Genomic DNA, 144179 nt, shown 5'->3' on the forward strand with positions numbered 1-144179 from the left:
TAGAATAAATTGAACAAAAAAAATCTAAGTTATTATACACTAATACAAGTATTTAGTTATAAACTTATAATACCTAAGATGGTTCAAGAGGATGTAATTGACTTTGAACTTCAGGATCTCCAGCACTAGTAACTCCAGAAAATTCTTTTCAATTAAACAACCAAATATGTCAAAGCCAATGGGATAAAATAAAGAATAAAGAAGAGCGAAAAATAAATGAACCAATTTATTATATACCTGAATCAACCGCAGCATCTCCTTCATCAAGCTCAACCAAAATCTTAGCAGGTTTTAACCAATTTTGAGTACAAATTAAAGCCTCTACAGTGGTGGGACTCAAAGCACTACGATAAGGGTCAAGGACACGACCTCCGGTGCTAAAAACTGACTCGGACGCCACAGTAGAAACAGGAATAGCTAATATATCTCTAGCCATGCAAGACAGAACTCGATACCTCAGAGTCTTTCCTCTCCACCACTTCAGTATGTCAAATCCACTAAAATCTTCCGCCACTTCATCTTCCAAATACCTATCCATCTCATTCTTCTTGAGCTCACTTAACTTTATCCTTTGTGTTTGTTTCCACTTGCTCATAGGGTCTTCAATCATAATGCTATCAATGTCACTTGTGTCTAAACTAGGATTTGGTGTAGTATCGGAAGAAAAACTAGTATCTTGAGTATCTTCAGGGGGGCGAGGATTCCATATGGTATATTGCTCAAACAATTTAGCAATAATGTCCTTCAATTTATTGAAGATCCTTGAAGACTTTTCACCTTCACCATACATCTCAGACAAAGTGAACTGAATATATTCCAACTTATAACGGGGATCAAGGAACACAGCAACAAGCACTAGATAATTTAAAGATGGTTTATTGGCTTTGTCACTTGAAGTGAAAGAGGAAGAAGAGTAACGGTGATCAGAATCATCCCAATACTTATCAAACTTAGCTTTCATAGCTGATGCCATCTCACGCAACACCAAATCATCACTTACAATCCATTTATTCAAAGTGCATAATATCTTACACAATACATGAAAAAAAGTATTTGAGGTGACATTCAAAGAACTAGAGAATGAAAGAGTTGCATGATAGAAAATTTGCAAAAACCGCATGAAAATTCGAGCTCTACTCCAATCTTCATCACTAGGAGGCCCCCCCTCATCGTCAACATATCTCTCAAAATGAGCATCTTCTCTCGCAAGCCGAGCAAATGCCCTTTCAAACTTTTCAGCCACTTCCAACATCATATAGGTAGAATTCCACCTAGTTGGCACATCAAGAATAATCATTTGACGACTAGTAATGTTTGCCTCAAGTGCGCACCTCCTAAAGGTTGCTAATCTAGATGGGGAGGACTTTACAAACTTACAAGAAGTTCTTATCCTAGCAATAGAAGAGCTTAAATCTTTTAAACCGTCGCAAACAATTAAGTTCAAAATATGGGCAGCACATCTCAGATGGACAAATTCCCCACCCAGCATAGTACAACCATTCCATTCTCACATAATTCTAACCAAAGTATTCACAGCAACAAAGTTGGCACTAGCATTATCTACAGTTACAGTACAAAGCTTCCGAATACCCCAATCTTTCAGGCACTTCTCTAACGCTTTTCCTATGGTAGGACCAGTATGATCAGCAATCAAGTTAAAAGACAATATTTTCTTATTCAACGTCCATCCATCATCAATGTAATGAGCAGTTACACACATATAGTTCATGTTTTGAACAGACGTCCAAGTGTCAGTGGTTAGGGAAATCATCTGATGGTTCAACTCTAAGAGAGATTTAAGTTTGGTCTTTTCCTCTACATACAATTGCATACAATCTCTAGCAACTGTCTGACGACTTGGGATTTTAAATTGAGGTTGCATCTCACCACAAAAGTCCCTAAATCCAGTATTTTCTACAAACTTAAATGGGAGTTCATCAATTATTATCATCTTACAAAGTGAAAGCCTACACCGCTCCTGGTTAAAGTCTACTGCCTTTAATGTTGGTGGCTCATCTAAATTAGAATTTGTGAACACAAGGGTTTTTTGTTTTTTATCAACTTGATTATCTGGATTCTTTGCACAAGTTCCAATGTGTTTTTTTAGATTAGAAGTGCCATCCCTACGACTATGACATTGTAACCATTTCAAGCAATGTTTACATTGAGCTTTAGTTTCTTCCGCATTTTTTTTAAAGTGATCCCAAACAATAGAAAGGGGGCCTGCTAGCCTTTCTTTTACCTGGCTGGCCTGTCTGTGTCTCTGTCCCAGCAGTAGGAGCATCACTTGAGGCTGGATTAGTCACTGATTCTCCTCCCCTTGCTGACTCAGAAGGTGTCGATGCAGCAACATTTGGTGGAGTAGGAATGCTCCCTACCTCAGATCCACTTGCATTATTTGTAACTGCTTGCCTATCAGCCATTTCAAGCAACACAATCCTGCAAGAAACATCTCACATAATTACATAAATCATATAAACATAGAATAAAACACCAGCATCTCACATAATTCATATAAACAATAACATGAGCAGAATTCTTTAAAAAATACAATAACAGTAAGGGTAATTACAACAGGTTACTATTATGTATTGAAAATAAGTCAAAAAATCGAGTCCAAACACAGAATAGAGAAATAGAGCATTTCAATTTAGCAGGTTACTCATGAAAATTACCTGAAGACTGAAGTCCTGACTCCTGAACGCGGCGATGAGATTAGGGCCTAGGGGTGAGAGATTGGGGGCTTTCAACCAGAGAGGCAGAGAATCCAAGCAGCTGCTGCTAGTGTTGCTCTGAACAGCCTGCTAGTGTTGCTCCGACCAGCACAGGCAGGAACGGCGGGGGTGAACGGCGACCTGAACGGAAGAATAGGTGAGACCCTCAGTGATTGGGAGTCACGGGGTGAACGGCGGGGTGAACGGCAGACGGGCAGAATGGGTGAGACTCTGAGAGATTGGCGGTCAGGGGGTGAACGGGGTGGTGAACGGCGAGGTCAACGGTTTCAAAAATTTGGGGTGAATGGGTGACAGTGACTGACTGAGATTGGGATCTGGAGATTTGGGTTTCATTTTGTCTCAGGCTTTCAGCACCGTGAAGGAAGGAAGCAAGGAACAAGGAAGGGAAGGGTCCGAAGGGAGTCACTAGTCAGGGACGAAGGGTGAACTGTGGAGTGTGGTCTGTGTCTGAGTGTCTCTGTGAAGAGTGAGGTGCAAAATGAAATTAGGGTTAGGTTAGGTGATGGCTGCAACACAAAGTATCTAACATATATATATTTTTTATTTTTTATTTTTTAATTATTTTGTGCGGATCCGCGGATCTGCGGATCGGATCCGCGGATACAGCACATAAATCCGCAATCCGATCCTTAATAGGTGCGGATCGGATCCTATCCGATCCGATCAGTCTGCGGATCGGATCATATCCGCAATTATCGGATCGGATGCGGATAAACACCGCGGATCTGCGGATATGATCCGATCCATGGACACCCCTAACCAAAATACATCCACAGTATACTATAATACACAAAAAAAGCCCTACATAAATTCACAGTAGGAGGAGCTACATAACCCTAAAAACTTCAATCATCTGTGAGGTCTATGTGTTCAGCAGGTTTGGCTGCTCCCTTTCTTATCCCCATCTTCAATCTTTCACTTCTTCTCATCCCAAAAGACTTAGTCTTAGGCAAAGGCTGTGTAACTGGTGCCACTTGTGGAGTCTGCTGAATGAGTGGTTCAATGAAGGGAGTTGGTTGAGTTGCTGGTGTATGAGGAGGATTTGAAGCAGCTCCAGTATCAGGTGAACCAGATCCAGCAAGGGGTGAGTCGTTTGCAGAACATGATCCAGTAAGGGGTGACACAGTTGCAGATCCAAATTCAGCAGCAAGAGTATTTGGTGCAGGGGCTGATGCAACAACAACCAAATTTTTAAATCATTCCATCACTAAACCATTTCAATTATGGAGTATGAAATAGCAAAATATAGTTATACCTGTGATACTAGTTGCTTTTCCTCTACTAAGTCCCACACCCCTCCCTCTGCCTCTCCCCCTTGCAGCAGTCCCATTCGTAGCAGCAGATTCAGCAGCAGCAGTAGTTGGTGCAGAGGCTGATGGAACAAAAGTATAATGGTTAACTCATTTCATACTAACAAAAATATCAACCTTCTAGTATGCAGCAACAAATCCTTGAATTACCTGTGACAACAGTTCCTCTTCCTTTGCCCCTTCCTCTACCCAGTCCCGCACCCCTTCCTTTGCCTCTCCCCCTTGCAGCAGATCCAGCATCATGTGCATTATTTCCAGGTGTAGCTGAGTCAGTTGCAACATCAGATGCAGCAGCAGCAGGTTCAGGAGCTGTTGCAAGTTTAATCGAATCAAGGCAACATTATAGAAAGCTACTGGTGCAATCAACAATTATAAAACAACAACAAATTAAGATGTACCTGAGACAATAGGATTTGGGCAATGCCTCCTGTTGTGTCCATACTGGCCGCAATTGCTGCAAGTCACAGAGGTACCCGTCCTTCTGTACTTCGTTTGAGATCTACTTTCATCCGGTTCTCTAATCCGCACCATTCTTGGCCGACCAAGTTTAACCCTGAAAACTGGGGGTATGATGGTATCACAGTTCACTTTCGGCCACATGTTCTCTCCATTAATTGGAGCAATTGATTTTCCATATGTTGCAAGGTATGCTGCTGGACTATAGTAATTGTTGCAATACTCTTCAGGATTATCACCCTTTTCAAAGATGGCACTGCACGCATGTGGGCATGGCATACCACTCAAACCCCAAAATCGACAGCTGCAAGTACCAGCTAACAGATCCACCACAAAACTTTCCATGATCATCCTATTTTTGTGATGTACCTCAAACTTCAGCTGACCTGCCCATCTAGCTTGCCATTCCATACTTCTTGTTGCAATGAGATCCAACCTCTTTTTTGGTTTAGGCAGAATGGATCCTTCATACTTCTCAGCCTTCTTCTTCTTTTCTGCAAATCTTGACATCCAGTAGCATCTGATCCACTCAAACATCGTCAGAATGGGCTTGTCTCTAGCCTCAAGAATCCTGCCATTGAAAGCCTCTGATATATTATTCATTAGCATATCACTCTTTGCCATAAACGTGAAATGGCTCTTTGTCCACAACTTTGGGTCCACTCCCATCAGTTTATCATAACAGTCCCTATTTTTCTCCTTCAGCAGATTCATTCTTCGCTCCCACTCTTCCACATATGTAGCTTTAGCAATGGATAGGATTAGATCCCTCAAAACTGTCCCTCCACCATATGCCTTCTTACAGTTCGCATAGAGATGCCTTAAACATAATCTATGCTCAATAGAAGGTTCCATCTCAGCAAAAACTTGCATCAAACCCTAAAACAACAAAAACAACAGAGTACAGTATCCTATTTTCAATTAACAAAAACAATGCAAGTAGAATGAAATAGTTACAATCATAAGTCATATTATTCAATGAAATAGTTAGAATCATAAGTCAGTTTATCCTTACTTTTTGTTGATCCGACATGAATACCCATCTTCTTGATTCACCAATATCATCCAGCAACAGATCAAGGAACCATCCCCAGCTGTCCTTTGTTTTCGCCTCCACTGCTGCAACCGCAATTAGAAAATAATTGTCATTAGGATCCCTCCTTACTGCAACTAGTAGCTGCTGACTGTGGTCCCCTTTCAAGTGACACCCATCCACTCCTATGATCGGCCTACAACCAGCCAAGAAGCCCTGCTTCACTGAATCAAGGCACATGTACATCCTCATGAATCGCGGTTGGTGTGTTAAAGATGGCCTATTTACAACAATACTAAGCTTGGACCCCGGATTTGCCCTTAAAATCTCAGCACAATAATCCCTCAATTTGGCATATTGTAGTATGGCCCTTCCGTGTACTTCTTCCCTTGCTTTTCTTCTTGCCCAATAAGCCTTTCCAACACTAACATTTGCTATATACTTGTCCTAAATTGTTTGAATAATAGTGGCCAGCCGCATATCTTCTCCACGACTAATGTTGTTGACAATCTTTTTTGATATCTACTCACTAGAAGCAAGCCTACCACTATAACTTCTCCCACAGGTATGCTTGCCCTTCAAGGTTTTTATCCTAAAACAATCAGATCCTCCTACCTTACTTGCAAAGCAAATCCACTTGCACTTTTCTTTTTGTCCCTTACACACTACCCTGCACCTCAACTTGTCGTTCTTCTTATACCTAACGTCTCTCCCATTCAATAAGGCATGCTCCTTAATTGCATCTTTAAACTGAGACAGTGTTTTGAACTCCAACCCAACCTTAAACTCATACTCTCTATACATTTCTGCCTCATCATACTTAGGAAACCTTTTTTTCTTAATCATATCATCAGAATCTCCCTCGTAACTATCTATGTCTTCAGTTTCATAACCATCCGAAATGTCTCCAATTTCTTCATCCATCTCTCCAGGAGCTTCATTATCCTCAGCACCCTTATCTGTTGTGGCTTCTTGATTTAGCGGGCCATTGAACCCACCAAACGCATTTGATTGTCCACCATCAACACCATTCTCTACATCGAACCCAAAGTAATCCTCATGTTCACCATCATCAGTACTGTCATCAAACCTATCCTCCTCAGTAGAGGGTTCTGACTCAGCATCGACTTCTACTTCTATCAGTCCACTATCTTCGCCTTCATCTGGGACATAATCTGGATCCATTGATGTGATTTCAACCCCATTACCTTCTCTGTAACCATCAACAGCATACACTATACCATGCTTCACAGAATCAGTAACTAAAGCACTAGCCATTCTAACAGCATCCCCATCTGACTTCAACTCTTTCAGACCTAACTTCAACTCCATTCCAGGTTCGTTCCACCATATCTTCGCATAACCCTTGTAGCCTAGACCCTTCAGTAAACTCACTATCTCTTGCAAAGACCATTCATCTAGTTCAAAATGCAAGTCTTCCACAACCAACCCACCTAAATATTCTAGTCCATGTCCCGTGTCAATAAATTTTCCTCCGTGATGGAGCTCTATTGTGAACTCTGATTCTCCCATTGCTACACAACAAAAAACGAAAAATGCTGGTTAGTCATCCCCTAATCAAACATCACCAACAATGCTAATGACTTTAACGCCATAACGTTCGGTAACTTCTGGAAGAATGAAGAATGAAAAAAAGTGTAAAAAAGTGTAACTCGTACCTTTGCAACAACGATGACAACAGCTCCTTCGACAAAGGAGGCCATGAAAGACAATAACAAACCTCGATCACACAGTGGTGGAATGCAAATGCGTTATCCAACAATCAGAAACTGAGATGGGGGTGAAGAGGAAGGGTTTCTTTTGCCTCAGTGAAAAGGGAGGAAGAGCAAGGGTTAATCCTTTATTAAGGTAGGGGCATTTTTGTCAACATAAAATAGGTAAATACATTGAGGATTACAAAAAACGTTTGTAATTGGGTATATCCAATTTTGGAACGGAATATTCTGTTAACCCAAACGTTTTTTGTCACTGTAAGGACCCAATTAAAACAAAAAAATTGGTATAAGGACTCAATTAAAAGGAAAAAAACTATAGGGACCTAATTAAAAATTCGGCCAAACTATAAGGACCAACAGAGTAATTAAACCTTTTTAATTTGTACGTTTCATAATGAATTGCACGGTGTCACCTTGTTTCATTTCTTACATCTGGTTCTCCATCATAGTTCAAGTTGTAAATTCAAGCCACAAAAATATTTACACCAATGTAAATAATGGATGTTCAAAACACATGTACTTTGTTCAGATTTTAAACCCAAACTAAATTGACTTGTGAGATTAGGTGATATTTCATTTCATCTCTCTCTAATGGACTCATGTTTTATAAAATATAATATTAATTTTGCAGTTATCTCTAAAAAAATATTCATTTTTTAAATTAGTTTCTAAGAGATTAAATTAGTCATATTAATTTTCGGAAGATAAAGCATAAGTTAAATTAGTCATTTTATCAGTTAATAACGTATCACATTAAATGTCACATGACATGATGTCATGATGACATGGCAGTTAATGTCACCTATTATAAGATGATTGATTGATATGTCATATCAATAACACGTGTTATACCACATGTCATCTTACATGTCATGAATTTATTTAGAGTCAAATTAGTTCTAAAAGTATACACATAAATTATTCTCATCTCTAAAATTTTAAAAATTGATCAAATTAGTCCTTATATTATATAAATCTCTCTTGTTTTTTCTTCATAATATTAAATCATTAATATTTTTAATACTACTGATTTTAATATGATTTTTTAGACCTTAATAGACCTTAATAAATAATTTTTTTTACATAAAATAATAGAAATAATTAAAATTTTAAAAATAACTACTATATTTATTTAGTGAGATTTAAAAAATTAAATTTTTAAGTATATAATTAATGATAGTTTGATAAAATTACTAAAAAAAAGAATTTGAAAATGTAAAATGTTAAAATAACAAAATAATTTTGTAATAATTTAATTATTTTTATTATTTTATGTAAAAAAAATTTTGTTTATTAAGATCTAAAAAATGATATTAAAATTAGTAGTATTAAAAAATATTAAAACTTTATATTAAAAATAAGAAAGATTTATATAAAGACTAATTTGATTAATTTTTAAAATTTTAGAGATGAAAATGATTTATGTATATACTTTTAAAGACTATTTTGACTTTAAATAAATTTATGACATGTCAGATGATATGTGACATGACATATGTTACTGACCTGATACATAACTAATCATCTTGTGATATGTGGCATTAACCTACCACGTTATCGTGTCACATAGTACTTAATATGACATTGACTTATGTGTTATTTTTCGGAGACTAAAATAACTAATTTATTCTTTTAAAAATCAATTTGAATAATAAATAATCTTTTTATGGACGAATTTAACTATATAAACCTTAACTTCCCAATTTCCATGTAAATGTAGCACTTACCTTTTGAAGAGATCACTGGTGACTAGTATAATTTCCATTTTTAAATGTTCCTTTTGTAGTACTAGAGTTGCATGCACATAATCTACTTCCAAATGGTTCTGTACCTTTTACATCAAGTATCCAATTACTCCTAATCCTATAGCTAAGAGCTATTTTGCATAGTTAATTTCCTGCACACTTTTCAGAATTACATTTTTTTTGTGGTTTGTTAAACTAACAAAAATGAAAAAAAAAAAAAAAAAAAAAAAAAAAAAAAAAAAGAGAAGAAGAATATTGTAGATCTATACAAATTAATGTAGACACCGGTGGAGAGGAGAAGAACATGATGCATTACCTTACAAAACTTTCCTAGGCTTATTCTTTTATCTTTTCTTTTTTATACACAAGTAGAAAATTTACATGGATTTCATCACCTTAGGTACTGTTCAAGACATTCTTTCAATTTTTGGAAAGTCACAGGTTTTGACACAAATGAGTCCATACCATTTGCATAACATTCCTCTGCACTCTCTGTTACTGTGTTTGCTGTCATCTGCATCAATAATAAGATAAATTAATAAAGGCTCATTTAGTCATTTATAACAAATAAGATTTTGCTCATGGAAGATGCAAGTCATTTCAATACTAAAATCACTTCTGAAACTTTTTGACCTTGCAAATTTATATCAACCAATTAACATGAGTTTGAAAGTTCAGTTAATCTGCTGTCCCTGTAGTTCAATTCAGTATGTTTTTCACTTAAGTTCTTATATTCCTTAGAAGTTCTTAATTGGTAAGTTAGTCTATAGTGCTAGTTAATCACCTTTTCCTTTTAATCCAGTCTAATATTTTAGATTACTCCTTTCACTCCATAATATTTATCAATTTCGAAATTCAATATGTTCATAACTCATTATATCTGCTACAAATTTGTCTAAATAGATTGAGTACAAATATATCAAATTTGTCTAATTACTCACCGCAATAATGTGGATCCGCTTTCTAGGTGGTACACAACATTCATAATCTGAAATTTGTTGTATTTGTTCAATTCCAGAATTTTTTGCAGCATCCCAGTTTCCAGTTTCCTCATAAGATCGAATCAGTTTCGTCGTCTGAAGACCGTTCATAACTGGCATGAAAACGTCCTGTGAAAGTGCAAAGTTCCAAACTATTAGCAGAAGCTAAAAATTTCTAAGCAGAAATTGACCTAAAATTATGAACATACAAATTAATAAGCAGCATTATTTCCAGCAATCATACTTGTCAGATAAACCATAAGCAAAGTATGAACTCCAACCATAACACTTAGTCACCATAAAACTGCTTTATACTTACTATGCATCAAAATTAAATTCAAACTGTTATCTATCAACATCAAGAAAATTACCATGAGAATGATGTCATAAGTGTGACGCTGAACGGCACGAACGGCTTCCACTCCATTGTTAACAACATCCATGCTATACCCTAACCTCTTCATCATTGACTGTGTCACCATCACATTGATCTTGTTATCTTCAACAAGAAGAATCTTAGGCTTCAATTTAGAAGAATCTTTAGTCTCTTCCGTCGGCGATGCACTGCTGCTAGTAACACATTGCGAATTCGCATCTTCCTTCTTCATCAAACCCTCACACGATGACTTTCTTGATTCATTCATTTGTTTCGAAGAATCATCACAACCGTTACTATGTGACGAAGGCTCGTGCCGCGATTTGGCTGAATGTTCACGACGATCTTTTTCTTCGGTCGTCGATGAACTCGTTGATTCTGTCAGATCCGAAGCATCAACAACAACGGAAGATGAATCTTCAACGGAATTCGTTATCGCTTTGGAAGCGATGGCGTTTGGAGATGGCAATGAGAAAGGATTGGGCGGAAATCCGTTGAACTTGTGCGAGGTTCGCCTTGTGGATCCATTGGAAGAGAAGAGAGATCCTAAAGTGCGGGGTTGGAATTGGAAGAAGCCTTCTGTTAAATCGTCGGAAACGGCTTCATTGTTGTCCACATCGGAGAGTTCGTCGGTGTCGTCGGAGTTTTCATCAGAAGCAATTGAAACTTTGTACGGAAGTATGAATGTGAAGGTAGATCCAACGTGTTCTTTGCTTGATACTGTTAGACGACCTCCCATTAACTCAACCTGAAACATTTCATTTTAGCCATTCAAATTTGCTTCTTGAATTCTAAACCCTAATTCTTATAAATTTGTATACCAGTTGTTTGCATATTGCTAATCCGAGTCCTGTGCCTCCATACTTTCGAGCGTGATCTGCACTGACTTGCATGTATCTTTTGAATAAAGTAGGTATGGCCTTTTCTGTCACATTATGACATTCAAGATATTAAATACTTGTCTGTAAAAATAAGTCAATCTTATTTGAATCATAGCTACCTGGTATTCCAATTCCAGTGTCATACACATCGCAACGAATCCACACTGTTGTTTCAGTTGAGTGATTTTCCTCCTTAGTGTCACCACCATTCATTGAGTAATCACTCTTAACTGAAGATCGAAATTCGTTGTTAAACGCGTGATCACTGCCATGATGATTTTGATCACTGCCACTCTTAGCTAGTGTTGATGGATATCTATGATCCTTCACTCCATTTGAACAAGTTGTTGATTGTTCTGAGTTCATCTTTTGATTGCATTCCTCTGTTTTGGCAAATGGTGGCTCTGTCACAACATAAAGGTTTATTCCAACTTTGCCTTCATGTGTAAACTTCACAGCATTGCTGCAATCATATAATATAAAGCATCAAAATGTAAACTAAAAGAAATACATTTGTTATTGAATTTATAACTTCAATCATACTCGTAAATTATTTTATATATGGAGCAAGTTGCAACATTAGCATATTTTTTAGGGTTTATTATACCTGACTAAATTTGTGAGAATCTGACGAATTCTTAACACATCTCCAATGACCTGAAATTATGCATGAACCATTCTGTGAATCTTTTTAGTTAATCACTTCAATATCAAACAATGCAAAAGATTGGCTGAAAATGTTGCATAATGTTCTTACCTCAATAGGTATGTCATCTGCCACGTTCCCTTCTAAGGTTAGCATTTTCTGCAATGATGCAGCTGCTGTTTGAAGTACATGCTTTACTACCTCTCTCGGCCGGAATTTCGTGGCTTCCAATTTCATAGCTCCTGCGCAGAGAACAAGCGACTTTATGCACACGAAACGGATTCAAATGATCCGCTCCATATACAATTAATATTCTGATTATTTTATGAATTCAGTACAAATATTTGAATAATCTAAATTAGTCTTTATACAACTTTCATGTGCAGATAGATACCTTTGATGACAAGGAAAGGCGCGAAAAGATTAAGATTTCTAACCTGACTCAACCTTGGAAAGATCAAGAATGTCATTTATGAGTTGAAGAACCAAATCTCCTGAAGATATCATGACATCCAAGAGTTGTCTCTGCTCGCGATCAAGTTTTGTCGTAGAAAGAATCTCAGCCATGCTCACAACCCCGGACAACGGTGATCTTATCTCATGAGACATTGTTGCCAGCATTTGTTTTGCTCTCATAGTCTCCTCTGTTAAAAGGGAAGGAATAAAATTAACCTTTCTTGCATCCGAAGCAAATTAAAACAAAGAAAAATCCACAAACAAGTTTATCAAAACTCAAACCTGTAATATGAATGGTTTTATTCAGTTCAGTCTCCTTTGCTTTCTGAACAGCAATCTCTTCCCGAAGCTTCGCCATCCTTTCTCTTTTTCTCACCTAAACAGTTTTGTGAAGAATCCAATGTAAATAACATATCCAAAATACAAGAATTGAAGTAACAATTTAAAACCAAAATTTTTAACAATTTACCTGATCTGTTATTTCCATTCCCATGTAATTTATTCCTATTGTTTCACCTGCCTTGCTAAACACAGGTTCTACATATATCAAGAATGTTTTCGACCCGAATAGATCTGTCTCGAATGTGATTTCCTTTTTTGCAGGTAATCCTTTCTCCATAACTTCTCTCTTAAAATCTTGAGATTCTTTTACACCGGAACCTGTGAAAATTTCGACATCTGTTTTTCCTATGATGTCCTGATAAAGCAAAACATAATGAGACATTTAAGGCATAGTTAAACTCTGTTAGCAAAAGAAGTAAACTAACTTATGAAGAGTTAAGAGGATTCAACAGATTATGGTAAAAAATATTTAATGCAACTCTAATGATTTGAACAGGCGAAATTCAGCTTCAACAGCAATCTTTACCTCCTCTTGCAATCTTGGATAGTGATTATAGATAAAGCGATAGCGCAACTCTTTGTCCTGCAAGAAAAATACATCAGAGAATCAGAATTTTCCAGATTAAGAGATCACTCATAATTGCAAATAACTATTTAACATTCATAATGAAATTAATGATGCACAAATTGAAACAAGCAAACAAGTAATTTGATACTAATTCTGAATTTTGTAACAAGTTTCTATATTTATTCATGTTTTCTGCACCAATTTGATCGCCCCATCATAATTATTACAAATATAAAAGAAGAATTTGGTTGCACACATCACTTATTCTATGCAGCATAGTATAAGGCGAATTAATATTAGAACTAAGAAGGTTAAAGAACTTCATAAAATATGCATGTGATTTGTGATATAGTTTACTACCACTTCTATGAAGTTTTGCTGAAACATATTGCATTAAAAGAATATTAATACTACTACATAAATGCATAATTTTCTTTCATATTCAAGAAAACAACAACTGTCATATTAACAAAATTGGTATATTAAAATGCTTGCTGGCTCCAACTCTAAGTTTTAGACTAATTTTGATATCAAATTCCAGAATTCTTAAAATATAAGAACCAAAATTACTCACTGAATTGTACCTGGTGACCAATGACAACAGGTGCATTTTGAAGTATAAAATGCAAGAAATTATCAGCTCTCTTCAGAATCTGCGACAACTCTTCAACCGGCGAGGACTGCCTCTCAATAGTCTTAATGCTTTCTTGCAACTTATCCATAAGCGTCTGCTCGCGCTGCATACTCGCCTCCAACTGTTTTTCCAGCTGCAGCGCGCGCTGCTTCCAGTATACAACAGTATCATACTCTGCATCAATCTCAATCCTCTTGTTCTGCACAACAACATCACTTTTCCGGCTTGGCAGATCCTGCCAAGTGTAATAAACTTCATCCAATATAGAAACCGGCCTCTTATCATCTCCATAGTCTTCCTCGAATCGATTCTCTTGCAATATCTCCAGCCTCCTTTGCTCAACTTCCTGCCTTTGCCTGCTCAAGTTGTCGAGTTCTTCTCTAAGAAGGCGAACGGCGTTGGCCTGCTTATACTCCCAATGTTTCATTAAGTAGGCCAATTGTGAAGAACCTCTGTCTGTATAGTTAGTTAGCTCCATTAATCGCTGGAAATCAGCTATGGTTGGTTCCTCCATGATTGTAACTTCTTCCAACATGTCTTGATCCCTGCCAGGCTTCTCTATATTGAACTGCTTTCCGGCGTCTGTTCCGATATCTTCCGGCCACATTGAAGGCAGGACTTCAACTTCCATGTCCTCAATACATTCACTCTCCAATTCCATCTCACAACCCATGATTGCAACCACAATAATTGCATCCAATTTTCTTTCTTTATTTCACCCTACAATTCACAACTTGTGATTTCAGTTTCAACTTCAACCATCAGATTCATAATCAAAGTCCAAATTCCAGAACACTGATTTTTGCTAGCAGCAATAATCTGGTAGTAAAAAATAAATAAATAAATAAGGTTACACATAAGTTTTCAGCATTAAACTTGAAAATTGGAATGCATATATATAATAATAGAACTCAATTTCCAAGACAGAAAGTGGAACTGAAATTAAACTCAAAAAAAAAAAAAAAGAAGTGGAACATTGAAAGTAGTCAAGATCAAGAACTTTAGACAAAAGTCACCAACTAAAGAAGAATAAGGGGAAAAAGTCATCATATGAGACGAAAATTAGTGGTTACTTGTTAGATTTTTAATCTAACAAATGGCAAAATTCATGTGCTGCACCATGATCAAAAGACAAACAGTAGAAGAAAATTATGAATGGTGGGCATGAAACTATATAAGATTTTTTTAATATAAAGAATTAAGAAAATAAAAAATAAAAACAAAAAGGGGAAGAAACTTGAACATTTTGATCAAAAGTTGAAGTGGACGTGAACATTCACAAGAAGAAGAAAGGAAGAGAAGAAAAACATAACAAAATAACACTCAAATTTCAACAAACAATCACAATTGCAAATCAAAGCTAATAAATGATGAATGGTCTCAATTACAAACATGAAAGATGAAACAAATAAGATCATTATGACCAACAAATGAAATCAAATTAAAAAGAAAAAGGAAAATTGAAAAATGATATAAGAATTGAAAATTGGGTTCCTTGAAACCAATCCTATAATAAGTGATCAAAAAAACAATGACATGAATTAAGAGAGTTCTAACCTTACTGCATTAACTGAATTAAAACCATTTAGTATGTCACCAAAGAAAGGATCATCAGAAACATATGAAAAACTGAAGTTGACAATGTCCAAAAGGCTTTCCCTGTAGATCTGAGGAATCTCTTCAACTATGGAGTCAAAACCATTCAATGAAAGAGAACAGAAAGAGAGAGAAAGAGAGAGAGACAGAGAGAAGAGAAAGAAACAATTTAAAAAAATGAAAAGAAAAGAAAAGATTCAGAAAGGACACCATGTGATTGTAAACTTCAAAGGGTAAAAGAAAAATATAATTTTTTCTTAAAAAAATCTTTAAAATGAAAAAATTCCAAACAAAAATGTAAGAGAACAGAAATCCAAGCAGCCATGTGCATTAAGGAGGTCAAATATGATAGAATAGAAATGGTTCTTTGGCAATATACTATTCTTTTTTTTTTCTTCTTCTTAGTTGTCTTTGCTGTGTCATATTATTATGAGGCAGCAATGTTACCCTTCACAGTTTCAGAGCTCTTTTTTCTTTTATCATTGTTGCATGCAGCACATGAAACCAAAAGCTATATTATTAGAAAATCACTTTTTTTTTTCTTAAATAATTTTTTTCCCATAGAATATTATCTCTCTATAAAATATTTTAATCACATTTAATAAACAACGAAGTTTAAAAATTAAAATATACAATTTTTAATTTTTTTTTTTAGAAATCAGAACCAAAAATCAATATTTTACCATTTTTTTAAAGAATTAATTTGATATATTGATATATTATTATTATTATTATTCAATCATATTTATATTGTTTTTTTTACCGAAGATATAGAGACTCGAACCCGCAACCTCTTAATTGAGTATGAGAAGACTATGCCATTTGAACTATTGCTTCTTGGCTATTCAATCATATTTATATGTATAGATGATAGATGATAATTTAAATAATAAATTAAAATTAATTATTTTTGTTAATATTACACTACATAATTATATGTCCGTACATACGAGCTACATAGAACATATTATGTTTTTCTAATACTTTACACCACCAAGTATATAAAAGATATTGCCAATGAATAATAGTTTAAATGGCATAGTCTTTCCATACTCAATTAAGAGGTTGCGGGTTCGAGTCTCATATCTTTGGTAAAAAAAAAAGAAAAAGTATATAAAAAATATTGTCAATGAGTTATAGATCAAATAGCATAGTCTCCCCATACTCAATTAAGAGGTTGCTAGTTCGAGTCTCCTATCTTTGGTAAAAAAAAAAAAGTATATAAAAGATATTAAAAAAAAAAAGCGAAAGAAAGAAGATGTGATATTGCATATTATATATAGAAGAATATATGGAGCATAGAAAATTTTCACTTTAGGTGGTTGAATGTTGATGGTGGAAGTCTCCATGAATAAGAGAGGACACTTGTAAAGTTGTAAAAAACATATTAAACAAGTAAGCAAAATATAATTAGATAAAGAATACTATATTAATTAAATGTGGTGGAAGCTAAGACAAGAAAAGACTAAAAACTAATTGAAGTCTACATGCATGAATAAACGTCACTCTAATCAAATCAATTTAGTGGAAAATTAAAATAAGGCAACCCACTTGAATCTTATATATGAAAAACTAATTAATAATAATAAGCCAATATTTATATATAGACATACATGTATAGTAGTAGCATATTGCACAATAATAATAAATCTTTGAATCAAACAATCATATATATTATTGAAAGAATTTTAAATGTTTTTTAAATGTATTAATATTTTAATAATTTTAACCATTAATTTTAATTACAAAATATATATATAATATATTAACTAAAATTAGCAATTAAAATTATTTGAATACTAATATTTTAAGAGTATTTAAAAATTATTTTATTTTATTAGGTCTCTTATTACTTATCTGAAAAATATTAACAGTAGATTCAATTAATTATGAAAATAAAAAAATATTCAACTAGAGAAAAGGACTAAAAATGAACCCATTTCATTTTTATTTTTATTTATGAATAAACTACTAAAAATATACTCGAATAATTTTGTCGTCGACAAAAAAATATTTAAATTTTATTATCAATAAAAATATCTTCAAATAATGTAAAAACGCAACAAAAATGTCCGAAAATAATATTTTTTTTTCGTAAGGAGTAAATGACATTTGTATTTGACAAATTATTTAACATTTGATCTAGAATTTTATCAGAATATTTAAATAACTATTTAGAAAATTTATATAAAAAATTGGATAAAAATTTTATCTCTATATTTTTTTATTTTTTGAAAGTATTATTGGTTATTGATAAAAAATTACAAAAAATATATATACTTATCAAAAAATTATCACAATTTAAGAATAAAAATATATCGTTTTTCTAATCATACTTGTAAAAAATTGTATCAAAATTCAATTTCTAAAATATTTTTTGAGAGTATATATTTAATGTTGAGTATTTTTGTCACATTTTTAGATTATTTAAAGCATTTTTATCGATAATAATATTTAAATATATTTTTGTCAACAATAAAATTAATTGAGTGTATTTTTTGTGGTTTATCTTTTATTTAATTATTTATTAATGGGGAGATAGATTTTTTAAATCCGAAGGAAGCCATCGATGTTCCCCGCCATTTCCAAGGTGACGTACGCGGGATGTGGTGGCTGAGAGCGTGGACTCACGCGCCATTTGTCGCGAGTGAAATTTTAATTAAACTTATTTTTATTATTATCATTATAGAGAAAACAAGTCACATGATGGATCTATGCTTAGATGCATAGTTTACTATTTTACTTTGTGATGCGATGCATGTATTTGAGACCCAATAGGGCGGTTGCACAGATTCTTAATTATATAAATAAGATTATCTCTGATCACCCGTTTTAGATTAATTGAGTTCTGAAGTTAATGCTTATCAGAGTAGTTTATAGAGTAAAGGGATAATTATATCTTTTAAAATTTTGACTTTGAATTAATTAATTTTTATAAAAAATATTAATTAAATTTTTTATAATAATAAATAATAAATATGTGTATTTTATTGTTTATTAATAGATAATGTAAAATAAACAGAATTATCTATATATTTTATTATTTACAGTGTTTTATTATATGTTACTATATGAATATGAACATGGTATAGTTATAAACAATAAAATATTTATTATGAATTTGCATATAACTTTTATCAATTATTTTTTTTTCATAAATCTTATTAAATCAGATAAAGTTTCATTCCAAAAATCATTATTTATATAACGATTTTCTTCAAATAAACACAGCATGATAATTAATCATACATATAAATAACACTGTTACGTGATAAATTAATAGAAGGACACCATGTGTTTATTTTATTATTTTAAAATATTAAATTAATATTCTTTTTCAAAAATAATTAGTCTAAAATTCAAATATTGGAACTTAATTATTATTTTATTCTAGTTTTTAATTTGGTTATTTTTTCATATATATTAATCAATTATATTAAATATACATTAAAATTAACTATTAAAATATATTATATATTAAAATATAAAATGTATATTAAAAATAAATTAAATTATATACGTATATAAATATATAATGATTAATTTTAATGACTGATTTTAGCAGTAAATAACATTTTTTTATGTTAATATATATGATATATGCATGTGTTTGCCTGTTTGGTTTTATAAGTTGCTTTTGATTGGTTAAACAAATCTAACACGTCAATGATTGATTGTTTCGAAGTTTAATAAACCCTAGATAAAAAAATTGTTAAAATAAACCCGTGATTGGCATCATGTCATTAATTAGTAAATGACTAGTAGTTTTTTTTTTTTTTTTTTTCCAAAAGTACTATACTTCATGCAAAATGCTTCATAGGGAAAATAAATAAAAAATGAATGACTTGAATTTTCATCTACTTAATTACTAAAACAGAAATCTTAAGATAACATTAAACAACGTGTTAATGCTGTCCGCATACATAAGTGATTTATTAATGAAGTAATATCAAACTTGTTAATTGAGAATAGTAATGTTAATTTGTTCCATAAAGCAATAGACTTAAACTAATTATAAAGAGACACATATAAAACACAAGTAACCCCACAATAATAATAAAATCACGTCCTATTAGTTGGAGAGACATGGGTAGTGTGTTATAAATGAAATGAAATGAAATTAAATTGGTTTGTGTAGGATATAATAAGCACTAAAAGTTTGTTTATGAATATGAACAACTAAGCCATATTCTCTCTCCTTTGTTGTGTCTGCTCCTTAAACTCTGTCAGATTAGCCATTTGCATGTGATAGGCTCCTAATTTAATTTGCACTAGTAACTACGTCAACTCAACAACTGCCACGTGGCTTGTTGACTTTTGTCAAACATCTTTCATTTTTTTTTTCTTTTTGAGGGTTCAATTTGTATATATTATTACTTTATTAGTACAACAAATTTTACATAAATATATCAAATTATATATCGTTACATTGTTAACAATTATTTTTGCTATCTGAGGAGTTAGACAACCAAAATCATCTGATTCATATATAACGATTAAAAGTAGATTTCTTTTACTAATATATACACATATTTTGGTTAGTATTATATCAGGACTGTATACATTGTAGTGGGGGTATACAATTTAAAATTTTTTTAGTAGTATATAATAATAATATTTATTTATCTTTATTAAATTATTAAATTTAATTTTATAATAATTTTTATTCAACTTTTAATATTTAATAGTCAGTTTAAGAATTGTATATTAAATATTTATTAAAATGATTAATTCTCAATTTAAATCTCTTTCTTAAAAATGAATTCAAAAAATATTATTTATCTTTTTTTAAAATTAGTTTTAGTTTTTCCTATAGCAACTATATTAATTGAAAGAATTTTTCCAACTATGAATATGACTGAGAGTTGGTTTTTTATTGTATGAGAAGTGAATTTTTAAATAATTGTTTAGTGATATATATATATATATATATATATATAAAAGAGATATTTCGATTGTATTGTTAAAAAAAAGATTACTCAATTTTTAAAAAAATATGAAACCTAAAAAATAGAATTATAAATTATATATTATTATTTAAATTATTATTTTAGTATTTTAATTTGTAAATTATATATTTTGAAGACTAATCATATTTTATAATAACAAAATATAATTATAACAATAATTATGCTATATGTACGTAAAAAGTAACTACCCGTATAGAATACATATTGAAATACAAAATACATATTGAAAATGAATTAAACAATAAATATATTTATACACAAATATATAATGGTTAATGAACAATTTTATAGCTGATTTTTTTATGCAATATAATATTTTTATTATAAAAATTATTAGAGTTTATTTATCTTGTGTTCTAAAAGTACATATTAAGATTATAAATTGAGAATATTTTTGTTAGAAATTCAAAAAATTTAATGTTTTAATGTATTTATTTTGCAGTTATTAAATGAAAAAATTTAAAACCTTCTACTAACACTAATAAGGCTTGGTTTGGTAAAACTTTTACTTTTTAAAAGTAGCTTACAAAAGCTAATTTTTAAAAGATGAATTTTTAAAAGTTATAGTATTTATGTTTGGTAAATCAAATTAAAAATAACTTTTAATAAACACAAGCAACAACAATTGCATTTAGTAAAATAGCTTTTAAAATTTTAAAATACTATAATAGACATAAATATAAGTATTAAATTTGAAAATTAGTTAACATATGAGGTTATATTAGACTTTTAAATTTTAAAAAACACAAGCCAACTTTGAAAAACTCTATTTTAGGCAGGGACAGATCCAGAAATATTATTCTGGAGGGCCAATAACATATATAATATTAAAAAATTATACAAAAATTATATATTGTAAAATGTATTACAAAAATATATCGATAGAGAATATATTTTAAAGTACAAAAAATATGTATGTACTTTTTATTAACGAAGTGGTCGATTCTTCGTATCATAAAATTTATCGATAATAGAATTTGTGTCAAATTTTTCAACAATTTTTTTTCAATATAATTAAAAGACAATTAGCAAGAAATTAACCTTTCATTTTGTTTATGAGTTATTCTTCACAATATTCATCGCTGAAAAAGATCTCTCATTTGTAATAGTTGAAACAGAGAGAATTAATACCAAATGAATCAAGAAGGATGCTCATAAGAAGAAAAAAATCCACTTTATGGGATTTAAAAAAATTTATTTAATAAAAAAATATTAGTAATAATATCTTTTCAGATTTTTTTTAATATTGTTACTTTTTTTTAGATATTAGACATCATTAATATTTAGGTTAGACTGGACTTTCATTTATATTAGACTAAATACTAAATAAATTTAAAAAAAATTAAATCATACTTAATAACTTATTACTATTAATCTTTTTTTAAAAAAGTTGGGGGGCGAGGCCTCCACTCGCCCCCCGTATGTCCGTCCCTGATTTTAGGTGCTTTCAAAAGTATTCGAATTTTTTAAAAGCTACATAGGATTTTTTTGATTTACTAAACACAAGATGAAGAGTTTAAGCTTTTAAAAAGCACAAGCACCTCTTTAAAAAATTTTTTCAAACCAAATCTAAATTTATCATATGTCTTTAAGATACATATTAACTAAACCTAAATTATTATTATATTATATATATTTTGTCTTTACTATCAAATTTTTCTGGATCTATCACTGAATTATATGCATGTATAGTTTGCTATATATGCCGGTTAGCATATAGTTCAATTCATGCAGACAATGTGAGAATTAGTTTGATATTTTCTACGTATTTTGATGTATGTATGTATGTGTTACGTTGTTTTCTGTTTCTTATCCCTCTTTAATAAATACTAAAATAGAAATGCCAGTTAATAACATTCGACCATCCATTCTGGATAGAATGATTAGCATCCCATAAGCCAAGTTGCAATGCAATGCTTCTTTTCCTAAAACAGACATGCAATTGATGATAACATATATTATTTTAATATTATAAAATTCTATCCGGTTGTTTTAAAATAAAAAATAAATTATTGTTTATGGTATGTATGTCTAATAATTATTAAATAAAATAAATTATTTATTATAATTAATTTTTAATTTAACTTAAATTTTAATAATCTAATCAATTAATTATGATATAATTTTTTTATAAAGTATAAAAATTATTAAAAAATATTATTTATAATTTTTTTTAAATTATATATCTATTAATCATTAGTTCCAATTACAAACAAAATCTCAAAAAATAAATAAAATTAAAAAAATTTAAGATGCACCAACAATTCAAAATCTCTAGAACTTTTTCAGCAAATTATTATTCAAAGGTAGAAAATTTTTGAAAAAATAAAGAAAGCAAGAATCTCAAGATTCACAACTATAAATATTGATGGTATTAGGTAAATTCATTCGGCTATTTTAAAGATCTATAACTTAAAACAATTTGTTTTTAATTAGTTATTTATAGAACTGACAATACTAATTCTATCAGTGAATTGGGTATTCAATTCGATCCAATCTATTTAAATAAAATTGACAACTTGATCCACAGCGGGTTGGATTGAGAGCAAATTGAGTTGTTGGTCAGGTCGGATGCGAATTTAGACCTAACACAACCTACATTCCTAATCTATTAGGTTGTGTTTGGTAGTGGGGACTAGGATTGAGACTGCGATTGAGACTAGAGAACTAAAATTCAGTATTGTGTTTGTTGGTCAGAGATTGGAACTAAATTTCAGTTTTCGTCTCCAAAATTCCAGTTCCTTCAATACCTCTAGAAAGTAGAGACACATAAGACTGAAATTTCGGAGACAAAGATTGAAACTTTAATAACTTTTTATCATCAAATGCCCTCATTCAAAATTTCATATTCCAAATCTATCTTTCACCCTCAACTTCATCCCCACCTCTTATTCCACCACCGCACCTCCACCACCAACAACAACAGCACTGACAGTAGCAACAACAATCTCATCAATCAAATTCAACAGCAATAACAACAACAACAATAATAATTTCATAGATTCAACATCAATAACAATAATATAAAAAATAAGAACAATCTCATAAAAAACAATAATCTCATAATAGAAAAGAGAAGAATAGTAAAATATAGAGACAGCATGACAATGTGGAACTAGAACAAAGACAGCGTGACGAGCACAGAAAACAGAGACAGCACAGCGGATCATTAGCGAGCATAGAAAATAGAGGCAGCGCGGCAGGGAACAGAGGCACAATGAATTCGACTCCAAGTGCAAGATCGGCGAAAGTGACGGCAGAGCGAGTGAGAGTGACGACAGAGCAAGCAAGAGAGAGAGGGGGGAGGGGGAGGGAAGGGGAAAGGGGGTGGGTGGATGGGTTTAGGTTTTTTATTTTTTTAATTAATAAGATCATTTTAGTAATTTTAAGTATTTTAGTCTCTATTTTTATCTCAAACCAAATATGATACTGAGACATAATTCAATTTTATACACTTTACACAAAAAATAATATTGAAACTTATTTCAGTCTCAATCTCTCTTTTAAACACTACCTTATAGTATGTAATTAAAAATTATTATACAAATATAATGAAATTGATAGAGATCGAACCCATGTTCTCTCATGCATTTTTGTAATTTTAACATAGATTTTATTAAGATAAAGCATAATTTTTATCCCTAACATTTGTGATTTTCTTCAAAAATATCTCTAACGTTTAATTGTATTCAATTTTGTCTCTAATATTTTCGGTTTGTATTAAAATTACCTCTAGATGCTAACTCTGATCTATCTAAAATATTGTGGACAAAATTAAAAATGTTTAGGGATAGTTTTGAAACAAATTAAAAATGTTAATGACAAAATTGAATGAATAGAAAATATTAGGGACAAAATTGAATAAAATTAAACATTGGGGATATTTAAAAAAAAAATTCAAACTTTAGAGACAAAAAATATACTTTACCCATTTTATTATGATTTTGTCGTTTTCAATTTTAACATGATCTTAATTTTTATTTTCTGTTTTATTAGTATTTTATGAACTATGGAATGATTAAATATTATGTTTAATTGAAAAATTGATTTGTTATGGGTCGGGTCTATTAAGGTTAGGTGTAGAACTTTTAGAGTGCAAATAGGATTATGATTAAGAGATTCTCAACCCATAGAAATAATAAAGGTGAGTTTTAGAGAAAATTTAAATCCACAAGTAAAATTAAGGTGGAGTTTAAACTTTATTCTCTACTCGTTATGAGTCTTATTTATTTATTAACAATCAAATCAATCCTTGCTATATTGAGGAGAGTGAGACTTTTCAACTATGTTTCCTACATTTTTGAAGCGAGTCCTTCTAATATCCTCACCTTTTTTAAGTTTAGAAAGAAACTAAGAATAAAAATCCTATTAAGATATTTTTGGTAAAGTTTGAATTATGCATATGTCTCAAATTTGCATGTGAAAAACAAGCAACAAATGTGTTAACAAAGACAATAATAACACGTGCCATAATGTTATTGTTGAGTTTAAAGAACTAATAACAAATTAATTGATAATGAGTAAATATTATTATTGAATTAAAAGCCTAATTAAATGTGTGTTTAGGTTGTTCATGGTGCAAGAAATAAAAAAAAGTAAACCTGTGCCAATAAACAAGCTAACACAATCCAAAGAAGTGACAATTTTGTGTGGTACTGTGGTTAGTGTGCAGAAATTAATATGGACCAAAACCAAGTATCAGGGCCAAGTTCATTCAAATCACTCACTCACAAATAACCTAAAGTATGGTTGCTAGTCACTAACCAAATTGAAAAAAATCAATTCACTTTCATCTAAACCAAATCAAAGCCATTCTCTTCTCTCTCACTCACGTGAAATCACAAAAGAAAGCAAGAAAAAAAAAGTATGATTAAAGTTCAAATCAAAAAATAACAAATGGATTATCAAATTCAAGCAAGTCAAAAGTTAGGGTTTAGAAGTTAAGATCAAATCAAGAGGTGAATCAGAAATCACTTCTTTATTTATGCTTTATTGTTAACTTGCTGAAAATGCTCTCCTCCCACTAGCATCAAACTGAAAAATTGAAAAAATTGGAGGTTATGGAACTCTACTACAAATCAAATATCAAGAATGAAATTTGGAGTCAAATCACAAATCAATGCCTCGTATCTTTGAAAAAAATTGAAAAAAGATGAAAAAGAAGATGACTGGTTTGGATACATGTTTGCTGTAATCACTGCTACAGTCCTATCTTTCTTATGCGCCACTTTTAATTTTGGGGAAGAAGAAATCAACTGTTCAAACAAAGTTTCAAGATTTGGAAGCTTTACTCCTCCATTAAAGGGGTAAACGGCCAAAGATTAGTTTAAAGAGTGAGCACACAGTTTGGGTTCTCATAGTTTCAAGCTAACCCTTCTTCTCCTTCAGAGTTTTACATTGAATTTTTTGTTCTTTGTTTAACTTTTCTCTGTTTATTTTCAATAAAAAAAAGGCATTAAATGAGGAATCAGTAAAGTCATTGAGAGAAAAGGCAAAGAGAGTTATCAGATAAAAGTCAGAAAATTATGTCAAAACTCTTTTGTATGTTTTTTTATTTTGTACACATGATCCTGAGGGAATTATTTTGCTAAGTTGGATGAGCACTTAGTGGTTGCAAATATAGAGAGTAAACCTAGCCAAATCTAGCTTGGGTAGAAGCTGGGTTTATCCCAAATAGAATTAGGTTGAATCATAGGAAAATTGGTGTTTGTAATCTTTGAAAGATAGTGAAAAATTCTACCACTGTTGTGGGGGAGACTGGATGTAGGTCACATTGCACATCCTGACTAAATCAGGATACATGATTGTGTGATTTTTTCTTCTCTACTCTCTTTTGTTTTTTTTGCGATAAGAGAAAAAAAATATCTCATGCATTATCTATATCTCTGAAGTCACAGCTATTCTCAAACAATAAAGTTGTTTTGTTTCTGAACTTAACATGAAGAGATTAAATAAAATTGTCTCCTGAATTTTTATTTGACAGACTAAATAGTAATTAAATTCTTATTTCAGTCAAAAACATAAACAAAAAGGTTATCAAAAAAAAGGCCATAAATTCAATTCCATTCTCTATATTATTTACAAACTTTTAATTATTTTATATATTAGTTTGATATAATGTGTGATAACATAATTTGTTTATATGTCATTTAACATATCATTATTAATTTATTATATATGCATTAAATTGGTTCTTGATTTTATTTTAAGTAATTTATTTTTAAATTTGAACATCGCAAACTAAATTAATTCCAATATCAATTTTTTCATTCTTTTAATAAATTCAAAATTTTAAACATCTTTTAATTGTATTATTTTTTCTTTTATTTTTTAATTATCTTTTGAATGAAAATATTATTATAAATGTTTTTAAGTTTTTAATTTTAATCACATAATTTTTTTGGCCATTGTAGAAAATTAGTGATGGTGATGACCAGTGATGGTAATGATGTTAATGATAGTAAAAAATATAGTGATGGTAGTGAGGTATGGTATACAATAAAAACAATGGACATGGAAATTATGATAGTAGTGATAGAAATTTTGATGGAAGTTTAAAATTCTTCTAAATTATAAATAAAATTGTTTACTTGACAAACGTTTTTGGTATTTCAACGGGCTTAAAAGCCCAAAAACTGGGAAATAGAGACAAATTGGGGTAACATTCGGTTTTTTTTGGGTCAGATAATGGCAATTCGCATGCTTAAAGAAGTACATGATTTTTGTCCAAAAAAAAAGAAGTACATGATTCTCCATCCAAGAAAAGGAAGAAAGAAGTAACATAATATCCTGTCATAGGGGTGACAATACTATCCGAAATTGTAGGTATCTATCCCGTTCTTATCTGCTCAGAACGAATAATTATCTGTTTTTATACCGGAGCGATTTATGGACGGGTCGATTTAGGTTAAACTCACCCTTATCCATCCCATCATATATAATATATGTAATATATATAAAATAATTAATAATATTTTATTATATTTAAATTTATACTTTAATTTATATTATATGTAATAATAGTTATAAATTTTAAAATTTAATTTTATTTGTTGGATTTTAATAATTATAAGTGCGGGTAGAGACAAGACGAGTATTCACAAAGACAGATTATGATTTAACTTTTTACTACCCACATATATAAGTGGACGGGTTTGATACGGATTATTATAGGATAGGCGAGATCAGATAGGACAAAAAACTCGTCTCGTCTCATTGCCACCCCTACATGTCCATAACCAACAATAAAACAAAAAACAAAAAAGTCCAGTCCCAAAAATGACAAGGAATGTTGAATTCTTCAGCCTTTCGGCCTAAAGCTTTTTTCTCCCCTCTCTCGGCAAACGAGAGATTCATGACCCCAAAAAAAAAAAAAAAAAAAAAGAGAGATTGCAACTTATGCTTTTTATTTTTTGGGTGTCTGCAACTTAGGCTTTAGTTGAGGTGGGAAATTATGGCGCTTTTTAATATCTTGTACTCAGTTGGAAATTTGACCAACATAAATAGTGAATGAACCTTTAAAAACTGTGTGTATGTGTATATAGTGTGAGTAGGTTTATAATCTTATTATAATATTTAAATTGTGAGTTATCTAATTCATCTCAAAAACAAAAATAGAAATTACAATGTTAAAGAAAAAAGAGTGAAAAAGATATATTTTATAAGTAAATTTAACTTATATGTGTTTAAAAGTATATATTAAAATTATTAGAGTTTAATTTTAATATAATAATAATATAAAAAATTTTACATAAATAATAAATAATTATAATCATAATAAAGGCAAATAATAATTATAATAACACTAATAGTAAATAGTTATAATTATAATAGTAATAATAACAATAGTGAATAATAATAATAATAATATTTAAATTACAACAAAATAAAATATCACTAAAAAATATATTGAGGCTTTCAATTAAATGTGCAAACATATGATGCTCATCTATTCCATTAAATTTTTTTTCGACATTTGTTCCACTCATTTTTTGATACCCTTTAGATTTATCAAACTATTCTAATCCTAAAATTTTTTAAAAACATTACCCGTCCTTCTACGTGCAAGTCTCTTGCCTCTAATATATATATATATATATGGGTGGATTTTTATTATTTTACTTTTATTTCAAGTCTTCTATTTTTAGAATTTAATTAAAAAAAATAGAGTGAAAATAAAAAATAACATCTTATTTTTTAATATTTTATTTGTATTTTTATTTTTAAATTTTTTTATTTTAAAATTTATAAGAACAGAAAAGTAAAAATGATAAGTGCAATGATTAATTAAATAATATATCCACCATCTATTATTTTTAATTGATCATTTCAGTTAGTATGTCCATCATTTACTTACTACTCATTCAAGTTATTACGATTTTTTTTGCATTATATTTTGTTCAAATTTACATATCTTTACAAATTTAATTATTAAATAAATATCATATTTTAGAACGAATAGTTTCATAACATAATATCAGAACGCTTTCGCATTTCCCTCTTCCTCGTAAAAACGGTGTTGGAACATTAGAGATGGTGGCACCGCTGCCGCTACTGGAGTGCCTTGTTGGGGTTTTTATGAACAAGAGTGGTGGTAACAAAACATATTTTTTAATTTTTTTAATAATAGCTAAAGAAAAAGTATATGGAACTAAAATATGACCAACCAAAAAATAAACAAAACGGTTTAATTAAAATCATTTTTTGAATAATATGTTTGAAAATCGCTCCTGAGAGCACAAACCAAAACCCGATTTTTCATAGAACCCAAACACATTTTGGCTGATTTTTGGCTGATATTCTTTTGGTTCCCTAGTTGTTCTCATAGCTAAATAGTTCTTATTTAATTTTATTTATAAATTAATCTTTCATTTATTATTTACTTTTAAAATTTATTTTTTATTTTTTAATTATTAATTTGTTATTTATCATTTATGTTCATTAATAATTAAAAACAACTACAAAATATATCTTCCATTAATCCTTAAAAAAATTGTATTTGTTGTTAATTAAATTGATTTAGTTGACACCAATAAATTGGTAAAAGACAAGTAGCGTCACAAAAATCCATTAGAAGTATAACACAATCGATTGAATTGCACACTTTAATATGAGTTTTTTCGTATTCAATCGATTGAAAGTACAACATAATCGATTAAATTTTCCACGACAATATGAATTTTTTCTTATTCAATCGATTGAATTACATTGTAGAATATGAATTTTTTCGTATTTAATCGATTGGAAGTATAACACAATCGATTAAATTTGCACAGAATTATAGGTGTACTTCTTCGAGTATTTTTCGATGACTTTTTAAATATATGTTTTCTGTTTTTAGTTCTAAAATTTTTCTCTAATTTTATACACTATATAAATATATTAGTTTAAAAAAATTCATATTTTTATTATGAAGTAATGTTCTTTTTATTTATTATATCAACAACTATGTCATACAAATATTATGTTTTATCAATTACATTTTATTTAAAACAATTAATTTATTTAAAAAAATATTTCTATTTTTTATTTGTTTGTATTGTATTTATATATTTGCATATATATATTAATATTATTTCTATTCTTTAAATGTTTGTCGTGTAAATTGATATTTATTAATACTTAGGTAGAATTTTTTTTTATTTCATACCATACGTTTGCTGGGAATATAAATCCAATGGATATTGTATGATAGGAAATTTCTTTAATACATGCAATAAATGTGTTTTGCATTTATTAATTTTTCCTTCTAATCTTATTAGTAAATTATGCACAAATATGGTATTTCAGAAACAAAGCTATAAAGGAGTGAAGATGCATAATACATGCTATTCAATAAAATAGGGATAATTTATTGAAATAAATATTTTAGCCTTTAAATTTATCAGAATACACATTTTGCAAAATGGATATTAAAATGCATTTTTTTCATAAACTATATAAACCGTGACAGGAGTCCCGTGGTTTACGAATGCACGTAATCCGCTACAGGGGTGTCGCAGTCGGCAGTTTACGTTCGAAGCAAAGCGGTAGGAGTGTCGCAGTTTATGTGTGATTTGCAAACGTGCATAAACCGCTACAAGGGTCTAGCGATTTATGCTTTAGTGTAGACTTAGTTCATTTTCTATGGAGTATGAATTATTGGATGAAACTTTGGTATGCCTTTTTTATGTATGGCGCAACATAGGTTGGTGCTTTAATTTAATTGAAATTAGTCTCTTGAACTCATAGAATTACCAACAAATTTAGAACACCTTTACTCAAGAGAATCACAATTACATAGAGAAGCGCTACCAATAACCACATCACCGTAAAAACGAACAGTAAGTACAACTTTACTTAACATTCATACATGGAAAAGCATAGACTTTAAAACAGGACAACAACACAAATAAGAAAAGAAAAATAAAAGCTAATCATGACGACCTAATGACACCTATGCCTCGACTCTGGGTGCGGATCCTCACTGAGGGCAAGTCCTGCGAGTGTGTCCTGTCTGCCTGCATAGCTCACGTCGCTTCGGCCGACTAATATCGGCCTCATCCATGGTGTTACGGATTCTTGTTGACCTCAGTCGCCCTTTTCTAACATGTCTCATGTTAGGATCAAGAACGACAGTATGACCGTCGTACGGTGGCCACATACCCTCTGGAGCAGGGGGTGAAAATCCCATCCGGTATACACTGAACACCTTACTCATGGTATAAACCTCATCGTAACCGCTACATCCGCCCTAACCAACGGATAGATCCTCGCACAAATTACGTGGTAATCGAGTTGTCGGTGGTCGCTCGAAATCGAAGTGGCCAGGCAAGTGTGAGCTCTGTTGTACCTTCTAACCTCCCAGTTACCCTTGTGTTGCCGAATGCTATAATCCTTAACACTCATCACAGCTTCCTCCTTAGTCTGGTAAGATTGGCCAATCTAAAATTTCCCAGAAGTATTGCCCTCGTGTAATCCTTGGCCTCCGAAGGTGTGTGCCTCATCCGGTTGTTGACTCACTGCTTCCAAGTTTAACGTCGAGAAATGTGGCGGTTGTTGGTGGGACCTAGAACTGGATGGCCCCTGAGGTGTAGGTGGGGTCACCGGAGTCTCCTTCTCACTATCTCCCGATATGTGATCGGGCTCATCGTCCGAATCATCTTCCCGCATCGCGTCCTCAACGTGATCCGACTCACCACCACCAACAAGACCAGTAATCAAACCAGGTGACCTAGCTGCCGGTGCTGGAACAAGTGGAGATGCAGTTAAGAGACAACTAGGTGCGACGACAGGCATTGAAGTAGAAGCACCCCCACCGTCGTCGACTGAGGATTTGGCGCTGAAGCCCTGGAACTGTCGACATCGTCTTCCAACTTGGCAAACAACTCGTGTATTCTCACCTCCAGAAAACTCCGCCAACAATGAAACAAGACCTGCATGTCTTCATCCGACCCTATCACAAATGTTTCATACTGCACACCACTTGACATAACCGCCATCGGAATCTTGTAAAACACCTTCTTAACCAACTTGACCCCACACAACCCTGCCTTCTGCAATATGTTCCTCTTTAGATCCGACAAAGTATCAGTCGAACGGATAAAAACGCTCAGCGGTTCTTTATCAGTGAACTTAACACCATCCTATTATTTTTTTTTATTTTACCAGAGCAGTGGACTAGAACCAACAAGCTCTCCTCACTATCCATTTGTGAAAGTGTGAAAATGACTCTCTACAAATGCCCCACTCCCTATCTTGAGTGGTATATATAGGCGAATTTGACAAAGCATAAACCGCTAAACCCCTGTAGTGGTTTATGCACATTTGCAAATCACACATAAACCGCGACACCCCTACCGCGGATTATGTGCAACTTTGTTTCGAACGTAAACCGCGACACCCTGTAGCGGATTACATTCATTCGTAAACCGTGGGACTCCTATCACGATTTACATTGTTTATGAAAAAATACATTTCGGTATCTATTTTGCAAAATGTATACTCTGATAAATTTGGAGGCCAGAATATTTATTTCAATAAATTCTCCGTAAAATAGTGTCTATTTTTAATTTTTTTCAGCCAGTCACTATTAAAATGTCTCTAAAATTAGTTTTTCTCACACATAAAAAATTTTAAGGAGTAAATTATTAGGTATAAGTATTTTTAATATATATATATTATGTATAAAATATAAGTTTGATTTACATCCGATAATTATATATTTTGTGTTAACTATATGAGAAATGTATAAAATAGATTAGTAGTCAAATGAAAATGATAACAAAATATAAACGTGCAGTAATTCTTAATTATTTAAGTTGTATAAAAAATTAAAAAATAAAATATAATTGTAATGTCTTGTAAAAAGTCAACTGTATATACAATTTCAAGAGTATTTTTGATGAATTAATTTAAAAAAAAAATACTTTCTTTTGGTAAATTTATCTTCCAGTTCTAGTTTGAATTCATGTTGTTCATCCATTATATCTTGATGATATACTAACTCATCTTGTTGATTAATGCCATCGCATTCATCTTGGTGTTCCGTAAATATATGTAACATGTTAAAACTGTCCAATAAAAAAATTTATTCAGTAAACTAGGTCATATAATACTAACAAAATATAAAACTCATACAATAAACCAAGTTTTAGAGTCTAGATAAATTTTTTCAAACAATTAGTTATTGTTTGTATAATAAAATTTTTTTGAGTATATATAATTATTTTCTTCAACCAATCAATTAGATCATTTAGATAACTCAATAAATCAATTGTTTTTTTTAATCAGGTAATAAAATAGATTTACCGGTACAAAACTTACTTTTTATCATAAAACAATTGATTATTTTAAGGAAAAATATATTTTTTATTAATCAATCCATTGTTAAAATAATATATTAGTTTAAAAAAAAAAAACATTTTTCACTACTCAATCGATTTTATGGCACAGGATTCGGTGGTCCAGGAACTTTTGGACCACTTAGTGATCCAAGTAGAAAACATGTTTTTGGAGTTTTTTTTATCAATTACTACTTAGTCTTTGAACTAATTTTAATTACAAATTAACCCCATATATTTTATTTAATTATAAAAATAGTTTTTTATTTTATAAATTATTATTTTATCAATTATCTATTATATTTATTAACAATCAAATACAAAAATAACAACCAATTATATCATCCATTCATCCTAATAATTCCAATTGATTAAAAAATTAACTTTGATCTCGTTACGTTCGTCCATGGCTTCCAAATCGTGTTTCCTTGAAATTCAATCGATTGGTTTTTCAAAACAATCGATTGAATGATAACTCAATCGATTGGTTTACACTATATCACAAAACAATCGATTGAAAGTTGTAAGGTAGAATGGTAAAAAGCTTAAACCAATCGATTGTTTATACTTTCCAATCGAATGAATGCCTCAAAACAATCGATTGTTGTTGTTACTCAATCGATTGAATTCACGAAAACAACATGGATTTGCCAAATACAATCGATTGGAAAGTGATGACATTGAAGTTTTAACCAAATTCAATCGATTGGTAATGTAATCCAATCGATTGGAAGGTGATGAAGTTGAATATTTTGCCAATTTCAATCGATTGGTAATGGTACCCAATCGATTGAAATGTGATCTGCGGCTATTTCAATCTTGTTATCTTTTTAGAAATTATCTTATTATTCATCTATCTTATCTTTAAAATTCTATCTTTAATTTTTTCTGTTTTATTTTTATGTAGATAAACTAATCTTATCTTTTTCTTAATATTAACATTATAAATTGGTGAATAATCCATCACTAATTATTCAATCCCACCATTGAAATCGTGTATCATTTTCTTTGATTATAAAAAATTTAATTGTTTTTTTTTGGAACATCCATCTACTCAATATCCAATTTTTTTAATTTTCATCCGTCTATTTAATATTCACTATTTTTTCATCGTTATCCACTATTTCTTCATCGTTAATCACCGTTGCAGCAATCAGCAAAGGTCCAATCAAAAGAAAAACAATTAAATTTTTTATAATCAAAGAAAATAATACACGATTTCAATTGTGGGATTGAATAATTAGTGATGAATTATTCACCAATTTATAATGTTAATATTAAGAAAAAGATAAGATTAGTTTATCTACATAAAAATAAAACAGAAAGAATTGAAGATAGAATTTTAAAGATAAGATAGATGAATAATAAGATAATTTCTAAAAAGATAACAAGATTGAAATAGCCGCAGATCACATTTCAATCGATTGGGTACCATTACCAATCGATTGAAATTGGCAAAACATTCAACTTCATCACCTTCTAATCGATTGGATTACATTACCAATCGATTGAATTTGGTTAAAACTTCAATGTCATCACTTTCCAATCGATTGTATTTGGCAAATCCATGTTGTTTTCGTGAATTCAATCGATTGAGTAACAACAACAATCTATTGGTTTAAGATTTTTACCATTCTACCTTACAACTTTCAATCGATTGTTTTGTGATATAGTGTAAACCAATCGATTGAGTTATCATTCAATCGATTGTTTTGAAAAACCAATCGATTGAATTTCAAGAAAACACGGTTTGGAAGCCATGGACGAACGTAACGAGATCAAAGTTAATTTTTTAATCAATTGGAATTATTAGGATGAATGGAGGATATAATTGGTTGTTATTTTTGTATTTGATTGTTAATAAATATAATAGATAATTGATAAAATAATAATTTATAAAATAAAAAACTATTTTTATAATTAAATAAAATATATGGGGTTAATTTGTAATTAAAATTAGTTCAAGGACTAAGTATTAATTGATAAAAAAACTCCAAAAACATGTTTTTTATTTGGACCACTAAGTGGTCCAAAGGTTCCTGGACCACCGAATCCTGTGCCATAAAATAGATTTACCGGTACAAAACTTACTTTTTATCATAAAACAATTGATTATTTTAAGGAAAAATATATTTTTTATTAATCAATCCATTGTTAAAATAATATATTAGTTTAAAAAAAAAAAACATTTTTCACTACTCAATCGATTTTATGAATAATAGAAAGATTGTCTCACGAGAAATTGCAAAATAAAAATTTTATTCACTAACCAATCAATTTCGGATCAAACAATCAATTATTTCTTGAACGATTTAAGATGAAAAAGACGCTTTCATGAACCAATCGATTACTACAATGAAAAAATCGATTAAATCTCTATAGATTGTGATTTCTACAACTACAAAAATCGCATAACGATGAACAAGATAACTAAAGAGATTGATAAATAATTAGTTGGGTAATTGAAAAACAAATTGATAGATTATATACTAATTATTAATATTAGCATTAAAAAAGATAAGATTATAGTATCTAAATTAAAATAAAATTAAAAAGATTAAAGATAAAATTTTAAAAATAAGATTGATGAATAATAAAATAATAATTTATAAAATAAAAAATAAATTTTAAAATTAAATATTAGATAAAAAATTAATTTGTAAATAAAATTAAGTAAGGATTTTTCAGCCATTATTTAAAAAAAATAAAAAATATGTTTGATTATTGTGGCCATTTAATAATCAAAACGTTGTTAGAACATCAAATTTTTCGTAAAGAGTGATGACTCAATGATAAAAATCGATCGAATAGTACAGAGAATGGAATAGGATCTAATTGCACATACTAAAAATAATTATCTTTCATATTAATCGCATGTGTATAGTTATTTAAAAGAATGGATGTAATTGCACATGTAAAATGCTTACACAACTAGGGCATCAAAATTAAACTAAAAAAATCATATTTTTATATTGATTACATAAATAATTGTCTAAAAAAATAAATATAATTGTATGATTATAAAATATTGTATACTACATTAAAATTAAACTTATGTTTTATTTTAATAAATACATAATAAATATATTTAAAGCTTTAATTTTATATTTGTATAAAAAAATTCAATTAATAACCATTATATTTTTAGTGCTTGTTTGTGCGCTATTATTTTGATAAAAAAAGATCTTTTTCAATGAAAAAAGATCTTTTTTTTATTTTTTAGCACTAAAAAAATAAAAAAAAATATCTTTTTTGAGAAATTGTAATTTACATCTTTTTTTAAAAGATCTTTTTTTCTTAAAAAAAAATATTTTTTATGTAATAAATAAACAAAAAATATTTTTATATTATTATATTCAAACATAATAAATAAATAAAAAAATATTTTTATATAAAATATCTAAATATAAAATTATTTTTACTTTTTTATAAGAACTTTTAAAAAAAGATAAGATTTTTTTTTTTTTTATAAGAAGTTCACCCAAGTTTATATTAAAAAACATTAATTCTTTCTCAAGAAACAATTACCAGTGATCCCGAAAGGTTAGGAATCCTTGAGAAGAGAGTAGAAACCAGAAGCTCGAAAGGGAGATCGAGGTTGTGGGTTTGGGTTGAGGAGGGTGTAGTAACTAATTACAGTAATAATTAATAATAATATAAATATTTAATTGAGATAGAAAATAGAATCCGAAGATGAAGGACCTTGGAGTCGATGAAGAAAAACCCTAAGAGAAGGAAGAACGAAGAAGAAGAAGAAGGAGGAGGAGGAGGAGGAGGAGGAGGAGGAGGAGGAGTGGTAGATGCTGGTGGCGGAAGGAACGGAGTGGGATCTGAAGTGGTTCCTTCAGTGGCTATCCTTCGCACTTGTTATCGCCCTTGCCTTGCACACTTTCGTTAAGGACACAGCCTCTAAGTACTTTCAACGTAACAGCAATAACCGTTTCGATAACCCACTCCAACAACCAATGCCTGGCGTTCTCGACGACCCTTCCTGCGCCGCGTGTGGAGCACGCGCCACCAAGAAGTGCTCGCGATGCAAAGCTGTTCGATACTGGTTAATTTTCTCTTTTCCTTTTCATTATTAATTATTAATTATTTATTATTATTACGATTAGAATTAGAATAAATCTTCAGATTGGTCATTGCTATCTTTTGGAGTTTAATTTTGATGCCCTAACGATATAGTTGAATCAAATTCACATGCTTTTGATGATGTTTTAAGAATGAGTATATGTTTGTGTATCGACCAATGATCATTGACCATGCATAATTGCATATAAATCAAATCCTAGTACAAAACAAGAAAAATAATTTTCAATGTACGGGGTAAGCGGTTTTAGTTATTTGGTAGTTTTCTTTAGCATAGTCTGGTACTTTTTTTTTTAAATTTCTATGAGTACTGAAATTAAATCCATAAAGTAATAATCAATTTAAGGAATATATTGATGTCTATTTTCAATATAGAAGGATCAAATTGAGGTTTAAAACTTTTTAATCAATACATGAATAACTTGACATCTATGTATCTTTGGAGGACTAATTTGAGTATCAGTATTTACTTTTGTCAAATTACCACTATTGATTATTATAATTTGTGGGGTTGTATTTGGTAAAACTATATGGCATTTGCAATTGCTTTACTTTTGAGTTTCTAGAGTTCGCTTAACTTTTATGCTTCAAATTGATATAACATAATTATTTCCGGGTTACATATGAAGCTGACCATTTAGATTGACATTTTTCAATTTCATCTTTTATTTTCTAGTAGCAATGGTTGTGCTTGTTTATTTACATTTTGTTTAATTTAGCTTGACATCAATGAAAATCTGCATGGTTTTTTCTGATATAATATAATTGACTGTAAGTACTAGATAAATAGGGGCAAAAGCTGAAATTTGGGTTTTTTGTTCTTACGTGTGTCAATCAAATTTTCAGCTCGCAAGAATGCCAACAGTCACATTGGAAGTCCGGACATAAGGCGAAGTGTACAGTAAATTCGAATAAAAATGGGACTAACAATTGTGTGTCAAAGCCTTCGGCAGCTGGGGAGAAAAGTTCATCTTCAATTGCATTGATACCAAGTTCCAAAACTTCGAGGCCTATCAAGAAGCCTAAAGATGTAATTTTCTATCATAATCTTTATTGACAAATTTACATTTTTCTTTGCTTTGCTTACCATAGGACCTAGTTTGCCTAAGGCACACTGCCACTATGAGATGATACAAGACTAATGCCTTGAGGCCAGAGATGCGATAAGATTAATATTATGACTTTTCAGTTTGGTTATGTTAAGTGTAATTCTTTTAATATAGAACACCAAGCTAACTTAGCCATCATCTAATGGTAGATGATGGATGAGTCAACAATGTCCTATGTAAAATGAGTACAACAAACATCAACGAACATTTTTCTTTGCAATTTACAAAACTCTTGAGCTACTTGTAGTTAAGCACCAACCACTTGGTTTTCTTTTTAACAGTCTCACCATTTACCCTGTGTAGCATCAGAATTAGCAAGTTAGATGGTTGGTATTTCACAGATTTTCCATAATGTTGTCAATTTGTCACTAAAACCTTATACTGTCCCTGGGAAGCAAAGGCACACCCTCAATGACTAGGGCATTGCCTCAACCAGCAAAAGATGCCGACCCTTTTGGAAATTGGTGTTGGAACCTTTGATATACTGTCTTATTCTGTAGTTAAATCTTATGTATTTTCTCTCTTGCACTCCTAACACATACTTGTCTCATTTTTTTCAGGTTCTTTTTCCTTACGATGAATTCATTAAATTCTTTAACTCGGAAAAGCCAGGATTTCCTCCTTGTGGACTCCTGAATTGTGGAAACAGGCATGTCCTTGTCACTCACAAGATTTGGCTTAATAATGCTGGAAAAATGTTATTTGTACATATGTGGATTGGGTGTGGATTCCACTTAAACAGGTCCACATCAAATTCAGTAGTGGATCAGTGTGAAGTTGACATGCTGTTCTGCACCCCATATGTACAAATAACACAAATCATTATGCTATCATCAATAAATTGCATTAGAGGATCAGAGTGAAATTAACATTCATTACGAGTCTTTGCAGTTGCTTTGGAAATGTGGTTCTTCAGTGTCTCTCATTCACAAGGCCACTTGTTGCGTACTTGTTGGAAAAGGGCCACCACAGAGAATGTAATGTCATAACTCAGACCTTTTGATTCTTGCTGGATCTCAACTACCCATGATGCCTTATTTTGTTAGTGTGGTTTTTCAGGCAGTTGCAATAGTGATTGGTGCTTTCTTTGTGAATTTGAAGCTCATGTTGAAAGAACAAGGTCAAGTTCTCAGGCATTTTCTCCGACCAGTATTCTTTCCCGTTTGTCTAATATTAGTGGTACTTTGGGTTGTGGAAGTCAAGAAGATGCTCATGAGTTCATGAGGTTTGTATTTTATTCTCACATTGTTATTTCACTTTTCTTGTACTTTGGACTGCTTTGAAAGGGTGTATATCTTATATATTGTTTGGCAATATATGAAGGTCTTTCTTTAATATATTTTTTCTCGAACTTATTTTTTTAGATTATGCATTGATGCTATGCAATCTGTTTGCCTTGATGAATTTGGTGGAGAGAAGGCCGTCCCTCCTAAGCTTCAGGAAACAACTCTTATTCAACACATTTTTGGTGGCCGGCTTCAATCCGAGGTTAGACATCAAATAAGACGGAAATTTATTTCTCTTGATATAAGGGGATGCATTCTCTTGTTTCTTTTGTTCTGGCATTGGGGCATGCCATGATTATATGCTTCTTGCTGTGGCTTCTTTTTCTTTTTATAGTTTGAACTGAAGAAGTTAGTCTAGCCTCAAGAGTTTAGGCTACATGGTAGACACTCCATTTGAGATTGGACTTTGGAAAATAGCATGATATCCTGTTCAATTTGTGTTAGAAAACAGTTTTCACAGATCTATAATTTAGCTCATAATGATGACTTGAAACATGCAACACTCTGTATCTGAAAGCGAATTATATTCTCCCTTTTGGCTTTGTTGTTATATGGATAAGATTCAAAGCTGCGTGTCATTTATAGCTTTTTTGGTTATAGTTTCTTCGTGGAGTAGTCTTTTCCTTATAAGATATTAAATCTTAATAGGTTTTGTGGCCAAATATCAGTTTTTGTCTTTTGCGTTATATTGATTCTAAATGGATATGGCTGTTTCATTCTGTTAATTTTTTTCCTGTGAAATATAGGTGTTTTGCACAAAATGCGAAAATATTTCAAAACAGTATGAAAATATGATGGATTTGACTGTTGAAATTCATGGAGATGCTGCCTCCTTAGAAGAATGTCTAGACCAGTTTACAGCCAAGGAGTGGCTCCATGGAGAAAATATGTATAAATGTGATGGGTAAGGATACCGTTTATATCAAAAGATACTAGCAATAATTTTATTATCAATTTTTTGTCTTTATCTCCAACCCCGTGTCATTGATATGAGCATCCTTTAAGAATTCTATGTAGTTAACAATAACTTCTTTTGAACTTGGAATGTTTGATTTATTGAATGTAAAGGACATGAGGATTGTTTCAAGGGAAGTTTTCACAGGCTTCAATTTTAATGAGGAAAATATTGTGGCTTCAAAAATTTCATGCCTTCTTATATGAAGATTATGCAACTATTTGCTAAGAATCATATTTGTCCTCAGAGCTAACCCGTCCTCCCTCTTTTGCCAAGCTATCCACTTTTGCCATGTGCAAACCCTGTTTTAAACATATGTTTTGCTGCTGTTTGGCAGGTGCAAAGACTATGTTAAGGCGTGGAAGCGTCTCACTGTGAATCGTGCCCCAAATATTCTTACAATTGCCTTAAAAAGATTTCAGGTCTGTGTAGTACATTCACTGACAACAAATGCATGGAAATAGATGTTAATTGTTGTAATTTGTATGTGTATGTTTATTAATTTACCATAATTGTACACCATACTTGGGGAACATTTCTGTAAAGTGTTGTGTTTTGGACTTCCTTGTCAGATTTTCTCATGTTCTTTTTGAGGTATTGTACTTGCAGAGTGGCAGGTTTGGAAAACTTAACAAGAGAATATCATTCCCAGAGACTTTAAATCTTAGCCCCTACATGAGTGAAGCTGGAGATGGATCTGACATTTACAAGCTATATGCTGTTGTAGTCCATATTGATATGCTAAATGCTTCATTCTTCGGCCACTACATCTGCTACATCAAGGATTTCAATGGAAACTGGTATAGGATTGATGATTGGAAGGTAAACTTTTTTCATCCCATTGAATTATGAATTTTTTCTTTATGGTCATCAATTGTTGCATATACGGTGCTTGAACCTTAAATATCCTCGTATGGTTTGTGTTACATTTATTAGGTCACGAAGGTGGACATGGAGGAGGTACTTTCTCAAGGTGCATACATGCTATTGTATAACAGGTAATTGTTGTGACTGTTTTAGAGAGGCTAATGATCTCGATCATTTGCTCTCTGAGACTCTGACATACTTGCGCGCTCTGTGTCTTATTTCTTCGTTCTCACTGCTCCGTGCCAATGTTACTTGGGTTTGATTGAAATGTGATTTGAATGTCCATATGTAGTATAATATCTGTTCAGCCTCAATTAATGTTGAACCTTGAATTTTTGTTGGATAATTCGATTTTTCTTATACGGATATGAAAAGAGTTTTTCATCTTCAAAGCTAATTTTAGTTATTTTGCTTAAATAGGTTTGTGCTAAGTGCTAACAGCTAGTTCCAATAATCAAATTCGGAGCCAATGCATGCAGCTTTCATTAACTTTTTCCGTCTATTACTTTATGATTGAGGTGGCTAGTATTGCTTGATTTGATCCTGAACAGGTCTAGTGCTCAACCATCCAGCCTTCAAATTCAAGCAACGGAATCATCAGAACCAGCACCAGCGCAAACGGTTAAGGTGGAACGAGAGCAAGGTCCAAATGAACTAGTTGAATGCCTCTCAAATATGAATGCTCAGGCTGCGACTTGCAATGGAGCTCGCGAGGTTTCTCCATCTTATAGTAGTCCAGAACCGAAGGTCTCTGGCAACAAATATGAGCCTCTGTCTGGAATGAACGCTGATGCCAAAGGAGAGCATTCTGAGGATGTCGATATTAGTGATGCTGAGCCAACCGATGTTACAAATATTTCCAGTAGTAAAGTTGAATCATCCGACATACCTATTTCTCCAGCCGACAAAGATTCGCGGAACGTAGACATGGACCAATCCCAAGCGAAGACCTCTGGCTGCACAGAAAAGAAAGACGACACTCATACAGTTAGGTCTGGCCCCTCTCCAGTTTCGCCAACCAATTTTGCTGTTTCAATGGGTCGTCAAAACATGGGAGAGAACTTGGAACATAATACAGAAGTGGTTAAATGCAAGTTAACAACAAAAGATAATGCATACTGTGCCAATGGCAATGGCAATGGCTATGCCAGTGCGAACAAATCCATTACTGCAGTTGAGGATGCCGAAACTGACCAAGGAAATGAAGCTAACAAAGTAGGAATAAAAGGGGACAAGTTAATAATGTAGGTGCTTTTTATTTTTCTGGGCTTCTTTTTTTTTCTTAATATTATTTGATTATCCCATCATCTAAAAGAGGTGGTGAGTTGGGAAATTTTTGTCACAGGTTAACATTATTTGCAGGAACTTTATATCTTATTGTAACACTTTTATATGGATACTCTAATTTATTAATATTGATAGAATAAAATTTTACAGCCCCTTGTTTCACTGATCCTTTTACACCTTGTAAATAAGAGGAGCAAAATAATGCTAGATTTCTGCTTATTGCTGAGGATTGTACTACCTAATCTAATTTCATAAATAAGAAAATTTTCTTCTTGCTTCATCAAGATAATAATTTGAGTGCACGTGTCATGCTTATGGTGGCTTTCTTATTTATTTAAGGTTTAATTATTCCGTAAGTCTCTATAGTTTCATCGAATTTTTAATTTTTTTATTTTTTACCAAAGATAGGAGACTCGAACCCGCAACCTCTTAATTGAGTATGAGGAGACTATGCCATTTGAGTTATAACTCATTGGCCATCGAATTTTCAATTAGGTCTTTATATATATATTTTTTTCAATCGGGTTCTTATACCATATTTTTTTTAATTTAGTCCTTATTAACATTAAACGTCTAAAAAATGCTAGTGAATCGTGAATTTATTTATCTACCCATGTCTTTCATGTATATAGGTTCATATGAAATGAAATTTTTTCCCATTTTATTTTTCTTCTTCTACTTTTTCTGAGACACTTGTGCGCTCTTTATCAGTTGTGTCTAATCATGGTAAGAGGTATGTTGTTTGTGGGAGGATGCTAAAATACAATTTTTTTGAGTGGATTGATGATGATGATAGTTGAAAGAATGGGTGGCCAAAAGAAAATGATGGGAGAGTTCACTATTTTTGTGGTGACAAATACTTCGAATTTTTGGAACAAAAAGGAATCTAAACAGAAGATTTATTCTTGCTCTAACAGAAGATGGCAAATTTTTTGAACGGGTTGATGAAAGTGATGCAACAAGAGAAAAAGTATCTGTTGCGGTTAGAGTTGTAGGAACACAAGATTATGGTATGTTGGAGGCTGGAGTAAGAAAATTAGATGCACAAGCAAGGAAGATAGAGAGATTAAGTGTGAAGATAGAGAGATTGATTGTGAAATATGGACAAATAGATGCTTGTGTAGGTAGATTGTGTGATGAATTTAATGTTGTCCAATAACAATTTGAGAGATTGAAAGACAATATAAAAAATCAATGCAAAATGCAATATATTCTTGATAGTCACATTTATCATTTATGCCTCAAAGAAGATCTTTCATGATCATCAATTGAATTTTATAAGATTCTATTTATTTTTTCTCTGAACTTTGATTAATATTCTTAAATTGAATCGTTATCTCGAAATATCTTAAACAGTTACTCCTTCAATATGAATTTAGATTGACTCTTGGATTCGTATCAAATTTTGAACAATTGACTCATTCTTTAGATATTCAAATTTTATAAAATCAGATCTAGACGGGCTAAGGTCCAGTTTGGGTAAACAGTTTAATTAAGTTTCTTTTGAAAAAATAGCTTAAACAATAAATTGTTATATTAAAAGTAATTTATAAATAAGTTATTTTGTTTTTGAATTTTTAGTTCTAAAAGTGCTTATTTTATAGAAATGTGATAAAAAGTAGTAGTATTATGATTTATGAGAGAAGTCATTTTTTTAACTTTTCTATAAGCTCCTAAATAGTTTTTTAGAAAGCTGTAATTTAATTTTAAAAATTACACCATATATTAATACTACTACTTTTTATAAGTTGAAAGTTCAAAAAAATTACTTTTGAACCTTCTCAAACAGGTGCTAAATCTGTTTCGGAATATTTTTAATGTTTTACTTTTGTCATTTGACTGAAAATTGATAATTCAATTTATTGCGATACAAACTCTTTTTATTTATTAACTAGTGTATCAATTGATTCACTTTTTATATATTATAGATGTGTTAAAATAATAAAAATAGAAATAGTTGAAATGATAAGTTGTTTATAAATCAGCGAAGAAGTCTTAATTTTTAGTTATGAAAATAACAAAATAATTTTTGTATGAATTATATATAATAAAGAGTATTTTAGAAAAAAAAATAGACACAATTTTTTTCATATTTTCATTATATATAGCATAGAATTATAAATATAACACTAATTAGAAGAGAGACTAGTGATTAAAACAAATTAAAATAATAAAAAAAATTAAAATATTTAATTTGCTAGTAATTAAAACAAATCTGAACTATTTTAATGAAAAAAAAATTAGAACAAAGAACTATGAAGAAGTAGAATGAACTACAAAGAATTATTCTGAAGGTAATAGTTATTAGTATCCTTTTTATAGAAGAAAATGAATGGTAGGGTTGGTAAAAAAAAAAAAATTTTTCACCTAATTTTCTAAGGATAATAATCAACCATGAACGTGAAACGCAGAAGTTACAAATTTTAGCTTCTCCTGAACGTGATTTCAGAGGCAGAATCAATTCTGCTTTCAGAGAAATAAAAATGTCCAAACATAAAAGTGAAACTTTCAAGAAATTCAAACGTACTTCTCTCCTTCCTAACACATTTGCCAAACACACCCTTTTTAAGGTATTGCTTATATGATCTTATTTTTGAGAGTGATAGTGTTTGTGTAACTTGGTAATTTACCCTACTTTGATAAATTCTATGTATATGATACTCAGAATGTCTTTATTAACAATAACAGAAGGAGCCATTTAATTTCATTAACTTTAATATAAATAGATTCTTCCTAAGAAGTTTATTAGAGCCTTCCTATGTTTCTTTTTTTCATTGGGTATAGGAACCTTTGTACCTTTAGGGCGTGTGAGAATCTGCTTAAGGTGAAAGCACACGAGGAGAAGCAGAAAAAAAAAGAAAAAAAGAAAAAAGAAAAAGACCAATATCATTTAACAGCTTTTACTTTATCTATAACCCTTCCCACTAATCTTAACCTAATATAGTTATCTGTTTTAGGAATTTAAAAAGAAAAATAAAATGCTTTTCTTGTGGATGGGGCTTTCAGCATTGACTTATGTATATAGTATATAAAAAAGAGAAAAAGGAAAAACAAAAACATTAGATGCCTTAACGAGGAGAAAAAAAAGGAACAAAAATGAGTGTTTTTCTTCCTTTTAGTTTTACTTTGGTAATGGTCAGCTGAAAAAAAAAAAAAAGTCATGACATCCAATTTCTTCTTTGACAATTGACATAGCCAATGATCCACTTTGAAACCTAATTGTCTTTATTCTCTTTTATAATATGCAAAGTTGGTAGGGTTAGAGATTATTAAAGTGATTATATAAATATAGAAAGTGTGGCTATGAACTATGAAGTGTTTTCTTGTTCGTGTGTAGTGTATTTGCTTTTCTCATTTTTCAACTCGAATCCAAAGCCAAAGTGTACTAAGGACTATAAGTAGAGTCAACGATTTATGTTATGTTATACCTCATCAATGTTGTAAAATATTTATACTAACACCATCTCATCATTTTCTTTAGCTCTCACCAGTTAATTTGAATAAAATACTTTCCATTGAATTACATGAATTTTAATAAAGCAAAAAGATATAATTAATACCATAATAATAATAATAAAATTTTAGCTTTGGTCTTTATAACATATTTTATGATCATAAAGTCTTATAGTTGAAGCTTTGATTCTCTTATTAAGAGCTTAAAATTAATCGATCTAATAACTTTTGTAATGATATAAGTTTATGAATTTAAAAATTTAAAAATCATTTCATAAGATGCGAAGTTTTAACGAGTAACAATGTTGATCATATTGTTTTGATTTCAAAAATGAATATGATACTAACGAATAAAATTATTCCAAGTAAATTTTAACAAAGACAAAAATCCATAAGTATTGCTATTAATGAAAAATTAATCTATTTTAAAGACAAATACAATTTTTTTTCTACGGATTCCTAACTCTACAAGTCGAGGACGACTAATTCACCACATATTGATACTCTATTTATTAAGAGTCTGTCCCTAACTAATGGATTATTTATACACACAAGACGAGATTCAAACTCCAAATACTTGCTTAACTAGACAAATAAGATGATCATTTAATCAATTCAAATTGACTAAAACAAATATTAATTATTTTAATACTTTTAAGTTGTAAAATATTTATAATAATAATTACTATATATATATTTTATTTAAATTTTAATAAAAAGATTTTATATAATTTTATGTATTACCCTGTATAGAGTACGAAAACATACACTAATTTATTTTTAAAAAAAACATCTTTTCTACACATAAAAAGTTAAAAATCTTCAAAACCTAAAATAAAAGAAGTGAAAAAAGAAAGAAAAAGACTAATACTTAATTAATTGTAGGCAATATAACCTAGACTTACAACATTGCATATAATATTCCTAAAAATAATAACAACAACTTATGTTGTATGCCAACGAATTAAAACGTAATCTTCATGTTTTGTAAACCTAAATTGTGGTTAGTAACATAGTATAGACAAGATGTAACATGTAAGAGACACTACTTTACCAAAAGTAATAAGTATCCAAAGTTTACAAAGAAAAAATGCATAGCCAAGTTCTCTTATATATAATAGCACTTCAATATCATATGATTTTGCACCCAACATTATTTGACATTAAAATCCACCCACTCGTGTGTTGTGTCTCAATTGTCAACCATCCAAAAAATAAAAAATAAAAAACTATTTTATTTTTGATTTATTTAAGAAAAGAGTACATTACATTACACAGCAACACAGGAAGCTTCCTACATCACTGAGTTGAGTTACCCTTTTTCTCTTTTCCACTTTTTCTCGGATTTTCTTGCTATTCACCAAACACAAACACACACTTTTTAAGAACACAATCTATCACTTCACTTCACTTGTGTTCTGTTCAATTCACCACCTTCTCTGCTTATTGTTCTTGCTGCTGCTTCTCACTCAACAGTTTCACTTCTATCATCAGGTACATTCATTTCTTCCCTTCATTTTTTTCTCATTTGTTATTGGACTGGAAACCCCTCTAATGAGAGTGTTTTGGATGGCATTTTCTCTTCCAAAAGAAAATGAGGCTCCATTATTTGAAATTTTTGGGTTCTTTTCCTATAGTTTCAGTTCTTTTCATGTTTTGCTTCTAAAATCTATAGCATATGTTGTTAAGCTAAGTGTTCATTTTTCCTTTTTCTCTATTTTTGGAGTCTTTTGTGAGTTTTTTTTTGAAGTGTGTAGATTGGTTATCAGAGTTCAACAACTATTGCAAATCCCATGAGAAAAGTTTTGATCTTTTGCATGTTTGTTAATTATCTTCTGGATGGTTAGTTACATATTTCTGGTTCATTTTTTGCAAGTTTTTATTCAATTTTTCTTGGAAATGTTGATTTCTTGATGACATTTTGGACAATTGTTGTTGGTTGCAGTTTGTTTTCGAGATTTCGGGTTAATGGAACGTGGTTTGAAGAGAAAGTTACCACAAAATAACTTTTCTATGGATGAACTCAATGAAGATCTCTTGGAAAGGATACTTTCATGGCTCCCAACTTCAGCATTCTTTCGCCTCAATTCTGTCAGCAAAAGATGGAAATCTGCTGCTAATTCTGCGAGTTTCAAGCTCGCCTGCTCGCGAATTCCTTCCCGGGATCCTTGGTTCTTGATGGTTGCCCCAAACCTCAAGCAATCTGTTGTGTTTAACTCTGCTGAAAACAGTTGGAAAAGGCTCAATTATCCGTGCCATCTTCGCGAAGATTCCGACCAAGGTTGCATGCCAGTTGCAGCCTCTGGTGGCCTAGTTTGCTACCGGAAATCGTCCGGAAATTTCATCGTGTGCAATCCGGTGACAGGGTCTTGTAGTGAACTCCCTCCATTGCATTTTGCCTCAGAAAATCATCAATCTCTCAATGCTGTTGTGATGAGTAGTACAACTTCAAATGGCCAACAATCCTACAAGATTGTGTTGGTTCTTGGTGAAATTCCAAATCTTTTCCTTAAATTCTACAATTCAAGCTCTGGTTGTTGGGAAGATGAGTCTGCACTGAAGAAGAATGTTGATGATAGTTCAATGGATTGTGATTCGACCGATGCCAATGTTGTTTACTTCCTTAGCACAACAGGAACTGTGGTTGCTAGTAACATGCAGAGAAGCCCATCGAAGCAATATTCATCGGTTATTACTAACAAAGACGGCTGGGAGACAGTCTACTTCCTTAGCTCGTCCGGGACAGTAGTAGCTTGTAATTTGGCAGACAAATCCTTCTTTGAGTATCCCAGGTTGTTGCCTGTTTTCAGCGAGTATTCTATTGATATTGCAGTGTGTAATGGTGAACTGGTAGTTGTTCTGCTATCAGAATTCTTGGAGAGTGCTAGTCTTAGGGTGTGGAAATACGACGAGGCTAACCGGCGCTGGCAACAGATTGTAGTGATGCCAGCAGCTATGTCTCATGAGTGGTATGGAAGGAAGGTGGATATTAACTGCGTCGGAGCAGGCGATCGGATATTTATATGCTTGAACTCTCCTGAGACTTGCACTTATATAGTGTGTGATTTGGTGACCAACACTTGGGTTGAATTGCCAAAATGTTGCATTAATGGTGAAGTCATGGAATTCATGTCTGCATTTTCATTTGAGCCTAGGATAGAGGCTGCTGTATGAATTTGATTATCATACTTTGTTGTCTTCTGTTAGCACATTTTTTTATTCATTTTTTACATTTGTATCCAGTGACTAGTATTATCAATTAATGTCCTTGTTGATGATTCTTTTAATAATGTGTAGTTATGCTGCAAATGTTCACATGAATGTTTTAAGAGTTTGGATCAATTGTGAAGCAAACTTGCTTAATCTACCTTTTGAGAATGTTTTGTGTGTTCATTTTGGCAGTTAAATTAGTTTTGGAAGTAAATGATATGAAGATTAATGTGACAATTCAATCAATCATAGTAACCTTTTTGAGCTGGTTAACAACTAATTATTTTCAGAGCTAAAGTTAACTCCAAGCCATCATAAGTAATTGAGGATGTTGAGATGGAAAAATAGATCTGATGCATATGTTTTATGGTATTAAAGTTTGCATTGATTGTAAAGCAGGTTTATGCGTTTATTTATATATAATAGGTGTTAAATTCAAGTGAGTTCAACATGGATTATTCTACCAAGTTCAAGACATGTCTTTAGATTTAAAGAAGGGCTAATCTCTTGTGAATCTGAATTTTATTTAGAGGTCTGTTGTTAGTCAATAAATTCGATTGCTGCATACACAAGACAGGTTTCGAACCCCCAATATTTAGTTAAACAGACGAGTGAGCTGACTACTCGACCAACACAAGTTGGTTCAATAGAATGTCATTGAATAAGATATTGCTGAATAGAGCTATAGCAATGATAATTGTCTCATAAATTGATAAACATGTATATAATAAGTTAAATATTAAAAAAAAATCACTTTAAAATAAGAAATTGTAAAATTTTAGACTCTCTAACACAGTACCACTGATCTAATATTGGAATATAATTCTTCCAATACCGTATATGCTCATATAATTGATTCATTATTTACTGTTTATATAAAAAAGTTTAACGTTACATTCAAATTGAATCTTTATAAGAATTTTTTTTGTTAAAAAAAAATCTAAATATTTATTTGAAAATTATTTAATATAAAAAAAATTCTATTTTCTTTAAGAAAAGAATTTATTTCTATTTAAAACTCATTTTTTATTTAGAATAGCTATAATATATTAATAAAAAAGAATTCAAATTTAAAGAATTTGTGAATGAATTTAAAAATCAAATCTTTTTTAGTCTGATTTACAAAAAAAAAATTAAAATTAAAATTCTCAAAAATTTTAAATAATTTATTTTTAATTATTTTAAAACAAAAAAATCAATTCTTGAGTAACTTTTAATTTTTAGATTTGAATCTTTTAAATTTTAAATTTTATTTTAAAAAATAAAATATAATTTATTATTATTTATTTTATATGTGAAACTAAAAAAAATAAAAAAAATATTCAATAATAAAAAATTTTAATTTATCTTCTAAAATAAAAATTTAAAATTTATAGATCCAAATTCCTAATTCCTAACCTTTCAAAAAAATTCTGCCTACGCCGTTGCTTGGCAACAGCCAACCGGTCAATTTCTCTCTATTGGTTTTCCTCTCCTTTTCAGCATTAGACTTTAGTTACACGTGGCATGGAACTATTGGCTGAGTTTCTGAGACATCAGTAGACGCGCTTGTAGAGGATCGTTCCGCTGGTTTCCTCCTTCGGAAGAAACAAAAAGCTATTTCAGAAGGAACAGCCGAACAGAAAAGAAGAAGAAGAAGAAGAAGAAGAAGAACAAGGGTTTCTGAATTTTGATAATTCGATCTGAATCTAATAGGAAAAAGAAATCATTTCAATTTCATATATAAAATGGAATCGGAGGATTCGGTGAGACTAGAATTGGAAGAATTGCAGAAGCAATTGGGGAAGAAGCAAAGATTCGAAAGCGCTGTTTCCTCTCTCAAATCCATGCTTCAGAGCAAATATCTATCAGCTTCTCCATCTCTTCGTAAATCTGTATGCTTCTTTTCTTCTTCTCTTTTTATTTATTTATTTTAATTTTTTTGTTAATTCATATTCATTTTCCCAATTCTGTTTTTCCGACTAGTTAGAAGTGTTATGAGTTGGTTGTTATCCTTTATTCTTGGAAAGAGCAGATTTTTTTAATGTGCTAGGGTTGATAAGTATGGATGGTTGAATATAATAATAAATATACAAAATATATAAAATGTTCATGAATTGGTTCTGATTACTGATTTTTCTGATTGATGTTTTCTTTTAATTTTTAATTTTTGCTAATAATGATTTGTTGTTAGATTATATGTAACAAAGTGACTATGACTACTATAAACCTTGATTTGGCTTATGATGTGTAACTTCCCTTATCCTTGAAATTTGATATACAAAAGAAATGTTGCTAGTCTTTGGTGAAGAATTTAAAACCAGTTTTGACTGTGGTGATGTTGGATTGTTGGTGGCAGTTTTATTCGGTTATATGCCGAGTTGCTACCGTGTTGAAGACTAGATATACGGCACCGGGTTTCTGGAATGCTGGCCTAGGCCTGTTTGAGCAGGCTCAATTACTTGTTACTGAGCCTTCTGAGAAGGAGCACTTGAAGACTTGCATTGCTCAGGCCAGGGAACACTTGCATTTAGAAGATAACCCATCACAAACCTCGCAGCCTGCAGCGCAGAATAATACGAATGGAGGTGATTTTCTTTAAACAAATATATGTTTTTTTTTTTTCTATTTTCTTGAGGTGCTATTTATTTTTGTATGTGTTCATTTATCGCGTACTGTGTTGTTTCAGGATATCTTTTCGAGGGGCATCTTACTGTAGATCCCGAACCTCCTCAGCCTCAATGGTTGGTGCAGTCAAACCTCTTGTCAACTGCTGCTACTTTGTTTGCTGCTGAATCCTCTCAAGGTTCGGCAGCGACCGATACCACACCAGAGAATGCAGCTAATGTGCTTCAAGAGCTTATAAATAGATTGGAAGAAGTCATGCCCCTGGTATTCATTGAAAATCCTTTCATATGTTCTTCTAAACTCTCGTTATTTAGATTATAATACTTCCCATTTAGGTAAGTTTAAAGACAGAATTACAATGTGGTTTAGTTGTACTTGGAAACATAAGTAAGCCTAGATATTTGGGATTTGTTAACAAATTATTTAGGCCTAACTTGAGTGCACCTAGTTAAATTTGAGCAAGCATTCCTTTAAGCTATATTTGAGTACTTATTCGCGTCACACATAAGATAAGGAACCAAAGGAGACTTCATAAATATAAGCAAGGCTCATTTTACCTCTCTATAAATGATGTTCTTTTTCACTTTCTGCTTTGGTGGATCTGTCATCAATATTGGTACATCAATAAGACGGTAACTTAGATATAAATAACCTACCATTCAATTGAACTCATATTGTTTAGTGCTTGGTTGGATTATTATTTTATTTTATTTTCTTGCATGCTTTTTTATTGTGTGCATGTTTTCTGGTATGATCAAAAGTTCCATTGCTACACTTTGCATTGCTTTATTAACGACAATTTGCTGTAATTTATTATGGTTAGATGATTGAAGATGGTCCTGTGGCTCCAAGGGCCCCTCCTGCCAGTAAAGAAGTCGTGGCGAGACTTCCTGTCATTACTCTCACAGAGGAAATACTGGCTAAGCTGGGGAAAGATGCAGAGTGTGCAATTTGCAGGGAGAACCTGGCTGTAGATGACAAAATGCAAGAGTTACCTTGCAGGCACACTTTCCATCCACCGTGTCTAAAACCATGGCTGGTATTATTCGTAACATCCCAGATTCATTCGTGTTCTATGATTTGATTATTTATTTGATTTTTTTAATAAACCATCAATCTTTTCCCTGACCAAAAACACAAGGGACAAAGTTGCAACTCAATTTCAGAGTAACAAATTTGTTCCTCGCTGAGAAGATACTTAAATCATCATATATGGATTTTTATGGAATGACAATTTTGTCACCCTTTTGTCATCTGTGTTTCTTTTTGGGAACAAGATTAGGGTTTACTCTTTTATTCTTGAAGCAAATTTATGTTTCTGATAATGTGGCATTCTATAATTGAATGAGACGATTAGATATATGGTATGATCAATTTGATCATTGATGTGGTAGGATGAACACAATTCTTGTCCGATATGCCGGTATGAGCTGCAAACTGATGATCATGCCTATGAGAGCTGGAAGGAAAGGGAAAAGGAAGCTGAGGAGGAGAGGAAAGGTGCTGAAAATGCCGTTAGAGGTGGTGAATATATGTATGTCTAGATGGCTATTCAGTGTAGGGTTAATATACATAATAACATGGTGGTGCAAAACTGTTATAATTTATAAGGTTTCAATTGGTGAAAAGTATAATATCAGGTGTATTCTTTGTCATATCAAGCAATAGATTTATGTTTCCTGCTAAGCCTTAAGCTTTTTGGAGGTTCTCTTATCATGGTTGTCCCTTGAAGTGCTGTTCATATCTCAAGTTTGCATTGTTATTGAGCAAAGATTGTTGTACTAAATTTCGTTATCGGCCACTTTTTTATTTTATTCAATAATATTTAAAAGATTTCGTTAGCAAACTTTCTAAAGAGGTTAATTAAAAATACTACAAAAAAAGCTTTTATAGAAATTACAAAATAAATGTTAGTTTTTACTTTCTTAACTAATTCGTAACTATATCCATATTTAAAATGTAATTTATCAAATTGATTTAACTTTTAAATTTTATATTAGATAGAGAGAGAGAAAAGGGATTTGTAAGAGATAAGGTTGAAATTTGGGAAGAAGAAAAGTAAAAAGAGGTATTACAATTTAACATAATCAGTGAAGGTTAATATACCCACACGAGTTAACATAATCAGCAACTCATTACTAGCTACTAGGGCTGGAAGTGAGTCAAGCTTGAGTTTGGAATTGAGCTCATAGTTTAAATGAGTCGAGTTTGAGTTTAGATAAGCTCAACTCATTAGCTCGTGAGCTGACTCGATTTTATATATATATATATATATATATATATATATATATATATATATATATATACGAAATAGTATTATATAATTATATATATTAATGATCTTAATTATTTAAAATTTTATATTTAGTTTTTACATATATTTGATGTAGGACATAAATAAAAAATTTATAATTTAATGATAGATAATAATATATAAAATTGATCTTTTTAAATATTTTATAAAATATATAAGTTATAATTTATTAATATAGAATTATAGATTATGTATTTATGTTTCTATTATTTGAGCCAGCTCGTGAGCTTTCGGTGAGCCGAGCTTGAGCTTAAAAAATAGGCTTGATTATTAATGAGCCAAGCCGTGAGCCAAACTCAATTTTTGTGAGCCGAGCTTGAACTTGGTCTAACTCGGCTCAGCTCGATTCACTTCCAGCCTTACTAGCTACAAATTCTTATATAGAATTCAGATTTTCGCATATTAAATTGAAAGACAACATAGAAAACCGATTTACGAATATACTTAGGCTGGGTTTGGTAAAGCTTTTTTAAGAGGTGCTTGTGCTTTTTAAAAGCACAAGCACGTCATTTTGCGTTTGGTAAATTAAAAAGTCCAAGTGCTTGTGCTTATGGCTTTTAAAAGTTAGGGGTGCTTTTGAAAGCACCTAGGAGGGAGCTTTTCAAAGCTGGCTTATGCTTACCAAATTTTTTTCATTTTCCCGCACGTATTTCCCGCTATTATATTGTCATTAAAATTTTCGTATATTTCTAACTTCTCATCCTAACCTTCACAAATTCTAACACAATCTTCATATATTTTTTATTTTTCAACCTAATCTTCACAAATTTCAATACAAATACATCTCTATCACATATTAGAAATATACGAGGATTTTAATGACAATATAATTGCGGGAAATACATGCGGGAAAATGAAAAAAATTTGGTAAGCATAAGCCAGCTTTGAAAAGCTCCCTTCTAGGTGCTTTCAAAAGCACCCCTAACTTTTAAAAGCCGTAAGCACAAGCACTTGGGCTTTTTAATTTACCAAACGCCAAAATGACGTGCTTGTGCTTTTGAAAAGCAAAAACACCTCTTAAAAAAGCTTTACCAAACCCAGCCTTAGTGGGATACTTAGTTAAGTAGATAGCTTATAAAATTTAGGGGTTAATAAGCATTTTTATTTCCATTTTCGATGAAAATAAAAATAAGAAATTTGAATTTGAGATTTTTAAGTGACAATAGAGAGACTGTATCATTTAAAATATGACTCATTGGCGTTATTAGGATATCTATTATTTACCTCCAATTTATATATATATCTCTTGAAAAAGATAAAGTTTTTTTTTTATTATTTTTTTATTTTATTTGACTGTTTCGATTTTTTTATTTTAGACTTGATTTTTGTATCTTTGAGTACATAGACAAAGTAATTAAAAATAAAATAAAGCTCTAATTAGAATTTATTTATTGAGTTTTTTATTTTATTTAGTATTAAGTACGGATTCTTCGAATTGATATGTATTTGTTAAATTTCTTTATTTTTGACATTTATTTTTTCGTTTAAAAATATAATTTTGTTATGAAAATAGTTTTTTAAATTGACAATCAATTATAAAAGTATCAATAATAAAAATTAAAAAAATACATAAAACCCTAAAAATATTGACAAAAAAGTTGACTTTTTGTTTTAAATCTTTTTAGCTTTAATATTTATTTATTTATTATTTTATTAATAAATTATTTAAATCAATAAATTTTGATATTAATTAATTGATTCGTTTGGTGTAAAACTAATTTTAATTTCAATTTTTTTTGTTTCAATTGATTTTTTTATTGTTATAGAAATATAAAACCAACTATATATATAGAGAGAGAGAAGAGATACTAAATTTTTATGAAATAGTATAATAAGATAGTAATTTATTTCATATTGATACCATATAAAAATTAATTTTTAATTTAATAAAAAATTAGATAACTAAAATCGTACATTTAATAAAAATATGATTTTGAGATTTTAAACTATTAAAAATACATTTTAAAAATAAACCAACCAAATATAATTTTATTATTTTCGATACTTAGAAATAAATCTTCTTTTTACAAACCCATTACATTTTCTAAAATACAAAAAATTAAAAATAATTTTTATTTTTCAAAAAATAAAAACAAAAAATATTTTTAGAAACTAATCAGCCCTTTATATTTTCTACTTTAAATTTGTTTATATTTGTAGTTATCTTTAATAAATTCTTTTGGCGTATTTATTAGCAAAGAACAATCCACGCTAAGATTGGTTTGCCACATCCGTCTTTTAATAGAAATCAACCATATTATATATACATAAAAGAATAAGTTATTAAAATAATTATTTATATAAAATATATAAAAATACAAAATATAAAAATATATTTATGTACAAAATTACAAATGTATAATAATTAATTTTTTTGATACACAACAATTTTAATAGAGATTAACGCCGGTAGAACACACTTTAAACTTTAGAGATGGTCTCAAGATTTTCAGGTATTATATGTCAAACTCGAAAAAAAAAACAAGAATAAAAAATCGATATAGACTACACCAATACCATACTAAAATAATCAGTGAGGTGAACATTCACCTAAGTTTCTTCAAGTAAAATTACAAATGATGTGGAACCTCTGATATCAAAGGGATAGAGAAAAAAAATACAATCAATTGATGAACTTGAAAACATTACTTAACTCATCTTTTAAACTGATCCAACTTTAAAATCTCAACTCACCAAATCCCATTATTAACTAAATGTTTACCTATAAACAATCAGTACCGTATAATGCATCATGCTAAAGGACTCAAAGCACTACTTTCACTAAATCGCAATCCTTCTTGATTTCAAAGTCACTCAATAATAAGCTGGAACCAGAATAAAATTGAAAAATTGCAGATGTGTGAAGGTTTCTTGGATACATGAACCTTGGATCATGATGTTACCGGTGTCTTTCAACTGCTAGGCCTTCCCCTACTCCACCGATTTGAAGATCTTTGTGAACTATGATTTGACTCACGGGGCTCTGAATATGATCTTTGTGAACTATGATTCGACTCGCGGGGATCTGAATATCTATCGCCTCTAGTCGCAGATCCCATTCCTTCATTTCTGCCACCTCTCCTGTCTCTATTTCTTCTAGGATGACGACTGGATCTCAATCCGGTTGATTTCTTTTCCTTGTCATTATCATAGGCCAATGGCTGGATACCCTGAAGATCAGGTTCTGGTACAAACCCCATAGGCCGCTTCGCAGGATCCATTCTTCTAAATGTGATTGAAATCCTAGTAGAAATTTTGAGAAAAAGACCAGAAATCAATTAATTATCCATTAGTGTAAAAAGGAACAGAGAAAATATTATATCATTACATTCTATATACCTTTTAGTAGGAACTGCAGGAACACAGTGCTTAGCTACATCAGCTCCATTTCCATTTAGGACAAGTACAGACCTGAAGGACAAAGACCTACTATAAGATTCTGATTCCTCCATAATAATAGCAAACTGATAAAGAATTCAAAATAACTATACCTAAAAGCATGTATCAATTGATCAGAAACTAAATAAATGTGCAGTAGATGAATTTGCAATAATACTTACCCAACGGGCAGGGGAATAGCAAGTGAGCCATCAAATTCACCAGGGCCTATAACCTTCAGATTTGATCCAAAGAGTATGTTGCACTCACTGAGAAAAGAAACCGTGCAGAATGGCCGAACAAAATCATGATTATCTATGTGTGGAGGTATACAATCCCCTTCTTCATAGATATTTACGATGCAGCTGTCTGGCACGCAAGTCGGAGGGAGTACATGCCACTTGATCAGCCTTCGAATGATGACCTTAAAAAGATCAGGTATAGGATCTACCATTTCACTTTGAAGAATACCAGGTGGGTTACCATCTCTATCCTGTAAGCATAAATTAATATACACTACATCATTTTATCAAAATCAGCAGAAATAATACTGCACCACTAGGCATTAGTATTGCTTTACTTCCAAATAAAGCTTATTTAATGAGAAATCAAAATTCAGCATGAGAGAAATACTAACCACTGCATAGTTGTAACAGCATCCAAATTGGATAGTTTGACGTCCCTTCCCCCTCATCCACTTTTGAGGAGCCGAAAATGTCCGATCTGAAAAAGTTTAAGAATAAGCATCATATGTTCCCAAGAAATAATAGTAATCAACACAAATTGTCAATAGAACTTAAGAATGAACATTATATAAAGTTCCTCTTCCATTCTTTTCTTCTATTAGGCGCGCTTTTTTGGCACTTGTCACCTCAATGTCTAGCAACATAAATCTTGTCATTTGACTACTTCGTCCATGGTTATATGATAATAAACAATATATATTCTATATTCTATAGCATATAAAATATATGTTCACGCCCATCTCACCCTTTTTTACTTTCAGCACACATTTTAATACTCTGAAGTCTGAATTTCCATCTCAAATTGAATTAACTAGACATTCTTTGAAGAACAAGGAAATATAGAATGATGAAAAATAAAATCAGCAAAACAATAAAGAAGAAAGGTGGATATTGGACTTATTAGCAGTTGCTGGAAAAACATCTTAATAGAATAAAGAGACAACAAAGTGAAAGTGATATTAATAATTTGTAATCTCATCAGAGGCATAAATCTAAACTTTGAGGTGAAATTATAGATAATCAAATTCATGGTATTACTGTTCTAGATATCAGCCACTTTTCTATGTTATCCAAAGCATTTAGTTCTCTAGTTAGTTTAGACAAACTTTAACTGTGTCCTAAGCAGGCATGCAATGTGATCACAATTTTGGAATTGAGCTAATTTTATTAGGTTTCGGTACTTCTCTGTCAAACATGTAAACTAGGGAAGGATCTCTCAATTCTAGTATTATCAGATTATTACAAAACAATAATACCATACACACCTTAACAATGGAACAAATTTAAACACTCATCATAACATAGAAAGATAGATATAGAATTAGGATTAGAACAAAAACCTTTCAGTTCCCCTTTCCTTCCCATCTCCTGCAGGGAAGCAACATAATTGACTATCCTTTTCTGTTCAGCAGCACTAAAAATACCCGTGTGGAGTTCGAGCCCTTCAAGGATGTTAACAAGCTTTCCATTAACTCTCTCAAAGCACATGAAATCCTTCTTACGCCTCACATTCATGAACCTAATGTATTCTCTTTGCTCCCTAGGCAAAGTAGGCTTCTCCGGGGTAGCTTTAGCCACTTCAAGGTTCGAGTTAGAAGCTGGCACAGCTGTACTGCCATTGATGGTTTCATGCTCTTCTTCACCAAACTCATCTTCTTGAGCCATATCAGCCCATGACATGCGCGGACTCGGCGTCTCAATTGGTGAATTAGCCTCAGCACCATCTTTCCAACTCCCAATTGAGTGAGTGTCACAATTATCGTCATGATTGTCGCTGTTCTCATTCATTTGGCCATTGCAAACCTCTGAACCATTGGAAACTTCCTTTTGACCACCACAATGGGAGAGTTCTGCACATACAAAAGAACCAATGAAGCACGAAACAATAGGAACACATATTCAAGATTTAAGTAACCCTAAATCATTATATATACAAAAAAAAATTATTTTACTACCCAATGGCAAGATATTTACCAAAATTAAACTCATTCTATTATAGGTGAGAATTTCGCATCTTTATGTGAAAGAATCGTTGCACTGACATGTGCTGGAATCATATTCTTGTTCAATTACAAGCAAAACTTCCATGCATTTATAAATACTTTACATAGTCATTCAGTATAAATCAAACATATATCATAGTCGGCAGTTACATAAACCTTAGATAATATTCCAGTTTCATATACATATATTAGATAACACTGTATTAATTCAGGAAAATTTTTCTCATAAATTAATTATTATAACAATTCAAAACACTCAAAAGTAAAAAATTAAACTTTAAATGTCTAAAATATTTAAGGGTTTAGAATACATAAAACTTATTGGAATGTTCGTACGCACTAGGTCAAGGAATCACTGAAAACAAGGTAAAATTAGAAAGAAACATCAAAATTCACTGCGGGAAATCGAAAACGAAGCAAAAACCAGTTGAAAAAAGAGAAACTTGGACGGGATTCGATGGTTTTGGGGACGGAACTGACCTGGGTCGATGGAGCGGATTCGATCGGAGAGCGATTGGGTGCAGTGGTTGCAGAGATCTTTGGAGAGGAAAGGGAGCCAATTCGTAAAGAACTCAGAAGCAATTCGAAGCTCCGAAGGTTGGTAATTGAGAAGGAAAGGGTCTTTGGATGCGTGAGATTGATGAGATCGTTGCCGTTGTTGTCGTTCGTCCATGGCGAAGACTCAGTGAGTCGACTCGGATGGTTGAACCAGAAGCTAGAGAAGAAAAAGAGAAAAAAAATCAAATAAGGAAGAAGAAGAAGAAGAGTTCAGAGCAGAACTGAAAAGATGCTATGCCCCTTTTTGCTGCGTTTATAATTTTCCTTTTGAGTTTGCTCTTTATTTATATACAGTCGTACAGAGAATAAAAAATATATAAATAAATATTTACTTGTATGTCAAGTTAAGAGGTAAGATTTGCTTCAAAATTAAATAAAATCATATCTAATCTAATTATTTAGATAAATTATTAGATATCAATTATTTGAAAAATAAGATTTTTCTAAGAATTTAAAAGATATGATAAGAATAATTAAATATATATTAAAAAATTAGTTTTTTTTTGTTTTTTTTTTATCATATTGTTAAACTTTTTAAAGATTTATTTATCTTTCATATCTTTTAATAATTAACTCTTGTTGATTTTGTTGCTTACCGAAAATTCAGATGGTGATTTTTTTTTATATATCTATTATATTTATTCTATGTATATTTATTTATATCTTTTACATCAATTTGGAATTGGGTTAAATTTAAAATTTAAATAATATCTATCAAGTTTAGATTATTATTATAATATTATTATTGGAAAATAAGTTATATTATTTTAACAGATTCGATTTTTTTTGTCACAATCAAGACCAATTGACATCCGGCTGATTTTTTTATATAAAAAATATTAATATTTTTGTTAAAAATAGAATTATTTAATATAATTACAGTAGATAAATTTTTTAATTGAAAAATTAACACAAAAAAAATATATTGAATAATTTTCATAATATTATAATATATTTTAAATATCAATATTTAATTAAAATATTATTTTTATTTTTATATAAAAATAATTTCCGTAGACATCAGTTCCATATGATATTGCCTACAAAAACAAAATAAAACAACAATTAACCCTTTAACTCAAATTTATTATCATCGTAAAAGAAATAAGTTTGCTTGACCAACCTAATATTGGTACACACAATACGATGAACTATCTATAAATTCTACAAGAAGATAATTATCAAGGCTTTATCTTTGGTGAGGAAAGTATAATCAAGATCTTGGTGTACTTTCTATTACTATTAGCAGGGATACTGTTAATTAATTTTGTATCCTAACCTACTCCAGCGAGATACCGAATTAATTTTAATGAGTGTATAGTGTAAACTTAGTGTTATAACAAAATATTTAAATTAGAGTGGTGTACTACACACGTATAGGCCTAGTAAATTGGTTAAAGAAAAATCGTAAATCATGATTAGTTATTATTACTAATAACAGCTAGGTTGAGGAGGAGATTTTTGTTTTGACTAAATTGAGAAGGAAGTTTTTTTTGGTGACTCATTGAGAAGGAAGTTTGAAATTAATGGATAAGATTTTTTTTTTTTTTTTTTTGAATTCTTTTAAAGATTAAATCGGTCGTCATAATTTGTTTGAATAACTATATATATATTCATTTAATTTAACAATACACATCCATATTCAAAACAAATGCATCGTAACATGGGTATACTAAAAAAATTAGCCGCGAAATATTGTACCTAAGCATATCTCACTTTGTCCTCACAAAATACCTACTTTGTCATTAAACTCATAAAAGATTTTTTTTTTTTTTTTTATTAACTTATATACACATAGCTAAATCTCTGATGTCTGATCAGCTTTGTACCTGTTCAAATAATTATCACAATCGAATAAAATAAGGAGAAATACTAGGAGTATAAACATATTTTGAACCAAATTTTCAATTAAATTTTCATACACTTTTTGTTTAGATACAAGCAGGCATATTCTTTTTTTATTATCTTTATCGTTATTGTCGTTATTATTATCGTTTTTTTTTTATACGTTTTTTATTTAATGTTTTGTCATCTATCATCATTACTGTTATTATCATTATTTTCTTTTTTTTCTCTAATTAATGAAATATTTATAGTACCTAAATAACAAAATATATTTGCAGCAAAAATTTATATACTATATATTAAAATTTGTATATTATATACAAAAATTTATATATTATACTAATAAAATATGCATAACATATAAATTTTGTGTACATCACAAAAAATATTAATACATAACATAAAAATTTTGATGTATAACATATAAATTTTTGAAGAATTACATATTTAAAAATTGACTCACCTAATTAATAAATATATTCACAGTAAAAATTTGTGTACTATACTAATGAAATACGCATAATATGTAAATTTTCGTGTCCAGTACAAAATTTTTGGTGCATAACATAGAAATTTTAATGTACAACATAAAAATTTTTGAAAAATTACATGTCTAGAAGGCTAGAATATTGACTCATTCAACTAAAAAAATATATTCACAGCAAAAATTTGTATCATATCGATAAGTTTGTGTTATGTACAAAATTTTTTATACTATATTCAAAAGATTGTATGATATATTAATAAGTTTTTGTGTTTTCTAACAAAAATTTATGTAATACAAAAAGTAAAAAAATAATAATAACAGTAAAAACTTAGGTGCACTTAATTTTATATAAAATTAATAGTTAAAAATTATTAAATAATTTAACTAATTTTTTATCTAATAATTTTTAATTATCAATTTTACATAAAATAATTATACCTAAATTTCTACCGTAACGTATATACATAATATAAGTGACCAATTTAAATAATTTTATAACAATGCGGTAATAGACATACTTTTGTCAGAAGACACATTTGTTTGGTGTGTGGTTGGGGTATGTGTCCAATTTTCATTTGTTTGTTTTTTATTTTTAGGTTTAGCCGATATGAATTTTTTGAATATATATTAAAATTATTAATAAAAGTACATAAAATTAAAATTTTTAATATATTTATTATACACTTATGAAGATAAAAAAATAAAATTTTTACCAACAATATTATTAAGATATACCCTTATTTTAGCTAATTCTTTTGTTTTTTATTTTTTATTTTTGTCTTAGTCATGAGCCCTAAAATGAATTGGTCATGAATCATGATATGAAGTCAACTAGTCAAGTCAATGTGGTTAGAAATTGGGCCCAGCAACTTCCACCCAATAACAGGGTGAGACCTCCAAATCGTGGCAAAATCTTCAACATATGTATGTGCCAATTATTACGAATTTTTATTTTTGTATATTGGATTATGAGTGGTGAAGTCTTTAAAAGTGATCTAAATTAGGTGTTAAATGTTATTGTGGGTGTTTACAAAACGTCAGTGACGTTTTCACTTTATATAATTAAAATAATATTTTTTTTACAAAATGTCAATGACGTTTTCTCATTTTATAACTAAAATAATATTTTTTTTTTACAAAACGTCAATAACGTTTTGTCTTTTTATAATTAAAAAATATTTTTTTACAAAACGTTGGTGACGTTTTGTTTTTTTATATTTAAAAAAAATATTTATTTTACAAAATGTCAGTGACATTTTGTACTACCATCATAGCAGTGTAAATTATCAAAATGAACAAATATTGTCATATTTCACATTAAAATTATCCATATCTAAAAATTTTAGCCAATTATTACCTGCATTCATTTTATCTATGCAAAATTAATTGAATCAGTTTTCCAAGAGGGAAAAAAATCAATAATAGTTTATTATATAATTATTAATATGAATTTAATTTAAATGTAATGTCAATGTTAGTTAAATTCATAATAGTTTATTATATAATTATTAATATGAATTTAATTTAAATGTAATGTCAGTGTTAGTTTTATTTTTATATATGCGTTCAATTACGTAACGCCACATTAATAAAAATAATTAATTTTTATATTGATTATGTGAATAATTATTTTAAAAAAAAATATGATTGTACGACTATTAGTATATCAAAATTATACTTTTTATTTTTTTTGGGAATTTAAAAATTTTCTTTTATTAATATATGTTAGCGTAGATTTACATTCATAATTTATTAAGAAAATATTTTCAAAATAAACTTAAGAGCGTTTGATGAAAGTTTTGTTATTTTGGCATTATTACAAATGGTTTATTTATTCAGAAAATGAATACACTTTCCCACAGTATTGGAATGGTGGTTGCTGGTTGGGTATACGAATATGATTTCAGAAAATTTTGGAATTAAAGAGAAAGTTCTTTAAAAAAAGATATTATATAATAAATAAATTATATTTTACAATATTACTTACAGTAAAAAAATTTATGCTGAGTTTGAGAATAAAATTTTTTAATATTATAAAATATGATATTTTATTATATATTTTAAGCATATTAAGATATTTATTTATTTTCATTCTTTTCATATAAGATTTTTGTTTTAAATGTTTGAAGTAATATTATTAGTAACAAAAATCAATTTCTTTTAAAAAACGTTATAGTTCTATTTCTTTTAAAAAAGATTCGTTACATTTAAACTAAACTAACTATTTGATCCTTTAAAAATTTGTGAGATTCATTTAGTTTTTCAAAGTTATATGTTCACGTCTTTAAAAAATAAGTTAACAATTTTTCTTTTTGTTTTTTTTTTTTAAAAAATAAAAGTTACACATGCTAGTTATTTCATGAAACTAATAATTTATATAATTTAAAAAAAAATCAGAATGTTTGTTAAGAATTAAAATTATATTTTATAAATAATCGTATTTTTTTATTAGAGAACAAATCAACAGCCAATACAGTTAATTAATGAAATTTTTTAATAATTATAAAGCTATGCAAACTAATTTTTATATTAATAAATTAGATTATAAATAGAATAAAATTCTAAGAGCACAAAGTAAGATAAAGTTATGGAGATTTTTTAATGATTAAATTAATGTAAAAAAATTAATCTTATATAACTAAATTTATTTCAAGCTGTAAATGTGTGAGAAAGACAGCAGTTCTCATTGAATTCTATGGAGTGAATTTTTGAGAGGAGAAGAATGTGGAAGTAGAATAATCTATTGGTAGTTAAAATAAGAGATATCATGTATTAAAATTGGCGTGTTGATTTTTGTTTGATTATGAGAGATGTAAATACGGTGGTAGATACTATAACAAAGATGGCGATGAAGTTACAACTTTTTCATGTAGAGCTTCTTTCACCTTGTGAGAAGTTTAAGAGTAGTCTTCTCTTTATTTAAGAATATCTTTTATTAGAAGGAGAGAAAGAGAAAATTAAAGAAAATGGTTTTGTAAAGTAAAATAAAAATTTGGAGTTTTCTATTAAATACAAGGTTAATATATATAAATTAATTCATCTCTAACAAATTCGTTAAGTGATCAAAAATATCTATAACTAATTACCATTTTATTAGTTATCTTTAACTGTTTTAATTTACAAATTAGTCACTCTAATAAATTATTATTAACTTATTGGACTCAACCAATTAAGTCACACAAACTATATTCTTTAAAATTAAATAATTTTTTTTAGGAGGAAAACATAAATAACTAGTTTAGTTTAGTGTTGCTTTTTTATTATTTTCTTTAAAAGTCTTGAAAATAGAAGAGGAAAAAAAAAAGAAAAAAAGGGTTGATTTAAATATTTAATATTTAAAAGAAAAGAAACCGCACTCTGCAATCTGCATACTCTGGTATTTTCTCTTCCCGGCAATGGCAATGGAAATGGCAACCTCATGCTCGTCCATCTTAGGCTCAGATTTCAAATGCTTGTACTCTTCTTCTTCTTCTTCTTTGAAGAATACTAAGACCCTCTCTGATTTTCGTGGATTCAAACACACACATGGTTCATTCCAAAAATGCTTACACTTTCCAACCCAGAGAAGTTCTAAAATGGTGGTTGGTCCTACAAGGATGGTTTCTGATGCTTATGTTGGAAGCACCACCACCACCACCTCCACAAGTATCAGATTCAATGGCAAGAATTTCACTAAGCTAGATTCATGTCTAGTGGTAGCACCTACCCCATATCGTTCCAAGCCTAGAGCTATAATCAAGTTTTTGGGGGGTGCTTTTATTGGTGCTGTTCCTGAAGTTACATATGGGTAAGATTGTGTTATACCCTTTTGATTTTTCTTGCAAATTTTGTTTCTTTATCATTGATAGATAGAATTATAGCTGATATTTTCGTGTTGGTTATGTTGAGGTTGTGCTGAATTTTTCCTGGGAAATTTACATATGGATAATTTCATGTTATTCCCTTTTGGTTGTTCAGTGCAAAGTTTGGTTTTTTATCATTTGATAGCTGCTAATTTAGGTGGTAGTGGTTTTGAGTGTGATGAATTATGTGCAGATTTTTATTCTTTTTCACAAATAGCTGCTAAGTTCCATTGCTAGCGGTGTTCAGGATGTGATGAATTTTCTGCTGAAAGTTACATACGATTATTTCATGTTATGCCTTGTTGGTTTTTCAGTCAATTGTGATGGATTTTTCTTCCGAAGCCACATATCTGATTATGCATATATCATGTTTTACTCTGTTTCTCAGTGCAAATTTTGACTATTTTTCATTTATAGATTCTAATTTTCATGTTAGTGGTATTTAGGGTGTGTTGAATTTTCTGCTGAAGTTACATATGAGTATTTCATGTTATATTCTTTTGGTTTTTCAATGCAAAATTGCAAATTTTCATTCTTTTTCAGTAATAGTTGCTAATTACCATGTTAGAGGTATAAAGGTTTGATGGTTTTCTTTGAATTTTTATTCTTCATCATGCATGGGTATTTTCGTGTAGGTGATATTCAGGTTGTGATGAATTTTCTGCTGAAGTTTCATATGATCACTTCTCGTTGTACCCTTTTGGTTTTTCAGTTGAAAGTTTGATTCTTTATCATCAGTAGCTGCTATTTTCAAGTTAGCGATGTCGAGGGCATTGTGATGAATTTAGTTCTTTTCTGTTCGGAAATTGCAGGTACCTAATAGAGTTTTTGGCAAGAGAAGGTTTTCTTGTGGTGGTGGTGCCTTACAATGTGACATTTGACCATTCTCAAGCTGCCAAACTAGTGTATGAGAGGTTCAACACTTGTTTGGATACACTCCTATCATCTGGTTTATCTCAAGCGAATTTGTCGCCTGCTCAGGTTCGAGACCTTCCACTTTTCTCCGTTGGCCATAGGTAAGTGGATTGTTGAATACATCCATTGGCTTGTGTTTGATATCTGCCTCGAGACAAAAAGTATGGAAATTTTGTCTTAGAATAGAAATGTTGTCCGTTTCTGCTTCTTGTCTCCTTTCCTAAACAAGTTTGTATTTCCCAATGTCTTTATATTTCTGTCTTGAGATAGTTACCAAACAAGGCTTTAGCCTTACTAGAGTATGGCATCGGAGTAATGTTTTTATTGTTTCTTGAATTTGTAGCAACGGTGCGCTTCTTCAACTTCTTACAGGAAGCTATTTTTCCGAGAAAATACCAAAGGTCTGGCATATCTTTCATTTCACTCCCAGAATAAGTTTGTGTTTATTTATGCAGAAACTGGTTTTGAAATTTAAAGTTTTAACCAAAAAGTAGATGTTAATTCCATCTTCATAAGTATATGCTAGTTTGTGGAAGCATAATGCAGATTATGAGGTTTCATTTACCTCAATAAAATTTGTAACTCAAGGAGTGTGACGAAAAGGTATATACTCTTTTGGAAGGCCAATGTCATAATCTCATACAACAACAGGCCAGCAACAGAGGCAGTTCCTTACTTTGAGCAGGTATGAACACTAATAATACTTGTTGAATCCTATTCTTCTAATGATACTATTTATCTTCATAATCTACTTCAATAGGATGATCGATTTCTTAGCCAAAATAGAACTTTTAGTATAAAAATGCAGATTTAAAACAGTGCGAAGGATCGTTGTTATAAAAACTGCTCATTTTACAGATGATGTTTTTTAAGACTATGCTTTCTTAAGCAACATTCACTGTTTCGACTTTGGACATAATTCCTTTATATTTTGAATTTTAGCTGGATGATTTACACAAACAAATCAAGGTTTTGAGTTGATCTTGTTTGTGCTCTAAAATATTTTGGTGTCTGCAGTTGGGACCTGCAGTCAGCCAGATGATGCCAGTTGTGGAAGCAACTCCAGTTTATTCAATTGCTAGAAATGCATCAGGTATCTACTTACCTTACTTTTGCTGATTTTTTCTTTGAATTTTGTGTAGTTTCGGTGTAGACTAAGACTATATCTTACTCATCACAGATCTAAGATCAAGCAAAATACATCACAAATTATGTTTAAATATGACATAGTGACTTTGTTCTACATATAAATCCTGCACCAAAACCCTCGATTCTCACTGGTTCGCTAATGGTCTACTTCTGCTCTTGAAATCAATGGCTGCAATTTCATTTTTTTAGATTAACTGTAAGAAATAAGAATTTATGTAAATATGATGATTATGTTTCTCAACTGCAACCCATTTGTAGGAGATGCATGGAAGGTCATTTTGGATACTGTCGGATCAATTGTACAGGAAAGTGAGCGGGACGTTCTTAATTCCTTAACTAAATTTATTGATCAATTGCCATCAGTAATGAATGAGGTATGTTTTATGTTTTGATTTTTTTTGTTTATGCTGTGCGCTTTTAGCTTCTTTTTTTTAAAAATTTATTTCAATACAAGAAGGCAAAGCTTCAGAGATTGAGCTTAATTGTTGATTTCGTTTGTACATTTGTGGTTTATGTACCTACCATTTGCATGAATCATTTCTTATCTAGTTAGATTTGCTTCTAGTAAATGCCTATGATTCCTTTAGTTTTGGGGAGAATCTTTGTTGATTGGTCTAAATGATTAATGTGTTTATGTGTGCATGTGTTTTTGTCAGGTTACCCAAGGAGTATCAGAGTTCAAACCGACACCATCTGAAAACCGTGATTGCTTTAAAAGTTCCTATAATGTTGAGCACACATTGCTGGTTTGAATGATGCTCTCTTTTTTTTTCTTAGAACTTGTGTTGAAATGTTGGATGGTATCTCTGATGTGTGTTTATATGATTCTGTAGGTTAAGTTCAATCTTGACACAATTGATGAGACAGATATTCTTGAAGAAACGTTAAAGCCTCGCGTCGATTCTTTCGGTGGAACACTAGAGAAAGTACAATTGAATGGTAACCACGTCACACCATGCATTCAGGTAAAACTCTTTTGCATCCTTCTTCGTCGCCATACTCTTCGGCAGGATTTGCAACTGAGTTATCATGGTTGTTGACTTCATTCTCATACAAATTGATATTTACTCTTCAAGTTGTTAGATTTTACATTTGTACTTATCATTCTTGCACAACTAGCAGATTGTGTGGTTAACACTTCTAAGGGTATGTTTAGTTTGGGTAAAAATCTCCACCCTATTTTTATCCTCCAACTAAAGATACCTGAATAACTTTCCAAGAAAATTTCAAGATTCTTTTCTATCAAGAAAGAACATTTTAGTTTTTCCTATGGCACATGTACTAAAAATAAGATAATGAAGCATGAAGATTTATAATTTTCTGGAATGTAGAAGGTGAATATCACCTTGCTTTTTCATTTTTAGTTCACTTAATATATTTACTTGCTTTGTTTCTTTTCCGTTGCTGGCCGGTCTCGTCGAACAGGAACCGAGATGGGAAGTTGGTGAATTGTATACTCCAGCAGATGCTGTTGCACAAGGGCTTATATCACTTTCTTTGAATGATACTAGAACCCTTGCAAGAACCATTAGCAGCTGGTTCAGAAGATTTGAGAATTGAAGTGCAAAAGGGGAGACTTGCATTAATTGGATGCATAATTACATATAATTAATTAATAATTGGTCTTTATGTTTAAAGATGATTATTGCTGAAACCTCTACACTCTCTAGTAGAGCATAAGGAGATAAAAAATGTGGCAAATGTAGTTTATGTCATTTATTAGAATTGATGCACATTTTCAAGTTGGTGATTTTCTATCAACGTTATCCATGATCTTGCTGTATTCTAAGGGTTTGGAGTAAGTCTTAACTTTTTATGAGCATGATTGGGAACGGTACATAAGCAGATAATTTTTTTATGAGAAATAATCTTGTTTGAATAGCATCCACGGACCAAGAAAATTTGTTATGGAAGCAAAAAGAACCATTTAACAGAAAATGTTCTTTCGATTGATATTATTTTCACAAGCAAAATCAAAACTAACTTTAACAGAGACAATACCAATGAATAAATGTGTTTTCTTGTCGCAACTAACTTTTGAGATGTTATACTAATCAAATTCATATTTTAGAATTAATCGTTAATACGCATCTAATGCGAAATTTTTATATTAACTATCAAGTGTCAAAAATTTAACTATTCAAACAAATTATACAAAAAAGTAAATATTTATTTATATAAAATAGTTATTAAACTCTTAAAGTTGTTTATCAACCGCAAGATAAAATAACTCGACTTAAAAGTTAAAACTGGTATGCATCAATTTTTCCAACGGCTTTGATTCTTCTAATCTTGATCTGCAAAGTCGTCAAATAAGGTCCAATTTAGAACAGTTTTCACTATTTTTATCAAAGTCATGTTCTAAAAATTTGAGGTGCAGTTTAGAACAATCATAACACACTTTGTAGACGTTGGAACAGTACCAATCAAATACCAACTCCCCTTTTCTAATATTTCTTTGTTAAAAATTTGCATTACTTTTATGCACACCCCCAATTCCTTCCAATATCCGCATTAATTTCTAAGTCTAAGAGTTGAACCTATGAGCTTTTACTTTTAATGTAATATACTTACTATCTTGTCTAATCTCAAATTTGTTATTATTTATATTTACTTTACAAAAAAGTGGATTAACGCATTAGTTTGATATAAACCAAATGTTGAGACACTATGAATTCAGTTTATAGGTGCAGTGCAAAGTATTATGGGTATGGATTTGCATGCCTTGGTCCGTACGCTTCACGCCGGCAACATCCACATCAACATCCTCCAAGGTAGACAACTCCACCTCGTATTCCTCAAAGCTGGCATCCTCAGCTCCTCCATAACTGTTGCCAATCGCCTCCTCCAACTGTATTCCAGATTAGGCTCCATCAATGAGGCACGCCGCTTGTTCGACGAAATGCCTCAAACAAATGCCTTCTCATGGAGTACACTCCTGCAGGCTTACATCAACTCTGGCCAAAGGGACATGTCCTTGAACTTGTTCTGTACCATGCCTCACAAGAATCATTATTCCTGGACCATGCTAGTTTCCTCATTTGCAAAAGCCGGGGACCTTGATGTGGCTCACTCCTTGTTCAGTGCCATGCCCCAGAGGAGTGAGCTCGTGTGGAATTCCATGATTCATGGTTATTCTCGAAATGGTTATCCGGGGAAGGCATTGTTGTTATTCAGGGATATGAATTTGGATCCTTTGGAGGTTGTGCACAGGGATTCTTTTGTGTTGGCAACTGTTCTTGGTGCGTGTGCGGAGTTGGTGGCGCTGAATTGTGGGAAGCAGGTGCATGCTCGAGTTTTGGTTGATGGTGTGGAGCTTGACAAGGTGATGTGCAGCTCACTGGTTAATTTTTATGGCAAGTGTGGTGATTTGGATAGTGCTTCTCGAATTGTGGGTATTGTTAAGGATGTGGATGAGTTCTCAGTGTGTGCTTTGGTATCTGGTTATGCAAATGCTGGCAGAATGAGAGAGGCAAGGAGGGTTTTTGATGGGGTTGTTGGACCATGTAGTGTTCTGTGGAATTCAGTTATTTCAGGTTATGTATCCAACAGTGAGGAATTGGAAGCACTGGCTCTCTTCAATAAAATGCGCAGGAATGGAGTCAGGGCCGACATCTCCACACTTGCAAACATTTTGAGTGCTACCAGCACCTTACTTATGATTGAGCTTGTTAAGCAAATGCATGCTCATGGTTGTAAATTTGGGGTGATTGATGATATTGTAGTGGCTAGTGCTTTGCTTGATGCATATTCCAAGTGTCAAAGTCCTTATGATGCTTGCAAGTTGTTTAGTGAGCTAAAAGCTTATGATACAATCTTGCTTAATACTATGATCACTTTATATTCAAACTGTGGAAGAATTGAAGATGCTAAAAGTATTTTTAACAATATGCCTAGTAAGACATTGATTTCTTGGAATTCAATCTTAGTTGGACTCACTCAGAATGCATGTCCAGGCGAAGCGTTGGATATTTTTTGTCAGATGAACAAGCTCGACTTAAAAATGGACGAGTTTAGCTTTTCCAGTGTTCTCAGTGCCTGTGCCAGTAAATCATCACTTGAACTTGGGGAGCAGGTATTTGCTAAAGTTATCACCATTGGGCTTGAATCCAACCAGATCATTTCAACCTCCCTCGTTGACTTTTATTGTAAGTGTGGATTTGTTGAGTTAGGACGTAAAGCTTTTGATGGCATGATCAAAACTGATGGAGTTTCATGGAACACAATGTTGATAGGATATGCCACAAATGGATATGGAACTGAGGCACTGACCCTCTTTACCGAAATGGGGTATGCCAGTGTGAGGCCTTCTGCCATTACTTTTACTGGGGTTCTTTCAGCCTGTGATCACTGTGGTTTGGTTGAAGAAGGAAGGAATCTGTTCCATGCTATGAAGCATAACTATAACATAAGTCCAGGAATTGAACATTACTCTTGCATGGTAGACCTTTTCGCTCGTGCCGGTTGTTTCGCAGAAGCAATGGATATAATTAAAGAAATCCCTTTCCAGGCTGATGCAAACATGTGGTTGTCAGTGCTTAGAGGTTGCATATCCCATGGAAACAAGAATCTTGGCAAGAAGGCCGCAGAGCGAATTATTCAGCTTGATCCTGAGAATTCAAGTGCTTACATACAATTATCCAACATACTTGCAACTTCTGAGGACTGGGAAGGATCAGCACAAGTAAGAGAATTGATGAGAGAGATGCATGTTCAAAAAACTCCCGGTTGCAGTTGGGCAGATTGTTGAATGAGAAACTCTTACTACAATTTATAGTTTTATACTTTTGGAAACATTTCAAGTGCACCGGGGAGTATTGATGCACCAGTTATTTTAACCGTTGATTTTAATTAATATATATTATATATATTTTTTATAATTCAAATCAACGATTAAAATAACTGGAGCACCGGTACTTGAAATGTTTCCTATACTTTTATTAGAAGAATAGAATTTGTAAACAGGATCCATGTAAAGTACGTAGCTGCAGTGAAAAGGTTGCTGTCTTGAGGGCATATAAAAATGTTACCCAGTTGTCACACTATAATATGCACAAGGCTAAGATTGCAAGAATACAATTTATACAAAGAAATTCCATTAAATTTTTAGAAAGACAAATTTTGTTGCTCGATAAACTTTGATATTTATATACAATGATATTTCTATTTAGATAAATTAATTAAAATTTGGATAAAAAAAGATAAAAAAAATGAATAATAGCAATAATATAGGTTAAAATTATGAATAATAATTGACATTGAATATTTTGATAGCGTAAGAGAAAACCACGAAAGAGTTTATATATATTATGCTGCATTATTTTTATGAAAATTCTCAAAACGTAATTACATGTGTGTGTTTATTTTGTAAAAATATTTTCATTAATATACCACCAAACATATTTTCATGTTTATTTTCGGTTTTTAGTGAAAATAAAAATTGTCAAATCAATAATCCCCCTAAAATGCTAGCAAATATATCTCACATATTTATTTATTTATTTTTTATTAAAAATAGGAAAACCCCAACCCACAATTTTTTAAATGAATATAAAGAGACTACACCATTTGAGATATAACTCATTGATATATCTCACATATATTTTATTAGTTAAATATAATGCATCTTAATGATGGCTTCTGTCATATATTAATTATTATATCAAATTATTTACTTAGTATTAATAACGATACGTTAGAGACTAATTTCTTAGCATGATAATTTTGTAGCGACCAGCTTATTGAATTATTGACCTTTTAAAGGTTAAATTATCGGCTTGTTAATGGAGGTGGGTGATAGACAAAGGACTCGATTTTGGGAGAATGTTTGGCTTTTTGGTAGAGTTCTAAAGGATTGCTTTCTGAAACTTTTCTTTGTTTCAAACCAAGGTGGATCTGTTATAGGAGATTGTGGGTTCTGTGATGGGTTAGAGTGGATTTGAAACTTTCAATAGAGGTGAGATCTCTTTCAATGGGAGTTGGAACTTCTAAATCAATTGCATGGTGTTTTGACACCTGGTACATATCAGAGAGGATAGAGTGGTGTGGAAATATGATAGGCAATGTGTTTTTTCAATTAACTCATTTGTGCAGGTGCTGCAGGAGGAAATGCTACCAGAGGAGGTAACCAGTTTCAACTTTACTAGGACTAGGACTATTTGAAAAGGGTTGGTTCCACCAAGAGTAGGAGTGGAAAAAGGCCAGGCCCAGGCTCACTAATTAGCCTGGCCTGGCCTGTCAGGCTTGTCTGGGCCTTTTAATATATAATTATATATATAAATAATTTTTTTATTATTAACAAAATAATGAGATATTTTAAATTTACTATATTTAATTATAAATAATTTTGTATATTTTAAATACTTTAAAGTTTAAAAATTCTTATAAATATTAAATATGACATTTTATATATAAATATGTTTATTAAAAAAAATTTTAAATAATATTTTTTTTTGTAAAAAAAAATTAGCAGGCCTTTTAACAGGGTTCAGGTCAGGCCAGGCTGAATAACAGGCCAAACTTAGTACTTTGAAAAAAGCCTATAGCAGGTTGCAGGCCAGGCTCAAGCCAATCAACTACATGACAGGCCAGAGCAAAGTCTGGCCTGGCCTGGCCTGGTCTGTTTTCACCCCTAACCAAGAGTGGAGCTATTTGCTTGGTTTGTGCTTATTGGCCGTGTTAATACAAATTAAGCCGGTTTAGTATTATCACTCAAGAAGATAATGTATGTGTGTTATGTAATAATGATGTGGAACATGTACATCACTTGTTTCTAGGTTGTTCATTTGCTTAGCAGGTGTGGTGTGCCTGGATATCAGCTTTTGGCCGAAAATGGTCTTATCCAGGTTCGATGAAATAGCACTTTTAAGTTGGACAGAGGAACCGAGGAGTAAGAAGAATCAAAAGCAGCGGTTGAAGTGCTTCTGTGCGATTCTCTGGAACATTTGGATAGAAAGAAATAAGAGGATATTTCAGAATACAAGCAAAAGCGTTGAAGAAATTATCAACATGACCTTCATTAGCGCTAATGATTAGAGTGATGTGGATCCCTTTTTGTTGTTGATGGCTATGCCGGAGGGGACTTGGGGATCAATTCGTGTTGTTGTCTTTGTTTAGTTTGCTGTTTGTTGACTGGATCTGTTTGCTCCACCTTGTTGTGTTGAGCTTTTGTTTTCAAAAAAAAAAAATATATCAGTATGTTAATTATTTACAAACCAATACCACAAAAAATGATTAAATGATATTGATTAAGGGTGTGTTTGGTAATCATGTTTGAAGGAAAAAAGCACGTTAGAGCTTCTTGAAAGCTTCAATTTTTTGTTTGGCTAATTTTCTTCTCTACAAACGCAGATTTTGTTCATAAAACCACGTCTACAAGAAGCAATAATTTCTAACTTCTCCGTTGCACTAACGTGCTTTTAACCACTACCTTCAACATTTATTTTTTTTACCAACTTTATCCTTTATGCATGTTATTGCATTATTTATAGAATTCTTATTATTTCTCTCTATATGAACTCTTTTTTTATTATTTATTATTTATATTTTTTATTAATTTTTTTATTTGATATTATATATTTTTATAGTTATATTTTTTGTGTATTATATTTATTATTATCTTTCTATAATAGAATTTATTGATCCTATTAGGTAAAATAAATTAAACAAAAAAATTAACCATAAATAATAATAATAGTTAAAAATTATAACATATTAAAAAAGAGTATTAAGAGTATTAAAAATATACTATATAAAAAACATATAAAAAAATATTAAAAAAATTAAACATGTATAAAAAAATAATATTATAATTTAATATCATGTCATTTTAAGTAATTATCTTGTTACGGTGGGTAACCAGAGATTAGTGGGCCGGATGGCGTTGGTTGGCCCAAACGTGTGAGGGAGGTGACTATCGAGTGAACCTGAAACTCGGTGTTCCTCCGTCCGACTTGTACGTGTGAAAGAATGGGGGGTGGTACCTGCAAAGACACTCCGATGCCTAAGTTAGCAAGAGTGTGAGCAAGTTTAGAATGTATTGGACTTAGTGATACCTGAGGGATGTCAGGGTATTTATAGTGGTGAACCAATAACCACCGCTGAAGTAGTGCCACCTTTTTAGGTGGATAACCGTTCCCATATCATAGGGAGGTTAAGATATGGCTCTATGAAGTGGTTGGAGAGTTTCTAGGGGCAGTTACTCATTCGAATGAGTGTTATCTGCCAGCTAACCCTCGTATCCGACTTCTTTGGAGCAGGTCGTGTTCAGTACCGACTTCTGGGGATGAAGGCTGGTACTGGGTGAGGGCCAACCCTTTGGGTTGGGCCTTTTTGCTTGGATCCTGGACCTTTATTATTGGGCCAGGGTATGAACAGTGCCCCTACTCGAGCCCAATTTCTTTTTAGGATTTGGGTTCGAGTATTCAACTCGGGGTCGTAGCCGATTTGCAAGAGGACCGACGTGATGGTTTAAGAACCGACGTGGTTTTTCGTGACCTTTTGGTTCTGACAGTTACGTCTAATCAAGCGTCGTGTCCATTAGGGGTGTGCGTAGGGATTTAATGGCCTTGGTAACGGTGCATCTTCATTAATGATTGCCCCAATTTTACCATTATGCCCCTAACGTCTTTATAAATACTTTCCCTCTCTTTCGTTGTTTCGTTTCTGCAATCTTTCAAATTTCCCTTACATTTGTTCGTGCTGCGTTCTTGCGTTTCAAAGGCTTTTATTTCCTCCAGTCTTGATTTCAGACTTAAAGGTTAGCCTTTCCCCTTCTGTAACATGCGTTCTATTTGCGTGTCTTTATCTTGTAGGTAGATTTGGTTTGTAGGCTTTAGTTCCGTACCCCTTCCTTTAGAGACCGTGTGTTGATTTTCCTTTTCTTTTGTAGGTTTCTTGTCACCCTTTTTTAAGAAAAGAAATGGCTTCCGTAGACGCTCTCTCCCAGTGGGTTGATGTTACGGTCCTAGGGGAGGAGCCCTCGGTTGATACTGAATTTATCACCCACCTGCGTACTCACTATAGAATTTGTACTTCTGAAGAAGATGAACCGAAGTACGAGTTGATAGTCCCGGGTCCAGAAGACCGGGTTTGTTTCGGGAGGGCCGACGAGACGGCCCCTCATTTCTTTTTTATGTATGAGAGCATGGTTACTCGTTTGGGCGTTTTTCTCCCCTTTTCAGAGTTTGAAATGTCTGTGTTGCGTCATTGCCGGGTTGCCCCCACTCAGCTTCACCCCAACTCTTGGGGTTTTTTGAAAATTTACCAATTCATCAGCCAGGCCTTAGAGTTTCCGACTTCTCTGAGGATTTTCTTCTATCTCTTCCATATGACCAAGCCCTTCAGTGGGTTAAATAATAAGCAACAGTGGGTGTCCTTCCGTGCCATTCAAGGTCGGAGGCTTTTTACCCTTTTTGACGAATCCTTTCATGATTTCAAAAACTATTTTTTCAAAGTTCAAGCAGTAGAGGGTCACCACCCCTTTTTCCTGGATGATGATTCTTCTCCCCGGTTCCCTTTATATTGGCTAGAGGCCTCTCCCTGCGAGAAATATGGTCTGGACGACCTGGATGAGGTGGAGGCGGCCATTGTGGGGTTCCTCCGAGAAGTGTGGGGGAGGGCCCCATATTTGGATACCAAAAAGTTTCTCCAGGGGTCGCCGACCTTTGTCCAGTCGCAACTAGGTAGCTTTTTGCGGTTTTCATTTATCTCCGACTTGCAACTTCTTTTACCGACTTGTCTGATTTATAGCTGCCAATTTGTTTTTGTAGAGATGGCAAAGAAAAATGCTCAAGAGTCTTTCCAGAGGGTTCAGGAAGCCAAGGTGAAGTCTCGCGCCAGATCTGGTGGTGCTAGGGTGGTTGTCTCTCCTTCTCCTCCTCCTCGGAATGTTGGGACTCCCTCCCAACCTATTGTGATTTCTTCCTCTGCTTCCTCTCTGCCACCCCCTTCCGTCCGACCTACTCCCGAACCAGAGCTGAAGAAGCGCAAGACCTTAGAGTCTGGCGCTTCTGGTGAGGCGGACGCTCTTGCGTTCGTCCGAAAGAACATCTATCCTCATGCTCGTATGAGTATGGATGATGTTTCTGTTCGGCACTACCTCACTACTGTGGTTGAGGAGAGTCTCAAGACGGCGGGGGTTTGTGGCAAACTCTTGGATATATTTGAGAAGACTCCTATCAGCTCTTTAGGGACGACCTCGAGGGTCGAGGAGCTGGAGGGTAGGCTTCGCATATATCAGGAGCATGAGAGGGAGTTGGAGGGGAAAGTCGCCAAGCTGAAGGAGGAGAGGGACAGTCTCCGGGAGAAGGGGCAGAAGTTGCAGGCCCAATGCAACATGGAGGTAGATTTGAGGAAAGCAGCGCAAGCCAGCTACAATAGTTTATTTGCTGATCTTGTGTCTGTAAAGAACGACTTGCTGAATGCTCGGAAGGCCTACACCGAGTTGAAGGACTCTATTGCGGATGGTGCTGATGAGGCCTGGAGGATTTTCAAGGAACAGGTCAGAGTTATTGCTCCGGACTTGGACCTTTCTCCTTTGGACCCTGATAAGATTGTTATTGATGGTGCCATCGTGGATCCTCCTGTCCCCATAGTGGAGTCTGAGTCTGATTTAAAGACTCGGGGGCAGAGGATCGTAGAGTCCCCTCCTCGCTCTAAGGACGCTCCGAGTTCCTCTACCATTCTTCCGACTTCCTCTTCGACTCCTGCTCCTGGCGTTCCCCCTGACTCTTATGCGCGCATGCTTTTTCTGTTCGTGGTTCTTTTGATTCTTTGATCTTTTCTAGAAAAACCTTTTCTTTGGGGCTTGCCTGCTTTTCTGAATCTCCTTTGATCTTCAAGGCAGCTTTACAATTTTTCTTAGTTTTTCTTATCTCTTTTTGTTATTCCTAGTACTCAATTTCGTTTTATTGAGCTTTTCGTGACTTAGGCTACTTTTGCGATTCATTTTAATTTTACTCGGTTTCGCATTCTGACTTATGAGTCGGACTGCTCCCGAGTTTATCATGATCGACTTCTATAACCTCTTTACGCCGACTTGTACCTCGTCGTTTTATCCTGACGACCATCTAGGTCGGTTCATGGGATTTTCACGTTTTGTCGAGCTTAAATCGGCGCGTTTCGTAGAAAGAGAATAAAAAAGGGAATTTAAAAGAGATATTTTAAAATAAAAGAGATCTTTATTAGTTGAGGAGGTAACTTATTGCTACTAAGGGCTTTTGATAATTTATTTCCCTTAGCCCCTACTATGATGCCTCGTTAAAAACCCTTCTCCAGAAAAAACCCTTTGATTCTGGGAAAAAATCATGAAGTTGGGAAAAGAGTACATCAGGGAGTAGAGTTTGCTTTTAACTGTAGTACCTTTTCATATTACAAGCATGCCATGACCTTGGTAACTCGGTGCCGCCTAAGTCGGTCACCTTATAATAGCCCTTTCCTAAGACCTCATTGACCTTGTATGGTCCTTTCCAATTAGCAGCGAGCTTTCCCTCCCCCGATTTGTTGACTCCAATGTCGTTTCTGATTAAGACTAAGTCGTCAGGGGTGAAACTCCTTCGAATGACTTTTTTGTTGTACCTTGTAGTCATCCTTTGTTTCAACGCTGCTTCTCTTATCTGAGCTTCTTCTCGGACTTCAGGGAGCAAGTCGAGCTCTTCTTTGTGTCCCTGTATATTCCTGATCTCGTCGTGGAAGATCACTCTTGGGCTTTGCTCATTGACCTCTATTGGGATCATGGCTTCTACGCCATAGACTAGTCGGAAGGGTGTTTCTCCAGTGGCGGATTGGGGGGTTGTTCTGTAAGCCCATAGTACTTGTTGGAGCTCTTCAGCCCAAGCTCCTTTCGCCTCTTGTAATCTTTTCTTCAGCCCTGCCAGTATGATTTTGTTGGCTGCTTCGGCTTGCCCATTGGCTTGTGGATGTTCCACTGAGGTGAACTGGTGTTTGATGCTCATACTGGCTACTAGGCTTCTAAAGGTGGAGTCGGTGAACTGGGTTCCGTTATCCGTGGTAATGGAATAAGGTATCCCATACCTTGTGATTATATTTTTGTAGAGGAACCTCCGACTTCTTTGTGCAGTGATGGTGGCCAGTGGCTCTGCTTCTATCCACTTTGTGAAATAATCTATTCCCACTATTAGGTATTTAACTTGTCCTGGCGCCTGGGGAAAGGGACCTAATAAATCCATTCCCCATTTTGCAAAGGGCCATGGAGAAGTGATACTAATGAGCTCTTCTGGGGGAGCCACGTGGAAATTTGCATGCATCTGACATGGCTGGCACTTTTTCACAAATTCTGTGGCATCTTTCTGTAAGGTTGGCCAGTAGAATCCAGCTCGGATCACTTTCCTGGCCAATGACCTGGCTCCGAGGTGGTTCCCGCAGATTCCACTATGTACCTCCTCCAACACCTCGGTGGCTTTTGAGGTCGGTACACACTTTAACAATGGTGTTGATATCCCCCTTCTATAGAGAACATTTTTCACCAAGGTATAGTGTTGTGCTTCCCTTCGGATTTTCTGGGCTTCTTTTTCCTCCTTAGGGAGGATGTCGAATTTTAGGTATTCGACTAAGGGGTTCATCCATCCGAGGTTTAATCCGACCACTTCAAAGACTTCTAGTGTGTCTTCCGTTTTTACCACTGAAGGTTCCTGGAGAGTCTCTTGAATCAGGCTTCTGTTATTTCCTCCCGGCTTGGTACTTGCTAGCTTGGATAGGGCGTCTGCTCTGCTGTTTAGATCCCGAGTTATGTGTTTCACCTCGGTTTCTGCAAAGCGCCCCAGGAGCTCCGAAGCTTTTTCCAAGTACCTTTTCATATTTGGGTCCTTTGCCTGATATTCCCCACTTATTTGGGAGGTCACCACTTGGGAGTCGCTGTATACCATCACCTTCATAGCACTGACCTCTTCTGCCAGCTTTAATCATGCGATCAAGGCTTCGTATTCTGCCTGATTATTTGAAGCTGGGAATTCAAACTTGAGGGAAACCTCTATCTGGGTTCCCCTTTCATCTACCAATATTATGCCTGCGCCGCTTCCTGTTTTATTGGAGGATCCATCCACATAGAGTTCCCAGGTAGTCGGTTTGTCCTCTTGGTCCCCTGCATATTCTGCAATGAAGTCGGCGAGGCACTGGGCTTTAATCGCCGTCCGAGTTTCGTACTTCAAGTCGAACTCGGAGAGCTCTATTGCCCATTGGACCATTCTTCCTGCAACATCCGTTTTTTGGAGGATTTGCTTCATGGGTTGGTTTGTGCGGACTCTTATTGTGTGAGCTTGAAAGTAAGGCCGCAGCCTTCGCGAGGCTATTACTAAGGAGTAGGCAAACTTTTCTAATTTGTGATACCTTAGCTCAGGGCCCTGTAGAACTTTACTGATGAAGTAGATTGGGTGCTGACTGACCTCATCTTCTCTTATCAAGGCTGCTGAGACGGCCTTGTCTGCCACGGATAGGTATAGGACGAGGTCTTTTCCGGCTATAGGTCGGGTCAAGATAGGAGGTTGGCTTAAGAATCTTTTGAACTCCTGGAACGCCTCCTCGCATTCGGGAGTCCACTCAAACTGGTGCCCCTTTTTCAGTAGGGAGAACAATGGAAGGGATCTTAATGCTGATCCTGCCAGAAATCTGGAGAGAGCTGCTAGTCGGCCGTTCAGCTGTTGGACCTCTCTCAAACAAGTCGGGCTTTTCATCTCTAGGATAGCTCTACACTTGTCGGGATTGGCTTCGATCCCTCTTTGTGTTAGCATGAATCCTAGAAATTTTCCTGCCTCCACTGCGAAGGCGCACTTTGCAGGATTTAGTCTCATCCCGTGCAACCTTATGGTGTCAAAGACTTGCGAGAGGTCGGATAGGAGGTCGACCTTCTCCTTGGTTTTTACTAACATATCGTCGACATATGCTTCCATTAAGCTCCCTAAGTGGGGGGCAAACACCTTATTCATCAGCCTCTGATATGTGGCCCCTGCATTTTTCAACCCAAATGGCATGACCACGTAGCAATAGTTGGCTCTGGGCGTGATGAATGATGTTTTTTCCTGGTCTGGTTCATACATCGGGATTTGGTTATATCCGGAGTAGGCGTCCATGAATGATAGGTATTGATACCCCGAGCTAGAGTCCACTAGGGTGTCAATACTTGGTAGTGGGTAAGGGTCCTTGGGACATGCCTTATTTAAGTCGGTGTAGTCGACGCACATTCTCCATTTACCATTTTGTTTTTTGACTAGCACTGTATTGGCTAGCCATGTTGGATATTTGACTTCTCTGATGAAGCCGGCTTCTAGGAGCGCCTGCACTTGCTCTTCTACTACTAGGGCTCGTTCTAGACCGAGCTTGCGTCTTCTTTGTTGCACAGGTCGGGACCCTGAGTAGACCGAGAGCTTGTGAGACATGAGCTCGGGATCTATCCCAGGCATGTCGGAGGCCTTCCAGGCGAAGAGATCTGAGTTATCTCTTAGGAGCTTAATCAACCCTTGTCTCAGGGTTTCCCCTAGGTTGGCTCCTATGTGAGTGTTTTTTCCTTCCTCTTCGCCGACCTGAATCTCCTCAGTTTTTCCCCCGGGCTGTGGTCGCAGTTCTTCTTTAACCCTTGCTCCCCCGAGTTCTATTGTGTGAACTTCTTTGCCTTTTCCTCTCAGGTTTAGGCTTTCATTGTAGCATTTTCTTGCTAGCTTCTGATCTCCCCTCACCGTTGCTATCCCTGCTGAGGTCGGGAATTTCATGCAAAGGTGGGGTGTCGATACCACCGCTCCGAGTCGATTAAGGGTAGCTCTGCCGATTAAAGCATTATAGGCCGACCCCACGTCGATGACTATAAAGTCTATACTCAGAGTCTTTGTCTTCTCCCCTTTTCCAAAAGTGGTGTGGAGGGGCAAAAATCCTAGTGGCTTTATTGGCGTGTCACCTAATCCGTACAAGGTGTCGGGGTAGGCTCTTAACTCTTTCTCATCTAAACCTAGTTTGTCGAAGGCGGGCTTGAAGAGGATGTCCGCCGAGCTTCCTTGGTCTACTAGTGTTCTGTGTAGATGAGCATTTGCCAGGATCATGGTGATTACCACTGGGTCGTCGTGCCCAGGGATTATTCCTCGCCCATCTTCCTTTGTGAATGAAATGGTTGGGAGGTCGGAGGACCCCTCTTCAACCTGGTAAACTCTCTTGAGATGTCTTTTATGAGAGGATTTTGTGAGCCCCCCTCCCGCAAACCCTCCTGAGATCATATGGATATGTCTCTCCGGAGTTTGTGGTGGTGGGTCTCTTCTATCCGTATCTTCTCGCTTTCTTTTTCCATGGCCGTCCGACCTTTCTATGAGATATCTGTCAAGCCGACCTTCTCTGGCCAGCTTTTTTATCACATTTTTAAGGTCGTAACAGTCGTTTGTAGAGTGCCCATATATCTTATGGTACTCACAGTAATCACCGCGGCTCCCCCCTTTTTTATTTTTAATGGGTCTGGGGGGAGGCAGCCTTTCAGTATTGCAAATTTCTCTGTATACGTCCACTACGGGAACTTTCAATGGAGTATAAGAGTGATATTTCCTTGGCCTATCGAGGCCGAGCTCTTCCTTCTTCTTCGCTTCCCTCTCCCTTTCTTTCGTTGGGGGAGGGTGTCCGAGTCGCAAACTCGGGTCTCTTAGCCTAGCGTTTTCTTCCATATTGATGTACTTTTCAGCTCTTTCCTGTACATCATTTAAAGAGGCGGGGTGTCTTTTTGATATGGACTGTGAGAAGGGACCTTCTCGAAGACCATTGACTAGCCCCATGATGACTGCCTCGGTGGGCAGGTCCTGAATCTCCAAACATGCTTTGTTGAATCTTTCCATATAGGCCCGTAAGGACTCCCCGACCTCCTGTTTTATTCCCAGGAGACTTGGTGCATGTTTTACTTTGTCCTTCTGGATGGAGAACCTCATCAAGAATTTTCTTGAGAGGTCTTCAAAGCTGGTAATTGACCTCGGAGGGAGACTGTCGAACCACTTCATCGCTGCTTTTGACAAGGTTGTCGGGAAAGCTTTGCATCGCGTAGCGTCAGAAGCGTCGGTCAGATACATCCGACTTTTAAAGTTGCTCAGATGATGCTTTGGATCGGTGGTTCCATCGTAGAGGTCCATATCGGGGCTTCTAAAGTTTCTCGGAACTTTTGCCCTCATTATGTCCTCGCTAAACGGATCTTTCTCTCCTAAGGGAGAATCTTCTCTATCGTCGTGGGAATTCCGACCTTTGAGGGAGGATTCTAACTTTAAGAGTTTTCTTTCTAACTCTTTTCGTCGCTCCATCTCCTCTTTTAGGTTCCTTTCAGCTTCCCTTTGTCGTTCCCGCTCCTGTTCTAGCTGTTCGAGGCGGCTATGGATTAATCCCATAAGTTCACTAGTGTGGGAGGGTCCTTCTTTTTCTGATTCGCGCCCCTCCGAGGAGTTCACCTTCGGATTTTTGATTCCGGAGGTGCCTTCCCTATGTTGGTCATTGACTTCCTGGTGGAGGGTCTGATCTGCCTCATTGTTTCCGGTGTTCAAATTCTCTTGTTCGGAATCTGTCTCCACATGACCCTCTTCAGGGGATCTTTCCGCCATCACTGGTTGATCTCACGGGTCCCCGGCAACGGCGCCAATGTTACAGTGGGTAACCAGAGATTAGTGGGTCGGATGGCGTTGGTTGGCCCAAACGTGTGAGGGAGGTGACTATCGAGTGAACCTGAAACTCGGTGTTCCTCCGTCCGACTTGTACGTGTGAAAGAATGGGGGGTGGTACCTGCAAAGACACTCTGATGCCTAAGTTAGCAAGAGTGTGAGCAAGTTTAGAATGTATTGGACTTAGTGATACCTGAGGGATGTCAGGGTATTTATAGTGGTGAACCAATAACCACCGCTGAAGTAGTGCCACCTTTTTAGGTGGATAACCGTTCCCATATCTTAGGGAGGTTAAGATATGGCTCTATGAAGTGGTTGGAGAGTTTCTAGGGGCAGTTACTCATTCGAATGAGTGTTATCTGCCAGCTAACCCTCGTATCCGACTTCTTTGGAGCAGGTCGTGTTCAGTACCGACTTCTGGGGATGAAGGCTGGTACTGGGTGAGGGCCAACCCTTTGGGTTGGGCCTTTTTGCTTGGATCCTGGACCTTTATTATTGGGCCAGGGTATGAACATATCTATTTAAAAGTGATTTTAACTAATATTATCTAAACATAAATCATATTGACACAAACTTACTTCTACTCAAAATCAATTCTATAAAATCACTTTTATTCAAATTCCAGTTTGACAAACTACAATCCAAACACACACTAAATCGTGTCTATCTTTTTTGATGTGTAACAAATAAAAACTAACACAATAAATTGAGATGTTAGACCCAAAAGCAATTATCACACTACCACAATTTTTATGGGTCAAATTACATAAGATGAGATATGTGTGGCGAAAGCCTATATTATATATCCTTCGTGCCTATAAGTGTTTTAAGTTAGAGAAAGTACGGGGAGTCGATAATTTTAGTGTATAATGTGTACAATGAATTAAAAAAAAATAAAATTAAAATTAAAAATCAGTTCATTAATTAATGATTTAATTTCAAATTTTAAAATTTAAAAAATTAGGATTAGCATTTAAATACATTCATACTACGTATGGTTAAATAGCTACTCTTTCTGTACTCTTTCTGTTAGGGCTTAGGTATGAGTGATGGAGTGAGCGGGGGGTTCACGAAAAGGGTGACACACAATGAGGTAACCGGTATTGCCGGCGGTAGAACGAAGGGGAAAGCGTCGGGGGGTTTGTATCTGGTGAGAAGGAGGAGGGTACTAGAGTTTCTAAGGAAAAACATGGCTTTCAAAAGGTTTCCTTCCGCGACATGGTGACTGGACAGAAGTCTCCGTCTCCTATGCTTTGGAATGAGGCTTTAGATGGAGAGAGGCTAGCCAAGGTGATCAAAGGGAACCACGGGGATTCGCATCCTCCTTGGGTCATCTTCTCAGAAGAAGGGCTGGCGGCGTTATCTGTACCATATAAGAAAGCGATCGTCGTCAAAGTCTTGGGCAAGCATATGAATTACACGGCGATGGTGCATAAGCTGAGTATGGTGTGGAGATTGAAGGGTGGGTTTCAAGTTCTGGATGTAGGAAATGGTTATTTTCTAGTGAAGTTTGATGCTTTCGAAGATCGGGAGAGGGTATTACTTGGTGGTCCTTGGATGATATCTGGGTTCTATCTTGCTGTAAAGCCATGGTCACCTGAGTTCTATTCAGAGGAGGAGGTTTTTGGATCCACCATGATATGGGTACGCTTTTACAGCTTAGGGATTCGTTACTACCATGAGAAGACTATGTTGAGGATTGCCGCTGCGGTGGGAAAGCCAGTGAAAGTCGGTGTAGCAACTAAGATGGCAGCAAGAGGGAAGTATGCGAGGGCTTGTGTGGAGATTGATTTAGGCGTTCCCATTACTCGTAGTGTTGAGGTGGATGGGAGGGTTTTGGATGTTGAATATGAAAGCCTTGAGTTGGTCCGCAATACGTGTGGTTGTTATGGGCATGTTGGTGTGGACTATAAATTGATTAGTTCAATCTCGGCGAACATTGATGAAACAGGGGTGAATGAAGACAAGGAACAAGATCATGAGAAGATGGATCAGGTGCCATTTTCTTCTAATATTGAGAAGCCTTTTGTTTTTGGTAGTGCTACAATTGGGATAGAGAAGAATAATGATAAGGAAGTGCATGTAATGGAAGGGGCACATGCAGGGGACACAACGTGGACCAAGGTGGAAAGAAAGGCAAAGGGCAAGAAGGTCTTTTTGGGTAGGCATGACCAGGATAAGTCCAAAAAAGTTTATGTGGATAAATCTTCTAATTATGTTGCTAAAGGAGAACCTGCTATGAAAGGCATCAATGGGGTTGAATCATCTTTACACATAAGTAAGGGCAATCAAGTGCTAAAACAAGCGAGGAACTTTAAATTAGCTTCATTAGGTTTTACCTCTGCTCAAGGTGTGACGAGTGGCAAGCAAGGACCTGGTTCAGAACGGGCAGGGGCTTATTCGCAAGGCACGGGGACTTCTAAAACGCCATTTAGAAGCAATTTAAAGAGATTAAGGCCTAATTCTCTTCAGAATTTCCCGGTTGAGAATGGGCACAGTGTGGTTACAGTGGAGACCCACTCACTACCTTCAAATAATCTGAGGTGTGGGTCTCACTCCAAGTAATATTAATATGGATTGTGCAAACATTATAGCTTGGAATGTGAGAGGAGCTAGAAATAAGCTGGCTCGGGTGCATCTGAAACAATTGGTAAAGAATTTTCATCCATACGTTTTTATCATTTTAGAGACTCATTGTGCTTTCCAAAAGGTGGCTGTCTTTTGGAACAGATTAGGTTATACTCCTATTCATATTGAAGAAGCTCAGGGGCATAATGGAGGTATTTGGGTGCTCTCTGCATGGCCCGGAGTATCTTGCAATGTCGTGGCAGCGAGTTCGCAAGTGGTGTGGAGTTTTCGAATGGCGGTTTCTCTTGGGTCTGTGCAGCAATTTATGCAAGTCCCGTTCCTAGCATAAGGGAAGAAGCTTGGAGGGTTTTGACAGATTTTTTCAGAAATTATTCAGGTCCTTTATTAGCTATTGGGGATTTTAATGAGATCCTTCTTTCATCTGAGGTTAAAGGTGGGAACTTTGTCTCTCGAAGGGCAGAGTGGTTTGGAGCTCTCCTAGATGAGTGTGGTTTGATTGATTTGGGAGCTCATGGATCCTTGTACACTTGGTTCAGACATATGCAGGGTAATCGGTTCATCTCGAAGAGGCTGGATAGGGCTGTGGCTACTGATGCTTGGTGTTTTCGTTTTTCGGAAAGCTATGTAGAGAATTTGGCGAGGATGCATTCTGACCACTGTCCCATTATGGTGCGATGTCAAGGTAATGATAGAAGAGTCGGGGTAAAACCTTTTCGTTTTCAAGTAGCTTGGTCTTATCACCCAAGTTTTTCGTCGGTGGTCAGGGGTGCTTGGGACAAGGATAGACCCAATCCTATTCGTTGCCTTTCTCAGGTCAGAGATGATGCTTTGGCCTTTAACCGAGATGTCTTTGGGAATATTTTTAAAAGAAAGAGGGAATTGGAGAGGCGTGTGACCAGTATCCAACAGAGAATGGAGAGAGTTGATGCTTTATCCCTTATACAGGAAGAAAGGGAGTTACAGGCTGAATATAGTAATCTGCTTATGCAAGAGGAGTTATTTTGGTATCAAAAATTCCGAGAGCACTGGGTCAGATTTGGAGATAGGAATACTAAGTTCTTTCATATGCAAACCATTATGCGGAGGAAGCGTAACAAGGTTCAGGGGTTGTTTTTGGAGGATGGAAGATGGAGTACTGATCCGCAAGAACTCGAAGAATGTGCAATTGGATTTTATAGAGATCTTTTTTGTAATGTGGAACAGGTAGAACTTGATGTGATGGGGGATCAGGAATTACCTTCTTTATCTCGTGAAGCTATTGAAAGTCTCATAAGAAATATTTCTAAAGAAGAGGTTAGGAAGGTGGTTATGGGCATGAACTCTTTTAAGGCCCCAGGTGCCGATGGTTTTCAAGCTTTTTTCTTCAAGGAATATTGGGAAGTGGTTGGTACAGAGGTATGGGAACTTGTTAAGAAGGCTTTCGCTGGATTTGATCTGGATAGTGCTCTATTTGACACTTTGGTGGTGCTGATTCCTAAAGTTGATAACCCGTCTCGCATGAAAGAGTTTCGTCCTATCAGCCTCTGTAATGTCATATACAAGATTATAACTAAGGTGGTTGTGGAGAGGTTACGACCTTTTCTACAAGATATCATTGGCCCTCTACAGGGAGGGTTTATTCCTGGAAGGGGTGCCCCAGACAATATCATTGTAGCCCAAGAAGTTCTCCATTTTATGAAGAAAACCAAATCAAAGAAAGGTGTTCTTGCTTTTAAAATTGACCTAGAAAAGGCTTATGACAAGGTGAGCTGGGAGTTTTTGGAGCAATCTCTCCTAATGTTTGGCTTTTCAGGTACTATTGTTTCTCTTATTATGAAATGTGTAAAGTCTTCCTCCCTTTCTCTAATGTGGAATGGTAACCGGTTGGATGGTTTTCAGCCAAAGAGGGGGTTTGAGGCAAGGAGACCCGATGTCACCTTATTTATTTGTTATTTGTATGGAGAGATTGAGTTGCCTCATTGCAAGGCAAGTGGAGGTTGGTAGATGGAAACCAGTGACCGTGTCTAGGGGAGGTTCTGTAATCTCCCATCTCCTTTTTGCAGATGACCTTATCCTTTTTTGCAAAGCGAAGAAATCTCAAGTGCTTCATGTTTTGGACACTATGGCCACCTTTTGTAGAGCATCTGGTATGAAGGTGAATTTTGACAAATCTCGTGCTATCTGTTCTATGAATGTTTCTAGACAACGCAAGGATCTCTTCACTGATATTTCTTCTATCCGATTTGCTAATTCTCTGGGAAAATACCTTGGTGTCCCCCTCAAGCATGGCAGAGTTACTAAAGCTGATTTTAATGATGTGGTTGATAAGCTTACTAATAGGCTAGCATCTTGGAAAGGTCGCTTCCTTAATAAAGCTGGTCGTATTTGCCTTGCTAAATCAGTTTTATCTTCTATACCTATTTATAGGATGCAAGTAAGCCTTTTTCCATCAGGTGTGTGCTCTAACATTGATAAGATTACTAGAAGTTTCATTTGGTGTGGTAGTCATAATCACCGTGGTCTTCATTTAGCATCTTGGAGAGTTTTGACGACTCCGAAAAAGTTTGAAGGTCTTGCTTTGCGGGAGTCGCGGTTGGTCAATTTTTCTTTATTAGGAAAGCTAGTTTGGCAAATTTTGATGAATCAAGAGAAACTATGGGTCAAGATTATGCTTCAGAAATACCTCCAGAATAGAAACTTATTTGCAGCTAAAGCAATGGGTTCTTCATCGTATATATGGAAGTCTATTGTGCACTCAGCTTCCGTATTAAAGGAAGGGTTTGTTTGGGAAGTGGGAACTCTTTCTAAGAATTTCTGGTTTGACTCTTGGTTGCACTCTGGGCCAGTAGGAGCGAGGGTTAAATTTCTTGATATCTGTGAGGTTGCTTTGACCATTGAAGATGGTTACCGTGATGGAGTTTGACATTTGGAGAGGATTTACTCTTTTATTCCTAAGGACTTAAGGGAAGACATTCTTAGTTTAGTACATATTTCGGCTTCTGGTCGTGATTTGGGTTGGAGTTGGGAGCACACTCTTTACTCTGCTAAACAAGGATATTTATGGTTAATTCAGAATAAGTTGAATTGGGATAGGAATATCAATTGGCTTTGGCTTTGGAAGGCACGGGTCCCTGAAAAGTTGAGGCTCCTAGTGTGGCTTTGCCTTCATGATGCTGTACCAACTCAATATCTGCATTTTCGGCGACATCTCTCCTCCTCATCCTTATGTACACGTTGCAATCAACTTCTGGAGACAATTCTTCATTATTTTCTGGATTGTGAAGTGGTGCGATCAGTTTGGGTTTCTCTAGGTTTTTCTGATGTGTGTTTCTTTGGCTCTCACGAGGTGCATGATTGGTTCAAGCATGGCCTCCTCAATGAGGTTGTTCTAAATTTGCAGCTATAATATGGTCAATTTGGCAAAACAGAAATATGGGTAATTTTCAGGGAGTTTTTGGATCTGCTGGGTCAATTGCATACAAGGCTCGCAGGTGCATGGTGGATTTTGAATATACAACTCAGAATCGAGTGTGTTGCATCCAGGGATTAAAACCTCTGTCTTGGTCTCCGCCAGAACCTGGTGCTTGGAAGTTAAATTGTGATGGGAGTGTGAACTTGGGGGATGATTGTGCTGGTTTTGGGTGGGTAATTCGCGATAGCTCTAGTCAATGGGTAATGGGATGCTCAGGAAATTCCTTTGGATCTAGTGTCATCAAGATGGAGTTGTGGAGTATATAGAAAGGTTTGGCTTGGGCTTGGGAGGCGGGTCTTAAGCTTGTTGTCTGTGAGACAGATTGCGCAGCAGCTTTTGAGCTAGTGACTGGTTGGCAAGTTCCACTCTGGCATCTTGAAAAAGAAGTAATACAACTGATCTTTGACTTGAAGTTAAGAAGGGATTGGGATATTCGTTTTGAGCTTATCCCGAGAGAAGTTAATGTCGTGGCAGATCGGTTGGCAAAGATGGGATCTGAAGGTAGCAGAACTGATGAGGTTCACCTTTGGCACCAGCCACCAGAGGTGGTTTGTCCTCTCTTACTGTTAAGAACCTGATTTCTTTTCTTTTTCTTTTCTGCTCTTTTGTTTTTTCTCTTGGTTGTTCACCAAAAAAAAAAAAAAAACTACGTATGGTTATTGGCTTATTGCTAATCTCACAATAACCTCCAATACACGTCTAAAATGCGCCGTCATCATTCTCCAGTCGTCACCTTGCGCTGCTGCACCCCGTTGGCTGTATCGACACCGCCGCAGCCTCCTGCTGACACCATCGAAATCTCACCTGACACCGCTATCCCTCCATAACAAAGGTAAATCCCCCCGCCTAGCCAAGACACTAGACAACAAAACATTGATTTTTGGCCCGTATCCGATTAGTTGTCGAACCATTGAAGGAGGAGCAGCAGAGTTAGTCGTTGCGTTGTTTTTTATACGACGTTTCAGTGAAGCTACTTTAATGGCCAGTTTAAGATGATCAACTTGGCCCAACTTTCGACACGTCATGACCAATGCCAAATGCTCAGGTGCTACTCGTCGTAAGGACCTACTTAACTCTAGACTCAGATTTCATAAGAAAATGTTGTTATAAGCCTTTATCGGTTTAATCATGAATAAATTATTATTCATGGATTAGCGTTTAGTTGCTCGCAAGGTTAGTTTCTTTAAAGTTGTGATGTAAGAAAATACATAGCAACAGAAAATAACATATATAAACATATATACAAATATACACGAGTTAAGTTTAAGGATACGTGCCATCTATCAAAAACCGAGTATCACACTAAGTTATATGTACATATACAAAAGAAGAAGTTAGTCCCAATCCTCACACGGGTTTCCTAAACTGGAACCGAACTACTAAGATGTCCTACCCCTCTAAAAGTACTACAAAAGCGAGAAAAAAGTAATACTAATATCATAAAAAAAGGAGCGGAATATTCACTGCGACTAACTCTGGAGTGATCTCCAAACATCGTCCAAGAAAGTGGTCCCAAGCGTGCTCCATATGAAGACTCCGTCGCGCACCGGATCCTCATAGCTAAGAATAGAACGAAACTCAAAGAGCTCCTCTGCTGGACCCGTCTGGGGAGGGGGAAAAAGAAAGAAAAGAAGGGTGAGAACCTAGAGTTCTCAACAAGGTAAAAGGGGAACCTAGGGTCTTTGTCTCTAAGTTGTCGCGAAGCAGAAAAAAAAAACAAGCACAGAGACTCAAGGCACAAATATACATATAACAAGTAGATAGCATAGACAAACAGGAAAATAGCAGTGAATAATTCACAAGAAATACATATGCGCAAACAAGATGATGTATGCCTGTTCTTAGTGCAGGCCATGAGCTTATGCGTCGGTTGTCTACCCGCAACCCGACGTTACTCGGAGTGAACCCCGAATATGATTCCTTTACTGTGTCAATTAGACACCTTGGCATCACGGTTACCCGTGTCAATTAGGCCTCATTATAATAACATTTCAATGTGTATTACAGTAAGGAACAGTGTTATCAGTTAGGAAGGCACTTTCGCATTAGCAAATTGGCACAAGGCCCATTCAACATACATTATGCTATCAATTAGGCGGACATTCCCGCATTAGCACTTTGGCGCAAAGGCCCATTCAAACAAACAATTCTCATGAATCATTATCCATTCATGGTTTCATTTTCTTTCTTTTCATCATGCCTCCACATCACCTTATAAATACGCATACCTCCGCATCACCATATTATTAAGCATACCTCCGCATCACCGTGTTACTAAGCATACCTTCATATCACCTTTCAACTTGAAACCTTCCTAGGGGAAACTTACATCCTTATTCATTTCCTAGGCTTGTTTAGTCTAAAACCTTCTTGGCGACCAATTTTCTATTTAACAGTTAATGTAACAAACGGACTCGGATTCAGGAAAACTTTATGTCCACATGTTTGTATTGAATTCAAGTTTCTAAAGGTTTAGAAATCATATTTTTCCGGGCAATTTGACACTATATATTGAAGAAAACCTGAGACTACTGTCTTTAGATTTTGGGGCAGCACCTTGCTGTTTTGCTATGTAGTTCTTATGTTGTGAATACTTATGCATGACCTATTTCTCTTGATAAGGTAACTCTAGAGGTCCTAATCTTTAATTTGAGTTAAATTTTACTGAATTTGGATTATAATTGAATTTTATACAAATTTTAGAATTCTGCTACTGCATTTACAAAGATTCAAAAAAGAACATACAGCAACGGTGTTTTTATAAATTCTACAATAATTTCAATTCTAATCCGTTACTTCTAAATTTTGGTAATATTACAATCAACACTCCTAAATTTCAGAATCCACAAGTTTCAGATTCATATCACTTTATTTAATTAATTAATTAGAAATTGGAAGTGGTGTCCTGTTTTCATAAATCAGTTCAGAGTTTCTACCAAACAACCATCTTCCAAGTGACTTATTTAAGTATAAAAAATAAATATGGACATAAAATTTGTACTCACTTAAAATAGACTGATATATATTTAAAATTCTTTTTGGAAGCAACTCAAAATTCCGTTTAAATCAAAAGTTATAGCGTCTGGAAGTTGGTACTGCAGAACCAGAAAACCAGAAAATTCTGCAGCAACCACTAAACTTCAAAAATTCATATCTTCCAAACTACTAGACCAAATTCCCTGAAATTTTTATGGGGTAATCTTGACTTATAGAAATTTTTTAGAAAAATGGGTTGGTTTGAAAATCATGTCCATATTATTCCCAGTTTTTGTTTTAAGTTGCTGTCCAAACATTTTAGAAATTTCTGCAGCAAGCCTTCTCAATTTCACTAACCAAATTTAGTCCTCTAGGTTTCCAACTTATACCAATCTACCATTCCTCTTATTCATTACCATATCTACTTAAATTATATCATAACCCTACCCCGAAACCTCAGTTTCATGTATCTATCAGAAATCACCATGGTTTATATCATACAAGCACACTTTAAAGCATTAGAATTCTGCACTTCTTCTAATAATAATAAACCAACCAATCAACAGAATTTCAGCAACAACAGTCTTATCAACTCATCACCTTCAATTAGAAATTGCATCTATCAATTACCCATAATTCTAACTCTTATCTCTTTTAAGGTTGAAAATTCTATTTTTACTTCTTTCCGGAATCAGAACCCTAACCGTACGGAATTGGAGCTTTGGCCTCTCTTCCAAGAACGAATGGCCGACCTCAACTTGAACAAGGGAAGAGTTCTTGCTTATGGTCACTACTGTTCTAGCAAGAATTGGAATTAGAATGGTAGAGGTGGAATAAAAGGGAAGAACAAAATTTGAATCTGAAGAAGAGGAAGAAGGAGAGTTGCTAGTTCTCACCCAGCAAAGAAGCTTCGAAGATTCCGAGTGATGAGAGGTGGGGCGCTTTCCTTCTTGCTGCGGATGGCTTCTTCCTTCCTTTTCAGTTTCATTTTGCTTTCCTTCTCTCTGTTCTTCTCCTTTGTTTGTGCATGTTTTGGTTCAAAGAAAATGAGAAGTACTAAATTCATTAAGTGGAAGAAAAAGAAGTGGGTGAGGCAGTGCATAAGGCTTCGTGGCTTCTCCCCACCTAAACACAGCATCAATGCATGCTTGAAGAGGTGTAACCATGGTTCCAAAAGGTGCTTGAGAGGAGAAGTGATATGGATTAAATTTGAGTAGGTAAATTTTGGTTTGGTTGAACCAGGAGAAGGAAAAGAAAACTGTGCTTTTGAAAAAGAGGAAGGAAAAACCGAGTTAATGGTTGGTAACACTTTTACGCTAATTTCTCAACTAATTCATTATCTACGCTTTATTTTTTTCATATATCTAATCTTATGCGCGCCAGCGAACGCTGTAAAGAATCAGAAATCACAGGCCTCATGGAGTAGGGTGATTACACGCAGGGACGGATCTAAAAATTTTAATATGGAGAGGTCGAATTTTAGATAAATTTTTAATTTTTTATTATATTTTTTCATTTTATAAAATTAATTTAGACATAACATATAATTATTGAATTAATTTATATATATATATATATATATTAAAAAATTATAAATTCTTTTTTACAATTTTATTTTTAGCCTAAGAGTTGTATAAAAGAAATATAACAATATTAATTATAAAATTATAAAATATCAATAATTTATAATATGTTTAGTTAAAAAATTATAATTTGACAATACCCTTATAGAATATCTTTATAAAAAAAATTTTAATAATATAAATTTAAAAAAGATATAAGTATTTTTTATAAAAAAAACATCTAAAATACATAGTGTGATTACTAAAATATAACTACGTAAGTCATTATTAATACTTTATATAATAATATAAATGTTAAATATGTTGATATTAAAAAATAAATAATTTTTTTTAAAAATAGATATAAAGATGGTTATATAAAAACTAATTTAAAAAGTATAAAGACTCGAGAGTATGATATTAAATTGGTTAAATAAAAAATATTAATAAGTAAAATAATTGAGATCTATTATATAATGAAAATAATACATATAAAATTAATAAATGACATAATATTTTTTATTTTTAAACGCATATATCATATATAAATATAGTTTTTTAAAATTTTGGGAGCTAAGGCCACTACTCGCCCCCCTCTAGATCCGTCCCTGGGTATGCGGATGGTTATTTTAATACTTATGTCGATGATTATTTTGATTGAATTGGATTTAGTTATATATAATTAAAATATGTTAGATGTTCAATTCATTAATTAGGTATGCGGATGATTCTTTTTATCCTCAAGTGGATGGTTATTTTCACTAGGGATGAGCGACGCCAGTAGCGACGTGTGGCAAGCCAAACAGCGACGGTGAAGTGGGATGATTATTGATGAATGTGGGGTGGCAGCCGGTTGAGAAAGAAGAGGGTATTAGAGTGAAAGGTTTTGGTAAATTAGGATTTGGGATGGTTATATTTTTGGAATAATTAAGTGGAATTTTTTATTTAGGTAATTTATAGAGTATTTTTTATTTTTTATATGTATTGAGCTAAATCTACCGTCCATTATACACATCGTAAAGATTCTTCATTGTCTCCCTAGCGGAGTTCTTTAAGTTATCATACAGAGTAAACTATTATTTTTATCCACGAGAGTTGAAAACGTTGATACATCTACCTATAGAAGTAGGAAATTATTATTTGTACTCACAAAACATGAATTTCGCACAACAAAAATTATCCAAACACTAAAAAATTACCTAAAAATTTCAAATTACCCTTATCATCATCTGTATCATCATCACATTATTCTCTCTCTCTGAAACATACGTGTTGTTACAACAGAAACACCAACAACCGTAACAGAACACATCAAATAGAGAAGAATTAGAAACCAACTGAGCCAATGCAACCACATCATCACAAAAGAAATAGATCCAACACAACAAATTTAATTCGCAAGGTGAAAGTCCACCATTTCGTCTTTGCTCCTTTCTACATTCTCCAACAACAACAGCACCAGCAACAATGATGAAGGAGTAATAGAAAATGAGAGAAGAGATGAAGAGTTTGACGAGTACCATTACAAAACTAGGCGTTGAAGTCATCGGCGATGGTCCTCAGCAAACTCCCCACCTTCTGGTTTTCTGGCGACAACAACCACCAGTAGATGAAATTCTCCTCCAATCTTCTTGCAAAGCCACGGAGTCTAATCCTCATCGGAGACCGCGTCCTCGCGCTCTACAACGTCGGCTCGTCGTGGTTGATGAAAGTTGTGCGACGGTGCTGATGGTTGGTGAATTAAAGTCGCTGTGGCTAATGAAGATCACGTGACAGTGCTTTAGGGAGTCCAGCAAGTTCAAAGCTTTTGGAGGTAGAGATAGAATTTGCTTCTTGGCGAAGTACACCAAGAGTGGGAGGGCGTTGGAGGTCTTGGAAGGTGGAGGAAAAGATGTAATGGTGGTGATTGTGGATCTCTTGATCGCTACGGTAGCGTTAAGGGAGGCCGACGACAAAAGTCCATTATAAAGTGGGCTGGGAATGAAAAAAAAAAAAAAAAAAAATGCGAAGAGAGAGGGGAGTGATTGTATTAGTGGTGAAGATATGGATAATTTAAAATTTTTAAGTAATATTTTAGTATTTGGATAATTTTATTGTATAAAACGCATATTTTATAGATACAAATATTTTCCCTCTTCTATGAGTAGATGTATTAACCTTTTCAATTTTCGACAAAAATAATAATTTACTCTATCGTATATACCTGTTGTAGTACTTTATTCTTAATCTTATATATGTAGTTATGCAAGTGTGAATTTACTTCATTATCACATTGTCATAGTAAACTACTCATTCCATTATAATTTCGTAAAAATAAGAACGACAGTCAAACACAACATTAGAATCTAAAGAAAAAAGGTAATGTTATTTTAAAATTGATCACGTCACTATGATTTGATAAAATTTTGATATAATTATACTTTATATTATATATATATATATATATATATATATATATATATATATATATATATATATATATATGGCATTATCAATTAGAAACAGCAAAGTTTATCCTTTTCAAATAAATATGCAAAAAATCAATTTAATTTGTCGACTAGTCAACTTATTTGTTCATTTAAATAAATGTTGAGAGTTTATATTTTATCTTATACATGACAAATTCTTAGTGAAACACTTATAAATTAGTGTTTAACCTATCGAATTAAAAAATATTATGAAAATAAAAAAATAAATATACAAAGAGATAAATTATTCAGAAATTATTTTTAATATGGAAATAGAGATGGTATTTTGGTTGAATATTGATATTTGAAGTGTATTACAGTACTGTGGAACTCATTCAACACGCCCCCCACGTGTTGCACCACGCCCCCCACGTGTTGCACAATACACTGCCATGTGTCCAACACGCCCTCCACGTGTTGGTCAGGATGCTGCCACGTGTTCAACACGCCCCCACGTGTTGCACCACGTCTCCCACGTGCACCACGTCTCCCACGTGTTGATTTTTCACCTACAAAATTCACTCATATGTAATTATACCAAATAATCTCATTCCCCAAAAAAATACCAATATTTTTTCCATATAAAAAAAAAATCAGCCTAAATTATTAGACCGTAAATTCAACATGCTGAATGTAATTTGATTGACTATCAATCTATCATACAAATAGGTGATGGAAGAAACTTTCTGTATTGTAACTAATGTGATAGAGATTAATGAGTGAAAAAAAAAAAAACACTTATGTTTTATTGGAATGAATGAGCGTAAAATGATTTTCTTCTTGAGTAGAAGATATCATTTTAGCTCAACAATGAGGCATTGAATGAGGGGCAAGATTGTATTAAAGTTGTGCATGGACTTTCTCATAGTGAGAAGCGAGGTGACAACTGAGATAAAAAGAGACCACAATTTGCACAGAAGGGGAATCACCTCCATTTAAAGCGGAGTCATAAAATCGAGACAAATTAATTCACTAAAACAAGCAAAAGTCCAACATTATTAAAAGCCCTAAAGTCCAAACATTATTAAAAGCCCTGTGTATGTTGTGCCCAAATTGGATCTTGTGATATTTATTTTTGTCTTTATTTTAGATTTTCACTACTCTTGCTAGGAGTTAGGATAGATATTCTTTAGGCGGTCTTTGATTTTTACTCAAAAATAAGACATTAAAAACATTAACACAAAAGTTAATATTTTTATATTCTGTTTAATAATAAACTAAATAAAAATAGAATAAATAATAAAAAAATTTAATTTACTTCTATTTTTTTACACAAAATTTAGAATAAAAAATAAAATAATAAAAAATATTATTATAAAAATTTAATAATGATAATAAAAAAAATAAATTGTGACTTCGTCTAATAATTTTGTGTCTTTTTTAACAGAAAAAATATAAAATACACTAATTCAATATCTTAAGATATAATATCTTTATCCATGTTTTATTTTCAAATACAATTTTGTTTTTCTATATTTATATCTCATACCTGTTTTTATAAACAAATACAACTATTATTGGTAAAAATTTTAATTTTTAATAAATGTATTATAAATATGATACCAAAAAATGTTGGGCATTAGTGACTTTTTAATTTAGATAAAATATCATTCTTTTTTAATTTGTGTAAAGACCAGAAGATTTACGTTTTTCTGTATTATTAGCTAATTTTGCAGGCATATTACAAAATTAAAGAAAAAAACACATATATATTTTGCAAATTGCACTAACAAAATAAGTAAAAAATAAAATTGTAATCTCATTTCGCTAGTACTACTACTGAAAAAAATAAACAAATCAGTTATACACAGTTTCTTCTCTGCCGCTATTTATTTTGCATTTCTTGTTTTGGCTTTTTTTTTTCTTTAATATGTCATTTTTTTAAAAAAATTATTATCCAATTTTCACTCTTTTTAAATTATTTACTCAATATTATGGTGGCCACAACGTATTTTCTTAAATGACTAAGAATCAATTTGCATTGATTTTTGAAAATCATTATATTTTTTTAATGATTACATTTTCAGTAGGGAACTCATTTCAGTCCGTATTTATGGCTCACCTATCATAAAAAGTGATTCCACATCAGATTTTGCGTTATAACTAATAAATAGGAACTCAATGAATCTCTCTCTTCTCCATTAGAAGGAACTAACTTTAATCTCTATTGTGGTCCCACCTAATTAATTAATTAAGTAATTAAAATTAATATAATTATTATTTTTTTATAATAATATTATTTAAATTTATAAATTCAAAATAATTCAATATTATAAAATATTAAAATAAATAACTTAAATTTGATTAGTATTTTAAATTTTATAAACAAAAATAAATAATCCAACTAAAAATTATTTTATAATATATAAAAATTAAATTTATTTTTTATGTAAAATAAATTTAATTAATTATGATTTAATATAACAATATAAATAATATTTGATATTGATTTAACATAATTATTTATATTAATTATAATTTAATATAACTAATTATTAAATAATTAATTAAATAGATATATAAGTATTTAATATATATTTAATATATTTTTTATTTTTTTTATTAACTTACCACATGACATGATTTTATTGGTTGTTGCAAGTCCCTGTTTAGAGGAACTCTCAACCTTGATCCCCGTGAAGAGCCTTCATTCTCTTTTCACTCCAATGACAATTGAGTCCCCATATGTCAGAAGAGGAACTCTATTTCTTAGTATTGGAGTTGCTCTTAAGGCTCAGTTTGGACCTATAATGTACGGACACAGACACGGCACACGACACGGGATACGCCGACATATGAATTTCAAATTCTTATAGGACACGGGACACACATATATATAATTTGAAGTATTTAAAAATGGTAATAATATTTTGATATTTTATTGATATTAAAATATAAATTAAATTTTTAATTATTTTAATATCTTATTTTAATTATATAAAGTATTTAAAATATTATTTTATTTTAATAAATAATAATATATACTATTTCTTAATTTATTTCAACAATATACATGTTAAGAATAAAGTTAGACACGCTAACACGTAATGGTAATTAGATGTGTCCGAGCGTGTCCGACGAAGAATTTTTTATCTTTTATTAAGACACGGTTGAATACTGTAGACACGCTGTGTCAGACGAGTGTCTATGAATGTCGTGTCGAAATGTGTCCGACACACAGACAACTCAGCGAAGTGTTCGTGCTTCATAGGTTTGGATTGATTTTTAAAAAAAAAAAAACAAATTTTATTTATTTATATATTCTTTTAAAAAAATTTTATTGGACAAAAATTATTTCATATTTAGATAAATTTTTTTTAAAAATTTTTAAATATTAAAAACATCTTTTGTTTCTTTTTTTTTAAAGTAAGATATTGTTGACTTAAAAAAAAAGTAAATAGTTTATTTTTTATTAAAAGTGTTTTTCTTAAAAGATATATCTAAATATGTTTAAAACGTGATTATTGTATTTTATCATTATTGAAATCTTAATATAAGAATATTAGTCATAAAAAATTTTCATAATAAAAATACATAATCTCAATAAAAAAATTTTCATAATACAATAAGATTACTTTCATCCATTGTTTAATATTTTTTATCATTAGAATATTAAAAAATATTAAATAATTGATAAAAGTATTGTATTTTATAATAAAATTTTTCGTTATCAAATATTTTTTTATTTATTGATACATCATGTAAAATATGTTGCTCCTTACTTTTGATGCAAAATAACTCTGCAAATTCAAATAATAATACAGAATACATAATCTTTTATTACCAGGCCAAAATTAAAATTTAATAAATTTTTTATTTAAATATAGAAATAAGACAATTGTTAGCAAGACTCCTCTGTTAAATTGACACACTCTTTACTGTAATAAATTTTTAAAATGCTATTGTGGTATTCATAGCAAGTACTCCACATTTATCTAAAAAAAGTGTATGTTCTAAATTTTAGTATTAATTTAATAAAAAATTAAATATATTTTTATTTTGATATTTTTTGTTCGAAACATCATTCTATTTTTAGAATTTGATGACTTTAGATGGATATTTATAGTGATTTTATTTGTACGTGTACAATCAAAAATTTAAAAATAAAATAAAAATTAAATTTTGTAGATGTAGATGCACTTTTTTTTATAATTATTAAAATATTCTCACCAAAAATTAAAACATTTGTCACTAATTTGTTACCAATATTAATGTTAAATTTTGCCATATTTTTCTCTCTGATGCTATATTTTCATTTTTATTCTTAGATAATATTAATTAGTATCTATAAACATCTAAATTTTGTACATAATAATAAACAACAAATATTTTTTGCTCATTGGCAGTATATATCTGCCTCTGCATTATACACTCTGCATTAAAACCTTTGATTGTACAAAGTACCAACTTATCATTACCTATTTGAATTTCCTTTCACACGATATAACTCTGTGTAACGATAGAACCAAGGTAGTATAAGATTATATCAGAAGCCTTACTAGACAACTAACCATCACCTCAAAACCAACCGATACACTTATCATGATGAATAATAACAACTTTGTTTTTAACGAAATGAATACTGTTTTCACAAGCAGCTATATTATGAGAAATAATAACCATGACAGAGGTCTTGCTGGGCAACAACACTACATAAAACCTCTTCGGAGGAGAAGAAGAAGGCTTCCCACAACTAAGCCTTATCAAGAAAAGTTTCTGAATCTAGCTCAGGCAAGAAAAGAGATTGCTATTGCCTTGAAATTACATAAAGCTACTACTAAAGAAGTCTCCAAACAACAAAAGCAGCAACAACAACAGCAACAAAGATCAGAATCAAAATCATTTAATAAAACAGGTTATGATGAGCAACAAGAAGAATTTAAGCAGATGATATTAAATTCAAGTACCTTATTATCTCATGTTAATCTTTTTCATTCTACCATTTCTCCTCCTCCTCCTCATCTTCTTCCCTTAGTTCCAAATTCATGTACCTTTCCTTTTTATTCATCAATTTCTTCTTCTCCTCCTCTTCTTCCCTTAGTTCCAAATTCCTGTACTGTTCCTCTTCATTCTCCAATTTCTCCTCCTCTTTCTCATTCTCATTCTCCTCCTGCACTACCTTCTATGGTTGAAAATTTTAGTTATGCCATTCCAGATCATACTTTAGGATTAAACCAAAATTTTCATGATTTCAACTATTCGGATGATATCCTTTTTCTTGATAACAATATTTCAGTAAATTCACCTTTGTTTAATTATTCATCTTCATCATCATCATCTTCTATGCCACTTTCTGCTATGGTTGATCAAGACGTTCCTTTAGTTGTAAAAGAGGATTACGATGTTTTTTCTAATTCAATGGTTGTTGAACCCATGACTAAATTTGAAGTTGGTGGTAGATTTTCTTCTAATTCAATGGCAGCGGGTGTTGGAGCCACGGCTAAAACCCAAGTTGGTGGTGGAGCTTTGCATACAGCTATGGATGATGAAGCTATGGAAGAGATTAGACTAATCGGGGAACAATATCAAAAGGAATGGGATGACGCTGTGGATTTGATCACGTCAATTTCGTGGCTCGAATTCTTGATGAACATGGAAAATAATGGTGCATGGGAAGAACAAAATCCTTGATCATCTTAGATGCACCCGGTTCAATTTAGTGTATCATACATTAAGGTAATCCAATAATTAACTTGTTCAAAATTATGGAATTAGATTACTTGTGTATGATATACCTAATTGTTAATTCAATTTAATATATTAAATATTAAATTAATTGTAAGTTAAATTTAAATTATAAGAGTGTAGCTTCTATCTAATTGATCAAATTTATACCATTATTTGATGCATTATACACCTAATTCAACTTGATGTTCTATTATTCCTGTAGAATATAGTGCATGCGCATCATGCATTGTTTTGAACTTTTTATGTTTTTTTACTTTTGTACTCATAAGTACTCTCTTACCATCTTTGTGAACTTCTTTATATTTAGGGTGTATTGAAAGTTGTGTATTTAAAAAAAAATTAATTTTTAAAATAACATCTATTATAATATAAATTTATATTATTGCATTAATTTATTATGTATAATAATATTGTCCTTCCATTTTTATAATATAAGAATTTAATGAATTCCTACATCTTTCAGCAGCGAAGTAAGAATGGATATGCATGCACGTTTCCGAACAAGACAATGTGAATGAAAAGTAGGAACATGGACAAGAAATGTACAAACATTCATAAAATAACTTAATTTAACTAAAGTTAATGCTTTTTAATTTTGAAACAATAAATGTATAAAGTGTGAATTATGAGCTCTTTGTAATGAATTAAACTCTGATACTTGTTGTTAAGTTTCTTTAAATGTACTATAAAATTATTAGTGGTGGATGCATGATTTAAGTTGTCTCTGATCCAAACTCACCTTTAATTAGGCTATGAAACCTTCCTATTCTTTAGTATTCCTAATTTTATCTACGTTTAATACATATTTATAGATTCACTACCAGCTAGAATATTAATTATTATGGCTCAACAATTGGTAATCAATTTTAAAGACAATCAAGGATGACCATAAAATTTTGTTGGTGAATCCCATATTAATAAAATTCAACAAGTTTTACCGAAGTTACATGTGATTATTGATAATATTAAATAATATTAGCAACTCTTGAGGAGTCACGATATAAATGTGCAAATTAAATAATATTATTGACAGATTTCTATAAAGATAATATTTTTTATTTTAATATTATGGATGTGTTAACCTTTGATAACACTTTTTTTTCTAACTTACTTTATTGATGAAAATGTAAGAAATTGTAACCATGAATAAATTTATATTTATTTATTACTAAAAACATATAATGCAAACAAATAAAGTTAATATAAATGTAAAATGACATACAGTAGAATCATAAAATAATAATATCAGATATATTATTATCTATTCAAGATTAATTTTGATTCATTCTTACTAGAATTTTGTTTACTTACATTTGAAGAAAAGGTTTGCTTTGCTAGGGTTTTGGTGCTTCTAGGGGTTTTGAGTGAAAAATCCAAATTTTGCACCTCCGTGTGCTTTACTCACTCGAATCGGTGTGATTGTGAGCAATGGAAGGAAGGAGATCAGTGAATGGTGGAGGAGGGGATGATCGCAAGAAGCGGAAGAAGAATAGAGTGGTGGTTTTTTATGATAGTGATATTCATGAAGAATTGGAGGTATGTAGGAAGAGCCTGGTGGGTCGCATTGTGGCGGATAAATCATTCTTCATTGGTACAATTAAACCTGCTATGTTCGTTATATGGAGACAACCCGAAGGTTTTCGCGTTACTAATCATGGATACAACACCTTTCATTTTTTCTTTGATAGAGAACAAGACCTGATTCGGTGGAAAAGAAGATTCCATGGCTCCTCAAGAATTATATTGTCAACATACGAAGATAGAATAAAGAGTTGAGCATTGCTGTTGAAGAATTTTCCTTTGTCCTGATATGGGTTCAACTTTGGAGTCTCCCAGAGTACTGCAAAACTTAATTAGGAAGGAAAATTGGTGTTGTGATTGGGGAGGTACTAGATGTCGGGGTGTTTGCGAGAGAGGGAATCAAGGATTGTGAAAGTTCAGATCAACCTTGATGTCACCCAAAAACTGAGGAAGACCGTGAAGATTGCAGGGCCAAATAGTAGAATTATCGAGATAAACCTAAAGTATGAGCATATAGGATATTTCTGCACATACTGTGGTCATTTAGGACATGAATTGAAAAGTTGCAGCACCTTGATTGATGACACAGTTCAAGGAGAAACGGTGGAGGAAGGTTGGGGTGAGTGGTTGAAAGCAGAACAAACTGGTAAGAGGGTGTCACACTTGAAAGAAAACTTGCAAGCAAATCAAGGTTCTAATTCAAGTGATTGGAGAAAAAAACTCTAAGAAACTCATACCAGTTAATCTTCTCAGAAGCATGGCAACTTTATCAATGAAGGAGAAACAAAATCAGCAAGACAATGAGGTAAATGAAGCTGCCAACAGTGAAGGGGTTGTCGAGGTAGTTAATAGAAGTCCTCTAATGGAGATGCAATGCGTTAAGGAGAGAGAAGCGAACCGAGCTGCAAAACAGACAAGGCTGATCATAATTCTCCAAATGCAATGGGTGTTAAAAGGAGATCAGGGGAGGCATAGGAATAGAGAGGATGAAACTTGGTGGAGGAATGAAGGCTCTGATTATTTGATTATGGATGAACCGAGGGAGGGTGCCAACTTGCAATTGGCACCCCAAGGCCAATGAAGACAATGATGTGGAACCGTCGGAGTTTGAAAAAGACCCTAACAGTTTACAACATCCAATGGATTAAAAGATCCAATTTTTTCGAAGTATTGTTTTTATGTGAGACAAAAAATAATTCTTATTTGTCAGGAGACAGTGTGAGAAGATTGGTTTTCAAGAAGCATTCTATGTAGAACCGCAAGGTACTGCAGGTAGTCTAGTTTTGGTATGGAATTCTGATGCTCAGGTAATAGTTATTGATTCAGGGAGTTTCTTTGTTCAGTTTTATTGGCTGGACAAATGGAAGAATATATTATAGGTTGTATTTGTTGTTCACCTTCACAGCGAAGAGTAGCATTGTAATAACCAGTATTTGGAGATCCTTCAGCGAATCGAATGTGCAGAGGAGAATTATTTACTGATTAGAGACTCCAATGCTATTTGGGGGTCATCATGAGAAAGAGGGAGGCAGACAAAAATCAGCAAGCTCTATAACAGGTTTCAATGAATTCATAAATGTTGGTAGCCTAAGAGATATTGGCTATGAAGATTGTAAATTCACCTAGTCTAATAGGCAATTTAGGGAGAACTAAATCAAAGAAATATTGGATAGATGTCGTGTTTCTAATGGATGGTTGGCAGTTTATCCCCATGCAAGGCTGATACACTTAGAGGATGTGGATTCTGACCACCAGCAAATTATTATTCAGTCTGACGAGCAGCTCAGGAGGCAGAAACGACGGTTCAAATTTTAAGAAAGGTGGTGCGAATCGAAAAAGGTGAAATCCATAATCAAGGAAGCTTGTAAATTGAATACCACAAGTTTAGCTATGTATGTTTTATTCAGCAAGTTAAAAATTTGTCACTATAAACTTGTTGAATGGCAATCTACTAATCCAAATAACTCTGCCAAGTTAATTGTGGAACTTACTCAAAAACTGGAAGTAGAAAAACAGAAGGCTCAGCTGGCAGATAAGCAACTTATTTTAACTGTAGAAGTTGATCTTCAAGATGCTTGTGAGAAGGAGGAGTGGTATTAGAAAGAAAAATCCTAAGTGAAATGGCTACGATGGGAAGACCAAAATACAAATTTTTTTCACGCCAAATTTCAAACTCGGAATAGACAAAATAGATCGGAGAAATTAAAAGATGAAGATGGGCTATACAGGTCTGATGTTGAGGGTATTGGGGAAGTAGCAAAAACTTATTTCAAAAAACTATTTACTACATCAATCCCTAAGGTCCTAGAGGAGGCGTTAGGAGGAATAGCTAGCAAAGTTGATGACAGAATGAACTGCGTACTTACGATACCCGTTTATGTGGAAGAAGTTAAAAGAGCAGTTTTCTCTATTAATTCCTTCTCAGCACCGGGTGAGGATGGCTTCACAACAAATTTCTATCAGTACTATGCATTTTTCTCTATTAATTTCTTCTCAGCACCGGGTGAGGATGGCTTCACAACAAATTTCTATCAGTACTATTGGGAGATTATCAAGAAGGAGGTCATTCAAGAATGTGTCAACTTTTTTTTCGGAGGTAAAATGCTTCGATCTCTAAACCACACGCAGATATGTTTGATTACTAAGGTTATAGTTGCTGATTCTATGGCTTAGATACGGACTATCAGTCTGAGTATCTTATTCTATAAGATCATTTCAAAAATATTGGTCCACAGGATGCAGTTTTGTATGGATAAAATTATTAGTGTGAATAAAAACGCTTTCATTAAAGGCAGGTTGATTAGTGACAATATCTTTATAGTGCATAAATTTATGCATTATCTAAATAACAAGAAATATGGTGATTATTTGGCTTTGAAACTCGCTATGAGCAAGGCCTATGACCGAGTTGAGTGGAACTTTGTTTGGGAGATGCTAAAGAGGTTGGGTTTCTGTCAGAAGTGAATTGGCTGGAAACAGGAGTGTGTGACTACAGTTTTCTATTCAGTTCTTGTGGATGGATTTTCTCATGGTTTTCCTTGTCCCCCTATCTATTTTTCATTTGTGAAAATGGTTTATCTCATCTGCTCCACAAGGGTGAACAAAGACATGAATTTTCAAGTCTAAAGTTAAATCAGTGATGCTCCACTATTAGTTATTTATTTTTTGCAGATGACTCGATTTTATTTAAAAAAGTCAATGTCCAAATTTGTCAGAACTTATTTCGACTACTACAGGAGTATAGTAAAATTAATGGTCAGATTACTAACCTGAACAAATCATCAGTCTTCTTTAGCCAAAATACTTCAGAAGAATTGTGACACAAGCTTGCTAAGATCCTATAAGTTTCCCATGTTGGCAGCACCCAGGATAAATAGAATTATGTGTAGTTAGTGTTATAACATTTTATTTATTTAATAAGGAAAAACTCTACAAATATTTAGTGATGTGTGTTACTCTTAATTAATTAATGGAAGTGGATGAGATAGATATGTATATGGTGGATATAATGTGTGAAAGTAGCCCCAAACATGGTAGATATTGATATAGATGGTGGTATTAATTTTAACTTTTGAGCTGATTAATGGGTTGAAAGAACATTATCTTCTGTCATATGCAAAGATGGAAGAGAAAATCTAAATCATATAAATTTAGTTTAATTTTAATCCTATAATCAAACTCACTCTAAATTATATTACGAAATTCAGTTATAATCAAACGTGCGCAAAATAATAATCAAATTCAAAAAATCTAATCAAAGTTCAAATACGTGCTATAATCAGATTATAATCAAACACGTTTTAAATTATATTATGAATTTTGGTATAATCAAACATGCTCAAGATAATAATAAACTCAAGAATCCAAATCAAAATTCAGACTCGTGCTATAATTAGATTATAATCAAACATATTCCAAATCATATTACAAAATCCATTATAATCAAATGCGTTTAAGGTAATAATCAAACTCAAGAATCCAAATTAAAGTTCAGACTCATGCCATAATTATATTATAGTTAAACACACTCTAAATAATATTACAAAATTTGGTTATAATCAAATTAAAGTTGCTTTCTACACATAATTGATAAACTGTATTCTTTCTTAAAGTTGGTCTATAAAATCAAATTATGAATAATTGAAAAGATCCTATATAAGAAGAGGTGTCAAAGGACTTTGACTAAAGAAAACAAAACCATTGAGCTTCCTCCAAAAGAAAGAAAAAAGAGCAATGGCAAGCAAATTGCATATTCGGTCATCAAACAGTTTGCCAAATGGATTTCATCTATGCTCCCCATGAGTGCAAGAGCAATTGAGCAACCTTAGAAACTTTGAAGCAACTAGCACATCTGAGTCAGTTGCCAAAGGCTTTGTCCAAAGATGTATACTTTTTCTTGGATAATCTTCTCAATGTTAGTTCAATCCAAAAGGTCATTTCTTATAATTTAAGTGTGAAATGCTTCCAAAGAGATCTTGAATGGCTGAATCAAAGTCTTGGATGTGTGTGGCATCACAAGGAACACTGTCATGCAGATAAAAAAATATAAAAAATTTTTATTTATCTAATTATATATTAACATTTCAAATCAAGAAGATAAAGAACAAAAGAGAAGGTGCAATGATGGCAAATTAAGGAAGAACAAGCTTATATTAACACTTCAAAAAGGACAAAAATGATTCATGTAACAATAAATCTCTTAAAAATATGCAACTAATTAAAATGTAAACCACTTGTAGAAATAATACACTACCAAAGTGATACACTAAATAGATATATAATATTGCCACATAGTAACTGAATGTAATTGTTAGAATATAATTAGGATCAATTAGGATTAATTAGTATTATTTAGTATATCTGAATATTTATTGTAGGAGAGATTACGTCTTTATTATTACGATTCTCTTAGTACCTATAAATACCCTTTTATATTGTATCATTCTAGACAACTTAAATAGACACACAAATTCTTTCTCCAATTTAGCCTCTTATTTCTAACATGGTATCAGAGTTTCATCACCAACATAAGCATCTTTTTGGCCCATGCCAACCATCACATCAGTGTGACAGGGACGACCAACAATATTGGGAAACACAGCACGTGGGGCATCATCTCCAACAAACCCTGCCTTAACCATTCTAGTTCCATTGTCACAAACAAGAGGTTGAATATCCTCGGCTTCTGCCATCTTTTAATGATATATGCTTTTGGAAATGCGGAGGAGAAGAGAAGAGAGCGAGAGAGCGAACGTGAGAGAGAAAGAGAGAGTCTATCCTTTGATGCTTTTTCACCTCACCGACTAGCTTATTCTCTCTGTCTTGTGTTTTTCGAGTCGAATGATCAAACACCATTGTCATCCGCTGCTTACCTATTCTCATGAAGAAATCATATAGTTTTCGCTCTCTTTCGGTAGTTCCGTCTACGTTCTCTCGTGGAAGTTTCGTCTGCGTTCTCTCATGGCAGTTCCATCTGCGTTCTCTCGTAGCAGTTCCGTCTGCGTTTTCTCGTGGCAGTTCTATCTGTGTTTCGTCTGCGTTTTTTGTGGCAATTCTGTCTGCGTTTTTTTCCGACAGTTCCGTCTGCACTTTCTTCAAATAGCGGTAGTTCCGTCTGTACTTCCTTCAGACTAGCGACAGTTCCGTCTGCGCTTCCTTCTGGCAGTTTCGTCTGCACCCGTTTTATCAGTTTATGCAGTTTTTTTTTCTTTATTTCGTTGTTTTAAATAAGTTTCAAACTCAAGTAATTACTTGAGTTTGAGGGAGGATGTTAGAATATAATTAGGATCAATTAGTATTATTTAGTATATCTGAATATTTATTATAGGAGATTACGTCTTTATTATTACGATTCTCTTAGTACCTATAAATACCCTTTTATATTATATCATTCTAGACAACTTGAATAGACACACAAATTCTTTTTCCAATTTAGTCTCTTATTTCTAACAGTAATGATATAATGGATCAAAAAGCATGTCACAGACGCTAAAGCATTGAATTCTCCTATTTTAGATGAACAACAATTATTATATTGAAGGTGACCTGAGAAAAATGCCACATTATGCTATTTTAGATGAATAGCATAATAAAATGCCTAATAAGCCTAAAATTGGCACTTGTATTACAATAGGGATAAAAACCTGACTAAAGAAAAGAGTACAACCTCTTTTTTCTGTCGATATTATTTAATATTTTAAAATTGACGTATCTCAATCTGATGTAACAATATTTTAAAGGAGAATTTTAGAAGTGACTTTGTAAATAAATATGCCAGATTATTGTTTGAGCAGATCTGTTGGATATCAATTGCTCTTTGATCTTGAAGGTCATGAGTGAAGAATAATTTGGAAGAAATATGCTTTGTTCTATCACTTTTGATATATCCACCCTTAAGTTGAGCAATGCATATTGTATTATCTTCAAACCGAATAGTTGGAGCTATTTTTTGAAAATATTCATTGGATGGTTTAGATATCTTTAGTCCTTTAGGAATTTTCATATAGATATCACGATCTAATGATCCGTATAAATAAGTTGTCACCACATCCATTAGATGCATATGTAGTTTATAGTATGCGGATAAACTGATCAAATAACGCAATGTTATTACATCTACAATAGGGGAATATGTTTCTTCATAGTCTATACTGAGTCTTTGTGAAAAACCTTGTGCCATAAGTTGAGTTTTGTAGCATATATACAACTTCATTTTTCTCATTCTGTTTTCTCACAAATACCCATCTGTGTCCAACAAGTTTTACATCTTTTGGTGTACGGACTACAGGTCTAAAAATTTCACGTTTTGTAAGTGAGTCTGACTCAACTTTCATATAGTTTCTTTCTATTTTGGTCAATCAATCTTTTGTCGACATTCTTCGGCTGTTCTTGGCTCAAGATCCTTCCTTTCATGCATGATGTGTAATGCCACATTATATGCAAATATTTCATTGACAATTATTTTATTTTGGTTTTATTTTTCTCCTATAAAGATATAATTTATCGAGACTCATTATTTTCACAATTTTCAGATATCTGAACATCTTCTGGCATCAAAATTATATCAGAATTTGGGATAATTGCTGGTGTTCTTTCTATGTCTTTATCTTTTCTAACAGGAATACCATTTGTCTTGGTAATATCAAATGTATCTCTTTTTTTGAGGATTTTTATTTTTGGAACCATTTGGTCTACTATGCTTCTGGCATGTACTTGTTTTAGTAGCTATTTGTCCAATTGGAATATCAATTCGAATTGGGACATTTTCACCTGGTATGTAGATTTGATTATTCTCTTTATATCAGAAAATACACAAGGTAACTCATTTTCTATTCTTTGTAAATTTATAATCTTTTGAATTTCTAGTTCATACTGTCTTGATCATGGGGAAGGATGATGCATTCTAATTAAGTTCCTTCTCAAGTGGCTTATTCTCTCCTCCCAATGTTGGGAACAATGATTCATTAATATGACAATCTGCAAATCAAACTTTAAACATATCTCCTATTTGTATCTCAAGATATCTCACTATAGAGAGAGAATCATATCTCACATAAATTCCCAATTTTCTTTTAAGTCTCATTTTGGTATAAGAAGGTAGGGTAATTGGAACATATATCACACACCCAAATATTCTCAAATGGAAAATATTTGGTTGTTGGCTAAAGGCTAATTGCAAGGGAGAGAATTGATGAAAACTTGTTGGCCTCAAACGAATAAGTACTGTAGTATGTAAAATCGTATGCCCCAAACAGAAATAGAGAGATTTGTTCTCATAAGTAAGGCCTAGCAATTAATTAGAGGCGTTTAATAACTGATTCTGCTAATCTATTTTGTGTATGAACATGAGTTATTGGATGTTCAACACTTATTAGCCATACAATAAGCATCAAAATCTTGGGAAGTAAATTCACCAGCATTATCAGAGCGAATTGGTTTGATTGGATTTTCTAGAAAATGTGCTTTTAATCGAATCATTTGAGCAAGTAATCTCGCAAATACCAGGTTGCGAGAAGAAATAAACACATATATGACCATCTTGATGATGTGTCTATTAGGACTATAAAGTATCTAAAGGATCTCCATGGTGGATGAATTGGTCCACATATATCTCCTTAAATTCTTTCTAGAAATTCAGGGGACTCAAATCTAACAATTAACTTTTTCTGAGAACATGCCGCACAACAGAATTCACTAGATTGAAGAATTTTTTTACTCTTTAGTGAATGTCCATCGGAGTTTTCAATAATTCTCCACATCATGGTTCTTCCATGATAACCCAATTGATCATGCTAAATTATGAATTCATTTGGGCTAGTAAACTTCTAGTTTACAATGACATGTGATTTAATTGCACTAATTTTAGTATAGTATAACCCAAAAGAAAGTGAGGGTAACTTTTCGAGGTAATATCAAATTTGGTCCTTGAAATTCCCAACTCACTTCAGATTAGTCTCTCACTTTTTAAAATGACCAAATAAGTCTCCTACTATTAGAATCGTGAATCTCCGTTGGTCCAAAAGTTAAGAGACGTTTTAACGACGCTGAAGTGTACAGTTAAGTGCCAAGTTGGACACACAATTAGTTCAACTCAAATTGCTGTCCCAAATTTGATTAAAACACCCAAATTGATCCATTCACACTTATAAAACCCTAACCCCCCAAATGTTCATCTTCATCATTTTGATATGTTTTTCATCTACTCTTCTGCGTTGTTCGTTGTTTCCTCTTTAAAGCTCTTTTATTTGCTCATTCTACGTGACCCATAATTAACTCTCTTATTTACTAGACTGAAACCATACTTTACTGTATGTGAGTGGTTTTTCTTCTTACTAGTGCTTGATGAAGAACATGTTGGTGCGTTGCTACAAGCTACAATTCTTCTTGCTTCCTCAAAACATTCATTCTGCAATTATTTATAGATTTAAAATTCTGTAGACGTAAATGCGTATATTTATATTGAATTTGAGAAAGTATCACTGTCTTTTGATGATTATATCTTTTTTCAAGATTCTTCTAAAAATCTGTAGGATCTTTTAATATGAGATATTCATTCTTCAGTCCTTCGTCAAGATGATGACAGAGGAAGATCATAGCTTTAACTTTATTCTACTGGGATATTTTATTATCAGCATTAATGGTATCTCCAAGATCCATTGAATCAAAATGAATTTCGGCATCTAATATATATCCATGATAAGTAGTTGTCTCCAGATATATTAAGAGTATTAAATTCAATATGAGAGAGTTTTGACATAATGTAAATTTATTACCTGTATCTTCCTAAATTTTGATCAAAGCATCGTGCTGATAATGTATTGTAAAATAAATAAATAAAAAAGAGAAAATAAATATAAAATAGAGAAGTATAAATAAAAATTTATAATATTAATATTCTCTAATATTATTATCTCAATATAACTGAGATAATTCATATGTTTATATATTGATAATTCATTTTTTCATATGTTGTAGCGTACATATAGAGAGAAGTGGTTTATGCTAGTCCTTTGTGTGTTTTGTGGCTTTGTCCCTGACCATGCTCCCCCTACTTATACACGTACAAAGTTCACATTTTCAAACTTCATTAAGTTAATTCATCTTAAAAATAAACGTAAACCTTCTACTATTGAAAAGGTGAGTCGTCCATATTATTAAAAAAAATCACATATCATTAAATAGGTATTTATATCTCAATATTAATCAATTATTTTTATAAAAATATAAATAAAAAATAATTATTTTTATATGAATAAATTATTATATTTTACAAATTAAATAATATATTCAAAATTTCGTAATTAATTAACTGAAAAAATATTTAAGATATGTATAATATATATATATATATATATAACACATCGTTAAATAGTAATATTGTCACAGACACAATAATTTAAAATTATCTTATTTAACTTAATATACATTTATAATTTTATTATATATTTATTATATTTAATATTATTTAATTATTTTAATAATAATTAATAAATATAAAATAAAATAATTTAATATAAATTTTAAATTAATTTTCTATCATATTTTAAATATTTTTATCGCAAAAATTATCATGTGCTAACATTTATGTGCCTCTGCATTTGCACGTCTTTATTGATTTACTACTGTTTACTCAAGACAGTTTAGAGGAAAAAAAATATTTTTATCACATAAATATCTTCAGCGAGCGATCTTATCAATATCATATCCGTGGATAAAAAGTTCAATTTAATGATATCATTGCTTAGCTACTATCAAATTATAGAGACAATATATACATATAGATGAAAACATTTTAGATATGTCAAAGTTAAAATATTTTAGTATTTTTAATTATTAGTATTAATCATAATATATATATACATAATTGAGATCAAGAATTACAAATAAACAGTAAAATATTTTATTTCCTGGCGTAACTATATATAATGCATCCTGTGTATATACATCTCTTATAAACTTCCACTTGCCTGTGTTTTTATCGGTGAAAACTGTGTTGGCTTCTTGTAAATTATTAATTAAGAATCATTAAATGGTAATTTAGTTAAATTTATTAAATTATCTAACAATTTTTAGCTTTCAATTTCATATAAATACAATTGTATGTGAATTTTTACCATTTTTATTATTTATCTTATCAAATAAAATCAAATATCTCTCTCTCATATAAGGGCATGCATGCATGCACACAATAAGGATACTGTATAAGAGAATAAAAGTTGGTGGTGTTGGTAGCAATTTAAAGCATGAAAATTAGTGGTCCCTAGCCATGCCGTTATTATAACTGAAAGTGACCTTACAATTTGGGGAGGCAAAGATGGTGTGAACCACTGCAAGATGCTGCATTTAATTTATAAAAGACAATTTAATCTTACCGCTAGGTACATTAAATTCATAACATTTTGATAGAACCTAAGGAAGATCGAACGTAATAGAACCTGCTATATAACTAATCCTAATATCTAGTTTGATAGAACACTAATATTTGAATTCTATGAAGTACAAAGAATAAACTCAATTAATTTGGCTCAATTTGAGACTTTAATTTTGGAATATATATATCCTAAGTTCCTAACCAATCATATAAAATGGTATAGTCACATATATGGATTATATAGCCCTAATATATTAAGCTAAGTAAAAGATTAATTAATTAATTAATTAAACTTAAAGCGTAATATAGGACTCAGCCCACTCAGCTCTCATAAATTAATTTTAAAAATAGCATACGCATAGTAAAGTTCAGTTACCAAATTAATAACTACAAAAAATATTATATACACATTGTATCGTATATTTTTAACATATATTTTTATACATATCATTTTTTTTTTTGTGCACATAATATTTTTATTAATTTTTAATATACATATAATATAATTGAATTAATTCTCAGTAATTTTTTCTTTTAGGGTGGGAGGGGGGCTAAAGATAATAAAAAGATACTTAATATATATACGTGTGTGGGCGCGCACTCGCAATAAATTTAGTAAAATGTTATACCAACTAATTTTTTTAAAAAAATAATTATTGTAAATTTCCGTTTTTTAAATAAAAAATATAATCATAATAGATAAGTATTGTTTTGGTCCCTAACGTTGAGGGTCAGAATTGAAACCGTCCCCAACGTAATTTCTGATTTAGAATCATTCTTAACGTTTTTTTTTTAATTAAAATCGTCCTTTTATTTTTTTTGAACAAAAATACCTTCATCACTACCAGCACAATTACCTCCTCCACCACCACCACCACCACCACCAAATAACAGCAACAATACCAAACAACACCAAACCAAGAAGCAGAAAAAGAAAGCAAAAAAGCAGAAACAAAAAAGCAGAAAACAAGAAAGCAGAAGCAAAAAGCAATGTAGATGAGGCGGCGACGCGTTGCCACCCAACCTTCGCCACTGCGTCCTTACCGGCGTCCCAACCCGTCACCACCCCCTGTCCGAACCCTAACCCAGCCAACCACCCCCGCGACCCTCTACCCTCTTCTCCTCCTCGCGTCTCCTCTCAGCGTCTCCTCGTGCGAAGCCCTTTCCCCTTCCCCTTGCTCCATCGCTCCTCCCACTGTGCGCTGGGTTTCCTAACGGCGACGGCGGCTCCAAGCTTCGCCGCCGGTGCCGTCCCCCCTTCCCTTCCCCCCTCCCCCTTCCCTCCTTCCCCTCCCCCCCTTCCAAACACGTTTTTTTTTTTATTTTTTTTAAATTTTATAATTTTTTATTAAAGTATGGGTAGTTTAGAAATAAATTAAAAAAATTTATTAGAAATGACGATTTTAAAATGAAATGCAACATTAAGGACGATTTTAAGTCAAAAATTACATCAGGAATGGTTTCGATTCTGACCATCAACGTTAGAGACCAAAACAATACTTATTCCTAATCATAACTATCGAATTGAATCTTAGAAAAATGAATCCTCTCAGTTCTTCGGATTATTTTTAATTTTCATTTGACAATATCAAGTATGATGAACTCTCACGTACAAATGTTAAGAATAAGAGCAAAAAATTGTATAATAAAGAGTCACCAGTTAAAAAAAAAAAAGGAAAAATTAAAATAGGAAAAGAAAAAGATAAACACTCCTAAATGTTAGCAATTGATATTTTAGATAATCATCTTTTATTAAGTTTTTCCAATTAAAAGAGCCTCCAACAATGACACACTAAAATTATATTAAAGTGCCAAAAATGCACCAAATTACAAGTGAATAATAAAAGATCTTATTTTATTGTATCTCTATATGATTGGGCATTATTATTTATCTTGAATTTCTTTGTTTTCAAAAATAGTAGTCTTGGCTGGTATAAGGGCTAAAAGCTTCAGAGAACAAATTGGTCTTCCTCCAAGGATTGAAGCCCATTTCTTGGCAAATGACATCATTATGGTTAATGCTGAATGTTGAAATGCAGAGCCTCTTGTAAAACCTTGTGGTCCTTTTCATGATTTGAATCTCTTGTGTTGTTTGTTCAATCATTTTTGTCACACTTGGAAGCTTGAATTGTTCATCAGCAAGTCTAGCTAGCCATTTGCACCTTAATTCAGCTGTTTGTAGGTTTGAAATGCTTTCAATGTAACCCACAAATGCCATGTTTGGGATTAGTGGATGAATTGTTCCCCTGTTACATATGTTCAATCATTAGTATCTTAGTTTTCAAATATAAATAACAAACAAGTTAAATTACATAGTTAGTCTTTATACTTTCAGTGAAATTACAAATTGGTCTCTACACTTTAAAAGTTTGTAATTAGGTCTCTAAAGAGAATTAAAATTTATAATTTAGTCCCCGTCGGTCAAAAAGTGTTGATTTAACAGAATATTCTTAGAATATACTGAGAATATTCTGTTAAAATAGAGAATACGCTGAGAATATTTTGTTAAATCAAACACTTTTTGAATGACATGACTAAATTACAAATTTTAATTCTCTTTAGAGATCCAATTATAAAATTTTAAAATGTAGGGACCAATTTGCAATTTCACTGAAAGTGTAGAGACCAACTGTGTAATTTAACCTAACAAACATGACTATTTTGTTAAAATTTGATTATAGTTATTGGTTTGGTTAATGGTGAATACTGACCTATACAAGGGCATGATCCCAGATTGGTCCACAACCAAGCTTCTAAATGGCTGAGGCAAGAGAGATTGAAGCTTTTTCTTGCCATCAAAACCAGTGGCAAGAACAACAACATCAGCCTCCAACTTGGTCTTGTCTTCAAACTCAATTCCATTTTTCCAAAACCACCATTTGGAAGAAGAAACCTTCTTGAATTGTATCATCCCCTTCTCTGCCTCTGAGAAGAAATTATCAGGTAAGATAGCCATTTGGCAAGAAGCATAGTCCTCCACAAATTGGTGCTCTGGTTTCAGACCATACTTTTCCAATGGAAGCTTCCAAACCAAGTATGATTCTATGAACTTGGAAATTGCTTTTCTCTGTTTCAGTTTAGAGCCAGAGCAATTTTAAGTTAAATGAAACTTTTTTAATAACATAATTTTTTTTTTTGTAATATAATTGTCAAGTATAAATGGAAAAATATTGTGTGTAATGCGAATTAATTAACCTCATTAATTTTTTTAATAATATATTACTTTATTTTATTTTTATTTTTCAAAATTTTGGAAAAAGAACAATATTTTTTTATCATTATATTTAATTTATGAAGTATGAAGACATGTAATTTAAGATAAATAAACTCAGAAATGGAATACGGTATGAAACATATGAATACACTAATTTTAAATTTTTATTATATATAAGAACAAAATATATATAAAAATTATAAAGAATTTCTTACATACATTATAGTAATAGTCATAAAAAAAACATACATTATAGTAATATTTTATTAATTATATGACAAATTTTGAATAAATTTTTATACTAATAATAATTAACAATAAATATTATTTTTTAATTATATTTTAAGAATATCAGTCAAGAATCTATTAAAGTTTGACATGATAATACATAATCATATTTAAATATTTTTAAATGTGTGAAAAAAAAAATTTTTTTATTAAAAAATAATTGAATAGAAGTCAATGTGGAGTATTTGTAGCTTATAATTAAAGTTGAGGTTTACCATTGGAGATGAAAGAAGGCATAGCAGAGCCCTTAACAATGTTTGGTTTGGTCTTTCATGGAGGAACTGAGAGGATCTTGTTGAATAAAACAAGAAGAATGGTAATCCCCAAATCCAGTATGATGGAACTGTCCAATGTAAAGTCCTTATCACCATTGTGCAAGGTTGCCCTCCACTTCCTTTAATTCAACAAATTAAAAACACAGATTAACATAACTATGCTAATAAATTTACTTAGGGAGACTAAAATAGTAAATATTGGTATGTGTACATGTTATTTTTTTTATTATATTCACATTAATATTTTTTAATGTTATATCTTTGGGAAAAATATTAGTCATACATATATAGTGCAAAATATATATATATAAAAAAATGAATACTATATCTTGTAAAACATAACATATTATGAAGTGTATTATCGTTTAATTAAAAAAAAAAGATTTCATAAATTAACATATACGTGTACAATAATGTTGTTTAAATTCATTATGAGAGGTGCTTGTAATTTATCTTTAAATTTATGTTTACAAGAACTATTTTTTTTATTGAACTTATTATATCTCTCTAACTAATTTTTTAAAATTTTTTATGTTGGTTTAATTATTCTGTCAATCTAGGTAATTTTATTGAATTTTTAATTAAGTTCTTATATATATTTTTTTAATTAGGTCTCTATACCATATCAGATTTTGTAATTAAGTTCTTATCGTGATAAAAATATTGGAATTAGCGGAATATTTCGTTAAACAAAACAAATATATCTAACACTTGACTGAATATTTTATATAGTTTAACAGAATATTCTATTAATTCTAACATTTTTATCACAGTAAAAATTTAATTAAAAATTTAGTAAAATTATACGACCACACAATAATTAAACCACCTATATTTATGTATATTAATTATTAGTATATTACACTCAGGCGTTGACCAAAAATGGCATGACGTACGAAACTTCAGATTGAAGGTCAACAAGTCATCTCATGTCATATGATCATCATTGCGACTCTTCATTCATTAGTTTGACTATTCTCTCTGTTTTTCAATCTCAACTAGCTAAAATTGTTTTTGTTATGTATTAATTAAAAAAGTTTACTAATATATTTGAAGGACGTATTTTAGCTAAATTTTCATTATTATTTGAAAATATTTTTTAGAAAAAAAATATTCATTCTATATATAATTTTTTCATATTATCAATATTTTTATTTATTCTTCAAATTTAATAAATAAAATTAAAATATAATAATTTTTCTTTTACAAATAATTTAAAAATTTTTAAAATATAATAAAATTTATGAGTAGACGAATTATTCAAATACAGTGAAAGAGGTGGTATCCTTATCAAAATAAATAAAACTCATTTATTTTTATTTGACAAATCGCAGTGGTACGGTTTTTGACTCCCACTTATTATTATTCAACTAATCTTATGATGATAAAAACATGATAATTAATTAAGAAGAAGAAATTAAATTAAACCTGAATTTGCTTGAGCACACTCCATAGCCAAATCAATAGCCGATTTCTTATAACCAACAACAGCAACCTTCTTTCCCTTTAACAGTTCTTTAGCACTTTCTTTGTCAAGCTTAGAATATTCCATTGTGTGAAGAACCTTGCCACTGAAATTTTCTGGACCTTTGTTTTTTGGGTACACTGGTATTATTGGTATGTCTCCATATTTTCCAATGCATACCACCAATAATTCAAACCCATACCACTGTACTCCAAAGTCCAAACATTTACCACAAAATTTTATATGTAAATATATAAGCCAATATTGCAAAAAATACATATATTATTATTATTTCTAAAAAATTATTTAATTTTCAACATTCATGCCAATAATTATTATTATGACAAATCTTTAGTATCAAGTGAGAAATAATCATATTTATCAAAATTTAATTTAATTGGTGGTCATTAAATCACTGGTTGTATCACTAAAATTAGATATGGTTAATAATAATAATAATAGCTACTTAATTAATACATTTTAGTTATAATTATAATAATATGAAAGAAAATTGTTTTTGTTCTTCTTAATGTCAAATATATAAGTAAAACAATTAATATGTGTGGGGCCGGGGTTGAACATGCATGCATACTAGTCATGACACTATAACTAATTCATACATTTGAAAGTTGACCTATTACTAATAATAATTAATGCTCATAAGATCAACAAAAGAAAGAGGGTTGAACTACAATAATAATAAGGATCTTATTAAGCATGTTCATAGACACTTTTTAAAATTATTATAAAAAATATTTTATTAAATATATTAAAACTTAAAAGAAATTCATTATTTGGCTATGAAAATGTGTCTTTTAATAATAATATATGTTGAAAATAATTAAATTCATATAAGGAAATTAAAAGAACCTCAACAATTTTAGTTTGATTGTTTTCCACGGCAACTTCCCAAACAGGACGACCACTCAATAGCGTTCCATATTCATGTTGGGCGTTATGATGATGATGATGATTATTAAGATGGCGAATTTCGACCACCTTTGAATTGAACTTAACAAACTTGAACACATCAAAATGTGTTGCATAGTTTTGCAAGTATTCCAAGACCTCAATGTAAGAAGGGAATGATGAATTGTCCCTGTGAGGCCAAGGGAAATCAGAGAATTCAAAATCACATCTTGGGGTTTGAAGCTTAGTGGAATTGAATGAGCAATGTTTCCAAACACCACCAATTGAATCGGTGGATTCAAAAACAATTGGGTTATAGTGACATAACTGCTTTGCAGCTGCAATTCCACTAATACCTGCCCCAATTATACCAACTTTATAATTGGATATCATCATTTGTTGGTTATTGTGTTGGAAAGCCATAGAGCAAGGGAGAATGAACAAAATTAACAAGTGGTTACTTAATTAGATTAAGCTCTTATATTTGTGGTGACGGTGCTATTGGATTTTGGTGGCTTTAAATAGAGGTAGCTAAGGAACAGAGTGAGGGTTCTAGGTATTATCTAAGGTACGTACTTTTGTTAAATTATACATAAAAGTTAAGAAAATGTATAATAGTCTATATATATGTATATTTCTTTTTCATATTATAATATATATATATATATTTTTTTAATCAAACCCTCCAATCCATCTTATTATCTCGATAATTTGCATATTTATACATAAAGTACTGTTTAACTTATTATTTTTTATAATTGTATTAAATTTTTAATTAAGTCTTTATAGTTAAAAATTTGTAATTGAGTTTGATCTTTATACTAGATAAATTGTCAATTACCTTCAAAGCTTCAAACGATTTATAATTTTGTAATAGTGGGGAGCTCTCGACCACCGAAGAGATTTTGGGGAGGAATTAAGCGAGACATCACATCCAATTTAAAATCTTAAAGTATTAAATTAATGGGTCTCTCATCTTATAAACTTCTCACTCTTCTATATTTTTTTTGATATGAAACTAATTTCATGCACTTCTTACACCTGCAACATTAACATTTACCTGTAGTTCTGTCTCTGTTGGTAACAAACAATAAACACTTACTTTATAACATTAAAATAATAGCATCACTCTTTTCTATTTTTGGAATGTAAAAATCAAGGTCCACCCAAGCGTCATACATGATTAGCTACCTAGGATTATAATAACACTAAATATTGACTTACTAATGTAGTGTAATGCAAGTAGCATCTACTTAACTAACATATAATAAAACTTAAGACTCCTTTCTTAAGTATGTGATTATCATATTAGTATCAACTAGGCATTGAACTAATACTTGTATACTTGGTCTACTTAGGAAGGCTACGGATACTATAGAGTTACTTATTTTTTTACAAGTCAACTCCTATTTTATTGATATATATATATATATATAGACAAAAAAAATCAAAACTTATCTTAATTATTTAATATTTATTAATTATTACTAAAATTAATAAATACTAAATAAAAAATTTTAACTATCTTTTATTAACTTTTTTTTGTTATCAAACATTTTTAATATATATATAAAATTATATATATATAATTTTTTAATTTTTTAATTATTATTTTCATTTCGTCTCTAACATTTTAATAAGTTTGTTTTGCCCTTTGCAGTTAACACACTTATTACTATCAACTTTAGCAAAGAATTTTTTATTTTTTACTTTTGTATGAAACCTTACCATAGAAAGTGCTGACCTAATTTTAATTTGGCGGTGCCATTTTATAAAGCTTTATTTTTGTCTAAAAGTGGCCCTTACTGAAAACAAACTGTATGCTATATATAGTTAATAGTTTAATTTTTTTTTCTTGGGTAAGTAATGTCATAAACATGGTTCAAGGTTTTTATAATCAAAAGTCCTAAATTTCAACTATTGTTACACTCAAAAGAAATTATTTTAAGTTTGTTAACATAAAGTTAAAAAAAGAAAAAGTTTAAACTTCATATTTACTTCAAGTCTTTGGTAAAAAGTGTTTCCTTTTTTGTGAGGAGCCGTGTTATTATATATATAACTTTTCATATTTCTATGCCTAATTTCTTAAGTAATTACTTATATATTTTTTTGATATTTTTTAATTATATCTGTTAAAAATATAATTATTTATATATTTTTATCTTTATTATGACAAAAAGAAAACAAAATTTTAGCATATAAGACAAAAAAAAAAGGAAAGAAGAAAGACATGCAACATTCATGCAAAAAAGATTATTTAATACAAAATTATGTTAAAGATATAATCATTCATATATTTTTATCTATCATCAATTTAAGTTTTGAAATAAATAATTTTATGATAATATCAACTTTTTTCATTTTTATAGGCAAACTTTATTATTGAATTATAAAATAAATAAAAAATTTATATGATTGTTGAAAATGTTAGTTTCTACTATATATTCTCTCTTTTAAGGGTTGTTTACCGGCATTGTTTATACTTTATACTACTCTTAATCTAATGATTATGCATTTAAAAAAGTATAACAAATTATGAGAATTTGAGTCAATGAGTTATAGCTCAAATAGTATAGTCTTTCCATATTTAATTAAGAGATTGTGGATTCGAGTCTCCTATCTTTAGTAAAAAAAAAAAATTATGGGAATTTGAATGCGAGAGATTGGCCTAGCTTGTAGTTTTGCCAAGTTTTATAGTTTTGATAACGTACTACTACTCTAAAAGAGTTCTTGAGATTAGTGAATTGCATTGATTTAGTTTTTAATTTTTTAATTGTTACAATTTAGTTTTTAAATTTAAATAAGTGTATCAATGTAGTATTCATGTATTTTCCGTAGTCAGGAATCTAATTTCGTTAGTGACGTAGTTTAAACCTTATCATGCTGGACATATTAAAACGACGTCGTACGCATTTTGACGCTAAAGAATGCACTAAATAACATTGTTTGAAGGTTTGAACAATACTAAAACGTTACACCTCTCTCTTTTGAACAATACTAATTGTTCAAACTCTCAAATGACGTCTTTTAGTACCTTTTTTAGTGCCAAAATGCGTAGACGTCATTTTAATATGTTTAGTGTGGCAAGGCTTGAGCCACGTCACTAACGGCATTGAATTTTTTGACGATGGAAAATACACGAAGAACTACATTAGTGCACTTTTTTAAATTTGAAAGACTAAATTGTAGCAATTGAGAAGTCAATGACTAAATCAGTACAACTCGCCAATCTCAGAGACTAAAATAAGGCTTAACTCGCTCTAAAGTGTTGATAACTTTAGTTAAATTCAAAATTACGTTGGAAGTTATTAAGTTTTGAGATTTTAGGTTTAGTTAGTTTTTTTAAAAAAATTTATGAATTTTGTTAAATCTAAAATTACTTATCTTAAAATTTAATTAGAGACTTTTTTTATTTATGCTAAAATTCTTTATTTTATTTAGTAAAATATGAGCAACAAGGACCAACTAAGTTTTGTTCATACAAATTTAATATTATATTATAAAATTATTTTTTCCAAAATTTAAATTATTAACTATATAAAGATACATATATAAATTATTATATATTTAACAAGATGTTTTGCTTCTCTCTTTTGAGAGTCAAACATCATGTAATTATAGGAGAAAAAAATTAAAGCAACCAACAAACATACAATAATAATAATAATAATAATAATAATAATAATAATAATAAACCTCGTTGACTATCTACAAAGTCAAGTTAATTATACTTAATCTTCATCAATATGATCATCATATATATGTGTCATGTTTCATGATTGCTTTGGTCTCCTATAAAATAAAATATACAGTATTAACAAGAAATAGATGGTATCTTTTTATATTTTAATTCTATAATTAGTTAGAATAAAAGACTAGCTAGTTTGAATAATATAATTTACGTTCACATCAGGCTTTCGGATGCATCTTCATATATGCCGAGTTGTACATGTCAAGGTCAACACACAGAGTTTAGAAATGAAAATTTCACGAAATATTATTCCTCAAATGAGAACTTGAAAAGTTTAGTATATCATTTACTATTTTAGCTTTTTACCGTATTTATCAATTCGACAAACTAAAAATTAACCTGTTATAATTGAAGTTCTATTTAAAAATTTATAATTTATTAATAAATTGTGTATGCCACAATATAAGTTTTAAATTTTCGACTCTTGTTTAAAATGATATATCATTCATTTTGTGATAATAAATATGATAAATTAATAATTTTATAACCAAAACCCTTTTATTTATAAAATAAAATAAACTTTTTTTTAACAATGGTAGGAAACCAAGAGGATACCAGCTAAAAACCAGCAAAATGTCTTTGGGTAAATTCAAAACCTCTATGTGGATGGTATTTATACTAGGCATTAGGATGTTTCTTCTACTAAGTATTAGAATGTTTCTTTTTCATACTAAATGGATATTCTTTTTTTATATACTAAGAATCGGAATTGTTGAAAGTTCCGTGATCCCCGCTCCTATTTCTCTAAATATATCATTTAGAATTTTAATTTGGAGTGAGAAGCAATTAATATCAAATATTATAAATTAAAAATAAATAAAATTAATTAAATATAATTATAAATTAATTAAATTATTTACTTTTTGACTGATTACCTATTGGTTCATATACTTTTCTTTATCTCTAATATTTTTAAAAATTTTAAAATTGTTTTTAATATTTAATTTAACCATCAACAATTAGTCATATTTTCTTTTTTCTAATTTTAGCCTTCTCTAATTTAACTCTAAATTTCTAAATCCAACGTTAACCTCAACCTCTTATTCCCAAATCCCTCCAAACCCAACACTAATGGCACACGCCTCTAGTCTCATTGTTGCCACAACAGTCTCCCTCATCTCATCACCATTGCTACAATCACTGCATCCAGCCCCATCATAATAGTAACTCCCCCACCCCACTTATTCAAATTAATACGGTTTTGATTGGATTAAAATAAATAAATAATTTTGTTTAGATTGGTTTGGATTTAAAGACTCTTATCTATAAGATTGTTATATATATATATATATATATATATATATATATATATATATATATATATATATATATATATATATATATATATATATCTTACTTTATATACTAAGACTCTTATCTATAAGATTGTTAATGGTCTAGTTCAAGTACATAGATATTCATTGTTAATATAATATTTTTATATATGGTTGCATAAAATCATGACCAAAACCATTGATTCAGCATATAGCATGACTGATAGAGAGTCACGTGCCTTGAGAAAACAAATATTTTGCTCTCGACCTAATAATAATGCAACAACCCTTGAACAAGTCCAATAACTAATTGAATTCATCTTTAATTTGTTTAATTTGTTTGCTTATTCGAGAACACGTTAAGGAAAATTCTGAGAAGAACCTGGATTATATTACTATTACAAGTTGCTTATAGTTTTGTTTAATTATTTCTCTCATTTCATACATAGAGATGGTAATAAAATTCGTAAACGGGGATATTCATGGAAATACTCAAAGATGGAGATAGAAATGAGGGTAAAATTATCATCATATATATCTCCTTTTTATTTTAGGTAAATTATTGTAGCCTATTGAATTTTACTAATGTATTCATAAATTTTTGTAGGTTACAACGATCTTTGAGAGAGTAAAATAAACATATAAATTCTTGTATAGCTTATGAGTTTCTTTATTATTTCTTTATAAAATTCATTATACTGTATCCAAAAATCACATTAATCGTTGTAGTATAATAACAACATGCTTATCAAGAGCTTAAAAGTAATTAAATAAACTAGCTAGTTAGAGTTAGGCTACGCAATAATGAAATCATTGTTGCATGATTGCATCAATCTTAGAACACGTCAATTTTTCAAAATCATTGAATCACAATATGTTTTAGATCTTCCTTCATTTGCATACAATAATATGCATGTCTCAACTCATAGTATCAATCAATTGCCATTTTTCCTTTCACAAACACTAAAAAAAAAAAAATGCAGAATATTGTCGAATTTATCGTTGGATTTAGCGTCGTAAGTTAGCGGTGAGTTGATTGGCGAATTTGACAATAAATTTATCGGATAAAAAGGTTACCATCTCCGACCACCCTCCGCCAGTGCTGCCCACCTCCATTCTCTTCTAAAGTCTGTGTTAAGTTGTCTGGATCGTGTTTCGTTGCCTCAAACGGAGTTGCTCCATCTATCTCTATCACCATTAGAAGAGTTGTCACTGCCGTTCCTTCTGCCGCCAGAGTTGTGTCTCTCTTTCGTCGTTCAGGTAGGTAGCTTTCATCCCACTCCCTATTTCATCCTGTTTTCATTTTTAATTTCTAATAAAAATCCTAACCCCTTTTTGCCTTAACCCCTTTTTAAACCACCATTCAAGTCTACCTCTAGTTCTTCTGCCCCGGCTGCTTCATTGCTCCATTCAAGTAAATTTTTCACTGCTCCTTTTATAATTTTTTATCATCATGCGACTATTTTGTTATTTAGATATCATTTATTGTAGAATGTTAATTAAAGAGTTTTGGATTAAAAAGGTTATCTATTTCAATGCTTGGGTATTTAGATAATAATTGTTCTAAAATTTATACAAATGATAGTATTGGTATTGTTATCGTTGCTTGAGGATTTGATGCAAGTTATTTGTTAGAATTTTGAGTTTCAGTAGTCTTAATGTTAATTTTATGTTGTGGTTAATTCGCACTATACTTGTGGTTTACTGTATTATTTCTTTAGTTTGTCCATGAAACATATTTCAGTATTGCAATTGATTTGGAATGCATTACAGATTATATATATATATATATATATATATATATATATATATATATATATATATATATATATATATATCTATGTGGCATATCTTTTTTAGTCTAGACTAGCGTTTTGTTGTTACATTAAATTAAATATTATATGATGCAAAATGACAATCATAAATTTATTGGCACATCTTATTTTCTGCTATGATTAGAATGATTTATATGGACTAGTAAAGTCAAAGAATGTGAAGTCAGAAGTTGATAATAAAAATGAGTATATATACTAACTCATTCTCTTCCAAGTAATTCATACACAGGTAATAGGTTGCATATTATTTTATCTACTGCTTAGTATTAATTATTAATTTATTTTTTCTGTAGTTTTTTATCTTTTTTATTCTTTATTGTTTTATGATTGGACTCTCTTTGACAGTTGCAGATTTCTATAAAACAATATTTTGACGGGTCAAATTCTATCAAACTTAATTGAGAAATCAGAACTGAACTTTGGATAACTAAGAAAACCTATTTACTTTTCAACTTTTAGAATTGTCTCAGTTGATTAATATTAATGATAGTTGACAATAAAATTTTTATTGGTTATGAATTAGTATTTGATTTGGCTATTGTATTGTCTTAATTTATGACAATGTATGGTTAATTGGTGCATTTTAAATCTAATTTTTTTGTTTAATTGAATTTTCTTTTTTTTAATAATAAACTTTAATATTTAAATTTGTTTGTGAACTTTTAACTAAAAATTAGAGAGGAATTATTATAAAAAATTATGAAAATTTAAATTTTGGTAGTTTAAAAATTATTAAATTTAAATATTTAAAATTATATATTAAATTTTAAAAAAAATTAAAATATAAGTTTATCAAGAGAAAAATCTGATGTAACAAACTCCAAAATTTCGTAATTAAAAGTTTATATCGATTCGCCAATAATTAGTGACGGACAGAAAATTAATCGGTAAACAATTACCAACAAAATTTATACCGTGTTACGGCCTGATCCAAACTGAATGTGGGCCGGCTCGACCCGGGCACCACCCGACCCAAACGGTTAGGAGCAAGGCACCCATTCGTCGACCTGGACACGCGTCCCTGACAGCTTCGCTACAGCTGTGCAGGAGAGGTCTCGAAGAAGGTGGGCCTGTCCTTGCAGGGCCCACCTCTGACACGGTATAAATGGGGAAGGACCTACCCTTCCCCCAAGGTACGTCACACATCTCTCCCACTTTTTTGCCTGCACACTCTATTGACTAGAGCATCGGAGTGTCTTTGCAGGTGACACCCCCTTCTGACCTTCTCCACACGAAATGTTCGGGAAGTCGTCTATACTCTCTCCAACCCAACAACCCGGAACCAGACGATCCCCCTCTCATCAATCAAAGCATCAACCCAAACCGTCTGGTACCCGACATACCGAACATACCGTTAAATTTATTCTAACACTAAATCCAATAGTAAAAAGATTATCGACATATTTTTTTAATAAATTTGTCGATAAATTCGGTATTTAATAAATTTCTTGTAATGAAATTTGGTTGTGAGATACGTGATTACACAAGAAAACTGATAGGATTAAACAAAAGAAACTATATATGCATTATTGCATCACAAAATAATGCCTCAAACTCCGATTCCCACTTAGTTATGGCACTACCTTTAGGTCATCTTTTATTGAATAAGACGCAACAAATTAAATGCATAAAATATTTCGTATGTTACATGTACACATGGATATATATGGACCAATGAGCTCTCCATCCACTAATGGCCATAAATTCTTTTTAATCATTGTCAATGATTTTAGTAGAGATATATGAATATTGGTAATGAAATTAAAATTTGAAGCTAGTAAATTAGCTCATTATTTAGAATATAATCCAATTTGTATCCCCATAGTTTCAAACATCATTAAATGTATAAGAAGTGAAAATTCAAAAGAATTTCAATTAAATGACTTTTATATATGTATCAAAATTTAATGTGTTGAAATTCCCAATAAAGTAGCATAATAGAGAAAAATTACCAAGATATAATGGAAAGAGAATAATTTGTGTATAAGTGAAGCTTCTATCAATTTTGACCAAAGAACAAACAGTAAACATTTTCACCAAGTTATCAACTCCAACACTATTATTTTAGTGTGTATTACAACAGGTTATTAGGATTAGCTTGTTTTAATTCATTTTGTTTGGTTATGAGAACAAGAGTTACTTGAGACTGAATGAATGGAATTATGAGTAATATTCTGAATACAATAATGACACTCTGCAACGGTTTATTTATTATTCAGCTATGTATACATACAGAAAGCTTAAGAATGGTTGTTGAACCTAACTAACTTCTTTTAGCTTAACTCCCTTAACAGATTTCATTCATTTTTGTTTAGTTCTGTTTTCTTGGCTCGGTTTTGTTTTCTTTTATTGCAATTCTTGATTAACTCATTGTAAGTTGAATTTGTAACAAATACCAACTTGAGGGGGGCATAATAAGATATTTAGGTGATACGATATTTAACCATGTAGCGTAATTTGGTGATAGAGTTTAGTTAGGTGGTTAAAAAGTTAGTTAGGTTAATTCTGTTAGTTTCAGTTTCTTTTTCCTAATACAACTATTTTGGTGTGATATGATTGGTGTGTTCTTGAGTTATAATTGTTGTGACTTACTCTAGTCATATTACTTATTTAAAAAATTTAAATTGATAGAAAGAGATAACATGAATGATTATATCTTTATACTTTTCTTTAAGCAAAAGTCTTTTTTTTTTTTAATTTGTTTGAATTTTGTATAAATTTTTTTATTTGTTTTATGTTATTATTTTTGTTTATTTTTGGAGTTTACTAAAAATTAGACTCTAAATCTTTCTGACATAGAATTTTAATATTCTGTTATGATACCACTTATTTAAAAAATTTAAGCTGATAAAAAAAGACAAAATAAATAGTTATTTCCCTTATAAATTCATTTAACTTTTAGTTTGTCCTCAAGGACAATAATAAGAAAGATGAATTACGAGTTCTTTATTGTTTTTCTCCGATTAAGGACGAACTTATATGAACAATAAAAAAAGTGTCTATGGGAATAAGTATTGTTTTGGTTTCTAACGTTGAGGGTCGGAATCGAATTCGTTCCGAATGTAATTTTGGATTTAAAATCATCCTTAATGTTTTTTTTCGTATTAAGATGTCCTTTTTAATAAAATACTTTTTTAAAAGATAATAATACCCCTAACCCCCAACTGCACTACCCATTTTGCATTCCCTGCCACCATCCCCTTTCTGCATTTTTCACCATCGCCACCCCCTTATTTTCACTATCAGCCATGCGATCATTTTGCATTCTCCACCACCACTATTCATTCTACATTCTCCACCACCGTCACCGCCCCAATTTTCACTATCAGCCATTTCTTTTCATAACAACAATAATAACAGAACATACATTCAAATTCAAGAATCCATTATCAACAATAACAGAACATTCAAATCAATAATAACACAAACATTCAACATTCAAAAAAAATCAAATGAACATAGAAATCAACACAAGCAGAAGCAGAAAGCAAAAAAAATCAACTCAAGAAGAAGGCAGAAGCAGAAAGCAGAAACTGAAGCAGAACAGATGCAAAAGTTCAAATACAGCCAAGTCAACAAGCAGAAGCACAAATTCAACAAGAAGTAGAAGCAGAAGCTCAAGCAAAAGCAGCAAGCAGAGGCCAAAGCAAGAACCACTGGCAGTTTGTGGGCGACAGAGCGACGGCGGCTGGGCAGATCGGTGGTGGCAGGAACCCAACTCAGCCTCAGATTCCTCTCTCTCCGCGTGTCGCCCTCCTCGCGTCGGGCTCCCCTTCCCGGCGACGCACTCCACGGCAGCGGCAGAAGCATGCATGAACGGCGGCAACGTTTCTGGCGGCGGCTCGTGGGCGGACCGGCAACGATGTAGGTGTCGCGATGGTGGCGGCGGCTATGGCAGCGGCCTCCTCCCCTCGCGATGGTGGCACCAGTGCTCCCTCTCTCTTTTCAATCTCCTCTCTCGCTGCTCGTGCTCGGTGGCAAAGGACCCAACGGTGGCAGCGATGGCCTCCTGCGACTGTGGAGGCCTCCTCCCCTCCCCCCTTGGCGTTTCCTTCCCCCCCCCCCCCCCCCCAACCCCCAACCCCAACCCCACCCCACCCCCACCCCCCAAAAACGCGTTTCCTTTCCCTCACCCCTCCCCTAAAACGCGTTGTTTTCTTTTAAATTTTATAATTTTTTTATTAAAATAGGGGTAGTTTAAGAATAAAATTAAAAATTTTATTAAAAAGGACGATTTTAATACGAAAAAAAAACATTAATGATGATTTTAAATCCAAAATTACATTGAAGACGGTTAATTCCGACCCTCAACGTTAGGGACCAAAACAATACTTATCCCTTAAACAAATGACAGTTCTGTTTATGAATTTTAATGTTTAATTATAATTTTTTAATATCATTTTTAAAAGTCTTTATTTAATTATGATACCAAGTATAGTGAAAACGTAAATTAATTCGCGATATGTTAGTACTATTTTAACGACAGAAGGAAGTAATAGAAAAAATTTTAAAATATAAAAAATAATAACGAATCTATTGATATATAATGAATTAATTTACATTTTCGCTATGCCCTCTTAAAATTGGTATGAGAACCAAATATTCTGGAAGCTTTGTTGTATTAAAGGATCTAGCTTAGCTACCATAATAAGAAATTTCATTCGTTCAAAGACATGGTGGAATCATCATAATAAGTTTCAACTAGTTTGACTACGACAGTGTGTGTTTAGAAAAGTATGGTTATGGATTTTGAAACTTCCTAAAAACAGATGCTATATTAATCTCCAATGATATGATGTATATTTTCTTCAATCATATCGTTTTTCAATGTAAGAATACCATAGAAGCATGCTTTTGATTTTCTGTTTTTGACTAATAATATAAGCAGTTTATTTATGAAAGCTTTTGTTCTTCAGTTTTGACGGCGCATTCGCGTGGTGTTGCAAATTGAGACCGGCAACTGAGAAATTATGATGATGACCCAAGTTGATATATCTCTTATCTTCTCAAAATAAATTCGATTTTGTAAATTTTATATGAATAGTTAATAATAAAATAAAATGTGCATGACTTTTTAAAATAAATATTTGACTTTTTTAACAATGTAATATAACGTTTTATAAATAGGCTATTTTTTAGTATTAGAGAATGAGCATGAGATATGCTCAATTATGGATTAGTGGTGTGTTTTTTTGTTAATATGAAGATTATTTTTTTTAATTTTAAACTATAAACCGGAGATTTATGTTCAGTTTGGGTAAATAACTTAAATAAGTTCTTTTGAAAAAAGAACTTAAAGCATAAAGGCTTTTATTAATAGCAGTTTATAAGTAAGTTATTTTGTGTTTGGATTTTTAGTTATAAAAGTACTTATTTTAAAGTTGTAGTGTTTGGATAAATAACTCAAAAAATAATTTTTTTTACGGAAGAGAATAAATATTAAAATAACGATGATAACAAATACTTGAATGTTGATTTTACATAACCTAATCACTAATATTGCGTATGACATGGTAGGTGAAAATAAAAAATAAATATAAAATGTGTGTTAATGTATATTTTGTTGTTATTTTTTATTTTTTTTACTCCTATTAGAACTCCCTTCTCCTTTATTGAGGTAAAAAACTTGCTATAATTAACTATGAAAATAATAGCAAGCTATAAAATCACATGTGAAAAAAATAAAATTAAAACTGAAATTTCATACCACAGTTAAATACAAATTTAATAAAAAAAATAGAATGATAAAATGATAAAAAAAAATACCTAGAAGGAATATATGCAGTAGGTTGTTCAGATGCAATATTGTCTGAAAATGGTGGTGGAGGATCAATACTTCCATCAGATGAATCATTACGTGAAAATGATGAGATTTGAAACATTGCGTGAGAATGATGGTGGAATGATAGTGGAAGGACAGTGCTTCTAGTAGACCTTGCGTGAAAATGGTAGTGAAGGGTTAGTATTTTTTACAGAGTCAAAAAGGAAAGTAGATTTTTTTTTTGAAATTAAATTTTTTTTAATGAAATGGTAGAATGACTTATCGAAAAGCAGAGAAGCTAAGTCATATAATTCTACTTCTTCAAAAAGTTGTAAATTAAATTTTCGGGAAGTTAAAAGCTTTTTTTAAAGAGCAATGCTAGGGGATCAGCAACTTTTTTAAAATGATGTCAAACACGCAAATTTTGACTTTTCATAATTCAAAAGTAAAAAAAAAAAAAAAAAGTAGCTTTTGCTATTTCCCAAACGGACTCTTAGAGACTTAGATTTAGCTAGCATAAAAAAAATGAATGTCTTATTTGTGACAAAATGAATTCAAATTCAAGAAGAAACAAAACTGAGCCTTCGATTTATGGAGGATAATTTTTTTTTTAACGGAAAAATAAATCGGTGGATAGATTTTATAAAAAAAATTTAAAAATTTAAAAACTCAAATCTAAAAGTAGGTTTTGAAAAAGAATTAAAAAAACTCAGAAAATTCAGATCTGATGGTAGATTTTATGAAAAAAAATTAAAATTTATAAGACCCAAATTTGAAGGTTTGATTTGTGATTCTCTAAATCTTGACCCTACGATTTGTTTGTCGTTATCTTCCATACCTAAGAATAACACACACAGCTCCAATATCAATGGGAAATACCTTTCCGTCTCCAATATGAAAATTAAAAAGCATTTATATATATGCTATGATGTACGGACATTAATACGGGACACCACACGAATTTTAAAATTTTATAATACATGGGAACACGTATATATATAAAATATAAAATATTTTTAGATAGATCATAATGATATTTTGATATTTTATTGATATTAAAATATAAATTAATTTTTAAATTATTTTTAATGTTTTATTTAATTATATAAAATATTTAAAATATTTTTTGTTTTAATAAATAATAATATATTCTATTTCTAAACTTATTTTAAGAGTATTAGGTGTATCCAAACGTGTTCGAAAAATTTTTTTTATTAAAATACGATTAAACACATAAAACACGCATGTCAGACAAATATTAAATATTATGTTTAAAATGTATCCGATACATGAATACAAAGTGTCTGTGCTCATAGTAAATAAGAAACTGCCTAAATTTTATTCCTGTATAATTCTCACGTAAAAATACTCATCACGTTTGATTAAATTTTTGTATTGAAAATAATACTATTTCATAATGTAAAAATAAAAGGTAATATAATTTCTCTGCCTAAACTATATAAAATTAAGTCACTTTTTCCTAAAATAAAATATAAGTCATATATATGCATTTTATATTTTATAATTAAGAAAAATGTAAATCTATTTTTTGAAATTTAATCTTCTTAAACGTGCATCTTTATAAATAAATAAACAAATCAATAAATAAGCATGCTATACTCTTAATTATTCGATATATACATGTGAATCCACTCTTATAATTTTTTAATTTAAAAATATTATTTGTACATTAAAATCAGTCATTATGTATTTTTGTATAAATACATGTGTTATCTAACTCAATTTTAATATAAATTTTGTATTATAATAGATATTTTATCCTAGTAGTTAATTTTAATAGATGATTTTAGTATAGAACTAACATAATTGTTCCTAATTATGTACAACCAAATATCCCTAAAATTTTTTAATATGCGTTGTTTCATTAAAAAATGAAAACAAAATAATTAATTTACAAAATAAATTTATCCCCTTTTAAAAATTATAATCATAGAACTAAATTGCTCATAATTTATAGTTCAAAGCGATAAAAGAATTTGTTTCATTTGAATAATATAAAAAAATACAAATTGTGCATGAATTAAAATCTGACATTTTCTACGACATTATTTAAGGTAACTAACTTTAGCGAAATACAAAATACTAATTAGTAATTACCATTTTAAAAATTTGGAAAACTCATAAATAATAAATATATTTAAATATATTATTAATTAGAATATATTAATTTATAAATGCATCAAATTTTTTATAGTAAAAACATTGTAAAATAATGATACATAAATAAAGTTACAACTTTGAAGTATATTGTCATATTAGCAAAAATGTGAAAGAGTTTTACAAAGTTAATCGTGTATTGTGATAGTAACAAAAATATAACAATGTGCCATCGTCATTGTCTATCATATTGGGCCAAAACTTTATGTGGATCTACAGCAAACCTATTGTAATATTGTTCCTATCAATGTGTATTTATTGTTGACCAAAAAAATGTGTATTTATTTGGGCCTCTATCTTCTCTAAACTGAAAAAATTGGGCATAAAAAAGGAAATATAAAAAATAAATAACTATTCAGATGAAGATGTCAAAAACATCTTTTTTTTATAGATGCTTTGTTAGTCTAGTAGTTAGTTCATTAGTCTGTTTAAGCAAGTATCGGATTCGAATCCCGTTGTGTGCATGCAGCAAAACTCATTGGCCAGCAGTAATCCTTAAATGGAATTCAGTACTGCAGCGAATTAGTTATTGACCTACTGGATTAAGAGATATCTTGAAAAATAAAAAAATTGTGATTTATGTATTTGACCATATTTTAAACAAAAATAATACTTTTATAATATATTAAAATCTAACCCTATAATTTATCATCTAAGGGTCAACAAAAAATTTGTATACAAAAATAATTATAGAATCTTTACTAGAGTACCCACCTAAAAAATATCCAAAAATTATTAGAGTTTGATTGAAATTAAACTTGCAGGTGCTTAGTTTAGTGGTGAAATTTCTTACCTTGCAAGAAAAGAAGGTTGAGTGGTTCAGAAATGTATATCCTTTAAAAAAAAACGCTTATGTTAAAAAAAAAAGGAATGAAAGTGGTCGGAAAAAACTAGTGCTTGGATAGTGCAAAACCTGTCTTTGATACGCAATTATAATTACGAGATAGATCCTCATAAAAAAAATAATTGCGAGATTAATTTTTTTTAATCAAGATTGATCAACATTTTTTTTTGACTAATTCTTTCTGTAATTACTTTAGTTGACATTAAATATGTACGGTTTGTGAATGAGTATTTGACACTAAGTCTTTTATTATAAGTTTTAACTCTCTTATATCTCAGGCTATCAAATGATTTAAAAATGTATGGCAGTATAATGTATTGGAAAATATTAATAGTGAAATAGGAGCATTTTTCTCAAACAATATTTGTTGAGGAGTGCTAGGAGACCAATAACTTTTGGTATTTGTAGCTATCAAATAGTCATTAATAATGATTTTAATGGTGTGAGATTTTATCCAATAACTTACTTTTCCTTGTTGGTTACATACTAGTTAGAATTAAAAAAAGTTGCTGGCCTCCTAAACTTTTTCATATTTGTTAGTCACTTTTAATAATATATTATTAAAAATATTAATTCAAATTTATTTATGAATTTAAAAGTGACATTATTAGGCAAATTGGAACATAAAAAAATCATAATATGTGTCATGCCTAGGAATATTTTGAAAAGTGGTAGATCATTATTACTAATAATGATCTCACTTGCAGCTCTTAAGTAGGTCAAAACAATAATTTAGAATAACTATACAAATATATAATGTATGTGAAACTCCATATAATGTGAAATCTATATCGACTGGAGGAAAAAAAAAACGGAATCATGGTTTATAAAGATGTAAATATATTTTTTTTAATGAACATATTTTGATGAATGAATGCAAAAATTTTGTCATCATTTCTACCATAAAAAATAAATCTGTCGTATATCTTACACATGGAAAACAAAATCAGATAGGTAGCGTTTGTTTTGAGGTACTGAGACAGAGACTGAGAGACTAAGATTTAGTATCGTGTTTGTTAGTTCAGAGACTGGTACTAAAATTTCTGTCTCTGGACACAGGAGACTGAAATTTTTAGAGATGGAAACTGAAACTTTAATAACATTTTATACCTAAAATACTTTCATTTTAATTAATTAATTCCAATTTTACTCTTTGTGCAAATTAAATTAGAGTTTCATTATTGTTTCAATTCCTGTCTCCCATTATGCACCAAACAGAATACTGAGATTTATTTCAATCCCTATCTCTTAGTTTCTATCTCTCAGTCTCAATATTTCTGTCTCTGTCTTTCCACCAAACACTACCATAAGGACTACATATTATTCCACTGTTCAAAGTAATAGAGCCAAATTTAAACATTAATTAATCCTATATTGGTGAACTTCAAATGTGATTTTCCAAGCAATTATGCTTAAGATTCTTGGGAATGTCAGGAATAAGGATGAAAAAAAAATTTTATATCAGAAATCGAGGTACAGAAATCTGTAAAATTACTTAAATATCTTTATATATATATATAAAAGTTATATAAGTAATTCTAATTCATTTTATTTTAATTTATATATTAAAAATTTTATGTGTATGTTATTATGTTAAATTTGTATTTGATTTGTGTTTGATTTGATACATTTTGTTAAATTATATTAGATTTTATTATGGTTGTGTTAATGTTATTTTAAAAATATTAAAACTTAATATGCATAGATATATGCGGATATCTGCCTCTCCCGTGAAAAGAAATAAACGGTAACCCGTGACGAAAATAGGAATGAAATGGGGACATTTTATTAAATGGAAACGGGAGATGGGGGTGGAGTCCCCGTCTCATAAAAACCCATTGTCATCCCTAGTCAGAAAAGAAAATGTGTATTATTTGATATATTTATTTTGGTATTTTTCAGTCTGATAATCCAAAAACTGATCTGTTGCGGATTAGAGTTCTATTTAAAAATTTGTCGCTGATTAATAAGTTGCTACATGTATAAGGCGAAATTCAAACCCCACATTTACTTAAACAGACTAATGAGATAACTATTAAATCATCCCTGTTGTAAAATAACTAAATAAATAAGGAAGAAGTAACAAATATAAAATATGAAAATATAATTAGATAACTCAAGTAGTAATATTTACTAGAATTACTATATCAGTATAGTAGATATAATTAATATATTTAATAATATTAAAGTATATAAGAAAGAGAATAGTATGAAAGAGAGAGAATAGTATAAGAAAGAGACTATTGTTTTATTATTTGTACAAAGGTGGAACTACATTTCACTATTTATAGAGGTTACATGCTTGCTTTTTCAAAACCTCTTTAATGCCATTCACTTTAGAGAATGTGAACCGCCCATAATGAATGGGTATCCATGTTATAACCTTATCACAATACTCCTCCTTGGATGATCATTCAGGATTATGCCTCGTTAAAACCTTACTAAAGAAAAACCCAGTGGAAAAAAACCTTAGTGAAGGAAAAAGAGTACAATATCCTTTGTGATAGAGACTGCCTCATTAAAAACCTTGTCAAGAAAAATCCAATGGAAAAAAAACCTGACTAAGGAAAAAAGAGTACAGTCTCCCCATTTTGTCGACATCATTTAATGTCTTGAAATCGGCGCATCCCAATCTCATGTACCAATCTTTCAAAGGGGGATTTTGGGAGTGACTTTGTGAACAAATATGCCAGATTGTCACTTGAGCGAATCTATTGGACATCAATTGTCCCTTGATTTTGAAGATCATGAGTGAAGAAGAATTTGGGAGAAATATGCTTTGTTCTATCACCTTTAATGTATCCACCCTTAAGTTGAGCAATGCATGCTGTATTATCTTCAAACAGGACAGTTGGAGCTATTTTATGATCAATCAGTCCACATGATGACAGAATATATTGGATCAAACTCCTGAGCCAAAAACACTCGCGACTAGCTTCATGTATCGCTAGTATTTCGGCATGATTAGAGGATGTTGCAGCAATCGTCTGTTTCGTGGACCTCCATGATATAGCTGTTCCACCATATGTGAACAGGTATCCTGATTGAGATCTCCCTTTATGTGGATCAGACAAGTATCCAGCATCTGCATAGCCAACTAATTGTGTCTTGGATCCATAGGGATAAAACAATCCCATATCAACCGTTCCACAAAGATATCGAAAGATTTGCTTGATTCCACTCCAATGTCTTCTGGTTGGAGAAGAACTATACCTTGCTAGTAAATTCACTGCGAATGATATGTCAGGTCGCGTATTATTAACAAGATACATTAGCACTCCAATGGCACTAAGATATGGTACTTCAGCACTAAGGATATCTTCATTTTCTTTCTTAGGACGGAATTGATCATTTTCCACATCTAAAGATCTTACGATCATTGGGGTACTTAATGGATGTGACTTGTCCATATAAAATCTCTTCAAGATCTTTTCTGTGTATGTTGTTTGATGAATAAAGATCCCACTTTTTGTATGCCCGATCTGTAGGCCGAGGCAAAATTTAGTCTTTCCAAGATCTTTCATCTCAAACTCTTCTTTTAGAGTTTTTATAATTGTTGGAATATCTCTAGGAGTTCCAATGATATTTAAATCATCAACATACACAGCAATCATAATGAATCCAGATGCAGTTTTCTTTATGAAAACACAGGGCAGATATCATCATTCTTGAATCCATTTTTGGCCAGATACTCATTAAGACGATTATACCACATTCGTCCAGATTGCTTCAGACCATATAAAGATCTTTGCAATTTGACTGAGTATAACCTTTGCGAATATTCATTGGATGATTTAGATATCTTTAGTCCTTCAGGGACTTTCATATAGATATCCCGATCTAATGAGCCCTATAAATATGCTGTTACCACATCCATTAAATGCATATGCAGTTTATGATATGCAGATAAACTGACCAAATAACGCAATGTTATCGCATCCACTACAGGGGAATACGTTTCTTCATAGTCTATACATGGCCTCTGAGAAAAACCTTGTGCTATAAGTCGAGCTTTATAGCGTACAACTTCATTTTTCTCATTTCATTTTCTCACAAATATCCATCGGTATCCAACAGGTTTTACATTTTCTGGTGTACAGACTACAGGTCCAAAGACTTCACGTTTTGCAAGTAAGTCTAATTCAGCCTTCATGACTTCTTTCTATTTTGGCCAATCATTCCTTTGTCGACATTCTTCGACTGATCTTGGCTCAAGATCCTTACTTTCATGCATGATATTTAGTGCCACATTATATGCAAATATTTCATTGACAATTGTCTTATTTCGGTCCCATTTCTCTCCTGTAAAGACATAATTTATCGAGATCTCGTCATTTTCACAATTTTCAGGTACCTGAACGTCTTCTGGCGTTAAAATTATATCAGAATTTTGGACAACTGTAGGTGTTTCTACTATGTCTTTTCTAACAGGAATAGTATTTACCTCTTTTCGCTTTCGAGGATTTTTTGTCTTTGGAACCGACAGGCCTGCCATACTTTTTGCGTGTATTTGCTTCGGTGGCAATTTGTCCAACTGGGACATCAATTCGAATTGGGGCATTTTTCACTGGTATATAAGATTTGATTATCCTCTTTGTATCGAAAAATGCATCAAATAAATCATTTGCTATTCTTTGCAAATGTATAATCTTTTGAATTTCTTGTTCACATTGCCCTGATCGAGGATCTAAATGCATCAAGGATGATGCATTCCAATTAAGTTCCTTTTCAGGAAGTTTATTCTCTCTCCCTAATGTTGAAAATTTTGATTCATCAAAATGACAATCCACGAACCGGGTTTTAAATACATCTCCGGTTTGTATCTCAAGATACCTCACTATAGAGGGAGAATCATATCCAACATATATCCCCAATTTTCTTTGGGGTCCCATTTTGGTGCGATTAGGTGGTGCAATGGAAACATATATCGCACACCCAAATATTCTTAAATGGGAAACATTTGGCTGCTGGCCAAAAGCTAATTGCATAGGAGAGAATTGATGGTAACTCGTTGGCCTCAAACGAATAAGTGCTGCGGCATGTAAAATAGCATGCCCCGAAACCGAGGTTAGGAGGTTTGTTCTCATAAGCAAGGGTCTAGCAATTAATTGGAGACGCTTATTAAGTGATTCTGCTAACCCATTTTTTGTGTGAACATGAGCTACTGGATGTTCAACACTTATTCCATTAGCCATACAATAAGCATCAAAAGCTTGGGAAGTAAATTCACCAGCATTATCAAGACGAATTGCTTTGATTGGATTTTCTAGAAATTGTGCTTTTAATCGAATAATTTGAGTCAGTAATCTCACAAACGCCAGGTTGCGAGAAGATAATAAGCACACATGTGACCATCTCAAAGATGCATCTATTAGGACCATAAAATGTCTAAAAGATCCACATGGTGGATGAATAGGTCCACATATATCACCTTGAATCTTTTCTAGGAATTCAGGGGACTCAAATCCAATCTTTACTGGTGATGGCCTTAAAATTAACTTTCCCTGAGAACATGCAGCACAACAAAATTCACTAGTTTTAAGAATCTTCTGGTTCTTTAGTGAATGTCCATGGGAGTTTTCAATAATTCTCCGTATCATGGTTGTTCCCGGATGACCCAATCGGTCGTGCTAAGTTATGAATTTATTTGGGCTAGTAAACTTCTGGCTTACAGTGGCATGTGATTCAATTGCACTAATTTTGGTATAATATAACCTAGATGAAAGTGAGGGCAACTTTTCTAATACAACCTTT

General features: G+C 32.0%; 10 protein-coding genes and 1 long non-coding RNA gene across 13 annotated transcripts; 7 read left to right on the forward strand and 4 right to left on the reverse strand.

Annotated features, from left to right (window-relative positions):
- Positions 1–9064: 9064 nt before the first annotated feature.
- Positions 9065–15981, reverse strand: LOC112755844 (histidine kinase 5). 2 transcript variants are annotated; one of them, XM_025804145.3, is made up of 13 exons: positions 15456–15981; positions 13849–14717; positions 13223–13279; positions 12824–13051; positions 12637–12730; positions 12336–12542; positions 12010–12140; positions 11860–11909; positions 11372–11715; positions 11193–11296; positions 10367–11119; positions 9957–10124; positions 9065–9529 (listed from the first exon to the last, which is right to left on the reverse strand). In XM_025804145.3, the coding sequence occupies exons 2-13, from the start codon at positions 14569–14571 to the stop codon at positions 9407–9409; spliced, it is 2982 nt and encodes a 993-aa protein (XP_025659930.1). In that variant the 5' UTR covers positions 14572–14717; positions 15456–15981; the 3' UTR covers positions 9065–9406. The 2 variants fall into 2 exon arrangements, with proteins under 2 accessions (XP_025659930.1, XP_029149856.1); XM_029294023.2 differs by having other exon boundaries at positions 13849–14618; positions 15456–15706.
- A 20805-nt stretch (positions 15982–36786) lies between these two features.
- On the forward strand, positions 36787–43040 carry LOC112755850 (ubiquitin carboxyl-terminal hydrolase 18). The gene is made up of 11 exons (XM_025804153.2): positions 36787–37339; positions 38221–38404; positions 39044–39132; positions 39375–39460; positions 39543–39708; positions 39848–39971; positions 40516–40673; positions 41062–41146; positions 41334–41546; positions 41661–41722; positions 42143–43040. The coding sequence occupies exons 1-11, from the start codon at positions 37086–37088 to the stop codon at positions 42837–42839; spliced, it is 2118 nt and encodes a 705-aa protein (XP_025659938.1). The 5' UTR covers positions 36787–37085; the 3' UTR covers positions 42840–43040.
- A 4567-nt stretch (positions 43041–47607) lies between these two features.
- Positions 47608–49703, forward strand: LOC112755852 (F-box only protein 13). Of its 2 annotated transcripts, none has more exons than XM_025804154.3 (2): positions 47608–47825; positions 48277–49703. In XM_025804154.3, the coding sequence occupies exon 2, from the start codon at positions 48300–48302 to the stop codon at positions 49503–49505; it is 1206 nt and encodes a 401-aa protein (XP_025659939.1). In that variant the 5' UTR covers positions 47608–47825; positions 48277–48299; the 3' UTR covers positions 49506–49703. The 2 variants fall into 2 exon arrangements, with proteins under 2 accessions (XP_025659939.1, XP_072053823.1); XM_072197722.1 differs by having other exon boundaries at positions 47667–48173.
- Positions 49704–50939: 1236 nt separating this feature from the next.
- LOC112755853 (E3 ubiquitin-protein ligase AIP2) lies at positions 50940–53834 on the forward strand. The gene is made up of 5 exons (XM_025804155.3): positions 50940–51415; positions 51880–52108; positions 52210–52412; positions 52972–53187; positions 53543–53834. The coding sequence occupies exons 1-5, from the start codon at positions 51269–51271 to the stop codon at positions 53690–53692; spliced, it is 945 nt and encodes a 314-aa protein (XP_025659940.1). The 5' UTR covers positions 50940–51268; the 3' UTR covers positions 53693–53834.
- Positions 53835–56963: 3129 nt separating this feature from the next.
- LOC112755854 (RNA demethylase ALKBH9B) lies at positions 56964–60946 on the reverse strand. The gene is made up of 6 exons (XM_025804156.3): positions 60569–60946; positions 59426–59935; positions 58478–58563; positions 58023–58333; positions 57802–57873; positions 56964–57705 (listed from the first exon to the last, which is right to left on the reverse strand). Exons 1-6 carry the CDS (start codon positions 60759–60761, stop codon positions 57375–57377), a joined length of 1503 nt encoding a protein of 500 aa, XP_025659941.1. The 5' UTR covers positions 60762–60946; the 3' UTR covers positions 56964–57374.
- Positions 60947–66264: 5318 nt separating this feature from the next.
- Positions 66265–70673, forward strand: LOC112755855 (uncharacterized). Its single transcript, XM_025804158.3, has 9 exons — positions 66265–66765; positions 67633–67836; positions 68079–68136; positions 68358–68420; positions 68753–68828; positions 69143–69258; positions 69541–69630; positions 69718–69849; positions 70310–70673. Exons 1-9 carry the CDS (start codon positions 66374–66376, stop codon positions 70442–70444), a joined length of 1266 nt encoding a protein of 421 aa, XP_025659943.1. The 5' UTR covers positions 66265–66373; the 3' UTR covers positions 70445–70673.
- Positions 70674–71139: 466 nt separating this feature from the next.
- Positions 71140–74003, forward strand: LOC112755856 (putative pentatricopeptide repeat-containing protein At1g77010, mitochondrial). Its single transcript, XM_025804159.3, has one exon. It carries the CDS (start codon positions 71589–71591, stop codon positions 73632–73634), a length of 2046 nt encoding a protein of 681 aa, XP_025659944.1. The 5' UTR covers positions 71140–71588; the 3' UTR covers positions 73635–74003.
- Positions 74004–91506: 17503 nt separating this feature from the next.
- LOC112757845 (uncharacterized) lies at positions 91507–92124 on the forward strand. The gene is made up of 2 exons (XM_025806396.1): positions 91507–91746; positions 91813–92124. The coding sequence occupies exons 1-2, from the start codon at positions 91507–91509 to the stop codon at positions 92122–92124; spliced, it is 552 nt and encodes a 183-aa protein (XP_025662181.1).
- Positions 92125–95043: 2919 nt separating this feature from the next.
- Positions 95044–95688, reverse strand: LOC140173388 (uncharacterized). The gene is made up of 2 exons (XR_011862015.1): positions 95419–95688; positions 95044–95315 (listed from the first exon to the last, which is right to left on the reverse strand). It is a non-coding gene; the product is annotated as an uncharacterized lncRNA (long non-coding RNA).
- A 7315-nt stretch (positions 95689–103003) lies between these two features.
- Positions 103004–104952, forward strand: LOC112755858 (uncharacterized). Its single transcript, XM_025804163.2, has 2 exons — positions 103004–104228; positions 104704–104952. The coding sequence occupies exon 1, from the start codon at positions 103095–103097 to the stop codon at positions 104181–104183; it is 1089 nt and encodes a 362-aa protein (XP_025659948.1). The 5' UTR covers positions 103004–103094; the 3' UTR covers positions 104184–104228; positions 104704–104952.
- A 13405-nt stretch (positions 104953–118357) lies between these two features.
- On the reverse strand, positions 118358–123305 carry LOC112755859 (probable flavin-containing monooxygenase 1). The gene is made up of 5 exons (XM_025804166.2): positions 122744–123305; positions 121837–122077; positions 120349–120527; positions 119343–119698; positions 118358–118877 (listed from the first exon to the last, which is right to left on the reverse strand). Exons 1-5 carry the CDS (start codon positions 123203–123205, stop codon positions 118541–118543), a joined length of 1575 nt encoding a protein of 524 aa, XP_025659951.1. The 5' UTR covers positions 123206–123305; the 3' UTR covers positions 118358–118540.
- Positions 123306–144179: the final 20874 nt, after the last annotated feature.

The sequence above is a fragment of the Arachis hypogaea genome, chromosome 6 (assembly GCF_003086295.3).
Source record: "Arachis hypogaea cultivar Tifrunner chromosome 6, arahy.Tifrunner.gnm2.J5K5, whole genome shotgun sequence".
Lineage (NCBI taxonomy): Eukaryota > Viridiplantae > Streptophyta > Magnoliopsida > Fabales > Fabaceae > Arachis > Arachis hypogaea.

Bases quoted from the DNA above. Each gene is read 5' to 3' on its own strand.
- LOC112755850 (XM_025804153.2), top strand. From the start codon at position 37,086: ATGCTGGTGGCGGAAGGAACGGAGTGGGATCTGAAGTGGTTCCTTCAG. The intron at 38,405-39,043 runs GTAATTTTCTAT...CATTTTTTTCAG, and splicing joins CTATCAAGAAGCCTAAAGAT to GTTCTTTTTCCTTACGATGA. The intron at 41,547-41,660 runs GTAAACTTTTTT...TACATTTATTAG, and splicing joins ATAGGATTGATGATTGGAAG to GTCACGAAGGTGGACATGGA.
- LOC112757845 (XM_025806396.1), top strand. From the start codon at position 91,507: ATGGGTAATTTTCAGGGAGTTTTTGGATCTGCTGGGTCAATTGCATAC. The intron at 91,747-91,812 runs GTAATGGGATGC...TGGAGTATATAG, and splicing joins GCGATAGCTCTAGTCAATGG to AAAGGTTTGGCTTGGGCTTG.
- LOC112755858 (XM_025804163.2), top strand. From the start codon at position 103,095: ATGATGAATAATAACAACTTTGTTTTTAACGAAATGAATACTGTTTTC.
- LOC112755852 (XM_072197722.1), top strand. From the start codon at position 48,125: ATGAGAAAAGTTTTGATCTTTTGCATGTTTGTTAATTATCTTCTGGAT. The intron at 48,174-48,276 runs GTTAGTTACATA...TGTTGGTTGCAG, and splicing joins TGTTAATTATCTTCTGGATG to TTTGTTTTCGAGATTTCGGG.
- LOC112755854 (XM_025804156.3), bottom strand. From the start codon at position 60,761: ATGGACGAACGACAACAACGGCAACGATCTCATCAATCTCACGCATCC. The intron at 59,936-60,568 runs GTCAGTTCCGTC...TTGTATGTGCAG, and splicing joins AATCCGCTCCATCGACCCAG to AACTCTCCCATTGTGGTGGT. The intron at 57,874-58,022 runs GTAAGTATTATT...TTTGTCCTTCAG, and splicing joins GCTATTCCCCTGCCCGTTGG to GTCTGTACTTGTCCTAAATG.
- LOC112755853 (XM_025804155.3), top strand. From the start codon at position 51,269: ATGGAATCGGAGGATTCGGTGAGACTAGAATTGGAAGAATTGCAGAAG. The intron at 52,413-52,971 runs GTATTCATTGAA...TATTATGGTTAG, and splicing joins TGGAAGAAGTCATGCCCCTG to ATGATTGAAGATGGTCCTGT. The intron at 53,188-53,542 runs GTATTATTCGTA...TTGATGTGGTAG, and splicing joins CGTGTCTAAAACCATGGCTG to GATGAACACAATTCTTGTCC.
- LOC112755859 (XM_025804166.2), bottom strand. From the start codon at position 123,205: ATGGCTTTCCAACACAATAACCAACAAATGATGATATCCAATTATAAA. The intron at 122,078-122,743 runs GTTCTTTTAATT...TTTGGAGTACAG, and splicing joins ATCAAACTAAAATTGTTGAG to TGGTATGGGTTTGAATTATT. The intron at 119,699-120,348 runs GTAAACCTCAAC...AAACTGAAACAG, and splicing joins GCCTTCTTTCATCTCCAATG to AGAAAAGCAATTTCCAAGTT.
- LOC112755856 (XM_025804159.3), top strand. From the start codon at position 71,589: ATGGGTATGGATTTGCATGCCTTGGTCCGTACGCTTCACGCCGGCAAC.
- LOC112755844 (XM_025804145.3), bottom strand. From the start codon at position 14,571: ATGGGTTGTGAGATGGAATTGGAGAGTGAATGTATTGAGGACATGGAA. The intron at 13,280-13,848 runs GTACAATTCAGT...TTTTTCTTGCAG, and splicing joins CTGTTGTCATTGGTCACCAG to GACAAAGAGTTGCGCTATCG. The intron at 12,141-12,335 runs GTTAGAAATCTT...TTCTCTGCGCAG, and splicing joins TCTTTCCAAGGTTGAGTCAG to GAGCTATGAAATTGGAAGCC.
- LOC112755855 (XM_025804158.3), top strand. From the start codon at position 66,374: ATGGCAATGGAAATGGCAACCTCATGCTCGTCCATCTTAGGCTCAGAT. The intron at 69,631-69,717 runs GTTTGAATGATG...ATGATTCTGTAG, and splicing joins ATGTTGAGCACACATTGCTG to GTTAAGTTCAATCTTGACAC. The intron at 69,850-70,309 runs GTAAAACTCTTT...CTCGTCGAACAG, and splicing joins ACGTCACACCATGCATTCAG to GAACCGAGATGGGAAGTTGG.